Source organism: Quercus lobata, chromosome 11, assembly GCF_001633185.2.
Source record: "Quercus lobata isolate SW786 chromosome 11, ValleyOak3.0 Primary Assembly, whole genome shotgun sequence".
Lineage (NCBI taxonomy): Eukaryota > Viridiplantae > Streptophyta > Magnoliopsida > Fagales > Fagaceae > Quercus > Quercus lobata.
In genome coordinates, this window is record NC_044914.1 from 35,189,841 (window position 1) to 35,307,726 (window position 117,886).

General features: G+C 35.1%; 3 protein-coding genes, 1 long non-coding RNA gene and 1 pseudogene across 8 annotated transcripts; 1 reads left to right on the top strand and 4 right to left on the bottom strand.

Moving 5' to 3' along the window:
- Positions 1 to 4,717: 4,717 nt before the first annotated feature.
- LOC115969277 (PI-PLC X domain-containing protein At5g67130-like) lies at positions 4,718 to 9,123 on the bottom strand. 2 transcript variants are annotated; one of them, XM_031088896.1, is made up of 9 exons: positions 8,951 to 9,123; positions 8,791 to 8,859; positions 8,577 to 8,699; positions 8,334 to 8,471; positions 6,474 to 6,572; positions 6,035 to 6,338; positions 5,530 to 5,753; positions 5,351 to 5,437; positions 4,718 to 5,138 (listed from the first exon to the last, which is right to left on the bottom strand). In XM_031088896.1, the coding sequence occupies exons 1-9, from the start codon at positions 8,954 to 8,956 to the stop codon at positions 4,971 to 4,973; spliced, it is 1,218 nt and encodes a 405-aa protein (XP_030944756.1). In that variant the 5' UTR covers positions 8,957 to 9,123; the 3' UTR covers positions 4,718 to 4,970. The 2 variants fall into 2 exon arrangements, with proteins under 2 accessions (XP_030944756.1, XP_030944755.1); XM_031088895.1 differs by lacking the exon at positions 8,951 to 9,123 and having other exon boundaries at positions 8,791 to 8,944.
- Positions 9,124 to 29,324: 20,201 nt separating this feature from the next.
- Positions 29,325 to 32,329, bottom strand: LOC115967445. 2 transcript variants are annotated; one of them, XR_004086453.1, is made up of 3 exons: positions 32,030 to 32,329; positions 30,816 to 30,877; positions 29,325 to 29,608 (listed from the first exon to the last, which is right to left on the bottom strand). It is a non-coding gene; the product is annotated as an uncharacterized LOC115967445 (long non-coding RNA). The 2 variants fall into 2 exon arrangements; XR_004086452.1 differs by having other exon boundaries at positions 30,789 to 30,877.
- A 352-nt stretch (positions 32,330 to 32,681) lies between these two features.
- LOC115966772 lies at positions 32,682 to 56,952 on the bottom strand (annotated as a pseudogene).
- A 1,223-nt stretch (positions 56,953 to 58,175) lies between these two features.
- LOC115967607 (PI-PLC X domain-containing protein At5g67130-like) lies at positions 58,176 to 61,514 on the bottom strand. 2 transcript variants are annotated; one of them, XM_031086742.1, is made up of 8 exons: positions 61,379 to 61,514; positions 61,234 to 61,299; positions 61,011 to 61,130; positions 60,766 to 60,903; positions 59,924 to 60,013; positions 59,123 to 59,426; positions 58,737 to 58,960; positions 58,176 to 58,583 (listed from the first exon to the last, which is right to left on the bottom strand). In XM_031086742.1, exons 1-8 carry the CDS (start codon positions 61,382 to 61,384, stop codon positions 58,485 to 58,487), a joined length of 1,047 nt encoding a protein of 348 aa, XP_030942602.1. In that variant the 5' UTR covers positions 61,385 to 61,514; the 3' UTR covers positions 58,176 to 58,484. The 2 variants fall into 2 exon arrangements, with proteins under 2 accessions (XP_030942602.1, XP_030942603.1); XM_031086743.1 differs by lacking the exon at positions 59,924 to 60,013.
- A 27,501-nt stretch (positions 61,515 to 89,015) lies between these two features.
- Positions 89,016 to 95,864, top strand: LOC115968238 (probable receptor-like protein kinase At1g49730). Of its 2 annotated transcripts, XM_031087575.1 has the most exons (9): positions 89,034 to 89,309; positions 90,895 to 91,446; positions 93,064 to 93,351; positions 93,491 to 93,752; positions 93,833 to 93,885; positions 94,056 to 94,123; positions 94,244 to 94,333; positions 94,668 to 94,752; positions 94,836 to 95,864. In XM_031087575.1, the coding sequence occupies exons 1-9, from the start codon at positions 89,231 to 89,233 to the stop codon at positions 95,378 to 95,380; spliced, it is 2,022 nt and encodes a 673-aa protein (XP_030943435.1). In that variant the 5' UTR covers positions 89,034 to 89,230; the 3' UTR covers positions 95,381 to 95,864. The 2 variants fall into 2 exon arrangements, 1 of the variants encoding a protein (XP_030943435.1); XR_004086707.1 differs by lacking the exon at positions 94,836 to 95,864 and having other exon boundaries at positions 89,016 to 89,309; positions 94,210 to 94,333.
- Positions 95,865 to 117,886: the final 22,022 nt, after the last annotated feature.

Genomic DNA, 117,886 nt, shown 5'->3' on the forward strand with positions numbered 1-117,886 from the left:
AAGGAATAATTTGCTCATCTCCATTGAATTTAGCTTGTGCGGCTATTGTATGTCGTTGAGAATTTCAAACTTGATGCAACATACCTTTCCCCCAAGGAATAATGTGCTTATCACCATTGAATTTAGCTTGTGCGGATTCTTTTAAAATTAAAATTAAAAAAAGCTTGTTCGGGAATGGCATGTCTTATTGTTTATCAAATTAGTTTCTTATGGAGTATTAATAATTTAATAACATTCACAATTCCCATTAAAAAAAAAAACCATTCAAAATATTTTTGTTTTTGAGTTTTATATGTTCCACTCTTGATTATGTGAGCATCAGTTTGCAGGCTCTCCACTCTCCAAGCAAGCAAACCCATTTGATTATGTCACTATTTCCATTAGGGATTTTAGTTTTTATTAAATTTGAAAAGGGCTTTCAAAAGTAATACAGATAACTTTTATTTTATTTTATTAGTTTTATTAATGCTGAAAACTAACACTGGATATACAATTTTCATATCTACTATATATGATGAGAATAAACATGAAATTGTCACAAACCAACTACCGCAGTTCACTTGTCTGCTACACCAATAATTAATTAAAGGTACAAAGTATTTCTCCAAATTATGTTGAATTAATTACACTATTCTTGTAAATTAAATTTCATGATTTATTAAATTATTTAAATTAGTCATATGACTATTAAGTATGTGAAAAGCCACAAGAAACTAAACATGCTTCAAGAGATGATAGCCCATAATTCAAAAAGGAGTTCCTGAACCCACAAGGAAAACTTTAGGACTACCAATCGCATTCCTAAGACAACTAAGAGATAGTAAAAACTCTATTTCGTGTTAGGCACAAAATTAAGCTAGAAAATATGGAAAAATAAAAAATTACCCAAAATTTTGCAAAATTGAGAATATTACAAAATCACAACTTATGGTCTCTTAGGGGTGTCCATTATAGACGAGAAGTTATTCTGATTTAATTGAAAGTTTTAACAGGAAGGAAAATAACCATAAGTAGCAAAAATGACTAATTATAGGCCTAAACAAAGAAATGTGCGTGAAGAAGCAACATAGGTTATTGCCAAAAGGCAATGAATTCTAAAGCTCACAACAAATCTCTTTAACTCAACAAATTTCATGCAGTTTCCGTCATTAACTCTAATGATCTCAACACTTCTTACATATTAATTCATGACGGTCTCTCAATTCAAAAAAAGTCTGTATTTTTCGTTCTACATCAAAGTAGATTATATGACTAAAAGTACATGTATATATTTTTTTAAGTTGCAATGCTGTGAGTTGGAAAAAATTTCCTCTACATTAGTTTGGAAGAAAACTCTATCTTGGATTCATGCACCGTCTGGATGGTAGGACAGCACCAATGATCTAAAGTAGGTCATGCTACACAAGTCATGTTATTGCACATAATGATCATAGTATATAAACTTAAAAATTCACCTCGAGCTCCCACTGTAATAATCTCCTGATTCTTATGATATTCACCAGTTACTTTCACTGTTCTGGTTGACCATTATTTATATTTAGAATTTTGTAAGAGAAGAAAAGTAAGGGGAACTGAGATTATAGTCATCATGTGTTTCCTTAGATGCTTTTGAAGTGAAAACCACTATCATTTCCGCAAAGAACTTATTTTGGCCATTTGGTGATGAAAAATGGCCTTCAATTATGATAAAGCAACAAACAGGAAATAAATTAAATGAAAATAAAGACAAATTCAAAATGGCATACTGAGAATATTTTTTCTTAGTAAGAAATTAATGAACTTAAAGATCTATCTGAATTCAACTCCATTTGTGAGCCCAAGGCTTAGGGTCCCTTTTATTTATAGATTTCTGAACTCATAAATCAGTTTTGGTAAATGAATTCATCAAGAAATTTATCAGTACTGAAACAAGTCATTCATTGGAATAATGGATATTTCTCTCTCTCTCTCTCTCTCTCTCTCTCTCTCTCTCTCTCTCTCTTATGGTTGCCCTGGCCTTAACGTAACATATCACGCATTAATAACCCTACAACACCATTCTGTAAAAATGACCTTAGGTAGTCATGACACCCACAAACTCACAACTAGATAAGTCTCCCATCAGTAGCCAATATTCTTCCAAGTGAAGTCCTTAATTTCTGGTTCTCTCATCATTGATAGTCCCATATTTATATTATATATATATATGGACTTTGTTATCCTTTCTAATCATGAACCATTAAGCCTTAGTGAAACTTGCGTATGGACTGCACCACTGAGTTGAATTATACAGAGTGCACTAGTTCACTGGCGGCAAAAAGTCAACACAACATTAAAGCCATCGAGTAGCCTGACTCCTTAGCAAGTAGGTCTATCATATAGAGTAGTACCCTAGGAATTAAAGCCATCCTCACTCTGCTTAAATACCATGAAAAAGTTATAAAGTCAAATGACCTTCATTGGGTCATTACATAATGTTGATTTCAATATTTAACAAGTTGAGTGTTACAAGACCTGCAGATGGAGAGGGGTTGATTGGTTGAAGAAGGAAAGGATCCCCTCCAATAGAATCTTTGGATGCTATCCTATTTTTAGTCAAATGTGGTGATACTTATTTTATTTTTAAGTGCTACACGTATTATATATATGTAAGAATTTGAGAGAATTGGAAAATTTAATAAGAGAAGATCTACATATATAGAGCGAACCTTTTATAGAGTCCTAAAGTCCTAATCCTAATTTGTGGCAGCTAAGATCTAGGACCAGGAGCATGTAAGTTGTACTGACTTAGGGGCTGTTTGGTATATCATTTTAAACACATGTTTTCAGTTTTTAAATAACATTATATGCATTTTCACACACTTTTTCACCCACATATATTTCAAAAAAAAAACTGAAAACTATTGTTTAAACACACATACCAAACGGAACTCTTTGAGGTCCAGCATTCTTGTGCATTGGATCCACCGTGATATAGACACGTGACAATTATTTGACATGTGTCAAAATCTCAATAGGTTCAGTGCATTAAAACACTAGACCCAAGCCAATTCTGTCATGAATAACCTGATTTAAATTAAATGAATATCCTTTCATGTAATCAAAACTTTCAAATTAATGAGGATAAACAAACTCATTAAAAAAAAAAAAAATCACACATTAAAGTGAACATAACTAATTCATTGAATACCAAGAAGCAAGAGCCTCACTTATAAGAAGAATTAGGTTTCAAATCTCCCTTCTTTATTTGTTAAACCCCCACCCTGAGGGAATGGACAGAGTAGCAGTGTGATAGGCAAGTATGTAGTAAGTTAGGCAACGTTTCAAAGTTTTAAGGAAAATAGCATCTCGAGTTTTAGAAACTCGAGATCCATATTAAAACCCGAGTCCTAAAGACTCGCTTTGCGAGTGTTTGGCTAGACGATTTGGATTGAAAATGCCACATAGATCTCGAGTCTTTAAGACTCGAGTTCCATGCAAAAAAAATTTCCCCTATAGTGGCATTTTTAAGTCCTATAGTGACGTTTTAAAGCCCTATAGAGGCTTTTTCTTGCAAAATTTTTTTTATAAGTGTGATCAGCCCATACTGGGTTCTAGGAGCCCTATAGTGGCATTTTTAAGCCCTATAGTGACATTTTAAAACTCTATAGCGGCGTTTTTATGCAATTTATAGAAATCGAGTCTTTAAAACTGGATTTCCACGTGGATTTTTTTCCACATCAGACCCATCCGCTTACAAATCGAGACTTAAAAACTCGAGTTTTATCTTGGAACTCGAGTTTTAAACACTCGAGATGCTACTTTTCAACATTGTTTTGAAATGTGACAACTAACTAAATTTTTTAATATTTATTGTTATTTAGAAAAAAAATTCCCCGCCCCCCTCCCAAAAAAAAAAAAGCTCAATGAAAAAAAATGAAGGAATGTGATACACAAACCTCTAAAGTCTAAACTAGGATTAATAGATTGGATTAGAAATATTGCTCTACATTTCGGCTTGTGAAACACTTCACACAATGCAAGCCTGAGTTGCAATCAATCTCTTAAGCATGTTTCTCCAACTTGCTAAAGATTGAAATCAACTATAAAGTCTTATCAAAAAATGGCCAAAACTACATGCTGGTTATGAATTCTCAACATGAATTTCTCTTTACTGTTATATCGTATTCAATATTATATCATATGTTACATTCTTACTTAATATCATTTTTTAGTATTCTTAGTAATAGTGCTATTTTAAGATGTTTCTCAAGAAAAGAAAAAAGAAGAAGCTATTTTAGGTCTTTCTCTACCTATTTTTGTTCTCTCAACTTAAATCAAATTACTCCCTTTAAGTGCATTAATCATTCTCTCTTGTAGATAACCAATCCATCTCAAGTGATTCTCTCAAACTCAAAAGCGATGGGAGTTCCTTGCCTGGGAATAGGATGATCATATATCTAATTACACACCATACTTCGTAACTCTAGATTGAGTTCTCAAATACCTTAGCCCTAGATTGAGTTCTCAAATACCATTCTTCTTTTTTAGTAAGATAGTAAGATGGCTTCTGTCCACCAACTTAGATTAATCCATCACAAAACAGGCTGCCCAACTTAATTAGACATGATGATTCTTTAATTTATTATGACAAGCATGTAATACCAATCGAAACTAATCCTAAATATAAGTCACTTTTGAATTTGAAAGACGATCTTAAAAGCAAACAGAAAATAATGCTTCAAAATGAACAATCACATTTCAAAATGGCATGAAGAAAAGGCCACCGAAACTCTCCGAGACCACCACAGTTGAACTGGTCTGTGTGAAAGCGTCCAATTTGACAAACCTGTTATAACAAATAATGAATTTTTTTTTCTTCTCTTAATTAATGATTAAGAGTGACATTAAAATGTATAATAAATGGGTTATCTTAGTCTCGGTTAGTTTCCTTTTCTTTTCCATGAAATTAATGCAGAAAAATATCACAGGAAATAGTAGTACATCTATATTCACAATGACAAGAACAGGGCTGAAAAAGCAGTCCCTAACAGCCACCGCAATTGAAGTGGCTTGGTATTTACATAACCAAAGCCAGAGTCATGTGCTACTGCTGCAGGTCTAGCCGCTGGGGCAACTTTTGCCTCAGGAATGTCACATACTCCAAATGTCACATTTGCCTGCATGTATAATCAAATTTTTATAAGTTAAAATAGAAATTTATCATAGCCTTCCATTTTAGTAATCTCCTATTAAGTTGTGACATTTTATCTTTATTAGTTCTTTTCCTAGTCAATCATTATCTTCAAGCATGTTGATGATTTCTATTCTAAGACAATCATAAGAGAATTTGAAAAGAATTGGAACTAAAAGTAGGCCGTGCCAGGCAAACCTTGCAATTGGCAATATTTCCACAACCACAAACTAAGTGGCCATTTGCCACATCCGTTGCTTCTGGTGCACCACCACCATCACTCCTCTGAAATATTCATATACAAATGAATTACACTTAATTTTATCTATTTTCTTTATTAGCAAGTTGATTTTAAACATAGTATCCATATGCCATACCTTGTAAAAATCAACAGTAATGAAGTTGGGCCATCGTTTACCGGCTGCTGCATAGCAGGTGTTCACCATGCTAAGCAATGGAGCTGAATTATCCTTACAAGCTTGAGTTACATCTGGCAAATCTCGGAAAAAGTTCACTAGGATCAAAGACCTTGATGTTGAGTTCATGGGAGGTGATTCTGCCCGATTAGGACATGAACCAGCTATCATTCCACCTTTCCCATCTGTAGTTTCAAACCTCAATAGAATTAGTTCTCATAATTGAAATTGTGCATAACTTAGATACAGTTTCTTATATGTTGTACTTTAGATTCCCCAATTAAATATAAACACATGAATGCATTGAAATTAATTTTTGTCCAAAAAATGACATCGTTTATGCTACATTCCTCAATACAGTCATGTTTTGAATTTAATTAGCACATTTAAGGCACTATACCTAAATTTGAACTTAGATGTCCTCAGCCAATTAAAGTCATAGAGGAAGAGAATATATACAACTCACATTGGTTTTCTACCACATATCTCCACTCGTAGGCAATCCCTTCAGAAGCCTCCTTAGATGCTTTTGAAGTGAAAACCAATAAACGCTGATTTTTCTGGACCATATTATCTACTGTTGGCCAATCTCTACCATTTTGTGGCATTTGAGATACAGGAAACCAGTATTTCCTCAGGCCAGCAGCATCAAACACCTTAGTCAGGCCCTTTGGTGATGTAACATAGTCTTCAATGAAAATGGTGACAATCTCTGATGGGTTTGCATCAAGAAAACTTTGGATCTCTTTGAGAACATTGATGGCAGGTTGCTGGTGAATCAGGTGTCAGATTAACTATGTGTTTAAGAAGACTATATATGCAACTCTAAAGGATAAAACTTAAGAAATTTCTGGAAATGGTCCTCAAGTCATGTGGTTCCCAGGCACCAATTCAAGCAAACTTACAAAAGCTGTGTAGTTGTAGCACTGGCCACCAAAGGAGTGACATAGCCAAATGTCATTGTTGAAGTCATACATATCAAGCATCAACCCTCTAATACCATCCTGCAAGAGAAAATAACTTCTAACAAAGGCTTATCAAACTAAACTTCAATTAAAAAAAAAAGCATGAAATTACACAGACTACTTCTCTTTGATTTAGAAAGGCTTAGGTCAAGTTTTTAAAATTCCTGAAAAGACCCATTCTAAAAAAAATAAGAAATTAGAAAATAGTAGAAAATTGCAAATGACTAATCATACTATATCACAATCATACAAAATTACCTCCAAAGAGGAACCAAAAGAGAGAACATCAGGGGCACACTATTGAGTACCCACTGAAGTTTTTTTGGTTATAAAATAATTTGAAGTCTCAATGCATATCTAAATCTTGTAATCACTTTACTCAAAATAATTAACCCAGAAATAATGTTCTTTGTATTTTGAAACCTCAAATCTTACATCAATTGGTGCAGCATAGTTGCGCAGAAAGTACTCAACGGTGTTGAGCAGAAATGATTACATCCCTCGGATTGAATAATTAGTGTGCAATTATGCTCTGGCAATAGACAATCAAATTCCTTTTCTCCACTAGGTTAAATTTTCATTATTGGCAACTAAATTATTCCCTAGTGGATGTGGTCTATAATTTTTTTTGTCAAAGAAGTGATCGTTATACTTAATAAACTAGGCAGGCATTAGGTATGCTTTGGAATCAAAAGGAATAATTCCACTTATTATAAATGATATGGACAGAACATAAACATTAGGTATGCTTTGGAATCAAAAGGAATAATTCCACTTTTTTTTTTTTTTTTCTCTGGTAACAGAACACCAGTATTTAACATTTTCTAAAGGCTAGACCATTCTTGGACAAAAAATTTGTGGATGCTTCCTTCAGCAATACTTTACCACCATTGATAGAAAAACAAGCTGTAGAGCTTTTCTTTGTATGAATAAAAGACAAGATTATTCTCGTGGTTCAACTAGAAAGACGGAAGCTGATGATTCATCAAAGTCTTTCACACCTAATGCACTATGAATGTCATGTTATTCTACACAAGTAGGTAAAAGGTTTTCCACCGTCATAATTGTCACATGCCTTTTCCACTAAGCAAAATTGGACCTTTTTATATGAACAAGTTCAAGTTTTTCCTTACAAAATTTCTTTTTGGATGATTAAAAGTGCTTTTGGGTTTCTTTCATAGATCATAGTAAACAAAAACTTAAAAAACTAAAATTAGTGACATTCCATGTGTCAAACAAATCTTGTTGTCCTAACTAAGTAGGTAAAAATAAGAAAGCTAACCCTGACAAACCTCATAACTAGTTATTCATTTCCTATTAAAAATCCAACTATGCCTTTAGTTGATGAATTAATTATTCTAATAAATATAAATCCAACTACTATAGTTCAGTTGAAAGAATATATTCCCACATGCAACACATTTCCTAGAACCCCACAAACACATTCAAACACAAATCCTGACCTTTCAGTTCCCTCAGTTTCACACTCAGGTTGCTCAAATAAATAAAAAAAGTTTCACACTCAGAGAAAAAGACATTTCCTTTTCTTAAAGAATAAGTAAAGGAAAATCACACATTTACATCAGGGGACATTTTGGTCTTTCAACCATACTAAAACCTTAACATTTCCGGCAACTAAAATCCAACACACTGAGACAACCGACAACTACCCACCGCCACCGCCAAAAGAGCTGTCTTTTGTTAAATGAAAATAAGGCTGCATTTTCTTTTCTTTTTCCTCAAATTTTCCCGAGAAACAAACAGAATGAAAAAGAGAAAAAGAAATAGAAAGTGACATACATTGAGCTGACTTGTAATAGAGTCTTGCTGGTTTGTAGGAGCAAGGATTACAGAGCCTGTAGCTGACTTCTGTCCCAGCCTAGCAAACGAGTTGTGTGTTGTCAGCCATGAATACCGATTAAATGGTAACCCTTTCACCTAATCAAAACGTTCACTTTCACATTCAAATCGCACAAACAAAGTCCAAAACACAAAAAGAAAAGCAAAATTACAAATGGGGTTAAACGTATATATTGTATGGACCTTAGAAGTGGGACTAATAGGTTGGATCCGAGTACATCTTGGTCGAACATTGCCGTTTGTTACACAAGTCTCGCAATGCAACAAGGAGTCACAGTTACTGTCTGATACGCATGTCTGTCCCTCCTGTTTAAAATGAAAAAAATAGTAATAATATATAAAACAAGAGAATTTAAAGAAATATTCATCACTTTTTATCAGTGGATGAATAGAATACCTTGAGAGCAGTAGAACAACCAAAGAGAAGAGCAATTAAGGTAAAGAGAGTGGTATAGATAATGGACTTCTGCAAGAGAAAACAGAGTTTAGACATGCTCTTAGATTTATAAGGGAGCAAGAAACAGAGAAGCATGAAGAAGAAGAAGAAGAATGTTTGCCTTCATTTGCTTTGGTTTTGGATTTTTTTTGGTGTGAGACAGAGATACGTGGTGTGGGAAACTAATGGGAATGTCTCAGTCTCTACATGGACTCTTGGATTTTAGCAATAGTAGGAGTATTTATTACGATTCAAGAGGAAATGAGGTAGAAGAAGACGCGTGTGATTAGGAGACTCTTGGGTAGTGAAGTAATAAAAGATGCAGGTTTTTTTTTTTTTTTTTTAAATATGATATAGAAATTCTGCTCTCGCATGATGTAACTGTATATGTAAATGAAACTCTTTTTTTAAGACTTACGTTTCAGCTCTAGATATATATGGAGTGAATATTATATTAAAGATTACCAATGGTGATGCAAATCTTTTTTTTATGTGCGGTTAATACGTATTAAATTGTTAATACTCAATGCCGTGATTATCCACTGTTAACCAAGGGAATAGTGCCCATATTAAGGAGAATATTTTGTTTTTATAATTGAAATCATTAAATAGATACATTTCTTTTTTTTAACGAGCCCTTCTTGTTCTTCACGGGTTAAATCTCTTTGTTTTTATAATTTATTTTTCTAATAATTCAAAATAAGATATATCTCTTTTTTTCTTCTTCTTTTTTTTTTTTTTTTGGGGGGGGGGGGGGGGGGGCATTATAGACGTAAAATAATAAGGTCAGTGGGTCACAATAACTTGTTCAATCCCCATCAACTAATAACTATTATCAACAATTATTTGTCCCAATCCCAACTATTATTGTCACGTTCAGTTTAAAGGAACGCGTTGAGATGCCCTTTTATTGCTTGTTCTGTAATGCCATGATTTAAAGGCTACTAGCCTACTATTAATTACTAGAGCGGTCGGATTCTGATGCTAGGCAGTAATGAAAGATAGAAATATGGAGTTAAATGATTAAATTTATTATATATATATATATATTTTAATAGTTTATATTTTAAAATAATCGGTAATCTAATATGATATCAAAGTAAGAGATTTGAGTTAAATTCTTATCTCCTCTATTTGACATCTAAAAAACCAAATAATATATGATAAAGTCTCTTATCGTTGTATGAGAGATCTTGGTTCAAACTCCGCATACATAAAAAACTAATTAGTATCTTTTTTATTATTTTATTGGGTTGTTTATATTATTTTTAGTATTACTACTGTAAATGATCTAACTTTAACAAAAAAAAAAAAAAAAAATCCTAACCACCTAGTATTAAAAAAAAATATATATTTTTTTTTTGTATTTTGTTTTTGTTGGTAGATGATTGCATCTTAATGTATTAAAAAATAATGATTTTATGTATTTATAATTTGTTAATACTATATGAATGCCTATTTGAAGGTTTTTTTTTTTTTTTTTTCTTATACTCTGACTCCTTCTCACTTAAAATCTTGGATCCCTAATTTTCTTAGAGAATTGTATTAGTTTTTTTTTTTTTGAGAAACAGAGAATTGTATTAGTTCATCTACCCCAACAAACAAACAAAACTTTGTCCTTATGAGAGAAGTACCCTCACAATTACAAGTCACAAGCAAAAGCTGCTTTGCCAGGCACGTTTAACTTACTCAATAGCCAAAAGTCATACCCCAAATTCTACCTCAAAAAACAAAAAAGAGTCATGCCCCGAAGCCCAACACCAGCCCCACACGTTCTAGACACTCATCCTCAAGTTCACTCCAAAAAAGACTCATACATTGTAGGAGTAGGGCCAATTAATGAGTAATTTTTTCTTCTTTTACTTGGAGGCCAAAGTAAGGGTGTAAATGAATACTATTAAGGAAAATTTAATAGATGATATAAGAGAATTGATTTATGAAATATTTTTAAAAGTTTTTATGGAAAAACTTTTACACCTTGTTATGTAATACCATGATTTAAAGGCTACTAGCCTACAATTAATTACCAGGGCAGTCGGATTCTAATGCTAGGCAATAATGAAAGCGTAAGGAAAGCGTTTAAGAAGCATTATTTGCATGTCCCCAAAAGCTTAACTAGTTAGAAATATATGGTTAAATGATTAAATTTACTATATATATTTTAATAGCTTAATTTTTGGAATAATTGGTAATTTAATATGATATCAAAGCAAGAGATATGGGTTTAATCCTTATCTTCTCTACTCTACCTCTAAAAAACCAATTAATATTTGATAAAGTCTCTTGTCGTTGCATGAAAGATCTCAAGTCAAACTCCACCTACATAAAAAACTAATTAGTATATTTGTATTGATATTATATAAAGAGTAATCATTATAATTCTATTACAAATTTAAAATTCTATTGTATCTATTTTTTTTTTTTTTAAAGCCTTTCCTCTCACTTTTTTATTAACAAATTACGTCCAAATTTCCCTTTCATTTTCTTTAGGAACGGACCCAATTGGGGTCAAAGCCCCCCCCCCCCCCCCCCCCCGCGGCGGTCCATTTTTTTTAACTTATTATATATATAATTTTTGTAGTTACCCCCCTTCCGAAACCTTAGGCCCCCTCAAACTAGTAACTATCCAACTCAAAAACTTAACAAAAACAATAAAAACATTCACAATGGTGATTGTATTTTAGCAAAAAAAAAAAAAAAACTATTTTACCACATAAAAACCAAAAAACCATGTGTTATTAGAGAAGGTAAAGCTAATTGTTTTGCAATACAGTAAATTGGTATAAATACCAGTTGATTGTAGCAAGTTGTTAAAAATAAAATACAATATTTTATTAAAATTATCTCTCTACCTTCAATTAAAAAACTCAAATTCCCTTTCTTCCTTATTATTTTAATGAGTTGTTTATATTATTTTAAATGAAGTGGTAAAAAAATAGAACATTTGATATTGGATGTATTGTAAATGAAGTGGTAAAATGGATAAATTAATTTTTTGAGATGTTAAAAGCTAAATTTTTTAGCACCACTACTGTGAATGCTCTAACTTTAACAACAACAAAAAAGAAAAATCCTGGCCAACCTAGTTTTAAAAAAACATTATTTTGTTTTTTATTTTTTTTGTTTTTCGTTTTTGTTGGTGGATGATTGTATCTTAATGTATTAAGAAACAACGATTTTATGTATTTATAATTTTTTAATACTATATGGATGCCTATTTGGAATTTTTTCTCCCTTATACTTCAATCCCTTCTAACTTGAAATCCTAAGTCCGTCCCTAGTTTTCTTAGAGAATTGTATTAGTTCATCTACAGAAGTTGCCTAATGTTGCGTATCTATTATTCCTACACAACAAACAAAACTTTGTCCTTATGAGAGAAGTACCCTCACAATTACAAGTCACAAGCAAACGCTGCTTTGCCAGGCACGTTTAACTTACTCAAAAGCCTTAAGTCATACCCCAAATTCTACCCAGAAAACAAAAAAGAGTCATGCCCCAAAGCCCAACACCAGCCCCACACATTCCAGACACTCATCCCCAAGTTCACTCCAAAAAAGACTCATACATTGCAGGAGTAGGTCCAATGAATGAATACTATTAAGGAAAATTTAATAGATGCTTTTATGAAATATTTTTAAAAGTTTTTAAGGAAAAATAAAAAACAACTGATTTTTTTATAATTTTTTTATATTTTTCATGAAATTAATATAAAAAATTTCCTATAATATCCTATTAACAAATACACTAGGGCAAAAACCATATTATTATATAAATTTAAAACTAAGTGCCATGTATAATATTAAAATGCATTTAATATTGAGGGGGCAACTAATATGTTCTAATCGTGGGTTTCAATTAATTCAATTAGTAAAGTCTTTGATGGCTGAATAAAATATTTGGATTCAATCTTTATCTACACTAAAAACTGATTGATATCTTGGTCTGTTGATAAAAAACTATCATTATGAGTGAACATCATAAGTTGAAACTCGCTTAAAAAAAAAAAAAAAAAAGTTCTGCTCTAGCTTCTGATACTCCTTGTCATGATACTGCGGGCTTCTTTCTAGTACTGAAGTTGTTTGCTGCACCTTTTCGTGAGTTTTCTTGCCGAAGTTTTTTAAAGAAGTGTTATAGTGCCACTCACGCATTGTTTGTCGTAGCCCAATCTAGGGAAGATGCTTCTGTTTGGTTAAATCTTAAAGCAGTCCCCAGTCTCCACGTACATTTTAAATTAAGCCATCTTTTTCTTATGTAAATGATGATATACCATCTTCTGTTACGTTAAGTAAAGCTATGGTGTGTCCAGAGTCTTATTCCGGTGTTTCTAATCAAGACGTCCCGATTCAAATCCCTTCTGTCTTAACAATTAAATCATAATAGTCCTTGTTAAAACTTAAAGCTATGGTTTTGGATTCCATGAGCACAAGGCCATAGCCCCAAGGACTAACATGGCCATGGTTTTGTCCATGATGACAATTATTAAGCGTCTTCACACGTACATTATCACTACAAAAGATCAAGTTTAGTTGGCCATCTTTTTTCTTCTAAAACGACAGTTTCTTAAACTGCCACCATAAGTGATTTATTGCAGCAGTTTAGAAACCCCCCTCAAGACCATCACACCCCTAGGTTTTTTTTGTAATTGGAAAATATAGTAATCTTAAATTATAATAAATGCTCTAAATTAATTCTTACCCAAAAAATAAAAAAGTCTCTGTGAGCGCGTGCTTAGAGGCTAGTATAAGTATAATATAAGTATAAAATTATGGAAAAAATTACTTCTAAGTAATATGTAAATAATAGGCAAAATTTTAGGAATAAAAATACTTAAAACATTTTTTTTAAAAGGTTTAAATGTAAAACAGTGTTGGCATATTATTAAAATACCTATAATATTGGGATTTTTTTTTTTTTTTTGGCTTGAAGTTGTAAAAAAATAGGAAACCAACGTTGAAGGACACCACCCTCAAAAAAAAAAAAAAAAAAAAAAGTGGATGCAAATTTATTAACTGAGAACGTAACACTTGATGCAAATTCAAAAGGCATGGTTTGTTTGAAGTCTTTTTGTCTTTTGGTAAGTTATTTTGGATCAGATTAAATTTTACCAATTTTAAAAATTTAAAATTTTTAAATGAAGTAACATTTTAAACTATCAAATATAAGATATGTTTAAGGGTGTAAGTTGTTACCCCTAAAAGTTAGTCTATTATTTATTTAGATGCAATTTTCAGTACAATTTTAAAATTTTATCTTTAAAGATAAGTTCTCCAGTATCATTCTTGCTTTAGTGTCTAAATGATAGGCAAAATTTTAGGAATAAAAATACTTAAAACAATTTTTTTTTTTTTTTAAAAAAAAAAATTAAACGTAAAACAGTGGTGGCATATTATTAAAATACCTAAAACATAGGGACTTAGTTGCACCTAAAACATAGGATTTTTTTTTGGCTTGAAGTTGCAAAAAAATAGGAAACCAACGTTTATGGATTTTTTTTTTTTTTGTATCTTTTTTAGGGTGACATATCAACAATAAATTTTATCTTTAAAGATAAGTTTTCCAGTATCATTCTTGTTTTAGTGTCTAAATAATAGGCAAAATTTTTGGAATAAAAATACTTAAAACAATTTTTTTTTTAAATTAAACGTACAACAGTGGTGGCATATTATTAAAATACCTAAAACATAGGGATTTTTTTTTTGGCTTGAAGTTGCAAAAAAATAGGAAACCAACGTTTATGGATTTTTTTTTTTTTTTTTTTTTTTTTTTTTTGAAGTTGCAAAAAAATAGGAAACCAACGTTAAAGGACTCGCCACCCTCAAAAAAAAAGAAAAAAATGATGCAAATTTATTAATTGAGGACACGTAACACTTGATGCAAATTCAAAAGGCATGGTTTGTTTAGAGTCTTTTTATCTTTTGGTAAGTTATTTTGGATCAGATTAAATTTTACCAATTTTTAAAATTTAAAATTTTAAATGAAGTAACATTTTAAACTATCAAATATAAGATATATTTAAGGGTGTAGGTTTTTACCCCTAAAAGTTAGTCTATTATTTAGAAGCAATTTTTACCACAATTTAAAAATTTTATGTTTAAAGATAAGTTCTCCAATTCATTCTTGCTTTAGAAAATTTGTGTTTATAACAATTGCTTACGAAATAATCAAATGTGCAATGAAAGGCACAAAAAAGGAGAATATTAAAAACCATCAAATGTGCAATAAAAGGCACAAAAAAGGACAATATTAAATTTCATAACATAGGATATTTACAAAAAATGTTCTTAACAACTACTTGATAGAATGACTACCACTTCGCTGACCCGAATTCATCCAATGTGTCTGCTATGCAATCTAACCAAATTGTTGATATGTCACCCTAAAAAAAATACAAAAAAATAGAGAGTAAGGCTTAAATGTAAGAAAAACAACAAAAAAAAATAATAAGAGGAAGAGAGGGCACCACTTAGGACACATACACTAAAATAATGAGTGAAACCCAATAACCACAAAAAAAAAAAAAAAAAAAAAAAAAAAAAAGACAAATCAATATATATCATTCCTATTCTTTAAAAAATAGTCATTAATTAGAGAAAATACTTAAACAACCATCAAACTGACCAAAAAAAAGAAAAAAAAAAAGAAGATAAGATAAGATAATGATATGGAAAGGATAATGATAACAAAGTGTAGTCCTATTTTGTAGGCACTATCTTACGTCGGAGTTTTTTTTTTTTTTTTTTTTTTGAGAATCTAATTTTTTTTTTCCCTTTTAGAATCTAAATCATGATAAAATAATAAGTTTTTGTTGAAGATAAAACAATCATTTTTTACAAATTAAGCAATAATTATCCTATTCCTGAAATCTACCACATAAATATAATTTCTCATTGGTAAACCAACACATGGAGAAGAAAAACTATTAGGTGAACTTCTCAAGACGAAAAACATAACTTTTCCATCAAAAAAAAAAAAAAAAAAAAAAACCTAAAGAAAGAAATCCCTCAAAAAAGTAAAAGACTACAAAAAGAAAAGATATAAGACTAAAGAAAAAAAAAATTGTAAAATCAACTATTACGTGAACTTCTCAAGAGGAAAAACACAAACGTACAACACTACTATTTAGATCCCTTGTGAGATGAGATTAAGGAAAACAACAAGCAAAACATGGCCAAATATAGAGAGAAATTGAAGTCAGAAAGAGCTTACCTCAAATCTATATGCTGTTGTTGTTTGTAGTGAAATTTGAAGCAAAGAGGTGAGCGAATGAGATTAAGGAACACACACAGATAACAAAAAAAAAAAAAAGAAAAAAGATCCCTCGTGAGATGAAATTAAGGAAAACAATAAGCAAAACATGGCCAAATAGCAAATCTATATGCTGTTGTTGTTTGTAGTGTGAATGAGCGAATGAGATTAAGAAAAAAAAAAAAAAAAAAAGATCCCTCGTGAGATGAAATTAAGGAAAACAATAAGCAAAACATGGCCAAATAGAGAGAGAAATTAAAGTCAGAAATAGCTTACCTCAAATCTATCTGCTGTTGTTATTGTTGTTTGTAGTGAAATCTAAAGCAAAGAGGTGAGTGAGAGGAGTTTCTTAATAACAATGATGATAATGGTGAAAAGAAGAATAACGCAGAATTGAAGAACTGAAGAAGAAGTAATTTGAGTTTGAAAACCAATGTGAGTGTACTGGGAGTGTGTTCCTATTTTGTAGATAGTGCTTTACGTGGAAGTTAAAGAAGTATTTTTACCAAGTTTTGCCCCTACTTAAAGATAGGCTGTAGGGGTATTTTAGAACAAAAAAAAAATCCGGTCCAAATAGGTGCAACCCCTTAAATAGTAGTATAGACAATTACAATCAGTTATTGCGCGTTAAAACAGATGCAATAGATTTTTCTAAAAGGTTTATTGTGACGGTTAATAACTACTACGACTATATCTTAAGACCAAAATGTTGTTAATTTTTTTATATCTATATATTAAGAGGATTCAATAAGTTAGTTATAATTTCAAAAAAATGTCAAAAATACTCATAATCTAATTAGATAATCCTTATTCTTAAAAAATAAAAAATGAGGTTAAAATTGTAATTCAACAAAATTAAAAAAAAAAAAAAAACTACCAGAGAAACTCTTTTTTCCTAAAAATTAACACTCTCTCTATTTAAATATATCTCATGCACGTTTGAGAAATTTTTTTTTCCTAAAACTAGGACACACTAAACCTAGTAGTTTACTCTATTTCAAATTCTAAATTTTAGTTCCTTAAAAATCAACTTATGGCGTTGTAGGGGCCTTTTGTGCGTTGGGCTGGGCTGCCTCTTGCGGTAATGGGCCCGAATGTTTCTGAGTAAGAGAGTTGGGGCCAGTCCAATTGTAACTCAACTTGGGCCGGTTTGTGCACAAACTTATGCCTTGTCTGCCAGGAGTAGGCTTACGGCAAGCAGAACTATTTCAGATGAGTTACGGCAGGCAGATATAATAATAATAACCAAAACAGAGTATTTTGACTATTTAAATAAATGGCTAAGTAATCCCTACTTATAAAACATGATTACAGTCATGATAATATCATTCACAGAGAAAGTAAAGGAGAAAGAAAATAATATGAACTAATCAAGAATGGGCATAAATCAAGTTTTAAGTTTGGTCCGCCGAAGCAAAGCCAAAGAGGGGAGAACGCCTCCTCTCAATGCAAATAATCTCCCAGGAAACGAACCTGCCGTGGGGATTAATAGCTTTGAGGGAGTCGGACCTAAATGGTTATTGCCCAAAAGGAATCCTTGTTACGTTTTGGAAAAGAGCAGGATTTGAAGGGGGAGAGAGGGAAACCGACCTACTGGTGCATGCCCATTGTATTATCTCTCTTTGTTCCTCAATTTCCTCTCTTTTCTTCTCTATTTTCTTTCTTATCTTTTTTCTTTTCTTTTACTCTGTTTTCTTTTTACTCCGTGAATACTCTGTTTTTCGATCCTTTTTTCAGGGCACGGCAAGGGTCCTTTTATAGTGCCTGCCGTGGCCCGTTTTTACCACTTTGCCCCTTAACCGCCTTTGTTTGGTCTAGGCGTACTTGCCGACCACCAAAGGTGTGTGACACTTACCCTCGCCAAACAAAGGCAGGTTTGTTTCATTCCTCAGTCTACCGTAGCACTCTTATCTGCCACGGCATAAATGTTTTCTCTCTCTTTCCCTCAAGGCATGCACCTAACGGTTCCCCCCTTAACCTTGCCTCTTTTGGGTGGTCTGTCATCACAGCAGGACGTACCTCCCAAAAGAGTTTGGCAGGAGCCGCAAAAATAAGTCTTTTCCCCTCTCCCCACCACCAAACCATACCCCTTTTACCTCTTACCTCTGGCCCATGGCCCCACCACGTCCCATATTGGCTGGGTACAGGCTGGTGGTGCTTGGGCCTTGTGCGTGCTTTCCTTTCAGATATGTCCAAAAGTCTGCTTGCTGTTCATGCGTTTGCTGTGATTTGGAGACTCTCCGTCCGTGTTTTTTGACCTTTTATGTGAGTTTTTCTTTGGTTTCCTGCTCTATTCAAGAGCTGGACTTTGTCTAATGATGGGCCTTACATTTCTTTAGCCCACTCTTGATTTTCTTTATTTCTTGCAATGTTGTACTGTTATTCCTGCCGTAATAACTTAATCCTGCTGGGCCTCTTTTGGGCTAGCCATTTATTCCTTCTTTCAGTGGCTTGTCATGGCCACTGTTTTGCTTTTACTTATGGGCTCCTATGTCCCTTTGGGCTTTCCTTTGGGCATCCACGGCCCGTTTGCTTTCTTTGGGCTTCCTCCGCTCATTTACTAATTCCACACTTCCATGGGCTTTTTACTAACTTCATTGGGCTTCCCTGGCCCAATAACCTTATTCTCATCCTTGGGGTTCATGGGCCTGCCATAAACCCCTTACTCTCTTAGTTTGCATTACCTTGGACCTACGGCGGCTCTTTCTCGCTTTTCTTTCTCATACACTACCCATGAAATGCTATTTCTTTCTTTCCGGGCTTCTTTGAGCCCACTTACTTCTTCAAGACTCATTTGTTTATTTGTGGGCCTGTGATCCATTATTCCTAGCACTTGGGCCTAATAGTTTTTTGCTATCTATTTTGTCAATTCCTTGGTGCCCTTATTATTGAGCTTTCTTCCTGTCTACCTGGGCTCTCACAAATGGCCCTCAACAGGCATCTATTCCTGATGATAGTTCTTTATCTATCATCAGACCAAGACACCAATTGATATTTGGTGTAGGCAGGGATTGAACTCCAGATCTCTTATTTAACCATTAAAAATTTTACCAGTTAAGCTAACTAGAACCCTCACTAACAATAAATAAATTCAAATTGAAAAATTACATTAAACTCAAAATAAATAAATAAATAAATAAAAGAGCCTCATCGCACGTGCAGAGTGCGTGTGATAAGCCTAGTTTTAATTAAGGCAGCCAAAAACCAAAGAAGAAGAAGGAACATAAATAAATAAATAAAAGAAAAAAAAAAACAGAAAGATGGGTAAAAGAAAAGACAAAAAAAAAAAAAAAGAAGAAGAAGGAAAACGACAAAACCTATGTGAAATGTCCACATGGGCATTATGCAAAAATTAACTGTAGGGACACGATTCTTTTGAGGCCCAATAAGGATGTTGGGCTCTCACATGAAAGATCCCTCACAATATGATTTGTAGAGAGTGGGTTTGGAGAAGGCTAGACCTTGGTCGTTGGGCAACGGTCTTGTCAGGATTTTCATGGAAGCCCATATGAAGGTGGGTTTGGCCTGCATGGCTAAACCTTACGCGGATTCGGTATGAGGATCTATCTCCTCGGAATTAGTCCGAGGAGAGTCTCGTCCTTGTCATCCTTCTTCTTTATGAGTTCCTTCTTCCCCTTTTTCTGGTTCTTTTGCCCTCCTTTTGTCAATGCCTTGAGCTTCCTTTTTATACTAGTATTTCCTTCCCATTCTTCACCCACATGTCCGTTTCTCCTCGTTCTGGGTGGTTACTTGTCTTATCAATCCTCACGTCAAAGTGGTTGGGGAAAGCTGGATAGCAGGATATAAGTATGGGTTTGTCAGGCGTTGGGCCCCACATTAAGGTGGTGGCAGCCTTCTCCCATGTGCTGTTCCTGTGCTGAATTTATCCTTTTCTTCCAACGTTTCTGTGGGATGTTGGACGTAAAGTCGTCCTCGGCCACATTCTTGGGCCTTCAAGGAGTTTCCCTTTCCGTGTCCTTGACAGTAGGGCTCCTCGGCTCCTCGGCTTGGGCTTTGGACCCTTAATACAAAGTGGGCTGGGACCGCAAATTTCGGGCCCCACAATAGCCCCTCAAAATCCTGCTGCCCGACCTTTTAATTGGGAAGGAGGGTTTTGGTGACGTTAGGCCCACATTATGGCCCGCTCAAGTCCAGTACTCCACTATTATTTGCATTTTTTCATTTACATGGGAGGCGTGTCAAGATAAGGGCCGCTCCTTTATTTTTCGCTCACGCAGGGTCCTCTGACATTTCGGTACTCGAGGTGCACCTTCACGAGGATCTTTAGATCCTACGGCTGAGGATGAAGTTGGAAATTGAGCCAAGTCTGCTTCGTTCGTAGCATCCCTTGGAAATTTGCATGCATTAAATGCCACCGGTTTACTTCTGTGTATAAATAGGGCAGGGGGTCACTCCATCTGCAAATAAACTCTCCTGTTTTCTTCAGGATCATACTTCTTCTTTCATATTCGTGATCTTCATTTCTAGTGTCACTCTGCCTCAAAGCAAGATGTTCGAGGCGTGGATAGGGATGAAAGGTCTCCGCACGCTTCAGAGGCACCGAATCCTCAAGGTGGTATGGTATGGACAAGGATGGCACAGATTCAATCCAGTCCTCCGTTTTGACAGAGGGAAGATGGTATTCCTCCCTCTTTTAGTCAAAATCCGAAGCAGGTTCTGGTCATGCCATAATTTTGGTGTGTCAGAAGAAAGATTCTCCACCATCAGCACCTCTGCCTTGTTGCAGGCAAATTTTTGGTGAAGGCTCCTCAACTTCCGGCTCCCTGCACCTTTCCTTCAACGGTGCAGGCCTCCAGTTGGGTTCTCTGCACCTTTTCTTCAGCGGCGCTAGCCCGAGGCCAGGTGCTCTCTGCACCTTTTCTTCAACGGTGCAGGCCCCACGTTGGGTTCTTTGGCTGCCTGAGTTATGGGCATGTAAAAGTATTGAGGAATGGTTTTCTTACACAACTCCTCGGAACAGCAGCCAACCTCTCATCTGTGCTTTTTCTTCGGCTTTACCTTCATTCTCTTGTATTTTTTCTTTTTACTCATGTAATTAGCTTTAGTACAAGCTTATTTCAGTTTTTCATTGTACACTATACTATTTCTTTGTCTTAATAAAAGATAAGTTTATTTCTTTCTAAATACTTTTCTTTTCTGCAACAACTACTTAGTGCATGAACATTAAATACACGTTCGTCTTTAAACCTATCGATGTTATCAAGTATCACAATGGTAATTATCAGTAAACTAAACTCTGGAAACTAACCGGAATAATGGCCGAGCACTAAGCGATGCATGCAAAACAAATGACCGAGATCGATGAACTCTGAATAATTCGTCCGAGAGGGTAGCCGAATAGCTAAGGATTTCGATTGTGTTTTTGGGTAATATATTGCACTATATTACATCAATCCCTTTGGTGTTGGGGATCCGAAGGTAGACTGGGGGATCCGTGCAGTTTAGGGATTAACCCAACTGTTAACGGGGAGTTCTCCTCGAATGGATTTTAATGTTCAAGTAACATAGTTTTTCTTTTATGTACTTGGTTTCCCCATAGGCTTGAGTCCGAGGACCATGCAAGGTCTTGGTTCTGTCCAAAACTTGTAAATTTTCTTTTTTGTACTTGGTTTCCCCATAGGTTTGAGTCCGAGGACCATGTATGGCCTTGGTTCTGTCCAAAACTTGTAAGATTTCTTTTATGTACTTGGTTTCCCTATAGGCTTGAGTCCGAGGACCATGCAAGGCCTTGGTTCTGTCCAAAACTTGTAAGATTTCTTTTATGTACTTTGAGTTGCATCCAAAACTTTTTATGTACTTGGTTTCCCCATAGGCTTGAGTCCGAGGACCATGCAAGGCTTGGTTCTGTCCAAAACTTGTAAGATTTCTTTTATGTACTTGTTTCCCCAGAGGCTTGAGTCCGAGGACCATGCAAGGCCTTGGTTCTGTCCAAAACTTGTAAGATTTCTTTTGTACTTGGTTTCCCCAGAGGCTTGAGTCCGAGGACCATGCAAGGCCTTGGTTCTGTCCAAAACTTGTAAGATTTCTTTTATGTACTTGGTTTCCCCATAGGCTTGAGTCCGAGGACCATGCAAGGCCTTGGTTCTGTCCAAAACTTGTAAGATTTCTTTTATGTACTTGGTTTCCCCGTAGGCTTGAGTCCGAGGACCATGCAAGGCCTTGGTTCTGTCCAAAACTTGTAAGATTTCTTTTATGTACTTGGTTTCCCCCTAGGCTTGAGTCCGAGGACCATGCAAGGCCTTGGTTCTGTCCAAAACTTGTAAGATTTCTTTTATGTACTTGGTTTCCCCATAGGCTTGAGTCCAAGGACTATGCAAGGCCTTGGTTCTGTCCAAAACTTGTAAGATTTCTTTTATGTACTTATCTATTTTTCGACCGTAAGCCCCTATACCAGGGCGGGGAGAGTTGGCTTGAGACCAGAAGCCCCTAGAGATGCCTGCGCCCTTGGCACTGTAAGGCGTAGCCCTTAGCAGAAGTTTATGTCGGAGCAACAATTGTATGTCGCCGGAGACGGAGGAGACCCCGCGAACCTCTGCTTGCTAGAGAGTTGACTCCACCGCCACCTGCGCCAACGCGTAATCTTCCCCACAGACGGCGCCAATTGTAGGGACACGATTCTTTTGAGGCCCAATAAGGATGTTGGGCTCTCACATGAAAGATCCCTCACAATATGATTTGTAGAGAGTGGGTTTGGAGAAGGCTAGACCTTGGTCGTTGGGCAACGGTCTTGTCAGGATTTTCATGGAAGCCCATATGAAGGTGGGTTTGGCCTGCATGGCTAAACCTTACGCGGATTCGGTATGAGGATCTATCTCCTCGGAATTAGTTCGAGGAGAGTCTCGTCCTTGTCATCCTTCTTCTTTATGAGTTCCTTCTTCCCCTTTTTCTGGTTCTTTTGCCCTCCTTTTGTCAATGCCCCGAGCTTCCTTTTTATACTAGTATTTCCTTCTCATTCTTCACCCACGTGTCCGTTTCTCCTCGTTCTGGGTGGTTACTTGTCTTATCAATCCTCACGTCAGAGTGGTTGCGGAAAGCTGGATAGCAGGATATAAGTATGGGTTTGTCAGGCGTTGGGCCCCACATTAAGGTGGTGGTAGCCTTCTCCCATGTGCTGTTCCTGTGCTGAATTTGTCCTTTTCTTCCAACGTTTCTGTGGGATGTTGGACGTAAAGTCGTCCTCGGTCACATTCTTGGGCCTTCAAGGAGTTTCCCTTTCCGCGTCCTTGACAGTAGGGCTCCTCAGCTCCTCGGCTCCTCGGCTTGGGCTTTGGGCCCTTAATACAAAGTGGGCTGGGACCGCAAATTTCGGGCCCCACATTAACTATTTGTGTTTTCTCTTCAATTTTCTCCACCAAATTTTCTTCCAACAATCTACAATAAAAAAAATCTCCTTTTTCCTTCTTCCTTAAAATTCGCCCAACCAAACAGACCATAAGTGTACGTATGTGTAAAGCTTGCTTTTGGAGACTTAAACTCCGATCCTTCCCTCCCTTCCCCATGAATTGGTACTTGTAGGGTGAGCATCATGCCAAATATATGTGGTGGTGGTTAAAAAATTAAGCGTTGATTACTAATATACATTTAAGAACCCACAATTTTCATTAAATTAAACAAGAAATTTAAAACATTAAAAGAAAGAAAAAGAAGTAGTATCAAATGCTACTTAATACTTTAATAGCTTGTTTTTTGGAGATGGGAGTAGGGACTCCCTTAGCATTTGTCTGTTTCTGATGAAGTGGTAAAATCGTTAGTGAGTTAAAAGCCCCAAATCATGCCAATGGATACCTATGGAGTAAGAACAAAAGGACCAAACAGAAGGCACCAGTGTGATACCAACCAAGAACCCTCCGAAGGACAAGCCAGTAAATGAGAAATCTCTAAGAACTCTATAATGAGAGAGCTAGTGATTTTCTACATACTTGAGAAAAGAGGAAGTCTGGTACTTATATAGTGGTGAGTAATGAATGGGAATCCCTTCAAAGTAGGGATTTTTCCTTGTTGGGAGGGTCTGGTATTTAGGGTTTCCAAGATTTTAGGTTGTCTTCCCATATAAGGGAGATATAGGTGAGTAATGGGGTTCTTGTGCATGTTACGCGAGATGTTTCCATGTATAGGTATTCATAAGGACCAAGCTAGGCCACGTTGGACCCGTTGACCTTTACACCCCGTCAGCCCTTTCACCCCCATCGTCCCTTTCATCCCGTCGGCCCATAGCCATCCTTCGCTTGAGGATCTCTCATCGGCTTAGAAAGGCACTCGTCGGGCTTTATTGTAGCATCGCTGCTTTCATTGTCGTCGTTCTGGGTCCTCTATCAGTTTCTATGGAGCTGACGAACCTGTAGGTACTGTCAGCTTTCTTACTTGGTGCATCTAGGAGCATTAATTCTTTGTCAAAAATACCCCTATTAGCTGCCCCCTACTCCATGATTCCGTTGACTTCAGCTAACAGGTTGTGGAGTAATATGAGTATTTATAATCATTAATTAGATGTTTTTATTGAAGGGAGTGTCATTAAATGGCGTTGGCAGCCTTAGGTTTAAATGCTAGGTGACATGTGGCACTTGTTGGTTGGCCTCGTTTTTAATAAGAAGCGTTGCTTCGTATACCGTGCCTTTTCGCTTTATAAGAGTACTAGCAATAGTGGTGCTAAATAGCTATATTGCTATTTTTAGCACCACTAATACTTAAAATGCATGCTACAGCAATGGTGCTATAGCTAAAAATTTTTAGCTACTTACTACAGTGCACAGCCATAAGCTAAAAAGAAAAAATATAAATATATATATATATATATATATTTTATTAAACTCTCTCTCTCCTCTCATTAAAAAAACTATTTTATCTTTTCTTTCTTTTCTCTCACTTCGGCTTCTCTTCTTTCTTCCTTTTTTCCTTTTCATTTTTTTTTCTCTCTCCCTCATCGCCAAGACCCATCTAGCAGAAAGGGCATGAAAGCAGCCAGGGTGTTATCACAAGCAGTCACAGCAGTTGTAGAAGAGTAGAATTAAGCAATTAAATAGTCACACGACTCACACCTTAAGTATGTTTTAGAGTTTTTTTTACAGAAAACGTTTAAGCCTTCATTACTTGTTCCCTTCTATTTTAAAGCCATGAAATCCTGTTTTCCCAGGCTAATACGACTATTGCTTCGGTGTGATAATTAGAAAGTGCCGGTTTGTAGAAGAGTAGCATTAAGCAAGGTGCAAAGTGTAATAACCACAAACATGGAGACAGACTCATTGGTGAACTTCAACTCTAGTAAGTTTTTGAAGCTGCTCTAGTCCCACACCAAAAAAGTATGAGGAACTATAAAAATCATACATTTGTGTGGTGGTTTTTGGCTAATTTGGATTTTTGGCAGGGGTTGTTCTTGGCTTGTGAGTTGTTGTTGGGTGGTTGTCTTGGTTGGCAGTGGTTATGGATTGTGCCATTGATTGTTTTGTGATTTTTTTTTTTGATAGTGGGATGTATTATTTTATTGTAGTAGATATATTATTTTATTGTAATGTTTATATTATTTTATTGTGTTGAAAGATAAAATAGATTCATTATTGTTGGATGTTTTGTAAAATGAGTAGGTAAAATAGATAAAGTAGCTTTTTGTGGTGCCAAATAGCTAAAAAAATAGCTCCACTGCTGTGGATGCTCTAAATAGTTCCTCCTCCTCTAATTATTCTCTTTACTTTTTTTTCATCTCTCGAGAGCTTTAAGGCCAAAGTGACTGCTTCACGTTGTCGTTCATAAGCAACCGTCACCATACCAGGCCGTCGTCTTTGAGGAATTCATCACTTCGAGTCGTCGTCCACTCTTGGTAAGTTTCCTCGACTTGTCCTTTGTTATTTTTCATTTATTTTCCTAGTTGGTCATTACTTGCTTAAAGACCCATCAAATAGGCTCTTAGAATACCTCCATCGCTTGTAGGTGAATAGATGTTAGGTGATAGAGAAGCAACGAGTGAACAGCCATTGTCAGTTCGTGAGGGTGTGGGCTATGATGAGGTTTATTCGTCAGGGTGCAAGCCCAGGAAGGATGTAACCTGGTCCCCAAAAAGGGAACTGTCTGCTCACTCCCCTTTCAAGGAGGAAGAGGAGTGTAAAGAGGATGAGGAAGGGAGGAAGAGGGTGATAAGAAGGAGGAAGGAGAGAAAGAGTTGGAAGGGGAGGAAGATGACGAGGAAGAGGGTGATAAGGAGATGGTGGGCCAAGTGGACGGCGATAGCCCTAGGCCCTTCATCTTTCCTTTGATATGGACGGTGAACGATTTCTACTCGACCATGTCCCTAAACGTCTTCAACAAACTCCGTGACCATTTCCAAATTCTTGAGAACATTCCCATCTGTCTGCCAAGGAAGTTTGAGAAGTGTTACTTGGGAAAAACAGCGGACATTGGTCCATTCGAAAACCTTCCTTAATATCTTGAAGAAGGGCAAACACTTATCCGTTGCCCTAAAGACGAACCTGTTAAGGGCTGTAACCCTACTGTTCAGGCTTTGCACTTCCTTGATTTTTTTAGAGGAGCCATCTCTATTATTGCTCGAACTTTGTTGGGATTTGCTTCCACACCACGCTGCGACACCATAAAGCCCAAGAATTTTCCTAACACTACACCGAACACACATTTACTGAGGTTGAGCTTTATATCATAGAGGCGAAGGGTTTCAAATGTTTCCTGAAGGTCATCTAGGTGGCTAACTTGCCTTGCACTTTTTACGAGCATGTCATCTACATACACTTCTACGTTTCGCTTAATCTGTCGAGTGAACATCTTATTCACAAGCCTTTGGTATATCGTCTCTGCATTCTTCAGTCCAAATGGCATGACTTTGTAGCAGAAGAGTCCTTGGCTCGTGACAAATGAGGTCTTCTATTGGTCAGCTTCATCCAATATGATCTAATTATACTCGGAGAAGACGTCCATGAAGCTTAAAAACTAGTAGCCAGCTGTAGAGTCTACGAGGAGGTCAATACGCGGCAATAGGTAGCTGTCCTTGGGGCATACCTTGTTTAGGTCGGTGAAATGTACATACATTCTCCATTTTCCATTTGTTTTTTTAACCATGACTATGTTAGCCAACCATTCAGGGTAGTAAACTTCCCTAATGAAATTTGCCTCCAGCAGTTTGCGTACTTCTTCGACTATGGCCTTGTCTCTTTCTTGGGCAAAGACTTTCTTCTTCTGCTGGATTGAAGGGAAGGATGGGCATACATTGAGCTTGTCGACCATGGTATTCGGACTGATCCCTGGCATGTCCTCGTGGCTCCAAGTGAAGACGTCTTGATTGTTTTTTTTTTTATGAAGAAGGCAAGCTCTTTACGAACTGAAGTATAAGCCTGCGTGCCGATACGAGTTCAAAGCTTGGGATGTTATTGTCCAAGGAGATCTCTTCTAGGTCTTCCGTTAGCTCTACTGCAACCCTCCTTTCTTTGATGTTCAAAGCTTGTAAGTGATCGTCCATCTCCAGCATGGCAACATAGCATTCACGGGTGGCCATCTGGTCCCCTCGTGCTTCTCCTATCCCGTACTCTATGGGGAACTTTACTAGCAAGTGGAATGTGGACGTGGCCACCCTCCATGTGTTAAGCATAGGTCGACCAATGATGGCGTTGTAGTCAGAGGAGCAATCAACGACCAGGAAATTGACTTCCTTAGTGAGTTGCTGAGGGTATGTCTTAATGGTTACTGGCAAGGTGATAGTTCCCACGGGGAAGACTTTGGTGCCATTGAATCCTACTAACGGTGTGTCCGAGGGTAAGAGACGCTCTTTGTTGACCCTCATCTGCTGGAATGCAGGGTAGTAGAGGATATCCGCTAAGCTCCCGTTATCTACTAACACTCGTCAGGTATTGAAGTCTCCAATTGACAAGCTAATAACTAGGGCGTTGTCATGAGGGTGGTGTAGTCGTCTAGCATCTTCTATGAAGCTGATGGCAGGGTTGTCAACCTTAGTTGCTTTAAAAGGCCGTTCGGAAATCTAGACACTTTACACCATTCGTAAGTACGTCTTTCTTGCCTCCTTAGATGATCTTGCCATAGTGTTCCTTCCTATGATTACCCTTATCTCTCTGAGCGGGGCTCAGGGTCTTTCCTCAGCTCGCTGGTTAGGTTCGAGGTCCCTTGGTGGGTTTTCTCCACCCCCGACAAACCACTGTAACTTCCTTTACTTAATGAAGGCTTTGATCTGTTGCTTAAGGTCATAGCATTCAGAAGTATCATGCCCGTGGTCCCAATGGAAACAGTAATACTTGTTCCTAGGCCTCTTGTTTGAATCTCCCTTCAGTTTATCTGGCCAAGTTAGCGTCGCGTCGTCCCTTATCCACATAAGGACTTGGTCTAACAGGGTATTCAAAGGAGTGAAATTCATCTCCTCCCTGATGGAGGTTTTGATCTCCTGTTGTCCCTTCAGTAGCTCGTTCGGGCCAACTTTCTTCCTCTGTTAGGACAAGGATCGTCCTGCCTTTCCCTCTTCATCAGTCTCCCCCTCCCCCTGGGCGATCATTGCATCTTTGGCATTCATGTATTTTGTGGCTTTGTATAGCATATCAATCATTGTCTTCAAGTCGTTCTCATAGACAGAGAAGAGGAACTCTCGAGATTGTAGCCCATTAGTGAATGTAGTGACAAGAAATTTGTCGTCGGCTTCGTCGATCAAGAGGGCCTCCTTGTTGAAACAAGTCACGTACGACTTTAGACTCTCGTCTTCTTACTGCTTAATGTTCAGTACACTTACTGAGGATCTTTTGTACCTCTGCCCCACAATAAAGTGAGTGACGAAGTGTCCACCTAACTCCTTGAAGATGGATACTGTGTTGGGGGTTAACTTGCTGAAACATACCTATGTTGGCCCCTTCAGTGTAGTGGGGAATGCCTTGCACATAATCTCGTTTGGAAGCCCTGTAGTTGCATGAGGGTTTTGAACGACTCCAAGTGGTTGAGGGGATCCTTTGACTCGTCATATGCTTCCACTTGTGGCATTCTGAACTTATGACCGATGAAGTGAAGGGGGAGTCGGTACGGTGGACTAGTTCGTCCAAGCTAGTGGACACCCGACCCTTCAAGGCAGTCATCATCATATCCATCTTCTCCTTCATCGTCTGTGTCAGGCCCCAAACCCGATACTCAGATTTGTGACCATGACCGGCATGCTAATATCAAGCCTAAACCTGATATTAGCAAGAACCACTTAACTTTGACAAAACTTTTACCAAAAGCTTTCCTTTTCTTTTCAATCTTTGTTTCTTTACTTAAATTATATAACCTTTGACTTGACATTCAGAGCATCTACATTGTACTCCAAAGAATAACATAATCCACCAATCATTTAATTTCCACACTTTTACATAATACATAGCTTGACACTTTAAGGTATACACAACTTTCATTTGATCCTAGAATACACAATAACTATAACGCTAAACGTCAGAATGCTAGTTTAGGATCTATACATATAAAACTAAAACCAGCTCCTTCCAAACTTGACTAAGGCTCCCTCTGCTCCAAAATAAAACCTGTTAACTGAAAGAGTGGAAGGGGTGAGCTACACAGCTCAGTAAAGGTAAGATATATGAGAATTCAATAAGGATGCATGTAAATCAGATCATTTCATTCTATGAATATTCGAATAGGAGAACATCTTTTCGTGCATAGTATTTAATACTATTCATAATAATAGTATACGCTCTTCATAGAAAATAATTGTTCTCCTTTTTCTTATAAGTTTAATATTACCAAAACCTTTTAGATTAAACTTCTTTCACTTCCTACAAAGTCGCCATACATATATTCTCATTACAAGATAATTATTTTAACTTAAATCAAATAATCGGCAACTTTGTATTAAGCTAGAAACAACTTGACTAATAAGAAAACTTTTCTTTATAAACTTCTTCTCATAGAATACTATAACTTTCATGATAATAAAACTTAACGTTTCATAAAAACAGATATCTGATAACTTTTAAACATAACCTGCACTTTCATCAGAAACTTTATCTTTAATGAACAGCTTTCTTTTCATTAAAAGCTTCTTATTTTTATGAGAGCTTTTAACTTTTCATAATGCATTTAAACAAAATAATTCTCTCATGATTAATAACATAACATAGCTGTTCATATCATATTGGTTAGTCCATATCTGATAAGCTGTACAGAGAAGGCCTCATCACATTTGGGTGCCCCCGTGTGTATGATATTGTCCCCTTTGGGAGGCCTGATGGCACATCCCCTCCAGGTTTTGTTCCTCCCCGCCGTCCGTACACATTGGGGAGAAGGCCTTAATCAGATTAGAGTTACGGGCAACCCCATTTCCTCTACTTTAAATGGCCTAGAGTTACGGGCAGTCCCATTTCCTCTACTTTAAATGGCCAAACAGATAACATATTTCCATGGAAAGCCAATAATTAACCCCTACTCGCTGAGTTCAAATTATCAGAGGACATAACCCGAAAACATTTCATACTTTACATCATACTGAAATTTCTTATTTTACATAACATTTCATAATAATAGCATTTCCATTCTTTTCATTAAACATCATGTTCGTGGAATCAATAATAGCATCAATATGCTTAAATCATAAACATAAGTTTTTCGAAGGCTCACGAACATATCTTTGTCAGAATAATGATTACATGCCATATCTCTAATCAAAAACATTTTAATGCATAATATACTTTAAAATAACCTCATGACTTACCAAATGCTCATATAACTTATCCCTTACCTGAAAGCAGAGGAACCGAGAGCCTAAAGTCGAAAGAGTTTAGACTTGGATACTGGTAACACCTAAACCATAAATCAAAGCTTATTACTATCCATAATTCTTTACCATAAACTTCACATTCATCTCAAAGTCTATCTCTTAGAATTAAGGAAATTCTAATCCCACCTCAAAGAGGTTCCCACAAACAAAAAATACATTCATCAACAACAAGTACAAAATCCTAGAGAAACCAACATTCTTATATTAATCCATATCTCTAAAAGAGCTAACTTTATTTCAAAATGTGCTTTAAGGTTAGGGAAATAATGCATGCATAAATATAAAATCTTTTAAGCATGATCATGTAACTATATAGATTCATATGATAACATATAACACGTCGGGTAAAACAGCTTCATACATACAACCATCTCATGGTTTACAACCCCTTCCTTTGGGTACTAAACCTCAAAACAAGTTACACAAAATTAATCTATGATCGAAACATACCAAAAGATAAGCATATCAAATTATAGCTCAAAACATTCATCCTAACTTGATAATTAAATCCACAAAGTTAGGCATGTCCCTTACTATTCACTGTTCTATTCCAGCAGCATTTTGCTCCATTTGTAAAATACAAACGGGCTACTCAAACACATCCAATTGTCATGAAATTTTACATAACTACTCCCCTGTATGTCCAGTATATACCATAAAAATTTCGGAGTCAAAGCATAAACCCATGATTTACTAAAAATCATGCAAGACAGCATGCTCAAATCTGTCCTGTCAGAAATTCATGCAACTTATAAATTAAACCATTAATTTTATGTTCATCCAAATGCTGTGAGACCAATTCAATAACAACCAAAAGTGTCTTAAGTTTCATAGGAATTATCCTAGCATCCAAATTCACTATATAAAATTTAATACATAATTTAACATGCATGAACACAGAATCTGTCACAGTGACAGCTTCAGAACATATTCTTACAAAATCACCAACAAATAGCAATAAGCCTTAATTTCATTTGGGTATTTTTATAACTATAATTAACATACTAAAATATGTTATTAAACATTAAATAAACCATAATATCATTAAACCTTCAAATCACTAAAACAGAATCACCAATTCAACTTCCAAAAACAGAGCAGAGAACAAAGAGGGAAAGTAAGCAAACAATTATACTATCCAAATACACAAAATCAGATGAGGTTTAATTACTTACCCACAACAATTTGAAGCTGAAACCTTAGGGTTAATTGTTTAATTTCATCTTTAGAGAGGAATATATTGTGTTGGTGAGAAAGGGAGGGCTGCCGTGTAGAAGCAACAGAAGAAGAGAGAAAGAACAAAGAAAGAGGAAAAGGAGTAGAGAGAGAGGGGCTGGACTTCTGATCTGATGCAGCCAAGAAAATGAGAAAAGTGTGAAGACTTTTGGGGCAGCAAAATCAGATAAGAGAGGTGGAAAAATTGGGGTGGATACGTGTATGGCTAGGGAAAGAAATATCCCACCCACTTTCAACTTTCTTGCATTCACACTTAGTTTTTTCTTTGCATTCACACTCATTTACAAATAATAATATCACTTTGCATATATATATATATATATATATATATACCTCACAACTTAACCATCTAATATAGTTTTGTACATGCTAAATATATATTTATAATACAAAATAGTCATTTCAATTATTTATAATCTTTAAAATTCTTATTCAATGACATTATAAAATAATATGTTTATTAAATGCTTTGTAAGTAAGTGGCTTAAAATATTAATAACACTTAACCACTTAAACACATAGTTTAATTATAAAAATTGGGTCGGAGTGTTACAGTCTGTATCTCTTGCGCCATGAGCAACGCGTTGACTTCTAGCTCGGAGGGACGACTGGTATCCTGCTGGTCTCGTCTATTGATGGCATTACTCTCCTCTTGGTCGTCCTTTTCTTGGTGATCGTTCGTCGGGGGACAATGGTAGTTGCGTTTGTCTCTGCTGCTTTGTCCATCATTCTGATCATTTGACTCCTAATCATTCTGCTACTCCAACTGTCGTTCCAACTTGTGGTTTCGCTGAGTGAGCCGTTCAACCACTGTGGCAAGGGTTTGCACCTGCCTTTCCAGTGCATTGGGCAAGTCCCCGATCTCTTGGTTGGTAGTGGCCATCGATCGTGTCAAGGTCATACAATTCTTAGTCCTTGAAACGACGATATAGCTTATCACTCGTTCCCCATAAACGGTGGCAACTGATGAATTGCTAAAATCATCAGTGAGTTGTAGGCCCCAATCATGCCAATGGATACCTATGAAGTAAGAACCAAAGGACTAAACAAAAGTCACCGGTGTGGTACCAGCCAAGAACCCTCCGAAAGTCAAGTCAGTAAATGAGAAATCTCTAAGAACTCTATAGTGAGAGAGTTAGGGATTTTTTGCGTATCTAAGAAAAAAGGAGGTCTGATGCTTATTTAGTGTTGAGTAGTGAATCAAAATTCCTTCAAAGTAGGGATTTTTCCTTGTTGGGAGGGTCTAGTATTTAGGGTTTCCAAGATTTTAGGGTGTCTTTCCATATAAGGGAGATATGGGTGAGTAATGGGGTTCTTGTGCATGTTACGCAAGATGTTTCCATGTATAGGTATTCGTGAGGACCAAGCTAGGCCATGTTGGACTCATCGACTTTTTCACCCTGTAGGACCTTTCACCCCATCGTCCCTTTCATCCCGTCGGCCCATGGCCTTCCTTCGCTTGAGGATCTCTCATCAACTTAGAAAGGTGCCCATTGGGTTTTATTGTGGCATCGCCGCTTTCACTATTGTCGTTCTGGGTCCTCCATCCGTTTCTATAGAGCTGAGGGACCTATAGGCGCCGTCAGCTTTCTTGCTTGGTGCATTTAGGAACAATTAATTCTTTGTCAAAAATACTCCTATCAGTTTTAAATAATTTATTTATTTAAGACAAACATGATTTTCGTCACAATTTTTTAGTACATATGATATTGCATATAGCCATATACAAAGACTGTCTCTCAGCAAGCAAATTTAGCGGCATTTATGTCCTGCTTCTACAGATGCAAGGGTAACAACAGCCTACTAACACGCTCCAAATTTCACATTTTGCTGCGCTCAATACAATAATCAACTTCTAATAAGTAGTTACTTCAGAAATTGTAATAGGCCTGTATTCATGAGCTCTATATATATGCAAAGTTGAAAGGGAAAACGATGATCTCCATTTCAAATCTTTGTCCATTGGTCCATTTTATAGGCCAAATTAGGTTTCACAAGCATAAAATCTGTCACGTCATTTAAAATTTTAAATAATACAACAGTTTGGACACTGTTAAATCCCGTTAATAAAATGGAGATAGATCACAACCAAAGTTAAAGTTGTTAGTTTCTTCCAAACCTTGCATTTGGAAATGTGTTCACACCCGCAAACTAAATGACCATTTGCTTCATCTACAGCTTCCGGGGCTCCACCACCATCACTCCTCTGAAATGTTCACATGCATACAAATACAATTTCATGGTAAATATATTTATGTAAATTACAATGATACATAATTAATCGTGTGAATCCATAATAGATATGCTGTGCAATGGAGAGATGTAAGAATATATCATATCAGACCTTGTAAAAATCAACAGCAATGAAATTAGGCCATCGATTATCAGCAGCTAGAGAACAAGAGTTTACCAAGTTGAGTATCGGAGCCGAATTATCATTGCAAGCTATAAATACGTTTGGTTCAGTACGAAAACTAGTAACCTTGTCGTTGTGTTCAAGATAGCTGAGTCTGCATGGTTTATGCACGGAGAAGCATTGATTCCTTCATCCCCAACTGTAATTTAATTCGAGCCCATCAAACTTCCTTTAGCATAAAAAAAAAAGAAAAAAAAGATAAATTGTATTTTTTTTTATCCCTCAAATATATATACGGTATGTTTAACATTGATCCCTCCTTTTTAAAATGTTCAGTTTTAGTACATTCATATTTTTTTAAAGGCTAAAGTGTAAACTACACCTCTAAAATTTCAGAGTTTTTGAATTTTGTACTTTGAAGTTTAGAATTTGAATTTTACTCTTGGAAGTTATATTTTGTTTGCATCAACAGTTATTTCGTTATAATGATTATAATTTATTATAATTATATGTAGGGCTGTACACGGTACTGTGTAGCCGGTTTTGGGAGGCTTTTTTGCACCGCACCTACAAGGGTGGTTTTCTCTCATCCCTAACTGAACCTCACCTGTGGAGGGTTGGGAACCGGTTTGCACAAGGTGCGGTGCAAGATACCGGTTTGGTGTGGTTAGTTCGGTTAATTCCTCATTTTTTCAGGTACTAAACACAATGCAATTAATAACCCCAAACCATATCATGCTCATTAAAAAAACCCAAATATTCTATAAAATAAAAAAGAAAGAAAACTACAAACAATTAACTACTAACATATTCACAATCTTTTCTCAAACATAACCCATTTCCCATCACAAAAAACCCAAATAAAAAACTAAACCAAACCCATAAAAGATCAAACAAACACCATCGAAAATAAATTACATAAACAAACCTAGTAGAAAGCATTGCATTTGTAAGGAGAAGCATTTGAACTCTAAAGTCAAAACATCACTAGAAACTAATGGAAGTTGAGAGAGAGAGAGAGAGAGAGAGAGAGAGATGTGAAGGTTTTGTTGCTGGGATTGGGAGCCTAGGAGAGGGAGAGAGAGAGAGAGAGGAGATGGATACATAATCATAGGGTTTAAAATTAAACGTCGTCGTTAGTGGCTTACAATAGTTTTTTTTTTTTTTTTTAATCTGACAATAAAACGACGTCGTTTTGGAGATGATATTAAAAGTTAATATCAGGTACTAAAACGACGTTGTTGTAGTGCCATATATATATATATATATATATATATATTATATATAAATTAAAAAAAAAAAAAAAAACCTAACTTTTTTTCTTAGCTTACCCAACGTTGTTTTCTTATTCTTCTTCTACCTTGCTTCTTTAGCTTTCATGTCTGCTTTCAGTTTTCTTCTCTTTACACTGCTACGTATATTTTAAATTATAGTGTGTGTATATCTATACTGGTGCGGTGCGGTTTCTTGTTAGAGTGCAAAATAGCCACCGCTCGCCACACTGGTAGTCTTCGGTTTGCCCATATTGCCGTCGATCACCGCGCTAGACACCTACGGTGAGGCTTGAAAGTGGTCGAATCAGTTCGGCGCCGGCCGACTTCATTGGCACTGGTCAGATTTTGAACAGGCTATTCATATGTGATGTCAATTATGGATTAAAAATTAAAAAAAAAAAAAAAAAAAAAAAAAAAACAACAACAACAACAACAACAACAACAACAAAATACTAATTACAACTTGTTACTCAACCTTTATTGTAAAATTATTGTGAAAATAACACAAAGATGATCATATTTCAAGTTTATTTCAGTTGGGTGTAAACAAAATTTAGGATCAGGGTGTTCAAATTTTTATTTTAGGGGTCAAAACAATTTTTTTTTTAATTTTATATAAAAAAAAAAAAAAAAATAGACCAGGTCAAGGGGTTCAACATTTTTTTTTGGGCTGGCTATAGAGCCACCCCTGATCAACAACCCTTTCGTTATTATTTTCCGTTAAATATACATAAATTTGACACACATGTTTAGTTTGCCCAATAAAATGATGTCATGTTATTCTCATTATACCATGTGTTATTATTTTATTGGATAAATTAAATACACGTGGCAAACTTATGTGACACTTAACAGAAAATATAGATGAAAGAGTTGCTGATGCAAGCAAAATATAACTTCTAAGTGTAAAATTCAAATTCTAAAAATTTTGGGTGTAAAATCCAAACACTTTAAACTTTAGGGGTGTAGGTTGCATTTTAGCATATTTTAAAATGTAGTAATTTATTCATTTTGTCTATTTTCAAATTTTATGTGATTAATGAAATATACTAAGATGTCTCATATTTAAAGGATCAAAATTGAACCAACCCCATATTTAAAGTATCATAAAATCAAATTGACCCCATATTTTAAAAGAACAAAAATGCAAGAAAGAAATAAATGGAAAATAGACTAAGGGAGTAAAATGATATATTTTAAAATTTTAGAGAACCAAAATCGAAGTTTATAAGTTTGAGAGACCATAATTTGAACAGGACCTAATAAAAATGTATTCTTAGTCCTCTGAAATTTCACAAAAGGAGAAGAAAGTTGGGCTTACATTGGTTTTCTACAATGTAATTCCACTGATAGGAAATCCCTTCGGATGCCTCCTTAGTAGAGTTTGAAGTGAAAAGTGAAAACAAGTAAGCGCTGATTTTTCTGGACCATAGAATCAACTGTTGGCCAATCTCCACCTTTTTTTGGCATTTGAGAAACTGGGAACCAGAATTTCCTCAGGCCAGCAGCATCAAACACCTTACTCACACCAGTTGGTGATACAACATGTTCCTCAATCATAATGGTGACCATCTCATTTGGATTTTTTTGGAGATATAATTGAACCTCTTTGAGAACATTAATGGCGGGTTGCTCGGTAATCAACCAAAGACAAATAAACTTAACAGAGAAACTAAGAAATGAAAATTTTAAATACAATTTCCATGCTTTTTGGACATTCATGCAATACTTGATTTTCTGAGCTGTGGAACAAAACTTAGGACTATATATTGAAATTTTGAAATGACTCAGTTGTTTCTGTATTGATGTCTCTAATGTGGTTTCCACTTTCCGGATACTATTTAGACACTTATATCAGGGCGGCCCAACAAAATTTGGGGCCTAAGGCAAAAATTTTATATGGGGCCTTTTTATATGTAAACATTAATTAAATAAAATTATATAGTAATAATTAAATTAAGACTAATTTGATGTAAATACAGAAATTGATGGATAATACTAGCTAAACTAAGGTTAATTTCAAATAAAAGATTGAATATTATAATTAAATCAAAATGAACTTACTTTAACTTGGATATATGACTATGCATAGTTAAGTACAGTTGTAATCAGTCTCTCAAAAAAAAAAAAAAAAAAAAAAGTACAGTTGTAATCTAAATTTTAATTTTATATATTCTTTTTAAGAAAAAGAGATAGATAGATATTATTTGGTGTGTGGCTTAGTAGGAGATTAGTCATCATTGGTGATTTATCACATTTGCAGCATTTTATTTGAAACATCTTAGGGTTTCAATTGGGTTAAATTTTTATTGGTCTCCTATTTTAAAAGCCTTGTTAGAAATGAAAAAAAAAAAAATACTAAAAATACTACAAAATGTTTACAATAAATGTGATTATGACTGTAATTGATGAATTTCAACAACTAAATTTATTTGCATTTGAATTACTTTTTTATATAATTGGTGATATATCAGTTAAATTTATAATAAAATTTATGATATTTTTAGTACCACTCTTAAAAAAGGTACTAATTATTTAACTCTTAAAAAAGGTACTAATTATTTAAAAAATATTATATTTTTATAAAATTTTGGACCTCTTACCAAGTAAGATGGCCTTTTTTTAATAAAAAATTTTTTTATTTATCGTGGGCCTTAGGCCTAGGTCTAAGTTGCCTAGGCCTTGAGCCGGCATTAAGTCTTACATAGGCTGTAAAGTTGTTGCACGATCCGTGACATAACCAGATTTCGTTGTGGAATTCATACATATCCAGCATTAAGCCTCTGACGCCATTCTGCAAGAGAAAGATATTTACGCGTGTTAATGCTGAAAAAAAAAAAGTATAGCGAATTTGGTATGATGTCAAAACTCGAATTGCAATTCTCGAGTTCACAATCAAGTGAGCTCGAGATCGGTCTCGATATCGTGATTTGTGAATATGTTTGATCAAGTAATAAAAGAATTAAAATCTAGATAGAAGATTTTTATTTTTTATTTTTTTAATCTGAAAATATAAATTATACTTTAACCTAATCTAAGTATATAGGTGTGTGAAGTTTTCCCATCGAGACTTGAATTCTGACTCTTACCCTTTGATCCTATAAGAACTTGACCACCGTGTCAAGAATGCACAGTGATGAGATAGAAGGTTTTTTTTTTTTTTTTTTGAGAATGTGATTTTTTTATTCATTCATTCAAACAATGTCTGAATTAAGTTTCTTTATTTAATTATATCATTAAGCTCTATCCTTGAAGGAACATATCATCTCCATGTATCTTAAGAATTTTTTTTTTTTTTTTTTTTTTTTTTTTTCATTTTGTGGTGAAAATTTATTATCATTAATTTAATGGTGTATTCAATATTACCTCATTTCACCAAATAAATATAATAACTGGTTTAATCCGATTATTGTAATTTTAGTTTATGCCAAAAAGTATGGGGAATCTTTTTTTTTTTTTTTTAATTACAAAGGTAGTATCAACTATCAAATTTAATTTGAGAAAAAAAAAAAAAAAGACTATCAAATTTAATTATTAGTTTTCTTTAATTGAAATATGGTTAAGTCACCTTATTTTTATTGAAAGTCCTATAAATATGAAGAAAAAAATGTTTATGAAAGTTGTTGATAAACATAATTAGTTACTATTCTGATTGCTAACAAACTTTCTATTTATCATAATTTTCAATTATAGGTGATCAACTATAGTTCATTTCATAAATGAGCAATTTTGTCAAGCACATTATAGTTTGGGAAAGGGGGGGGGGGGGGGGGGGGCATGGTTTTTAAACCTAGATTGGACCGTATAGTTCGACCAGGTTAATCGTGAACTGCTCACTGTTACGGTTCTTTAAACCATAAGAACCTCTTTGTGCCAAAAAAGCATGAAACCGCTCCAATTTTTGCGATTCATACAGTTTTGATCTAAAACAAATTTATAGCCTTAAACCACATAGTGCTGGGATATATACCGACCAGAAAATAGATATCAACCGTGAAAGAATTTGAAAAAAAAGCTACATTACCAGTGTGGATCATGGCAACGCTTTGCCTTGATAGATCGATTCTCATTTTTTCCTTATATTTCTTTTAGCTTCTTAAAAGTTGTTTTTTACTTCTTCTTTGCCCCTTTATTTCACTTGCTTTTCTTTCTCTAGGCTGCTTTTACGTTTCTGACTTCTTCTCTCTCTATCCCTTTAGTTTCATTTGCTTCCTTTCTTTGGGTTGCTTTTTAGCTTTTAGGTTTGTGATGGATAGCTAGGCATGTGTGTCTTGGGATTCTAATTTAAGAATTTACTTTTCAGCTTTTCAGTGCTATAACTAAGTCCCTTACCTTTAATATTTTTGGTGGGGTATTCAACTATCAATTTTAAGTTTCTGAAATGAGTTTTTAGCTCTTTGGACCATGGGAACTGGGAAGAGTTGGGCTTGACATTAATATCATGTAAATGGGCTTGACTAGAAGGTGGGGATCAAGGCTCAAGACTTATGTAAATGGGCTTGACATTGAGGTTCAAGGTTTTGGGCTTGATAATGTCATAATTAAGCCTGGTTATTAATATTATGTAAATGGGCTTGACATTGATAAATTATTAGATATTAACTAAAATATAGATTTATAGTTTTAATTGGACTATTTTAGTTTTTTTTTTTTTAATTTGCACCAAATTAATATATTTATTTATATTTAAAATAATTATTATATTAATTATGACGTCATCATGGTTCAACCCTAATTCAACATCGGTTCAACCTCAAACACCTTAAACCTCTTCCCTTTACGGTTTAATGAACAGTCCGGGTCTGAAAACCATTAGGGATGCCATAGATTGGGTTCGGATGTGTTTATGTTCCACCCACCACTCGCCCTAAATAGTTTGGGTTCAAAAACACGTCACCCATTGCTGATCGTTAACGCTCAAGAGAATTCAACTAGCTAGTTCTTTCTAATGAGTGGTAGGTGCATTTAATTTTGCGGGCATGGCACAACAATGACAAAGGGCTATCAACGTACTTTTCTATCTAATTAGGCCAAATGTGTCAAATTTCCATGTGAAAAACCCAACACTCAAGGTGTGTTTGTTTGGAGGGTGGATGGAAAACTTTTTTGGAGCGTGCATTTGGTTGAGTGAGGAGGAAGAAAAATAAATAGTGGGACCCAGATATTTACTCCCCGGGCCCACCAAAAAGTTTTCTCACCAAAATGAGGAGAAGACTAAAGTGAGAAAATTGAGCTGCTTAATGGATGAAAATACTCATGTGCACTTGCACATAGGGCTTCATCCATGCGTTGCTCTTCTTCACTTTTTTTTTCTTTCCTCTTGGACGTTGCTTCTTCTTCTTCTTCTTCTTCTTCTTTTCTTTTTTCTTGGACATTACCTCTTCTTTCCTTTTTTTTTTTTTTTTTTCTTTTGATTTACTGGGCAGGCTTTGTCCAGTGTACATTGCTCATATTCTTTTTTTTCCTTTTGCTTTCTTTTGTGTTATTTATTTATTTATTTATTTTGTGGTTTTGTTTTTGTTTTTTTGTTTAGATGTGACTTTTTTTTTCTAGACATGATTTTTATTTTTAAATAAATTTAGGCGATTTTTTATTTTTTTTTTGGTTGTTTGTCACTTTTTAGGTTTTAATTGTGCATCATTTTTTTAACAAGACTATATGAGTCAATTTATACAAACTCACTTTTTCCATCCCTTTACTTTTCCACTCCCAACCAAACAAAAAGGAGGGAAATTAAATTTTTTTCTATCCTCCCACTTTTCCACCCCTCCAACCAAACGGACCCTCAAATTGAAATAATTGGGTTGCAAAAAGCTTCATCTGTCATTGACTACCACATGGCATTGAAATTGACTGCAACTCATTAGGTTGACCTCAGTTGAGCAAGTAGGTTGGATTTCACAGGTATTTAGATAGTTTTAAGGGGAAGTGGTATATTTATTTTCAATGAGGTACTTTAGTTTTTAGTTTTTAACATAATCTAAGCCATTTACTTTCCCATAGACAACAAGATTTTATTTTTAGCAAATTGCTTAAAAATTATTTTACTTCTTTGTCCCGTATACATGCATGTTCATTTCTTTTTCCATCAAGAAAAGTGGTGAATGGGTTTGGCTTACCTCCAGTACTTTTTTAACTAGAAGTCTACTTTTGTTTTAAATACACAATGACAAGTGGTAGTGAGTTATAGAGGTTTAAAGCCTGTATTGTATATCCAAGAGTTAGGCTCTTTTGGATATACATCACTATTAGTTTCTTTAAAATCTTCTCTCCTCTGCCCTTGTATGTGTGTGTTAAAATACTTAGTATTCTAAAAAAAAAAAAAAAAAAAGTGGTAGTGAGTTTTAATCTCCACCTTTTATTTAGTTAATGGGTGATGTGTTAGTTTCTCACTAAAACAAAATGAGATTTCAATTAAAAAAGTATTAGAGGTAAGTCAAACCCATAGTGAATAGGCTCATTTTCCCTTTCACGGCAAGGGTTTTGAATTATTCTCAATTACTCAAACTAGGTCAACCTATCATTCTAAACAAAGGGTATGCCACCATGCCTTGATAGGGTCATTTGCCACCCTCTCCTACTTTTTTTTTTTTTTTTTCTTTTACTAGAAAATTATGTTAACTTTATGGTAAACCAAGGAAAACATTACTACATACATCAAGCTGATTGGTAATGGGGTCCTCTTGATTTGGGGGAACCAAAAGCACATTGCCTGTTCCTGAGGTCATTCCTAGCTTAGCAAATGCGTTGTGTGTCACCAGCCACGAGTAGTACCTATTAAACAGCAGTCCCTTTACCTACCCAAAAAAACTCTACAATAGTATCTCACAACAATAAAACTAAGTACACAACAAAATTCATAATAATTTTACAACGTTTTCAAATTAGTCTATCACCATATGTGAGGTGGTATGCTGATTTGGAAATGTTCTACAATTCTTATGAATTTTTGTTGTGCTTGTGGAAGAACTCATCTCACAAAAAAAAAAAAAAAAATCATTGACAAGAAAATTAGTATAAAATTATGAATGATATGATATAAAGGATAGCAATTAATACTAAAAGGATAAAATTTAGTTACAGTTTTTAAAATGTTGTACTAATTAAATCAATATATATATAAAAGCAGAGACCTCATGCGAGAGTGTATGAGGTCTTACCAAGTAGTGCTCTAACTTTGCATTTAGCATTTTTTTACCTCTTTCATTAAGTTTTTCTATATTAATACGTGCTGTGATGATCCCAAACATTTTTACTTTTCAGTTTTCTATTAAAAAGTAAGAATACACAATTTGATCGATTCACCAATATTTCATACTTTTTTTTTCTTTTTTGATGAAGTTTCATACTTTTCTCACAACCCATAATTTTAAAAAAAGTTTGTGTTCTAGAAATTTTCTTAGCACAATCCTTCAGATGGTCCTGTTATTTTTTCAAAGAAGACCTTTTTTTTGAAGAAATTGTTTAATGCAATCCTTCTATGTACAACTCTCTCTTCTATCCTTTCCCTTCCCTTACTTTTTCCTCCCTTCTTTCCTTTTCATCTCCCTTACAACCAAATAGGATATTAGTTTTCAAATTCAGCTAATAAAAAAAAGTGTTTTGAGGATATTAATAAAAAGAGTTTGAATTTGGTAAGATGGGGTGTAAAATTCATATTTTACACCATCTAATAAAAGATGTTACATCTGATTTTTACTTAAAACTCAGTACATTATACCACAATTAATAACATTTTAATAAACTCCTAATTTGGTTGAATTTTCAGATGAGCATTATAATTGATAGAGTGTGGTTGTTCTTATTCTTTAATACTTGATAAGATGATGTGGCATGTTAGAATTGGAGGGTGTAAAACTTGGGTTTTAAACCACATCCTTATAGAATTTAATCTTTAATAAAAATATGTAAAAAAACATGTTTAATTACCGTTTTAGTCTTTAACACTTGTACTATCTATCAAAATGGTTTTTAACATCTTAAACGTGTCAATTTTGTTTCTAAACTTTTGGTATTGTGTTAAAATAATCCTTATAATTAAGCAGTACATGAAAAGAATTGATGTATCTAACATTAATATCAAAATAATATTTTTATGCCATCTAAGCTATCCTTTGAATTATCACATGTCCTTAATTAGACAATTGTAAGGACTCGATTTGTAACAAACCGTAACAGTGTTGGGTTCGCACGTAAAAAGGCCCAAACAATATCATTTATAGAGCGTGGGTTTGAAATGCTAGGCTTTAGTTACCAGACGGCGGGTTTTTCGTGGTGTTCATACATGGTTTAAATCGTGTTCGCCCTGAAAGTCTTTCTCCTGGAGGCGGGCTGGGAGGCTCTGGTTTTTGGCCATTTTTCCCAGCCCCTTCTCCGGATTGCTTATTTTTCCTTTTATACCAGCCTGTCTTCCTTATCCAACGTCCACGTGTGGGGTTCGATTTTCCAAGACTGATACTTGTCCCATCAGCCCATACCCAGAGTGGTTGGGGGTGGTTGTAAAAGCTGAAGGGGAGGGCTCTGTCAGGTGCAGAGTCTTGAATGGCAGTAAGTGCAGCTTTCCCTTTATTCTTGGTTGTTAAACTATCCAAGGTGTCCTTCCCTATTGACATAGATATTTTTAGATTTTTTCCAGACTGTTTCTGTTCCGTTTTTGTCCTTCCTTCCAGGGGGACCTCGAACCTGCCGAGGACTGATTCTTCCTCGGCTGTGTCCCAGGACTATTTTGTACTTGTATTACCTATCCTTGGCTATAACCTCCCTCGACTCGGGCCTTGAACCCTAATGAATAAATGGGCCAGGGCCACAGATTATCGAGCCTTACAATAGCCCCTCAAAATCCTGCTGTCCGACCTCTTAGTCGGAGAGGAGGGTTTTGGTAATGCCAAGCCTTTATTACGGCTCGTTTAACTTTGCCCTTCATTAATATTGGTATCTCTTCATCTACCCAGGAATCATACCGGGCTACAAGACATTCCTTCTGAATTCATTCCAAAATGCGTTCTTGCCGTTTCGCTATCCAAAACGCGCCTTTAATGATTTCCCTTTACGAGACCATTTGAATTCGACAGTATTTGACGGTGTGGGGAAGTGGAACGGGTATATTCTAGTTTACAGGTTTTCTTGGAAATCTAGACAGATTAAATACCTCTCGTTTTGCCCTTCATATAAGAAGAAAGGCATGAGGTTATTTCTTTCATATAGAGACCCTTTTAATCCTTCTAAAACCAGAAACCCTTAGCCACTTCCAGAGTTTACTTTATCTGCTAGTTACACCTTAAATTGTAATACGTTCAAGATAGGAGTGAGTAATGAAGGAACCATACCCTTCTCAGAAATACCATATTCTTGTGAAGCTCAAAATGGCTCGGTCAGGGCAAGGATGGCAGAGACTCAAAATCCTTCTTATCCTCCTTTCAGCCAAAATCCGAAGCAGGGGCTCGTCGTGTCAAACTTTTGGCGCGACTGAGCTGGGGTCACCTATTATCAGTACCAACTGCTCTCTTACGAGCATAGCTAACATGGCACCAGCGTGTTAGGAGTCAGGACTGACGCAGGGACAAAGTATCCCTGCTTCTTCCTCTCTTCCTTCACTAGTGCCTCATTTTGCCTCTCTTTCTTCTTCTTTCCACCACCAGATCTATCCTGGTGCTTTTCCCTCTTCCTCTTCTTCTCCTCCTTTCTTTTCTTCTCCTCCTTCTTTCTCTAAAGAAGGTCCTCCTCTCAATATGGGCGCTACTGGGGCAGAATTTGGAAGGACCTCGGAGACGAGTTTAAAAAGACATTTGACTGTTTATTTGTCTCATTGTTGTTTTTTTTTTTATTATTGTTTTTGTAACTCATTTTCTATATAGGCTTTGTTCAAGCCTTCAATTGTACGCTGTAACACCTCTTTATATCAAATAAAAATTATCATTTCTTTATGTCATATGTTTTATCTCTTCTTTTTTGGAATGAATATGTCGTAAATAGACGCGCTGCTTTGCGACTTCTCTTTTATTTCTATACTTTGAACAATGGTTAGGGCCAAAATCCCAGTTAATAAAAAGATCTTACTCTGTGCTTATTGCAATTATCTGACTTAATAATACTGAATCGAACAAATGATACTTAGGGCTGAAATTCATATTAAGAAGAAAAAGAAAGGATATTATGATGAGCTTATTGGGGCGGTATAGCACAATACCGCCGACCTGAGAGCACAATGCTTAGGACCGAAATCCCTTATCAAGGAAAAAGGCGCTATTATGAACTTACGAATGATGTTCGGCACAATAATACCGATTTGAACAAATGACACTTAGGGTCAAAACCCCTGCTAAGGAAAAGATATTATTATGAGCTTAACAGAGTTGTTTGGCACAATAATGCCGACCTAAGAAAACAACACTTACCCCAAAATAGCCGAGATGACAACTGAATGCTCGGTGCGGTGTAGGAGGTAATCATCCTAAGTCATATAACCCAAAAATGAACAGCCACTACCGGTTGCTGAGTAATAAGGTGTTTCACCATCTTCCTGACAACTTTCATAGCTTTAACCTTTTCTAGTATTTGACCCGAGGATTGAGCAACTTAGAATTTTTATTTAGTAGCCGACCTTTCTATAGGTTTAAGTCCGAGGACCAGGCAATACCTTGGTTCTGTCCAAAACTTGATAGATATTAATAAGTAGTTGGTTTCCCCATAGGTTTGAGTCCGAGGACCATGCAATACCTTGGTTCTGTCAAAAACTTAATAGATATTAATAAGTAGTTGGTTTCCCCATAGGTTTGAGTCCGAGGACCATGCAATACCTTGATTCTGTCCAAAACTTGATTTTGATAAGTAGTTGGTTTCCCCATAGGTTTGAGTTTGAGGACCATGCAATACCTTGGTTCTGTCCAAAACTCGGTTTTTGGCATGGGGCCTTGGCTTTAGGGGGATTAGCTCCTCGGCCAAGCCCCTAGAACCATCCATGCGATTGACGTTACAAAGCGTAGCCCCTAGTCAAGAATCATAGTCTCTAGTGGAACTTTACGCTAGAACACTATAACCGGTTGTTAGAAATGACAAGAGAACTGTCTCGACCTACCGCCTATGTCAACACACAAGCCTTCCCACAGACGGCGCCAATTGTAAGGACTCGATTTGTAACGAACTGTAACAATGTTGGGTTCGCACGTAAAAAGACCCAAACAATATCATTTATAGAGCGTGGGTTTGAAAGGCTAGGCCTTAGTCACCAGACGGCGGGTTTTTCGTGGTGTTCATACATGGTTTAAATCGTGTTTGCCCTGGGAGTCTTTCTCCTGGAGGCGGGCTGGGAGGCTCTAGTTTTTGGCCATTTTTCCCAGCCCCTTCTCTGGATTGCTTATTTTTCCTTCTATACCAGCCTGTCTTCCTTATCCAACTTCCACGTGTGGGGTTCGATTTTCCAAGACTGATACTTGTCCCATCAGCCCATACCCAGAGTGGTTGGGGGTGGTTGTAAAAGCTGAAGGGGAGGGCTCTGTCAGGTGCAGAGTCTTGAATGGCAGTAAGTGCAGCTTTCCCTTTATTCTTGGTTGTTAAACTATCCAAGGTGTCCTTCCCTATTGACATAGATATTTTTAGATTTTTTCCAGATTGTTTCTGTTCCGTTTTTGTCCTTCCTTCCAAGGGGACCTCGGACCTGCCGATGACTGATTCGTCCTCGGCTGTGTCCCAGGACTATTTTGTACTTGTATTACCTATCCTTGGCTATAACCTCCCTCGGCTCGGGCCTTGAGCCCTAATGAATAAATGGGCCAGGGCCACAGATTATCGGGCCCTACAACAATAAAATAAAATATTTGAAAATATATTAATTGCATCTCCATAAGTAAATGAGATGTCATTTTATTAGCAGAAATTAAAAATTTCTTTTCTTTTTTTTTTTCCTTTGCTTTCTCAGCAACCAAATGGGGTCTATATAACGATCCAAGGAAAAGCGCTAGTTACATTTGCGCTATATCTTAAAAGGACTAGTCACAATTGAGGCTCTTTGTAATTGTTAATAAAGCTCAAATATACCAAGTAAATACCCGATGTGGTACTCATCACACACCCACACACATCACACAATCAATCAAATTGGGCATCACAATCTCCCTCACTTAAATCTCTAACGTCCTTGTTAGGACCCACTTTGTGGGGTAGTGTCTTCGAGCCCATATGGGGTTACCAAGTGGGCTCTGATACCATATTGTAATGACCCAAGGAAAAACGCTAGCCACATCTACGTTATACCTCAAAAGAACTAGTCACAATTGAGGCTCCTTGTAGTTATTAATAAAGCTCAGATCTACCCAATAAATACCCGATGTGAGACTCATCACACACCCATACACATCACACAATCAATCAAATTGGGGCATCACAATCAATTTCCTAATTATTTTTCTATTTTGTGTTTAAAAATTGATACATTCATTTAATAAAAGTAGTGTGTAACCCTGTGCATATGCACATGCACATTTAAAAACAATTACACACACACACACACATATATATATATATATGATTTAAAATCTAATTGGATCTAGACTCTTCGGTTTTTATACGAAATAATTCACTTGCTACAAAAATTAAAATATTAGATAGAATACATGGCGTAAAATTGAACTCAAATTAAAATTCAATTTAGAATCTAATTGAATTTAGACTCTTTGATTTTTGCACCTAATAATTCACTTGACACAAAAATTTAAAAAATAGATGAGACACGTGGCGCAAAATTAGACTCAAATTTAGAATTTAATTAAATTTTCTCTCAGTTTTGGCTATATATGTGTGCATGTGTGTGTATAGCAACCTACCATCAGTCTATTTAAAATTACATGTTTTTAATGAAATCACAGTCCCATATATGGCCCTTTTTTAGGAGCCACTATCTCATCAAAAAACCTATCTCATAAAAAAAAAAACTAAAAAAAAAAAAGTTAGTATATTGCAATGTATTTGGAATGGTGAGTCCATTAGTATTTGGAATCAATTTATTAAAAAAATAATAATAATAAAAAAAATCTTAAATTGTACACGTGACATAAAATTAAACAAAAATTGGAATCTAATTTAGAATCTAAATGGATTTTTTCTCAGTTTTGGCTTTAATTATATATATAAACTGGTTCTTGGCCTGTGCGTTGCACGATTTTTTTTGGTATGATCTTTTTTGGTAAATATTATGACTGGAGAACATTTTTTTTGGGAAAAAAAACTTCTTTTATTTTTATGTAGTGATTTTAAAAAATACAATGAAGGGTTTTATGATAAATTTTGTTAATTTTAGGAAATACATTTATATAAAATAAAACTCATAAAATGCATAAGATATACGTAAAGGTATAATTTATGACTACACATGAAAGTTATTGTATTTTTTTAATTTCTATTAGCTAGATCACATTTCTTAAATAAACTGAACAACCATTTCATCACCCCGTTATACACGTAATGATTGGAATGTTGTTAGTTAGTACATGATTGCTTGATAAACAATATTGAGTAAAAATAATTTTAATTCTATTTAAGAAATATTTTGTGAAATTTTCATTTTCATGTCCATTTTTTTAATCTAATAGATTTAATTTTTCACATTAGTTTAATTGAATAGTATTGTGTTTATACTTTTTTTCTTAACAACAATTGATAATTTACAAAATGAGTAAACAACTTATTGAGTATTGGAAAAGATACAAATATGAACATCAACATGAGCATGAACATGAAGGGAGATTTTTATTCATTTTCTTGAAGAAAAAATTTACTTATAAAAAACTCCAAACTTTATTAGGTAAAGAAGAATCAAAGTTATAGATAGCAAAATCAATAAACCAAAAAATTTAGGAGCCTAAGAGGAGCCATTAGTCATTTGAAACAATCCAAAATACTCAAGGACTAAAAAAAAAAAAAACCATCCACTCCACACTTCCATCACAACTGCTTTAGCTCAAGGAAAAAAAAAAAAATATATATATATATATATCATTTAATAAATATAAAACTTCTTTTAAAAAAAATTAATATGTTTATCATAATTAAGGGAAATCCTAATTGGTATTTCAGTTGAGCATATGTGAGAAAGGCATATATACCCCAAATGGTAAAGGAGAAAGAAAAAGTTGCTAATCCCTTTTAATATAGTTAATTGATTTGCCTCAATCAGTCGCTTAAACAACATATCACTTATTCATACCACAACCACAAATGACAATGCAGCATTAGTCATCTGTAATTGCTAATCTAAAATTACAGATTTCTTTAATAGCTCTACCTTTGTTTCTTTTTGCTAATTTGTCTTTACTGAATCAAAATCAAACCACAAAAATCATATAAAATCACCAAATTAGAGTTTAAAATTATAATTAAATTTTTAAATGAAATCTAGGCACATTTGCACAAAAATTCCATATAACTAAGTAACAGTTAGGAATATTTGACCATTTTTCCTTTGTATAAATAGGGGATCCCAATGGGATGAGGGGGCTAACAAGTTTCTTTCCAAAACATTTATTGTAGGAACACAAAAGTTTACCATTGAAGATTTTTCATGATTAAAGAACATGACTTGCCAACTAATGAAACCAGAGTTTTTAGTGCCTACAGCAATTTCACAACATCAAGAACAATCCCAGTGTATATAATGTCAAATTCCATAGTCTCCTGTTACATCAAATGAGTGTTTAATTTTTCTCGCAAAGTACTGAATAGTAAAGCTTTTGGGCCATAGTCTCAATTACAACTCTCAATCATGTTGGACTTGGATGACACCTATCAACAACGTATCATTATGAGATGAAGAAAAAATTTGGAGTGTACACAACGTTTAATGTGGATGGGAAGAAATTTCATCATATTCCAATTGGTTAGATTAGTAAGGGACCTATTCTAATTTAATGATCCTGGAATTTTGCATACAAGTAATAATCAAGGAAATTTCCACCTAAAATAAGTCGAACTTTTGGCAAGAAAGAAAATTGATGTCTAGACAAATCAAGCTAAGGGCGACCAAAATGGACCATATTCTTAATTTCCTATCTCTATTTATTCCATGTACAAGACTTATAGTCAATGTTTGGCATATAAAAGTTGAACATCTTATCTAAAGTCCATCATCTGAAAGCTTGAGAAAAAATTCATTTAAACCAACACAATATATAAATTATAAAGGAATCAAAGAAAAATTGTCAAAAATAATGAAAATTTAATCTATGCTTAAATTCTTATAAGGATGAACACAATAGCAATATCTTTTTTTTTTTTTTTTTTTTTTTAAATAAATAAAGATAAAAAAATCTGTACTTATTTTGTACGTATGATAAAGTCCTATCTCAAAGTTTTTTGAGACTCATGTTGATTAGTGATTAGAAATTATAAAGGAATAATTATTGTAGGGTTAAGGAACGAATGATAATGAACGGTTCAGGTTCAGGATTTAATGAGCAAGATACAAATAGGATGGTTGTCCGAGGAGGAATATATCCTCAGATATGATAAGTACAACTCAAATATGTATTCTAATGATCAGAGTGACCTTTCATGAAACTCCAGTCATAGGGACGTGCATCATGAACATACGAGAATGAGGGAAACCCAAAAATATCTAAGGGAAAACTGCTACCACCGCATTGAATGCACTGCAGCTATTTTTCTGACCGCATTTATGTGGAGAAGACCTCTGAACAGTGTTGTTTTGGCTACCACAACTCACAGAAAGTCAAAGAGGGTGTCTGATAGGACAGATACTTAGATAAGGGCTCAGATGATCAACAAGTGTAGGATCAAGATGGTCCAAAGGGAGCTATATAATGTGAGAGACCCTTCATGAGGAATGGATCGGAAAAATAGAGAGAAAGAACACTGTAGCAATCAAAATTGCACTTGTACTCTGTTTAGTTGATTTACATGAACACTTGCCTCCGAGGACAAGAAGTTCATTCATATCAGTACTTCTTATTTGTGCATGATTGCCATCTAATTCCATATTAGCCGTGGTCCAATTCATTAGGGTTTAGTTCTTTGACCCACTCTTTACAAATTCATTGTTTTGGGCTTTTTGGGCCTAAGTCCGTTCATCCTGGATTAAGCCACAAATCTGGTCCTTACAATCATCAATATATATATATATATATATATATAAGCAGAGATCTCATGCGAGAGTGCATAAGGTCTTGCCAAGTGACACTCTAATTTTGCATTTAACATTTTTTTTACCTCTTTCATTAAGTTTTTTTTATTGTTACCCAAAAGTTTACATTAACTTATTTTATTGTTATCTCATTAGTCTCTCATTAATTGCCTAAGCTTACATCACACATTTTTCTCTTTTTCATGTCTTTTAGCATACCCACCAATTTAATATTTTAAAAAAATAAATAAATAAAAATTAAGGCCTAATTGTAATAACTAACCAGATAAGGCCTTAAAGAGAGATGAAGAGACATAAAAATGTTGTGGATTGTTAAATAAAATGCATTGTTTCACTATAAAAGACCTAAGACTGACAAAACAATTGAAAGAGAGAGAAAGAGAAATTTGAGGGGACGTTGCCTCTGTCATATTGGCCTCCCATCACCATCAAGACGCTGAAACCCCTACAAGTATATTTTTTTCTTTTTAAATTAGGGGATTAAATATGATTTACATTTGGGTAATTTGGTTGGATAGTTTTTGTTTTGAGTATATAAGTAGAGAGAATATTTGGTACGCAATGTAAAGCCATATTTTATCATGGTTTTAAATCATCTATAAAACACATGCATACACACTTGCCCACACCATGTTTTAATGGCGCACTATCAATGAGTGAAAGACATTGAGAGAGTTTGACATACTTTTATTTCATTGTATTAAATATGTGAATACAGCACAAATTATTTGATTTTCACGGTCCTGTTACTCTTTTGCATTTATTTTTTGTTTCATGATTTTAAAAAAAATAATAATCTTACCTTAAGAAGGCTATAAATAAGCAGTGAAACAACAGTTATAAATTGCACACACATAACCATTATAATTATTCAGTTCAAGGAATGAGTAAAAAAAAAAAAAAAAAAATTTGAGGAATATTATAGAATAAAAATTGTTACCAAATGTCTCTCTTAGAGACCTCATGCGAGAGTGCATGAGGTCCTACCAAATGGCACTCTAATTTTGCATTTAGCCTTTTTTTACCTCTTTCATTAAGTTTTTGTTTTTTTTTTTAATTTATTTCTATTTTTTTATTGTTACTCAAAAGTTCACATTATCTTATTTTACTGTTATCTCATTAATATCTCATTAATTGCCTAAACTTACAACACACCTTTCACTATTCTTCATGTCTTTTAGCATACCCACTATTTTAGTATTTTTAGAAAAAAAAAAAGAAGTAAGGGCTAATAGCAATAACTAACAAGATAAGACTCTAGAGAGAGATAGAGAGACACAAAAATGTTGTGTATTATTAAATAAAAGACACTATTTCTGATGCACACCAAGGAGCTGGACATGCTGATCATACAAGTGGAAATGGAGCTGAATTTGCACAAGACCCTTTGTCATTTTCTAGTGGCCCAATTACAAGACTTAGAGCCAAACGTTTCAAGGAAGAACTAAATGGGCTAGTCCAAGAGAATTGGGCTGATTCTAAAAAGACCAAGATGGGCTCAAATAATAATCAAGGCTTAGTCCATGTCATCAAAGCAATTGAAGAGGCTAATGCAAGCAAATTCGCAACCAGCATGGTCTGACCATAAAAGGGTGTGAATTTGTTAAGTTCCAAGGATATTAAATGGGAAGATGTCTTGGTATTGGCTGGGCATGTTAATTCTAGTCATTTAGCTATTTTTGACTGCCTTTAGAAGTCCTAGAAAATTAAAAAAAAAAAAAAAAACGTGGGAACTTGATTAGATTAATTTTTGTGTTGTTTTTGAAGTTGTAATTATGATTTTTACCTATTCTTGGAGGGTTGTTCCAAGTATATATCTGGTAGTACAAATTTTATAAACAAAAAAAGACAGATTGGTATTCAAAAAATTATTCTCCTTGTGAGTCTTGTGATCCTCTTGGTTCTTAGAAAAACTCTTGAACTTATCAAGTTAATCTTGTGGCGTTCAAACAACCAAACTTATCACCTTTGATTCTTGAGAGATTCTTGGTGTGACGTTTCAATTTTATCGTAGTCTTGGTTTTCATCTGGTTAGGTGATGGGTCAAGGCTCAACAAATCTTGCCTACACGATCTTGGGGTTCCAAACCATCATTGTTATAGAGTTTCATCACAATTGTTGGTGAAGTTCATATCAATTTCACTATATATTACCAAAATAAAAGACCCGAGACTAATAAAACATTTGAAAGAGAGAGAAAGAGAAATCTGAGGGGTCACCACCTCTGTTATACTGACCTTCCACCACCATCAAGACATCGAAACCCCTACGGGTAATCTTTTTTTCTTTTTAAATTAGGGGATTAAATATGATTTAGGTTAGGTAATTTGGTTAGTTAGTTTTTATTTTTGGTATATAAGTAGAGAGAATATTTGGTGCTCAATGTAAAGTTATATTTTACCATTGTTTAATTTTAAATCATCTATAAGATACATGCATACACACTTGCCCACACCATGTCTTAATGTCGCACTATTGATGAGTGAAAGATAGTCAAAGAGTTGGGTATATTTTTTATTTCATAGTATGAAATATGTGAACACAACACAAATTAGTTTATTTCATGGTTCCGTTACTCTTTTGCATTTATTTTTGGTTTCATGATTTAAAAAAATAATATTCTTACTTGCTACAAATATGTAGTGAAGCTACTAAACCAATTTTCAATATCTCAAAATGTATATGTTTCTTTACTCTAATTTAGTTTACTTTTTCTTTATAATTTATGTACAACATTATTCAAAACTGTTTTATATAAAATATCACAAAATTATCCGTGCATCGCACGGGCAATTTACTAGTTTTATAAAATGTTTATATTATATATACTAGTACACTGCAAACAATTTTTCTAAAAAATACACTACAAACAATTTTATAGTATCTAAAAATAACTAAATTCAATATAAAATTTATTGATTAATGCAATTACATAATTAAATAATTATACCTAAGTACCTAAAATAAAACAGGTACAAGGTTTCACTCCAAAAACCCCTCCTATATTTTTTATTAGATGTGAATTTTGAAAATCTAACCGTTAGATTGCATATTCTTTATGTTTGTAACACACATGTTAAATTTCATTCAAATTGAATCTTATTTACTATTCAATCAATAAACTTATTTTTTATGCATAATTTTATATCACAAAAATTTGAAATTTAAATATTTGATTGATGATATAGTTATTGATCGTTGTTTTTCTCAAAATTTTACAAGCATAAAATGCAATCCAATGGTTAGATTTTCAAAATTCACATCTAATAAAAAAAATTTCGCCAAAGTTTAAAGATTTTTTTTTTCCCCAAACTAATTTAAAGAGAAATTTTTTTCCATAAAAGAATTAGTTGAGTTTCTTGTTTTTTTTTTGTTTTTTTTTAAGAAAGAAATTCTACTCTAACATAATTTAAGTGTATATGTGTGTAAAAACTCCCTCCTGGAGACTTTCTCACACCCCACAAGCACTCATACTAGTAAAGTGACTATCGCACCAAAGATGTGCAGGGTGAATTTCATGATTTTGAACACAAAGAAGTTTATCTCAAATAAGAGAAATTTCTTAAATAATAATATAAATAATAAAATAAATGTGAAATACGGACCACTGAAGTGGGACTAATATGTCTGACTCGGGTGCATCGTGGAAATTTATATAAGGCTGGGCCTGAGAAGCACGACCCACATTCCAAGCCTGGGTTACAGTTTCCTCTGAAAAAGATAAAGCATAATTGTCCCTGCTGTTGGGTTATAAGAAGAAAAAAAAATATATAAAAACAAGGGAAAGATTATATATATAAATAGGGAGTATAAATTTGTTGGATTTCTATGTGATAGGAAATACCGAAATTGCAGAAGAACAACCAAAGAGAAGGGTTGCAACAAACAAAATCCCAGTGAAAATGAATTCCTGCAATTTGGATACAGGGTCGTTTGTTAGGTCTGTGTAATACAAAAGTAAGGAGCAGAAGGGTAAGCATAGGCATATACGATTATACGTGCCTCCATAGCTTGCTGTTGCTTTTGTCACCAATAAGCAAAATTTATCTTCTTCCAATTTATATTAAACTAAAGTAAAAAAATAAAAATAAAAATAAAACATATATATATATACTATTTATCCGTTAGGAATTAACTATTATATTTTACTCCTATAATCTAGGTTTTTGAATTGCCAACTTATGATTTTTTTTTTTTTTTAAATTGCACTTTAAGTCTCAAAAAATATATATTATACTTTACCAACTAAAAGGTTATTGATATGTACTATTTTTTTAAAACTTTCTTCGAATACGATTTACAATTTACACATACAAATCTAGTGATTTTTTTGAGAAAAAAAAAAAATACTATATGATGTAACTTTAGCGGATAAAATACAACTTTAAAACCAAATGTTGACAAATCAAACTTTGAAAAAAATAATACATGTTCTTGAAAAAATATATAATCCAAACTAGAAGTTAGATATAATTAACCCTTATATTAGTTTTTGCATGTTTAGTATTATCTTTGAAAAAATATATTTATTTTTGTTTGATCTTCCATCTTCTTGAAAGAAAAGAGAGGAAAGTAGATGACCTTTCTACTTGGTAAATTGTTTTATTAGTTTTTTAGTCTCAATCAAATGCATTCGTGAATTGCTTAGGCAATAGCAGTGCTACCATAGTTAAAAAGATTTCTTGTTAATAATGGGCCTTTGTGTGGAATAGAAAGATAACCTATATCTGTATAGTCCAACTAATGATGGATTTGACATATTTAAAAAATAAAATAAAATAATCTCATATTAGTTATTCCATTGAGGTAAAATAATACATGTTTTACCACATTCTTTTGTCTTTGAGTTCATGCAAACCTATACTTAGTAAGTTGATTGAAAATATAATGTCAAATTCATGGGCAATTCGCAATATATATCAATTAACCGATTGTACTAAGAGGTGTGGTACTTCAGGACCAAAAGTTTTTTATTCATCTTCTTTAGGGTGAAGAGGGTCCTTCTTTACTTAAAATGACTGGATTACCGTTAAGAGTATTCAAAGGACGAGCCTTAGCATTTTGAAAGTAGTTCAAGACCATTTTCTTTTTCTATTTTATATGTTGACTGATGAATAAGAATCCCATTTGAAAAATGTTCAAGTTGCAACTTGAAATTTTTTTTTTTTTAAAAGATCTTTCATCTCAAACTCATTCCTTAAGTTGTAGTTTTTGTAAGCTCTTTTGAACTCTTTACATGATTTAAATTGTCAACATATACTTTACAATAGCAAATATACATTTTGACTTTGTACTAAAAACACATGAAGAATCTCTTTTCTTCTCCCTTATATGTGTGTGTTTGTTTCTCCCAAAAAAAAAAAAAAAAAAAAAAAAAAAAAAAAAAAAAAAAAAAAAAAAAGAAATTGTATTATTCACAAATCTTTCTTTTAATAAATATTTATAGAGAATTGTACCATGTGTTTGAATTGTTTTAACTCAGACACACCAATGTTTGTAACTTGATGGAATACATGCTTTAGAATTTTGAATTATACGCTTTCAAGAATTTTATATTCTTATAGGGATTCTCATCTATAATCATTATCAAATTATCCTTATAAATATGTTGCAATCATATCCATTTAGTGCATGTCCAAATTTTTAGTGATTACCATGCTAATATAAAATATGAGTGCAATTGCATTCATTACATGAAAATATATATGTTGAAAATCAATACCAAATCTTTACAAGAAACCTTTTGTTACTAGTAGTGCTTTGTATCTCACAATTCTTTTTCTTTTATTTTTTCCTTACATTTTTGTACAAATATCCACATGTATTCAATAAGCACTAAATCTTCAAGTGTATGTACTTATGAATTGAGATTAGGTGCAATACCTACACCTGATACAATAGCTCTCATCGGCTGAGATTGAGAGTTGAAATAAGCAACTTTTGATCTCAGCCATTGAATAAAAAAAGTTAATAAATTAAAGTTAAAAAGTAAATGTGGTAAAAATATTTTGTGAATAGTGAAGGATAATATTAATTGGCAATACCCTAAATATTGCAGCCAATCCAAATCCATAGACTTATACCTTTGATAGCAGATTCTACATTTTGGAACCCAATTATTTTTTATTTAGGTTTAGGGGGGTTTCAATTGTCGAAACCAATTGACTGAACCCATCTAATTGAAAGAAGTCCAAACTCCAAATCTAGGGTGTGCTACCGTGTACCCACTAGTACCCACTAACACTACCGTGGGAAGGTTCATCAAATAATACTTTTTTCCAGCTTTCAATGGAGAACTCCAAACAAAAATGAAGAGTGTAATTTCTATATTCATATTGACAATGATAACCACCAAAAGTTAACTAATACATATATTGGGTGCAGGGCCTTTGAACTGTTTCTGCTGCTAATATGCAAAGCTGGATTCATGTGTTACTGATACATAATTTACATATATTGGCTACTGGGGCCTAGAGGGGCTAGGTGCTCCAGAACTGTCATATTTTAATAACCTTCAAGTGTTTGGACTTAAATCTTTGCCAATTTCTAACTTTCTAATAAGTTCATGAATATTAAAAAAGAGAAAAACAAAAGGAAACTGATTTGTTCTTATTTCATACCTTGCAATAGGCTATATTTCCATGCCCACAAACTAAATGACCATTTGCTACATCTACAGCTTCTGGGGCTGAGGCTCCACCACCAGCACTCCTCTGAAATGTTCATATGCAATACTATTATATATCTGCTGAGTTTTTATCTCATTCTTATCACCCCCAAAAAGTTATTCAAAGAGAAGGAAAAAGAAGACAAAAAAACAAAATCATGTTCTTAGGCTATTGGCTTTGTCATGCAAAATACCATACCTTGTAGAAATCAACAGCAATGAAATTAGGCCACCGATTACCCGCTGCCTTATAACACGAATCCAGCATACCAAGTAGCGGAGCTGAATTATCTTTGCAAGCTTCAATTATATTTGGGACACTCCGGAAATAGTTCACTACAACTAGTGACCTCGAGGTCGTGTTCATGGGAGGCGATTCGGAGCGGTTTGGGCACAAGCCATCTATCATACCACCATTCCCGTCTATAGTGCACAATAAATGGAGAGTGGGAGATTTAAACCCAAATTCTTGACTATGAGAGAATCGAGCAATGTTCATTAAACTATAAAACTATTATATGATGCAAACCATTCGTAGTCCAATATATATACACTACAAAATAGGAGAAGCATAACAAGACTTACATTGGTTTTCTACTGTGTATTTCCACTGATAGGCAATCCCTTCAGATGCCTCCTTAGTTTGGTTTGAAGTGAAAACTACTAAGCGCTGATTTTTATTCACCATATTATCAACTGTTGGCCAATCTTTACCATGTCCTGGCATTCGACTTGATGGAAACCAGAATTTCCTTAAGCCAGCGGCATCAAACACTTTAGTTAGGCCATTTGTTGATGTAACATGGTCTTCAAGGATAATGGTGATTATCTCCGATGGGTTTGCTTCAAGAAAGATTTTAATCTCTTGCAGAACATTAATGGCTGGTTGCTGGTAAATCAGATTTTATAACAATGACTTGTTTTAAATTATGTGCAATTAATGATAAATAAAAATTAATAGATTTTTCTGAAACTAGAAAAGAAAATTTCAGATTCAATTTTTAATCCATTGAAAGTTCGTTGCCATATGGACTACAGAAAATCTTGGAAATTAAGAATTAGATGATGCTACCTCAACTTATACAATGTTCTTAAGAATTATGATGATTCTTTTTTTGAGAAAGAAGAATTATGATGATTCAAGCTAGCTTAACTCATATCTCTAAATGGACAATTTTTATCCCTAGTCCAAATTGGTTTGGAGGAATTTCTTTCAATCCATTACGGGTGATTCATAAGACCATCCATATATGACTAAAAGTACATGTAGACAATCATTTCAATAGCTACGTAGTGAGTAGGACAAGTTTTCCTCCTAATCTATTTGGAGATAAACTCTATTCTTTCTAAATGTATGTGTGGTTACCATTAATATTGCACACTTACAAAAGCTGTAACGTCGCTACATTGGCCATGACACAACCAAATATCATCCTTGAAGTCGTAAGTATCAAGCATCAACCCTCGAACTCCATTCTAGGAAAAATAAAATAAAATAAAATAGTTCATTTCCAAATGGTACAAAGATATTGATATCAATTTGGATTGAAATTAAATTGTACATTTCCTTTCCTAGAAGCGATAACAAAGCCACATTAACACTAGGGGTGTCTCTACTTTCAAATTATCCACACACAAAAAAACACACACACACTAAGGGTGACCTTTCTGTTTCCCCTCATAATTTTGGAAATCAATGAATCTCTTCAAAAATGAATATTGGTTGACGTTAGATTTAAATAGAAATCTTGCCTTATACCTCAATTGGTACTTTATTTAAATTCCCTTCTCCCATTATAATTATCAATTATTTAAATATATATAAATGTATTCTGTTTCCAAAATGTTAAAACCTATAGCTATGAATTATAAAAATGGCTTCAAATAATAACAATAATAATAACCACATTTAAAATAAATAAATAAAAATTATAAAAAAAGAAAAAAAAAAAAAAAAAGAAGAATAAAAAAGAAAAAGAGCTTTCAATGTTACCGACAAGGATGTTCAAACCGCTAAATTATTATAGAATCTCTTTATTCACCCGAATATGCTTAAATTGACCTCTATAAATCTTTCTGTCTCTGCAATTTTCTTTTATTTTTCATATTTTCTAAATAGTCGCTCTTATCTTGCATTGTTTTCTCCTCTCTCTTAAACCATACAGAAAAAGTAATCTAAAATCTTCTGGAAATAGAACAAAACAAAAACAAATTAATTAGTAACATACTTGGAGCTGAGAAGTAATGGAGTCCTCCTGGTTTGTGGGAGCCAGAATTATAGAGCCTGTCCCTGACTTCACTCCTATCCTCGCATATGCATTGTGCGTGGTAAGCCATGAGTACCTGTTAAACTTCAAACCCTTCACCTGGCCAACATAAATTCATAAACACCATCACAAATATTAGTTCTCATCCTAAACAAGAAAAACCAGAAAACCCAATAAGACACACAAAAATAATGAGTATGGAAGACCTTAGAAGTGGGACTGATGGGTTGTGTTCGAGTACAGCGTGGCCTTACGCCAGCTGAGAGGCAAACCTCACAGTGCAAACCCGGGTCGCAGTTTTGGCTTTGGAAACATGTTTGTCCCTCCTGTTAAAAGACCATTGATAAACAAGAAATCGGTACAAAGAAGAGAGAGTTCAGTCCTAGCTAGGATGATGATTCTGATTGATTCTTTTATGATATTGAATACCTTGCCCGCAGTGGTACAGCCAAAGAGAAGAGCTGCCACACACAGAGTTGCAGCTAAGATTATTCTCTGCAGGTAAATACGAAGTATTGAGGACTTGATTAAGCATTGAAAGCAAGAAAAGGATGCTGAGTAGAAAGGTAAATACCTCCATCTCTGGTATGTGGTTGGATTACAGAGAAAAATAAGTGTTTTGAATCAATATCATGGATGGACCTATGTTGGAGCCAAGACGGCCTCCCCAAAATTTTATAATGTATAGTTTTTATTTTTTTTTGAGAAATAATGTATAGTTATTAGATAAAAGTGCTTAAAACTTGGCTTCCCCAATAATAACTTTATTTAAAGATTCTACCCAAAAAAAAAAAAAACTTTATTTAAAGATTTTTACGGTCGAATAAATAACTTGGGATGGAACCTCCTACACAAAAATAAAAACAAAAAATTTTGGGGATCCAACCCTGCCTATATCAGGTAACTTGGGATCAAATTCCCATTCCTCATTGTTGTAATTAGCAAATTATAAACAACAAAAAATCGCTATAAAGCGGTCACTGTTAGGGTCAAATTTTGTATGATGGCAAATCTGAGTTAAAACGCATTTTTAATGTATTTGAGACTCAATTTTTAGTGTTTATAAGTACTTAAAGAACTACATTTGAAGACACAAGAAAATAACTTAAGAATCTACTCAAAATAGTGTCTTCTTTGATGTCTCGACACTTGCCGATTGATCGAGGTCACTTGAACCTTGACACTAGCTTGACACTGACTGATCAATCAAGTTTCATGAATCTTAACTTCTAAGTTTTATGTCAGATGAAGTGGCAACCTCAAAATTCATGCACTAGGATACTAGAACAACTTAAATTGTACTTTTCACAGTCGTCCTCATTAGAGATCTAGGAGAACTACTTTGTGACATGATAGAGAGAGATTTTCAAATTCAGAGCACTCTATACTGGAGAACCGACTGCGACATTATACGCCTAGGATTTTGCATCAAGCTGCGTTTCCGGAAGTACAAAGTTTAGTATGTTTCAATCAAGATTGCTACACCTACTGCCTTCAATAATCAAAGTGTAATTGTGTGAAGTGAAGTCACAGATTGGATTACCGTGTACCAAGGAGTAGGTATTTCGAGATTCATATGAAAAGTAGTCCTACCAGGTTGGAGCTGCACTAGGAAAATTCAAAAAGTTCTATTATAAGAAGGTATTTCAGGATTAAGTATATTCTATGTACTTGTAACTTCAATCTTCATAGTGAAATCTTCAAGATTGGTGGTTACCTTTAAACCACTCGTTGGGGTTTTTCCCATCCAGATTTTTCCTATCATGACCATATTTTTGTGTAAAAATTTATTTTTAAAACTCTAGATTGTCGATATGGTTGTACCTTTATTAATTGAATTGAACCATTAGATAATTGAACTTAATTAATCAACTTGGGTAATTAGTTCATTGAATTGGGGTTAATTTCAACCTACCAGACATAAATTTGAATATTATCTTTTTTTTTTTTTTTTTAACTTTAAAATTTTAGCATTTATTAACTTTTGTTAGAAGTATAAGCCAAAGGTCCATGTCTGATGTTATCCGAGCCCTGCTTGTTTTGTTCTAAGGTTTTCTAACTAAATTTAGTAAATCTAACCAAAGTTAGTTTAGTTTGTTACTTTCATAAATATCTGCATTTTAGTTGTTTTACTTACACAATTATATTGCACTCTTCAACATTTCCCAGTACTTTTAAAGGAGTAACAAGGAGAAATAGGTGACCTTTTTGTTAGTACTTTTCTCCTTTTTCTAATTTTTCCCTTTGTTTCTTTCAAGCTAGATTCTAGAGCAATGCCAAACATCTTAAAGAAATGAGTAATACTACGGTCTTAACATTTTTACAACAAAACTTAGGTAGCGTAAACTGTCATTGGTTATATATAGGGTGGGTTTGGATTCAGCATTTGCTGAATCCTGCGTCCACGTTTTTCCCTTTTCTTTTTTTTTAATTTTATTTTTTTTCACTTTCACGCATTTAAGGAGAGACAGATTTTACTGTTCAGAGACAATTTTCACTATTCATGCACTGTTTCGTCACTGTTCACGTACTGTAGCAGCACTGTTTACGCATTTAAAAATATTAAAAATGGGTCTCACGGTACTTTTCACACATTTAAAAATTATTTTGCTACAGTGTTTTCAGTTTTCAGTTTTCAGTTTCAACAACAATAAGTTCAATCCAAACGGACCCATAGTCTGTCTATCGTTGACATCATTTTTTTATCTACCAGTAATAACTTGATAGCTATGATTTGTTATAAAGTGTTCATTTTAAAATTGCTTATTTTCGGAAGTTTATTTGCATAATATGAGATAAAAAGCTAAAAACTAGTTTATTTTCAAAATTTTGAAAGTTAAATTATTTGAAATAAAGTTGAAACAAAAAGTAATGTGAGACCTACAAACAATACATAAAATAAGCTAAAAGTTAGCTTATAATCACTTCTCAAACCCACACGAAAATGTTGGGAACATAATATTACCCTAAAGAAATTGTTACTTGACCCAAGCCAAGAGCATGATTAGTATTTTATTTTTTTTATTTTTTGATAGGGGGTATTTAATTTCTTGATCCAAATAGTGCATTGTAATTAAATAAAAAAATAGAATTAATGAAAGTGAATTAATTCTTTCATTGCTGAAAATAGATGATGAACGTCAGGGGCAATTAAATGGGAAATATAAAAGTATTTGAAGTCAAATATTGATATAAGAATTTTGAAATGTCAATTTCAAAACAAGTGAAAAAATGTTCGAGAAAAAAAAAAAAAAAAAACAAACAAAAACAAAAACAAGGTTATTAGTGTGATTTCAGCATACCGCGTACGTCCGAGTAAAACTGTGCAATTTTTTTTTTATCATTTATTTATTTATTTAGCTATAGGCCATTGCACCATATTTTCTCTATATTTTTGTATCCTTGCTACCAAAAACTTAAAATGGAAAACACTAATCTCTTTATTAGAATTTGAGTGTAGGCTTATTCCATAGCATTTTGTTTGTAATAAATTTCAAGTTTAAAATGTAATCCAGACATTGGAAAATCTAGTCAAAGTCTAAATTTAAAAGTTAGCAGTATATAGTACAAGCAAGGTTTGTTGGGAAAAATTCTATATAACTGTGAATAAATTTCAGCAAACACAGTGAAAGTATAACCATACAAGAACACAAAAATTTATGTGAAAACCCTTTCTCCTTGGAGAAAAAAACCACGGGATAAACTCTGAATAATTTCACTTTATTAAATAGAGATTACAACATTTAGAGATAGAATTTGAGTAAAGAAAAAACTCTCTTTATCTTTTCACTCACTACTCTGTTTCTCACTATATATCTCACAATTTTCTCTTACTCTCTCTATTTTTCTCTTCTCTTTTTGCTTGCTTTCACTCACATAGTTCTTCAAGACTATACTTAGTCGTCACACTCTGGGACTTTATTCTTTTTCCCTTCTCCACTTCACCAAATGGCCGAATGGCCTTTCCTTATATTTCTTCACCTTTTTCTTCTTTTCTTCCTTCCACACTCTTCACATCAAGTCACAATAAATGCAAGCCAACTTATCTTGACTTTTGTACATAAAGATGATTTCAATTCTTCTCATTGGAAAACTTCTCCAGCAAGTTCAATCTGCTTTGTTGACTTCTTGGCCATTTTTCAACAACCTCATTTAATGAGCTAAGACAAAGTGTGGGCTAGACCCACGTGATATAATGCACACCCAACAATCTCCCCCTCCAACCCATTACAAAGGAGATCTTCTATACAACTCTTCAGTTAGAATTCATTTCGGCCAAGCCAACATCAGACTCAACCTTCTTCATTATCTTCACTAATACTGAGAAAATTTCATCATAATTAATTCCTTTCGTTTACAAATAATATATTTCACTTTGGATATCCTTAATCCAATTTCTTGGCTCCCTATCATTAGAAGCCCAAATATTCTCGAAACTAATTGCACGATGTTCTTTAATACACCTCCTTTCAAGAGGTTCAACAATCTCTAGTGGAGGATATTGCTCCCCCTACTCAAGACCTTCACAATCTTTCACTTCATTATTCTTCCTAGCATCATGATATTTTTCATCAAATATCACTTTCTCATTTAAATCACTTTCTGGTAGAGAGAATTTTACTCTCTTGGCTGCAACACCATTAATATCAACTCTCAACTGTAGAGTTTTCTCAAAAACTTTGACTGCATTGGACTTTTTCTTACAAGCCCTCACATGAGTTCTGTACATGCCACAATAAGCACGCCCTCTAGCAATAACTAATAGTCCTTTACAAAGTTTCCATCTTCCATTGCCAAGATGGTTACAATAACCAACTCGATCCATAGCCAGTGTAGAAAGCACATTCATCCTTAAATCCGGAACATGTCGCACATCCTTTACCATCAATGTGCAACCAATATTTGTCTTGATGCATACATCACCAATTCCCACAATTTTTGAATAACTGGAGTTACCCATCTTCACAACACCAAAGTCGCCTGCTTTGTATGTGGTGAACAATCTTTTCATGGGGATAACATGGTGGGAGGTTGCTGAATCAACAACCCACTAGCCCTCGTGGAGTCCTTCACAGATTCACACTCAAATTATTCAAACAACCAACAAAAAAGTAAACAACAAGGAAAAACACTCCACAATAGGAAACTCAGGCAATTGATTTCTCTAAACTCAAATATTACAAAATTTCAACCTAAGTATTACAATAGATAACTCTCATGTTCCCGCGGTGTTACCTTTACTCTCTCTCTCTCTCTCTCTCTCTCTCTCTCTCTCTCTCTCTCTCTCGACCTCCTTTAAGTAGCTTATCATTCTCTGGTCTTTAGCTTCGAATTCGCCTATAATCTGACTAACAACTAGCCATGAATCACAGTGTAACTGTACTCTGTCTACCCCTACTTGTCTAGACATTCTAAGCCCCGCAAGGAGAGCTTCATACTCTGCCTCATTATTTGACACAAGAAAACCCAGCCTGAATGATTTTTCCACTCTGACTCCTTTCAGAGAGATGATTATAATTCCAACCTCTACCCCTCGGCAGTTCGATGCTCCATCCACATACACATGCCATATTTGTTCTCATGGTACCATTGCCCTGCATCCCTCTATTAGCAAAACGTCAGCTTGCCTAGGAGTGAATTAGGCAACAAAATCTACTCAAACCTACCCTTTGATGGAAGTCTGAGGCCTATACTGAATATCAAAAGCTCCAAAAAGGCTCCCCATTTGGCTATCCTTCTCGTGAAATCTGACCTCCTGAGCAATGGGTGCTCAGTTAGCACAACTATTATATGGGCTTGAAAATAGTAGGACAATCTCTGTACGACATGAATTATTGCAAGCACAGCTTTTTACAAAGGGAGATAATGTGTTTCTGCTTCCACCAGAGTCTTACTCATCGCATGATCAGTCACAACTAAATACATATACAGCGTTTCTCCAGGTACCGGCCTTGACAAGACGGGAGCTTGAGATAAATACAACTTCAGTTCATCAAATGCTTACTGGCATTCATCTATCCACTGAAAGCCTTTCCACTTCTTCAGCAGTTGGAAGAAAGGTCAACACCTATCCACAAACTGCGAAATGAATTGATTAAGAGCCGCAGTCATCCTAGTAAGTCACTGGACCACTTTAGGGTTCCTAGGAGACTTCAAACTTTGCAAAGCTATAATTTGATATGGATTAACTTCTATACCTCAGTAAGTCACCAAATAACCCAAAAACTTCCCCGACCTGACCCCAAAGGCACGCTTAGAAGCATTCAATGTACTTCCGCAATGTCTCAAAGGTCATTAGGAGATCCTTAAGGTGATCTTCATTGGCCTTACTCTTTACCACCATGTCATCTATATAAGCCTTCATATTCCTTCCCAATTGCTCTTTGAACATCTTGGTAACCATTCTTTGATAAGTGGACCCCACATTCTTCAAATCGAATGGCATGACCTTGTAATGAAAATTACCAGTAGGGGTAATGAAAAAGTTTTTCTCTTGGTCTTTGGGGGCCAAAGTTATCTGATGGTACCCCTGAAACACATCAAGAAAGCTCAACCTAGGGTGCCTAAAAGTTTCATCAATATGCTTATCAATCTTGGGTAAGGGGAAAGGCTTTCGGACACACCTTGTTCAGATCTGTGAAGTTCACACATACTCACCACTTTCCATTCTTCTTTTTCACCACTACCGTGTTAGCTAACCGCTTGGGATTTAAAAAAAAAAAAAACCCTCCTTAATTGCCCTAGCTTCTCTGAGTCTATCTACCTCTTCCTTTACTATCCCGACGTGTATATCCAAGGACTTGCGAGGCTTCTACTTCTTCGATGGACACCGAGAGTCAACATTAAGCCGATGACAGATAAAATTCGGATTTACCCCAGATGCTTTATATGGACTTCATGCAAACACATCTAAATTGCTTACTAGAAACAAGATTAATTCTACTTTTTCCAAGACAAGAAGGTTAGCTCCTACCTGGAAGTATTTATCCCCAAGGTTAATGTGTATTTTCTCCAATCGCTCACATGTGTCCTCGGGTGGAGACTGTAGCTACCATAAGGGATTTGCCAATTAAGGCTCTCCTTCATACCTATGCCCCACGGTGGCTATCTGGCATCTCCGTGCCATACTCTAGTCTCCGTGTATTTCTGCAATGCCTTGCTCGATGGGGAATTTTATCTTCTGATGTAAAGAAGAAGGAACTATACTAATGGAGTGAATTCAAGGACGTCCAAGAATTGCTATATAAGTTGAGTATGAGTGCACTACTATAAAGTGGACCATTTCCTTTCTTCCTTCCACTTCCATGGGAAGAGTCACCTGTCTAGCTGGCAGAACGATACTTCCGTCAAAGGCCACCAAGGGGTTGTTATACTCTGTCAAATCTTCAGGGGTAAGTCCTAACCCTTCATATAGGTCAAGGTACATTATTTCTGCTCCACTTCCTTGATCTACCATAACCCTTTTTACATCAAAGCCCCCAATCCGCAATGTAATTACCAGTGCATCTTCATTGGGCTAAATAGTATCCATAAGGTCTTTTCCCATAAAGCCAATGCATTCGTCTTCCCAATGTCTCTTTTTAGGTGTAGGATCTTCCAATTCTGAGTCAGAAATTGAATTCACGGTCAATATCCACGGTGGAGTTCTCATAGTCTCCTCTTGCTTCCTAACCGCGTGTATTACCCCTATGAGCCCCCGAGCTAATGTTGAAGTTCTTGAAGTAGTTGCCCCTTTTAGGTCTTGCAGATGAGAATCTTCCCAGACTAAGAATTCTCCCAAATAACCTGCCTTTTCAAGTTGGTGCAAGTGGTCCTTTAGGGTTCGGCAATCCTTAATTGTATGCCCTTGGTCCCGATGATATAAGCAATAAAGGCTCTGGTTTATTCTCGTAACATCCCCACTCATCTTGTTCAGCCAACGGAAGTATGGCTCATTCTTTATTTTTTTTCTACAATTTGGTATACAGGTTCTTTGTACAACGAACTAACCATTTCGAGCCTCATCTTCTAAGCCTGAGAGAAGAAGTCCCTTCAAGATCGGGGAGCTTGATCTACCTTAACCTCTTTCTTCTCTACAATGGGTACTTTTGCTTTAGCCTTATCTTGCAACTAGTCATCTTCTAACCTCTTATACACCTTCACCCGCTCTATTAATTTATTCATATCCGTGACCGACTTCAATGCCAGCGAAGCCTTCAAGTTGGAATCGATGGGAAGCCCCACCTTGAAGGTACTTGCAGCAATTCCCCCATTATCTCCCCCGATCTAGTTGTAAAATTCCCAATAACGATCTAAATAAGCTCTAAAGGTTTCGCCTTCCTTCATTGCTGATGAAAAGAGTAAGGCGAAAGGCTTCGAGGTCCTACTACATGTCACAAATCTTGCCCCAAATGCTCTAATTAGCTCATCATATCCTCGAATAGCCACTTTTTCCATCCCATCGAACCACCTCATAGCTATTTACCCCAGGCTTGAAGGAAAAATTTTACACATCAGAGCCTCATTTTTAGAATATATGGCCATGCTTTGGTTATAATGACTGACATGTTCCACAGAATCCGTTTTGCCATAAAAAATAGCGAAAGTTGGCCTTATGAATCCTCGTGGTAAATCAGTTTTCTCAATCTCTTCTGAGAAGGGGGATTGAGATAACTAATGCAGTGTCTTACCCATGGCATTATCACTGGAAACCTTTGGCACTATAGGGACTCGAGATTAAGGGGCTGATGAGTGCTGAGGAATTGGTCCTTTATGCTTCTTCCTGTCTTGCTCTCCCCTTCTATTCTTAGGGTGAGGTGGAGAGACTATCCTCTCCTTGTGCGGAGACTACTCTCGCTCTCCATGGGGAGGGGGTGATCTCGTATCTCGCTTCCTATTCCTATCGTCCAACACGTGTTCATCTACTCGGGAGCGGCTAAGTGGCGGGCTTGGTCCTCTCCGATGATAAAACTCTTTGTCTTTTCGGCGGAGTAACTCCTTATCCTTCTCATTGTTCCTCTGCAACAATGCCACCTGCTCCTTCAACCTTTCCACCTCCCCATCCCTATTATAGTAGAACGGACCTTCTATATTGGTAGCAGTCTCTTCTCCTTGCGGAGGTAGGCTAGGTTATTGTTGAGTTTCTTTATGAACTTCAGATCTCACACGTCGATCCACATGAACAGATTCTTCTAAAATACTAGGTCGCTCTAGATAAGTGAGACCATTCTGTGATCAATTCGCCATAGTCTTAAACTAACCAACTCTTGAGTCTTCTACTTAATAGAGTAATTTCCACAAATAGCGTCAATTGTGGGACCACAAAAACTAGCCCCCATGGAGTCCTTCATGAATTCACACTTAAATTATTCAAACAACCAACAAATAAATAAACAATAAGGAAAAACACTCCACAATGGGAAATTCAAGCAATTGATTTCTCTAAACTTAAATATTACAATTTCAACCTAAGTATTACAATAGATAACTCTCACATTCCCGCGGTGTTACATTTACTCTCTCTCTCTCTCTCTCTCTCTCATTTTTCTTCTCTATGTTCCTTTTTCTTTTTCTTTTTTCAGCCCCCTCCTCCTTTTGTCTCTCCTCTCCTTTTTATAACTTCAATCCTTGCTCTTATCATTACAACTGTCCTGTTGCCTACCAGAGTCTCAGGGATATTTTCTTTAACTTTATCAAATTTCTCTTCACCCTTATCCTGGAACTCTGACTTTTGGGGGTTTTTTGTAATGTTCAGGCTGTCTTACTTGTATTTAATGTGGCAGAGGTTAGGTAAGAACCCCATCATTAATGCAAAGGCAAAGATCTTTAACCTTCTTGCATGTTCCAGAAGTTTCCCGTGGTTGCAGGAATCTCCTGAAAATCACACGTGGATTATCCATGCACCATACCTTGGGTAAGTTGGCATCTTACCTTTTCCACAGGAACTAATTTCCTGTACCACTCATATTTTCCGTAATACTTAAGATGACCCAACTTTCTTCCTTTCATGGTTTATTACCCATTGAGTATTCCTTTCAATACATAGGCTTGGCCCAATTCTTTTCTCGTGTCCCAATTACTTCTTGGGCTTAAGGCCCGAGTTGTGACTATTCCACTCCCCACAGTTTGTGTAATGATTTAAATGATTGCCCAAGTATTTTTAGACTGTTAGATACCCTTTGGCAAATGACACATCTGTTGGTGAATAGATATATCTTTATGTTTAGAGTTATAGTCTTACCCAAGAGTCACAACTCTCTACCAAATCAATACAACTTCTATGAAGCAACGCTATCTAGCAAGTAAGATTTTTGTATGTATGAAGGTGCACCATATTACCGAATAAAAAAAAAAAAAAAAAAAAAAAAAAAAAAAAAAAAACTCTCTCTCTCTCTCTCTCTCTCGGGAAGTGGGCGGGCAATTTGGGCTAGTCACTATGTGGGTCGAGCAGTGATAGGGTTTGGAGGCACCACAACACGACAGCAAGACAAAAATGTAAATAATGATAGTGTGGTGAATAACAATGGTGCCACTCCCCCCAGTTTGTGTAATGATTTAAATGATTGCCCAAGTATTTTTAGACTACTAGATACCCTTTGGCAAAGGACACATCTGTTGGTGAATAGATATAGCTTTATGTTTAGAGTTATAGTCTTACCAAAGAGTCACAACTCTCTACCGAATCAATACAACTTCTATGAAGTAACGCTATCTAGCAAGTAAGATTTTTGTATGTATGAAGGTGCACCATATTACCGAATAAATACAAAAAAATTTCTCTCTCTCTTGGGAAGTGGGCGGGCAATTTGGGCTGGTCATTATGTGGGTCGAGCAGGGATAGGATTTGGAGGCACCACGGCATGACAGCGAGACAAAAAAGTAAATAATGATGGTGTATTGAATAACAGTGGTGCGACGAGGTAGTAAATGCTAGTGGTGCTGGGTTTGGGTGAATGCCACCAATGGCATTGGTCTAATTAAGATTGACAATGGGTTGAAAGCCAACGGTGGCACCGGTCTTAGGTTGAAGGGCTTTTTTTTTTTTTTTTTTTTTGGTTGAGATTTTGTTGCTTTTGTTGGGTGAAAAAAAAATACATGAAAAGAGTTATTTTATTTTCTTAATATATTGTATTGTAAAATGAAAGTTTGGATATAGGATATGTTGTAAAATTATTATGTAAAGTAGGAAAAAAAAAACCTTTTTGATGATCTAAAATGGATAAATTTTAGACAAGCAAATGTGAATGTTCTAATTGTAGATACTAGATAGTACTCACCACCCATCGCAAAGCTACCCAACTAAAGAACTTTTTCTTTTATTTTGTTTCCAATAAAAAGTCGTTTGTTTCTACTCATACCTTGAAGGCTGCATTTAAATTACTATCTTAACATCATCCAGTTGTTCACGCGATATTATATTTGGTGTGATTGTTACAAGGTGATATTACAAGTATTTATCCTCTTATGAGAAGTTATTTGGTATCATATGATATCATGTCAATGGTATTTCAATAAGTGTGAAACATATCAACAAAAAATAACTACCCCACTAACATATAAAAAATATATATTAATAGATAATTATTTTTATACACATTTCTCTCATTTATTGAGTTTTGATATAGATTACGTGATATTATTTGATACAAAATACGTATTCCTTCCAGGCTTCTATCAGGGGCGTAGCCAGGAATGAATACTTGGGGGGGCCGCGTTATAACAAAAATATACTAAATATAATTCTTAAGTCTATTGGATACAAAATTATCAACTAGGAAATTCACATATTTGTTTACGTGATCCTGGATCACGATCTATCTCTTCAAATTGAAGTTTTGGACATTTGGAGGGATGTTCATCAGGCATTGAAGTATTAACATTTGTTTCTACAGCCACAGGTGTCCTAATTTCTAAATTGCTAACATTTTTTTCTTAAAGAATGCATCAATTGTTTTTTGTTTGCTCATAATTCTTTTAGCTTTAAGAATATAACTCAAAAATTAACCTGAAAAAAATTTTAAAAAATAAAATTTTAATTAGAAATTTTTACTTAATTATATGAATGATATTCATACTCAAGAAAAAAACAAAATTTCCACTATAATTTAAACAGTCAACCCATTTTTAATACAACTTTAATTAATAATAACCTCTCAAACAAAAACAAAAATAATTTAATTAATTTGTCTTTTATAATGTATTAGTTAATTTAATTATATAGTTTTAATTATTGTTGTTTAGCGTAACAATAAACTATATTGCTTTAATTTATTTGTCATTAATTATACAATTAACTAATTATAGTATAATAGTGATACTGTAACTAATTAACTATCTATTGTATCCATTAGCTAATGGACCGTAACTAAAATAATATTAATCAATAAAAGTTGGATGGTGAAGTCCTTTAAAAAAAACAAAAAAAAAAAAACCGATATTATTTATATTATATGATTTTCAAAATTTTTTTAAATTGTTTTTTTCCAAGTTTCAATTCCAAAATTGAAACTTGGGTAATATGTGAAGCTCAAGCCCAAGTACTGCAGTGAATAACTTCAAAATCCATTAAAAGTTTCTGAGCCTTAAAGAAGTCCAAACCAAATAGGATACAATAAGCCCAACCCTACACACAAACACACCAACCAAAAACAAAAACACTTAGAACACACAACCCACAAACACACAACACACAAACATTGTTGTGGTTGTACAATAGGACCCAAAAAAAAAAAAAAATTTGTTATGAGTGCAAGCGTGTAAGACGCAAGGGAGCACAGTGTGTGGACAGCCAAATTTAAAAAGAGAAAAAAAAAAGTTGAAAGTCAGCCAAATTGGCCAATCAGATTCTCACAGTTCCACATCAAAAAAAAAAAAAAAGATGCTGAGTTTCATTTATAAGTTTCATTTCATTCTTTATTCAGTCATTCAGTGAGATAAAGAGAGAGAGACTGAGAGTCTGAGAGAAAAACCTTGAGGGAGGGCCGGACTGCCGGAGGAAACAACGAGCACCGCTCACCGAAGCAGAGGCAGAGGCGCAAAGCGATGAGCCGATGACCGATCTACCGTCTACGATGTCGATCTGCGATTCATTTCCTTTTTAATTTCAGTGAGATAAAGAGCGAGAGATTGAGAGAGAGTCAGAGAGAAAAAGAGCGAAATACCTTGAGGGAGGGCCGGAAGGAGTACCGAGCGGCGAGCATCGAGCACCGGAGCAGAGGCAGAGCGATCTACGTTCTCCGATCTCCGATCTGCGATGAAGGGCGACCGGGCGAGCGACGACGATGACGACAAGCTCACTTGGGCAACGACGACGGCGACGTGACCGTTCGTGGGTTACTGGGTTTGGTTTTGGTTTGTGTATTGGAGATTTTTTTTTTTTTTTTTTTATAAACACCTCTGTGCTCTGTGTTTGGTTTGCTGAGTTCTGTGTTTGGTTTGCTTTTGTATTGGGGTTTGATCTCTCTGCCAACGACGACACGACGTAATGGAATTCTGCCAAGCGCCAGGGACGTGATGGGTTCAATTTCTGATTCTCTGTATTTTTTTTTTGGTTGAGAATCCGTGGGCTTGCCGTGAGCGAGCTACCTTTAATGGGCTCGCCGTGGGCTTGGTTTTGTTATATATATTTTTTTTTTCAGATTTTAGTTCAAATTTTTTTTGGGTTTTTTTTTTTTTTGCTTGAAAGTAGAACAAATAATTTTTTTTTTTTTTTTTTAATTTAATGGTGTTCCTAATTTTTGATTGAGGGCTGGGAGAATGGGTGAGAATGGGTGGGGGGGGGGGGGCGGCTGTGTAATGTTGGGGGGGCCTATTTTTTTTTTTTTTCATAGTCTAATTGGAAAAAAAAAAAAAAAAAAAAAAAAAAAATTTGCAGGGGTCACGGCCCCCCCAAGCCACTATGTGGCTCCGATCCTGCCTTCCATGGTACTGTGTTCCACACTTGTCAGATCTGCCTCCATGTGAAATGGGGAATGGGACATAGAATACATGATAGATATTTTCGACCGTTACCCATGTAACCACGTGTAAACAGGACATAGAATAAAATTCACATAAAGATTCATGACCATTAAATATAAAAACCCTGGGCTCCAAGCCCACGAAAAGTGAAAGGTCACAAGCCCACGATGGTTGAACCCTAGTCATTGCAACAACCAAGAAAAAAAAGAATCAAGTGAGCCACACGAGACCCTTTCACAGTTTCATGGGTCACAATGATCATTACACTAGTAAAGCGGGCCAATGAATTAAATAGCCCATGTTCTGAGACAAAAGCTTCAGAAAAATGTTATTGGACCACTGAATACTGACTAGTTGCTTATAAGCATAACATAGTATAATAATGTCATTTATGGGCATTCAGCCTGACATGAAAAATAAAAAGGAAAATGTGGAGCCATGGCCCAGACCCAAACATATTTTGGGACCAAAATTGTATGAAACTTTCCAAGTTGTCACTGTCTCAACAAACCGCGGTATTGGCTGCATTACTATTTGGCTATTTGCTATTACCCAAAATTTTCCATGATAAAAACAAAACGTTCTGCTTCTGCAAGCTAAGAGGGGCAGCCTCTTCCGACCGGATCATAAATTCATAATTAAAGCTTTTTCATTGGAGCCATGACAGAATTAGCCATGGAGGTTTGAAGTAGCAATTGGAGCTCAATTGCAAATCGGAGACTTGGAGTAGAGAAAGGACTTGAACAGTGAGGGTTTTATAAGTACATAGATAGTACTAGGCTTGGAGGGTTTTATAAGTACTATGTACTAAAATTATCTATTCTAGTTAATCGTTTTCGACAGTGAGGTCACAAAGAAGTTTTGTGTGGGATTATAATTGTGTTTTTACATGCTTATGTTAATTGGTTAATCACTTGCATATTAGACTAATTGCTAGATTATCCTAAAAATAACTAAGTCTTAATCAGGGTTAAAATTTAGTAATACTTGCTAATTAGTTGGTTGCCTAATTTTCTCAATTCTCAAATATTATTAGCTATCACAAAAGAACAGTAGCAGTACTGTTTTGTTATATCTTTCTTTTTGTTTATTTCCATATCTCCTTTATTTAGTTATTTCTTTAAGAACAATATGAACTATAATTCAAATCTTAAGGGTTTTATTTTTTTATAATTCGATTTTTAAAACTAAAAGGGGTGGGGGATTTGAACTATGATCCTCTTCCTAAAAGAAACCAAACATTGTCATTAAGTTAGAGCAAATCTACTTTCTCAAAAAAGTTAGAGTAAATCCAACTAAGACTTATCATTTTTTTGTTTTGTTGAGAAAAAGACTTATAATCTTTAGTCAATGGATTTTTATCTAAAATCTTTGATATGATATTGATAGGTGTCAATTTATTTGTGGGAAAAATCAATGGATCTATAGAGCTTTAATTGGAAAACTCTCAACATTTTGAGTGTTGACAAATTACAGTACTTTAATTTTCTGAATACTTTAGTCAGTTTTTTTTTTTTTTTTTTTTTTAATTTAAACCTATGATGTCTGCTTCTATTGATTGTGCTCATTATCACTAGATTAAGACACCAATCGGTTTTTTGTGTAAGTGAGGATTGAAATCTAAATCTTTTATTCAACCATCAGATTTTACCAGTTGAGTTAACTAAAACCTACTAGTCAGTTTTTTTTTTTTTTTTTGGGGGAAGGTAAGATAAGAAGAAGATGGCAAGATGTGATGGTTCCCTCTCTAGTACATAAGAAAGTCTAGCTAGCAAGAGTATAGGTAGTAAAATTAGTTTGTCTAAAACAAGAGAAAATGATCAAGTAAGAACATGAGGTATTTTAAATTAACCCATTTTATAATTTAGATTAGATATTATAATTCTAAAATTGTATAGAGTACTATAATATTTAAAACGCAAAAACCCAAAACTAACCCTCTAACTTTCAGCCTTTTTCATTTCAATCTTCTAACTTTCAGTTTTGTCATTTTAGTCCTCTAACTTTCAATTGTTGTTAATTCGGTATTCTGTTAATCATTTGTTAATTGTCTTCGTTAAATGATCCAAAGGACGCCGTTTTGGCTTTTTTTTTCGTAATTAAAAGAAATTAAAAAAACTGTTATTAAAAAAAAAAAAAAAAAAAAAAATTTAGGGGAACGATGTTGTTCCCCTTACCTGAAATCAAAACACAAATCGTGAAAGTTTCCCACAGCCTTAAACTGTGAATTTTGGGGGAAGAAGGAAGAGGGGAGGTCTGGGTCGGCAACAGTAATGAGGTGAGACTGAGATTGAGAGAGAGACCAAGATTTAGGTTGAGAGAGAGAGAGAGAGAGAGAGAGAGAGTCCTGCAATCTTCTTCTTGGTTTAGAAATCCCAGCCTCTACGTTAATCAATGGCCTATGAAGTCTCTATCAATATCTTGCTTACAAGTTTTGATGTACAACACCTTCACAATTCCTACCTAATCATCCACAACCGCTTCTCCTCTAACAAACTGATATCCAACCATTACCTCTATACATACCTATATACACCTAAGTGTCTCATCCATACAAACACTACACTAGAAGCTTTTTTTGACTGGGAAAATGGCTAAAGTCTTATCTCTGTTCACTTTTCTTTTCCTTGGATTTCTTGGCTTAATTTCTTTTCCAGCTGAAGCTACCATAAAGAAGTACCAATTTGATGTGAGAAAATTTAGGGTTGTGAGAAACTTTACACGATTTATGTTTTGATTCGGGTAAGGGGAATGACGTCATTCCCCTTTTTCTTTTTTCTTTTTAATAACAGTTTTTTAATTTCTTTTAATTACAAAAATTTAAATAAATAAATAAAAAAAGAGCCAAAACGGCATCGTTTTGCTCATTTAACGAAGACAGTTAACAGAATACCGAATTGATAACAATTGAAAGTTAAATGACTGAAATGACAAAACTGAAAATTAAAGGACTGAAATGAAAAAGGCTGAAAGTTAAAGAGTCAATTTTGGATTTTTGTCTATTTAAAATGTTAGTTGATAATATGATATTAAATTATGTACACTATTTACAGGGAAGCTAGAGATAGCGAGTTGGTGATGCTTTGATATCAAAGTCAAGTTCGTTGATTTCCCGGAAAGTCATTGATACTTTCATTTTTGTCATCACCAAGTTAAATATCTTAAGTAGATAAGAATACCTCAAAAGGCACTTTATATATTGTTATTCTTTCCTTTTCTTTTTTCTTTTTTTTTGAGAAACAAACACACACACATACACAGGGAGAGGGAAAGAGATTCTAACACAAAAGTACACCACAACTCCACTCAAAAGCCATGATAACTTTTAAGGGAGGGTGAGGCAAGTTATACTACACACAACACACTCTCTTAAGCAATATGGGACAATTAGAGCCTGTTTGGGTAAGCTTTTTTTGTCACTCAATTTCCATCACTCATCACTCATTTTTGCACACTCATTTGGCAACATCACTTTTATTTTCATCACTCAATTTTTTCACATTATTCATGGACCCCACAACTGTTACAGTGCAGCTTTTTTTTTTTTTTTTTTTTCCACTAGCAGCTTCTTCTTTTCTTTTTTTTTCCTCCTAGGTTAGCTGTTCGGTCTGGTATTTTTTTTTTTTTTTTTTTTCACTAAGTTTGGTGAGTCTAGGTACTAAAGAAAAAAAAGAATAGAACAGAACAGACAAACCAGTAAAAAAATAAAAAATAAAAAGAGGAACGAACAGCCAACGCTAACCCAGGAAAAAAAAAAAAAAAAGGAACGAACAGCCAACGCCAACCCAAAAAAAAAAAAAAAAAAAGTCAAAAGGTGGTCAAAAGTTGCGGCTGTGAGTCCCTCATGTGTGTTTATTTACAGAAATGCCATTGAGTTATGAGTTATGGAAACTGAAAACAGCCTTTTGTTGTTTTCAGTTTCCATAACTCATAACTCAAAAATCAGAGAATTGAGTAATGGAAACAGAGTTATCGTTTGGCCAAACAATCTTTTTGCTATGAGTCCCACTATTTTTGAGTTATGAGTTATGAAAACTGAGAATTGAGTTACGAAAACACTTAAACCAAACAGGCTCTTACCCATTCTTTTTTTTTTAGAAACAAACACACACACATACACAGGAGAGAGGGAAAGAAGTTATTGTTATTCAATCAAGTATGTTAAAATATATCATATAATATAATATGTTACATATTTCTATCTTCTTTTGTCTTGATTATTTCGAGGGTAAGAAAATTCGTGTAGTATCTCCAAAAGTTACCTCAAATATAAAACGTTATTTCAAACAAATAATTAATCACAAAGTTTAGTACAAAATTTTTTGAGGTGGGTTATAAAGCTGCCTAAATTAGTTGAGTTGACCATATATGTATATATATATATATATATATATATTATTACAAGTATTTATCCTCTTATGAAAATGTATTTGGTATCAAATGATACCATGTCAGTGATATCAAAGTCCAATAAGTATGAGACACGTCAGTAAAAAATAACCACTCCATTAACAAATGAAATATGTGTTAATGGATAGTTATTTTTATACATATATCTCTTATTTATTGGGTTTTAAATCTTTTGATACAGATAATGTGATATCATTTGATAGAAAATACGTATTCCATCCATGATATTGTGCTCCAGACTTGTGAGATCTGTCTCCATGTGAAATGGGGAACAGGACATAGAATACGTAATAGATATTTTCGATCGTTACACATGTAACCACGTGTAAACAGGTCCAGGACATAGAAGAAAATTCACATAAAGATTCATGACTATTAAATATAAAAAGCCCAGGGCTCCACACCACTAAAAGTGAAAGGTCACAAGCCCACGATGGTTGAACCCTAGTTACGCCAACAACCACGAAAAAAAGGAATCAAGTGAGCCACACGAGACCCTTTCACAGTTTCATGGGTCACAATCATCATTACACTAGAAAAGCGGGCCGAATGAATTAAATAGCCCATGTTCTGAGACAAAAGCTTCAGAAAGATGTTAATGGACCACCGAGTACTGACTAGTTATAAGCATAACATAGTATAATAAATCCAATCAAAAAAAAAAAAAAAAAACATAGTATAATAAAATCATTTATAGGGCAATCAGCCTGACATGAAAAATAAAAAGGAAAATGTGGAGCCATGGCCCAGACCCATCCATATTTTGGGACCAAAATTGTATGAAACTTTCCAAATTGTCACTGTCTTCTCAATTAATGCTTTTTCATAATTCATAAATTCATAATTAATGCTTTTTCATTGGAGCCACGACAGAATTAGCCATGGAGGTTTGAAGTAGCAATTGGAGCTCAATTGCAAATCAGAGACTTGGTGTAGAGAAAGGACTTGAACAGTGGTTGTGAGCAGAAATTCAAAGGGTTTAAGTACATAGATAGTACTAGGCTTGGAGGGTTTTATAAGTATTATGTACTAAAATTATCTATTCTGGTTAATCATTTTCGACAGTGAGGTCACAAAGAAGTTTTGTGTGGGATTATAATTGTGTTTTTACATGCTTATGTTAATTGGTTAATCACCTGCATATTGGACTAATTGCTAGATTATCCTAAAAATAACTAAGCCATAATAAGGGTTAAAATTTAGTAATACTTGCTAATTAGTAGGTTGCCTAATTTTCTCAATTCTCAAATATTATTAGCTATCACATAAGAACAGTAGCAGTACTATTTTGTTATATCTTTCTTTTTGTTTATTTCCATATCTCCTTTATTTATTTATTTCTATAAGAACAATATGAACTATCATTCAAATCTTAAGTTTTTTTTTTCCTATAATTCGATTTTAAAAAATAAAAGGGGAGGGGGATTTGAACTATGATCCTCTTCGTAAAAGAAACCAAACATTGTCATTAAGTTAGAGTAAATCTAACTAAGACTTATCATTTTTTTGTTTTGTTGAGAAAAAGACATAGACATATAATCTTTTAGTCAATGAATTTTATCTAAAATCTTTGATATGATATTGATAGGTGTCAATTTATTTGTGGGAAAAATCAATGGATCTATAGAGCTTTAATTGGAAAACTCTCAAACATTTTGAGTGTTGATAAATTACAATGAATGGTACTTTAATTTTCTGAATACTTTATTCAGGTTTTTATTTTATTTTTTAATTTTTTTTTATGAAGTTTAAACTTATGGCATCTGCTTCTGTTGATTGTGCTCATTATCATTAGATTAAGACACTAATCAATTTTTTGTGTAAATAGAGATTGAAATCTAGATTTCTTATTTAACCATCAGAGTTTATCAGTTGAGTTAATTGAAACCTACTAGTCAGTTTTTTTTTTTTTTTTTGAAGGTAAGATAGGAAGAAGACTGCAAGATATGATGGTTCTCTCTCTCTAGTACACAAGAAAGTCTAGCTAGCAAGAGTATAGATAGTAAAATTAGTTTGTCTAAAACAAGAGAAAATGATCAAGTAAGAACATGAGGTATTTTAAATTAACCCATTTTATGATTTAGATTAGATATTATAATTCTAAAATTGTATAGAGTACTATAATATTTAAAATGTTAGATGATAATATGATATTAAATTATGTACACTATTTGCAAGGGAGCTAGAGAGAGCGAGTTGGTGATGCTTTGATATCAAAGTCAAGTTCGTTGATTTCACAAAAAGTCGTTGATACTTTCATTTTTGTCATCACCAAGTTAAATATCTTAAGTCGATAAGAATGCCTCAAAAGGCACTTTATATATTGTTATTTAATCAAGTATGTTAAAATATATCATATCAAAAAAAAAAAAAAAGTATGTTAAAATATATAAATATAATATAATATGTTACATATTTCTATCTTCTTTTGTCTTGATTATTTCGAGGATAAGAAAATTTGTGTAGTATCTCCAAAAGTGACCTCAAATATAAAACGTTATTTTAAACAAATAATTAATCACAAAGTATAGTACAAAAATTTTTGAGGTGGGTTGTAAATCTGCCTAAATTAGTTGAGTTGACCATATATATATATATATATATATATATATTTTTTTTTTCTATTTTTTTTTCTCTGCTTTGTGTGTTTGTATTTGTTTCTCAAACAAAAAAAGTTAAACTCTATATTACTTTCTTATTTTTTGGTCAGAACAAACTACTTATATATTAGAAACAACAAGTCTATTACAAGTATTAGTTATATCAAAAGTTAAAATAGCATCCACCACAGGTGGTAGGTCAACAAAAATAGCAAAAGGAAAAATATGCCTAGACCCTATTCTTGCCAAAAAATCTGTGATCCGTGCATTGATTCACCTCACAGAACGTGTGCTCAATCCGTTTGTTTGGGATGGCTCTCAGGAGGGTCTTGCTGTCAATCAAAAAAGGCTCCATTAGCATGTTAACAGAATCATTATTCATCAATTGGACTACACTCATAACATCCATCTTAACAATAAGGCTATTAAGATTGAGTTCCTTGGCTAAGGTGAGTCCATCTCTTAAATCCCACAGTTCTGCAATAAAGTTGTTGGTGAAGCCCAAACTTCTGGAAAAGCCTATTATCCAGTCTCCATTATGGTCTTGAATGAGCCCACCTCCCCCTGCTTCCTCAGGTTCCCAAAAGTCGAGCCATTAGTGTTAAGTTTTGCCCATCCTTCAGGGGGTTTCCTTCATGCAATTGGGATTATGGATTTAGATACTAAAAGCTTAATTCGTGTTCCTATTGCAAAAAATTTTGTAGCACTTTGAATGCATTTCTCAGTAGCCTTAGTGTTAAGGGAGCTAGTCTTAAACACACATAAGTTTTGTTGCAGCCATAAGTGCCACACTCCCATAGGAAAAACAATACCCCATGGAATTGCCATGCAATTAGATGCAATTTTAGTATTGCAATTAACTTCCAGCCATTCCCTTAGGGGTTTGTTAAAAGATTCCCTAAGAAAGTGAGGGTAGTTTAGTTTTTGCCAAAAGGCTTGTGCAAACTCACAGCTCCGGAGCAAATGTTCAATGGATTCAGTCTCTTTTGAACACAAAGGGCATGTTGGATTAAGGTTTAAACCTCTTGAACCTAGTACTTCACTAGTAGGAAGGCTATTGTGCATGCACAGCCAAAGACAAAATTGAATTCGAGGGGGTGCAGTAGTTTTCTAGACCTAAGACATAGATATAGTGTCCAGGTTCAAAGGGTTTAAGCCTCTTGCCAATAAATAAGCTAAGTTTAGAGAGAAAGAACCATTTTTGGAGTGCCCATAAAAGAGAATCTTCAACATTAGGATCACATGAGAAAGGGGTTGCTTTCATGCCCTCCATAATCTGGTCAAGTAACACAAAGGAGTAGTTCTATAGATTCCATCCAATGCTTGTGTCAAAACATTGATGCAGCATCATTTGGTCTTCAGCTCTTGATAGTGGAGGAGAGGGTAGTGATTAGAGTTAGCTCTGGCTAAGTGGGTGACATTGGCTTCAGCAAATTGGGCTTTCCACTCAGGATTGGCCCAAGGTTGGGTTAAGATTTGGGAGGAGAGGGTAGTGATCAGAGTTAGCTCTGGCTAAGTGGGTGACATTGGCTTCAGCAAATTGGGCTTTCCATTCAGGATTGGCCTAACATCTGTCCAGTCTACATTCTATCAAATCATCAATGCCTCTTTTGTTAGACCATGTGAACTTCGGTCCTAAAGACCCAAGGTCTAGCATATGACAAACATTCATACACTCTTGAATGGCCCTAACCCTCCTTTGGCTAATAGTGTTTCCCCCTAATTTCTCATCCTCAGATAAAACTTTGTTAAAATCACCCATAAGAGACCAAGGAAGATTATGAAGGGAAGTAAGCATTTTAAGGTTATCCCAAAGCATACATCTTTCAGCAAGCCTAGGACTAGCATAGATTGCACTAAGAATCCAAAAGGTTTGAGATCTTACCCGAATAAGAGCGTGGATTTCTTGTTCAGTGGTCGCCAAAACATCAACCCGGACCAAGTCCGAGCACCAAAGCAACCATATCCCACCAACAAATCCAATCGTGTCAACTACCATAGCTCCATCAAAAGGTAAAGTTTCAATGATCTCATCTACTCTTGCTCTACTCATCCTTGTCTCCGTAAATACCATTATTATAGGCATATGCCATTCAACGAGATCCATAACCGTTTTCTTGAATTGAGGCTTCATGGCACCTCTACAGTTCCAAATAAAGATATTCATGATCTTATAAGGTGTGGTGGTAGGGTCAAAATGAGATAGTGAGGATTTATCCTCTGTGTCCATCTATTTCCATGCTTCCATCAGCTCCCTCTTTGACTCCATTCTGCCCCCGAAATAGAGTCGTTGAGTGCTTGATGATCCCTAGCATTTCCTGAGTGGCTTTAATGAGAATGGTTCCTAGAATCGTTGGCTCTGCAAACTAAATCATTTTCACCCGATGCAAATGCCCCATCATCATGCACTCCACAGGCTTGTCCTATAAGATTTTCCTCACTAAGATCACAGGTTGTGTTCAATCTGTTGCTGCTTCCGTCAGAGATTTTTCTAAAGGCAACCTCCTTGATGTTGGATCTGATAGTTCTAAGCTAGTCATCAGAGGCATTGGGATCGTTGGTCAGTCTATGAGGAATCTCCACCATGGATTTGGGGTTAGTGTCCATGCTTCGTCTTTGAATGGAAGTTAATTGACACATCATTTTTTAATACTTCTATTAATGTTATTTTTCTTTTTTCTTTTTTTGTATTAATCTAAAATTTTCCTTTCCCTCAATATGAATCAATGCATTCTTTCTTACTAGTGCATTAACCATTTTCCTCTAAATATGACTAAACCATCTCAATTCTCAAGTGATTTTTCCTCAAATTTTCATCATTAGAGGTCACTCTATCTTAAACCTAATTCCCTCAATTTGAATCCTATATTTTTGTGTATTTTTACTTATACTTTTAACATTCTCATTTCAACAATGATCATTTGAAAAATATGTTGCTTTTTAAAAACCCAATATTTAGTACCATAGAGTATAGCTGGTCTTCTAGTATTTGTATAATTTTTTTTTCCTAAAGAATCAAAGCAACAATATACTCTTAAAATTAAAGTAGATGAAGGAAAAGGAACGAAAAGAAAATCCACTACAGCTTGTGTTTTCCTCAAAACGGTTAAAAAGTGTCAGCTCAGCTATTTGCTTCCTTAACACATGCGCAACTCTAATCGACTTAACAAGTTTTTGCCGCAATTGCAAGGCTCACACCTTTAAGGTTTGCTCGGTTTGCATTTCTAAACAGTATTTTCAAAACTTCAACATTGTTTTTAAGGTTGAACAAAAATATATATATTTTTGGTTTGATACATCTCAAAATTAGTTCTTAAAAAAAAAAAAAAAAGTAAAAAGACTTGTTTGTTAAACAAAAATGATTTTCATGACAATAAATAAATAAATATATATACATATTAATTTGCCATCAAAATAACCATTCAGACATTTTCACAATATTTGATGGGCAACACATCCAAACTGAACTTTCAAGCACAAATTACCATTAAAACAAAATTCATGTTACAAATCCATCACCATCACATCACATCACAATTGAATCAAAACTATATCAAATTATAGATTTATATTTGTTTATTTTTTTTAAAAGGTCACATTTTCTAATCAAAGACAATGTTTTGGTATTCTCATGCACCGACGCCACAACACCACAAACGAAATCAAATCGATAAGATGGTTCTCATGGGACCTAATTAAGCAACGGGCGGCCTGTCAATCATGGTAGAGACTTACAAACAACTACAAGGCTTGGACATGCTAATTAAACAGAACAAGTCGAATTGACAAAGACTTAGGCGTGCCAATCGCAAGGGAGTCAATATTGTACTGGAAACTATACCGGTTTGGTCAACGGTACGATATATTTTGGATGTCGGTTAATATCGGTGTACCGTTTCGAGTTTACCGCTATTTTTTATATTTATAAATATATATATATTTATATATATGTATGTATGTATGTATGTGTGTGTATATATTATAATAAATATAAAAGTTTACCATAAAATATTTCCTCAATTCATAACTAATTATTCATGGTTTTAGACTTTGGTGTCAATTAAAAGAAAAAAAAACACAATATAAAAAATAGAAAGCTTAAAAGTTACCATTGCATACTAAGAAAACAAATAATGCTAATAAGTTAATGCAAATAAGTTACCATTCTGCTCTAACAAAAATTCAAAAATTACAAAACTTAAAAAAAAAATAATAATAATAATAATTTGTACTGGCCGGTATTGCCCGAAATTGGCCAGTACTGCCGGTACATGGTCGGTTCGGCCGGTATTTTTTCCGGTACGAAACAAGGGGGTTATATGTACCGGTTTGCTTGCCAGTACAGTATATTTCGACAGTACCGGCCGGTACGGTACGGAATTGACTCCCTTGGCCGATCGTGATTCGTGACCCACGTACACCTCCTAATGTCCCATTCAGTCTTGCCTTGCTCTAAGGCTATTGTGCATGTTTGGTGGTGCATAGCCCACAACCACAAGTTCCCCGATTTAATTATAGGTCCTCCAAATCGGACTTATAGTGACAAACAAAACCAAGTGATGAGAGAATGATACCAGAAAAAAGTATGGGGAAACCAAACTGATATTTTTGAGATAGATGGAATAGAAAACACTCAAGAACTAAAATGCATAGACCAACTCACCACCAAATAAAACCTAATGAAATACAAATATTACTGCCCAAAAAGGATCGAATTCTATTAAGCATACTTGGCTGAAATAACTCACCACTTAATGAGATACTGATTATTACCACCTAAAGAGATACAAAAACTGAAACTCATCACCCAAAGGGTCCACCCAAGGGATGATAGTTGAATAGAAGAAATCATTCTTCTTAAAGCACAAAAGCTTCTTCTTCTTTTTTCCTGAAGATGCTACTATATTTTATTTATTCTAGCCAAATAGCTTATATAGAAGCTTAGAATAACCCTCTAAGCATAGAAGAATGAAAATAGCAATTAAAACATTACATTCTCAAAACCATTGTAAAATAAGACTCTAATTGAAATTTAAACAAATTAAAAAACGTGTTTACCTAAGATAGCTGAAACATAAAGGCGAAATATTTCTTTAACCCAAAATAAATGCTCTTTTAACTTATTGGACAAAATAACTCATTAATCTTTTGAATTGGAGGGAAGGTTCGTTTAAAAAATGCGCTTCATTTGTTAGACTTCAAAATCATCTTGGTTGAGCTTTTGCATTATATTGGTTGGCTTAAGCTTGGGACACTCTTGTATGAGAGAGAGAGAGGGGGTATTAGTAGATATGATAAGTGTAGTGAAATGCTTATCATTAACACCACTTTATTATATACCAATTATATCATATTATGTCCAAAATTACAAATCTCACTTATTTATTGAAAAAAAAAAATTGTCGTTATTATTGAAATAAAAAATGTCAAATGAGTAGTAACTAACTTGGGGTAAATCCTATCATGGAAACATGGTGATACATGTAATTAAAAAAGGATTTTACTAACAGATGTTATAAAAGCAATTATTAATAAACCATTTTAAAAAATTATGAAAAAAATGTTAAAATATATATATATATATATATATATTTTTTTTTTTTCTTTTTTTCATAAAAAGTTTCTTAAAACTATTCATCAATGAATGCTTTAAGTACACCTATTAATATGATTTTTTTTTTTTTTAAGGCTTTAATAGGACCAATTAAAAAATACCTTATAATATAAAATATTCCCATTCTAATGTTCCAAAAACCCGTGCCCATACAACCCGTGCCCATACACTATATACAGAATAACAGTACAGACATGCTCGCGTCTCTTTTTGCCTTGGCTTTGCTGTCTCATCACACTAATCAACAATTGTGGGTCCGGCCTTTACTCACCCACCCCTGGCCCAGAGACTCCTTCGGAATTTCTTACATACATACATGTTGCCATCACTATTCACTAGTGATAGATAGTGGACCAATCATCTCTGTTCTCTATTCTTTATACAAAGGATGTGCTATTTACAGCAAATTTCTGGGGCTTTCTAAAAGATGTTTTGCAATAACAACTGGCATATGTATTCTCTATTCTGTCCAATGACTCCAATGGACATCAATTCGAGTATGGATATGACCGACGTCAAAAGCTCATGGATTCAAGTATGGGCCGCAAATGTAAGAGTTTTGTAAATTACATAGGGAAATGTTAAGCACCGTCCGGTGCTTGTTAAGAATTTCCCTTTTGGACTTCACTTATAAAAAAGAAAAAAAGTTGTCAAAAAAATTACCAAAAGAAATAAAAAAATTTCCAAAAGCTGTTAAAAGCTACCCAAAAACCTGAAAAGTTATCCAAATATGTGTTGTTAACGGGCATCTTATGATAACGCAACCCAATTATATATGATCTATTTATATACCTATATATCTAATTCCTATACCTCAATCTCATATAATAATAAATAAACCCATACATTAGATACTTAAGAATTCTTTTTTTGGTGCTAATTTTAAAAATAGAATCAAGATTGAGTAGGCAACAAGAAAGAGAGAGGCAAAGGTGTCATTGCAATGTAATGGAAGACAATTAAGTGACAAAAATAAATTAGTACTAACTAGGTACAGTGCTCCTGTATACTAGACTCATATTACCTGATTTGCTACGGGCTTATATTCAAAATTTATCATGCGTCCGTATTGTATCACTTGAACTTTGCCCAAAATTGAATCCAAAATTATATTACAAAACAAAGACATAATATAGCGATGAGAAAGTCTAGGCACACAAAAAATTTGACAAATATATTGATATTTTACTAATGTGATAGATTGTTAATAGTAAGTAAAAAAAAATTATACAAGTAATTGGCCCAAATAAGAAAGAGTGAAAACTTGTCAATTCATTATTCATCTATTGACATATCTTCTTCTAACTAACTAACTCAAAGAAAATTACACAAAGTGAAATAATAAATTGGACTTTCTTCCTTGATTTTATTTTTAGCTCGTAGAGTGGAGTTCTTATACTATCATAAACAAATTCATAACTTTTATTATAAATTATGACGAAATGTCTATTACTTTTATATGAATTTATTACTTTCTCTCACCCAATTACAGTTTGCCACGCAGCAAATTTGTGATGAAAAAGTTGTGCATTTTTGTCATAAAGTGAGCTTCTTTCTTTTTTTTTTCTTTTTTTCTTTTTTGAGCTTAAAGGTGACATGGGGAATTTCCAGCAAGACCAACAATGAGGCAGTGATCCTTCCTAGGCCCACCCTCTTCCACAACTGTGCATTAATTTTTAGGAAATTGGTTTGAAAACGAGAGAGAGAGAGAGAGAGAGAGAGAGTGTCCTGTCTGTGGACTGTGGGGCATTCCATTTACACACATAGTCATTCTGCCAGCCTCTTACACTCACAAGCAATCACACTACTCTCTCTCTCTCTCTCTCTCTCTCTCTGGTCAGGAGTTTCCCTCTTGGTCTCGACCATGGAAGCTTACTCGACGCCGATTTTGCTGGGTCTGCTAGCATTTCTTGGAGTGCAGCTTCCTGTAATCATGGCGGGTGGTTAGTGTTACTTATACTTTTCATCCTCTTGTTTCTTCACTTTTTTGTTCTTTTTTTCTTTTTACTCTTGTTTAGCATTTAGTGCCCTTTTGTTTTTGTTTCCTTTAGGACTGTTTAGACTTTAAAGTTGCTACATTTATTGGTTTCTCTATTTTGCTTCTCATTTATTAGTATTCCCTTTTTATGGGGGCAATTTCTTTGGCTTTGAAATTGGTTTTAGTTATTTGTCTATTTGGTTCTGAGATTTTAGTGTTACACTGTAAATGGTTTTCTGGCTCTTGGGGTTTTATGACTCATTATTTGGCTGTTGATGTGGAACTGAGTAATATTTAGGGCTACCCAGTGTTAACTTTGAGTTCATTGTAATGTCTAAATTTGTGTTTTTTAGTTGGTTTTAGCTTAATGGGGACTTCGCTGCTGTCTTCTCTCAATTTTTGGGTTTTTCTTACAAATTTGCTGAGGAAGTGATCACTATGCAGCAGGGTTCCCGTGGTTTGAATGATCTTATTTGTGTTTTGTTGTGAATGCAGTGGAAGAAATTTTTTTTTTTTTTTTTTTTCCTGGTTTCTAATTTGTGTTATGAGGTTTGGGTTCTGAATTAAACTTGCAAGCATGGGCATATTAGTACAAAAGAATTTAGGCTATTAAGCTATTAAAAAGTCCTGGGAACATCATTGCACATAATATAAGCATTAATTATGGAAAACATATAGGAGCTGCATTGTGATTCTGTGAAGTTTGAATGATGTGATATTTTCTTGTTACTCTAGAGAGTCTAGACCTCCATCTAGTTCTAGAAGTATCTTTCCAGAGGAGAATATATCAAACCTAGATCTTATTGTAGCCTACTTGTTGGAAAAGTTTTCCAAAATTCTTACCATTAAATCAGGTAATCTGTGCACTCATATGTTGTTTTGTAATCGTTTGGTTTTAGTTTCTCAATATTTTTGGCCAATTCACTCCCAAGTCATTCATATTTTGTGAGATAAATGCCTAGATAACTGACTGTTTAGTTTTTAAGTAAACTCATTTAAAACAATGAGACTGTCATAGATGTGGTTGTGGACATGTATACAAGACATCAACTCTGTCAGTGCAGGGAAAGGGGGAAAAAGGTAAGAAACTGCAAAATGGGGTGTTGGGGCCAACACATACATGTAGGACATTGCAGCAACATCACCAATATTTTTTTTTTTTTGTTTTTGTTTTTGTTTTTGTTTTGGATGAGAAGCAGTCCCAAAGAGAGGTGAAGGGGAAGAGTCAAATCAGTAACCTTTACTTCATGAGTCATGATACCTGTCTAGCTATCCATTTGTGTTTAAAAGATAGAAAAGAAAAAGAAAATAAGAGTTTTTACATGTTATATAGCTGTACAAATTCTCCTAGGAACTACTCCATTTAATTTTTAAGTTAAATTGTCAGGAAGTTATGTAAATCAGATTGATATTTTATAACTTTTTTCTTCTTAGGTGAACTTTTTTGTGCACTCCAAATAGATATTCAATTGTGCATGTTATAGGTCATGAGTTGTTGTATAAATCAGAGAATGACTCATGATTGATAATTACCCTTGCTACTTTTGCAGATTGCCCCTTAAATTTGACTGGATCTAACCTCACTCTGGTGGCCTCAATCTGCTCTACTAACAATGACAGAGGAAAGTGTTGCCGCTACATCAATGCTTTTATTGCAGTTTCTGTTGCTCACTATGCAAATGCCACAGGCAACCTAGGGGTTTCTGCAAATTTATCTGAAACCTGCCTACATTCCATATCAGAAACCTTGGGACTGTATGGAGTTCCAAAAAATGCAACAGCATTTTGTGGGTTTGGGACAAAAATTCCTGTTAATTATGTGTGTGAGGGTCGGACAACTGTCACCCAGATGCTGCAGTCTCCAAAATTCTCGGATGTCACTGTAAATTGCAAATTGCCACTTTCAGAGGATTCTAATTGCAGGAAATGTGTAAATGCTAGCATCACGTACCTTCGTCAGCTGGTAGGAGCAGAAGATAATACGACACTGAGTACTTGCCGTGATGCAACTTTCACTGCAATTGCAAGCCAAGTTGATGGTGTTTCAGTTGTTGAAATTGCAAGTTGTTTTTTTGGAGTTCAAGGGCTTAGCAATTTTCCAGGTATAACTACTCAACTCAACGAAGTCCTTAAACCAATATCTTGGGAAGAAATGGATTTTAATATGTGCATGTCTATGCATGTGATGATAAACCAGTTGGTGTCATTGGTGCAGGCTTTCCTATTCTTACATAGTGCTATCTTGTTACTCTTATATCCAGTGCTAGTTTTACATATCGTAGAAAATCCCTGTTTTTATAGGAAGTTTGGAATTTTGTGCTTTTGAAATTAAAAAATAATGACCTGAAATGTTCAATAGAACCTATCAATTATCTGCATTATTTCCTTTGTTTTGAGTTTTCACCTTCAAGTTTGTCCAACTTTTATATGTGTGGTAGGATATTTTGGTAAGCATGGCATTAACAACTTTATACATGTTGTATAGTAGGTCTAGTTCTGTTGAGACCTAATTGAATCATTCATCTATTTTCTCTGTCATTGCTAATAAATATATTCTGTCAAGGATCAAGGAGGGGTTAGAGAAAGAGCTCTTTTGTTTTGGTTTTCACCTTCAAGTTCATCAAATTTTTCTATATGCCTCTTAGGATATTTTGGCAAACATGGAATGACTATCCTATTTGTGTTCTACTGGGTATAGTTGTGATGAGATCTAATTGAGTCATTGATCCATGAAGTCGTATCCATTGCACATGGCTCACTTCTATGGGGCTTGAGAGAAGTGATTGGTAAGTAGCCTTACCCACCCACCCCCTCCCTTAACCAACAACCCCCCCCCCCCCACACACACACCCCTTTTTTTAAGAGGCTAACTCCTAGGCTCGAACTTGTGAAATGGTGCTTTAATGTGGAAGGTACTTGCCATTTTCTGTCATTGCTAATAACTTTATTCGTGAAGGAAGGGTTGGAGAAAGATCTCTTTTTTTTGTTTTTCATACTGTCCTAGGGACACGCAGGAGGGTATCTTTGTTGATGCATCAATTTGCTTGCTTTGTTTGAACCATTCCTTGATAGATATCCCTTGCAGATAGTTGTGGTTTCATATCATAATATCCAGTGATGAGCAAGTCATGTAACTTTGTATCTTTTGAGCTGGAATGCTCATTTGTTGGATAATAATAAGTTTGCTCCTCTAGAGTTCTTGTAGTTTAGATTCGAGCTGATTCTTCTTCTGTCATTTGAACATGTAGTTGAAGGATTCTGTGTAATGTTTGAGTTTTGGCCCAGCAAGGATCCTTTATGGCAATTCAGAGGAAAAAAACTTGTTTTTTCTTTTAGTTTGTTTATTTTTAACCCTAGAAAACAGTTTTATTATGAAAAGTTCATGAGAGGAGATAACTGGATATTTTATGAAGGAGGAGATCAGATGAAAAGTTAAGGCCACAGGGGGAAAGTTATACAAATAATCCTGATTGAACAAATAGCTGACTGAATTGAGTGGTTGGGAAAATACTTTTAATTAAATAAGAAAAGCCAGTTCTGTTCAAGAATGAAATAAAGAAAAGGCCTGGAAACAGGGCAAGATGTTTCCAATCATATTGCCCCATCTAACTATAATTTTGTTATGCTCTTTTCTTTTGGTTTTATTTTTTTCGGGGGCTCCTTATGGTGCTGTATATGTGGCTGATAATAATTTGTTGCAATCATTATTCCAATTTCAGTGCCATCCCCACCTTCGCACACGCCTGAGGCTTCTCCAACTCCATTGGTTGCTGCGAGCCCAAACCCACTAGTGCTTGGCACACCCTTAACCAAAAACCACCATCACTACCGCCTGACATTGATTCCAGGCATTGGACTTGCAGTCACAGCAGCTGCTGTTATGATGCTAGTAGTCTTGGTATTTCTTATTCGCAGGAAAAGCAGAGAGCTGGATGGTTCTGAAAAATTAGATAAGAAATCTTCAAAAGCTTTTCCTCCTTCTTGGCCAGCGCGAAAATTTCAGGAAGGTATGGCTTTGGATCTTTTACAGTCATGTTCTCTCTTGGCATTGCTAATGCCACATGTCAGAAATCCTTTAATTTTATTTTTTCTTTGGGGGGTGGGATCTGGGGGTGGCATTTGGGGGGGATTTGGGGTTAAGTGCAGGCCCTTCATCCATGTTCCGAAAATTCAGTTATAAGGAGATAAAGAAGGCAACAGGCAGTTTTAACACCATCATTGGGCGTGGAGGATTTGGAACAGTATACAAAGCTCAATTTAGTGATGGCTTAGTGGCAGCAGTAAAACGTATGAACAAAGTTTCAGAGCAGGGAGATGATGACTTCTGCAGAGAGATTGAGCTTCTTGCTAGACTGCATCATCGCCACCTTGTTGCTCTAAGGGGTTTTTGCATTGCAAAACATGAGAGGTAGTTCGTTCATGTGTGCACTTGAGTGATGCATCTCATGTGTTGGCAACACTTATATAATTTTGATTGCTTCATGGCAGGTTTCTCTTGTATGAGTATATGGCAAATGGAAGCTTAAAGGATCATCTTCATGGTATGCTCCTCGCTTCTTCAATTTTTTTGTTTGCTCCCCACCTTCTCTCCCTCTCTTTTCTTTGTCAGTTCTCTGTTTCTCTGATGCATGCCCATTAAAATTTCCCCCCCTAAAGCTCCCTTATCTCATGGCTGTATATTCTAAACAAATTTGGTCTCATGTATGTGCAGCTCCAGGTAGAACTCCTCTCAGTTGGCGGACTAGAATGCAGATTGCAATAGACGTGGCTAATGCACTGGTAATCTAAAGAATTATGCTCTTCTTCTTTGCTTGTTGGTTTCATTAATTTTCATATCTACGTACAACTAAATTAATACCTTGCAGAATGCTTTTTCTTATTTACTGTTCTCACCTGCAGGAGTACCTCCATTTCTACTGTGATCCTCCTCTGTGCCACAGAGATATTAAGTCCAGCAACATTTTACTGGATGAGAACTTCGTGGCTAAGGTAGGGTAACCTCTTGGATGCACATGAAACTTTTGAAAATCTGAATCCTCAATTGTTGTAGTGAAAGAGATACAATTTTCTAAAAATAGATTCCATGAGTGTTCTTCACTTTTGTATCTCTTAATTCTCTCCTTTGTAATTAGATTTCTTTCAGGAAGAGGGCACATGCTCATATCAAAATAACTCAAAAAGAATTTCATTGTCTGATACAATGCATTACTCCCTTCATATTTCTTATTGTTGGGATTATGCATTAAACAAAAAGAAGTGCACATCCAAGCACCATGTTAAAGGCTTTGAAATAATGTGTACAAAATGTTGTTTTGTTTTCCAGGTTGCAGATTTTGGCCTTGCACATGCTTCAAAAGATGGTTCTATTTGCTTTGAACCAGTAAATACTGATATCCGGGGAACTCCAGGTCAGGGAAAAGACATATGACCTCTTGAACATGAATTATCTATTTTTTGTGCTAAAGAGATCTACATGTTGGGTGGCTTCCAGGTTATATGGATCCTGAATATATTGTCAGTCAAGAACTCACCGAGAAAAGTGATGTTTACAGCTACGGTGTGCTACTGTTGGAGATAGTGACCGGAAGACGTGCAATACAAGACAACAAGAATCTGGTGGAATGGTCCCAAATATACACAACATCAGAATCACGTCTACCTGAGCTAGTGGACCCTTGTATCAGTGATTCATTTGACTTAGACCAGCTTCAAACATTAGTCTCAATCGTGAGATGGTGTACCCAGAGAGAAGGCCGAGCTAGGCCTTCAATTAAACAGGTTCTTAGGCTTCTGTATGAGAGTTCAGACCCAATGCAAAGTGGTCTTTTAGAAGCAATTGAAGACGAAGAGTATGAAGGAAATGAAGGGAGAGGAAGGACAAGTAAGGGGAAAATACATAGGGCTGATGCAATTTTTCACAGTGGAGATGGAAGATATCTTGCTTCTTCCTCGAGTACATCTAGGTCATATTGTAGTAGGAGCTTTTTACTTGAAACTGGTTCTCCTCAATCTCCTCACAATATACTATCTATTTGAAGCAATCATTTGGGTAGAAAACACTCAAAGCAGTAGCACTTGGACTAAGTTGTTGAAGATATTTGATAAGAAGGCTTGAATTAGGCTGGGGATAATGTTTGGTTTTCAATCCTCATGAGGTAAAAGGTTTCCTCTTTCAAAGGCATTTCAAAGAATCAAAGAATAATAATTACTGGCTTTGGTTAAACTTATAAGGGGAAAAGGAAATAGTAAGACTAGTCACCCAACTTTTTTTGGTTTATTGAAGTTTTGGGAGAAGTGAAAATATTAGGTCGATTTTACTACCAGTATTATACGGCATGAAATTGTACAAATTCTGTTCGAGATCAATCATTTATGCCACTTTTAACTAGAAGAAAAGTCTTATTATCTGTAATGTTGGTTTAAATTGATGCAGTTATTGTTGAATTACATATGTTATACTTGCAACTTGTAGGGAAATTGACATTATTGTTTTTTTTTTTTGGCTTCAGACATTATTGTATTTGTGTTTTCAGTATCCTCTTCATTTCAAAAACTGTCCATTTCTTTTATTCCACTGATAAGATTTTATCTTATGGGTCTAACATGTCTTCTATTTATTAATTCTCAATTCTTCTTTAAATATTCAAGGGCATTGATACCGTTTCCTTTGTCATTGTTTGATGTGTATGATGGAGACCCATGTTAAAATCAAATCACCTTTTAGTGAACCTATGTACATTTTCATTTAAAGTGGGGTAGTGATTCTGGACCAACGTTAGAAAGGTGCTCTTCATGATTCAACGTCTTAGTGGGGGTCTTTGTAATTATTTGCTTCTTTATTTTCTCTTATTATTATTATTTTTAAAACGCTTTATTTGGCTGTCAGTTGAGATGGCTCCATGATTGATATTGATGAAAACCGAACCGATCAAAGAATTGGATTATGGAGTGGTTCTCAGTTTTATGATCGATCAGAATTAGAATGATAGTTGAACCAATGACATCATGAATAAATAATTAATAATTTTTTAAATTTATAAAAATAAGTAATAAATTTTATAATAAGTTTTTACCAATAATATTTAAATAAAAAATAAATTTACTTGACTTGCTATTCACGTGACTTTTTGTTGATATATATATATATTTGAATGAAAAGACCGTCATTTTATTTTATTATTCAACAACTTGAAAATCAGCGCATACAAAAACTTCAATGTTAGACTGAATAAACTCCATCCAAATATAAAAAGGAAAAGATAATCTTGCTCTTTGGGTCAAAGTATGTGCCACAGCATTACTTTGCCTTAACATGTGAGCGAAAGAAAAACTCCCCATAGAGCTAACATGAAATAAAGTGTCTCTAACCAAATGCCCCAAAGATGAGAAGTGCATGCCAACCCCTTGCAACCCATTGATAACCATTTCCGAGTAGCCTTCAAAGTGGGACTGTTGTAACCCGATTTCCTTTGCGAAGAGCACATCACGCCTTGCTGCCAACAGCTCCAAACATTCCACTGAATGAGGTTTTTTTTTTTTTTTTTCACCATCGCACCAGAGCTTTTGAATCTCGCACCACAATGCCCACGCCAACTTCATCACATTCATTAAACATAGCACCATCAAAATTTGTTTTATATTCACCTGGGTTTGGAGGTTGCCATGTACGTCGCCTCACCACCTTGGTGCTGCCAGAATGTTCACGGCAGGAGCTGAACAATTGCAAGAAATTGCAGACCGCCTCTCTGATGCCGCTAAGTGGAACCGATTAATCTTGCAACCTCGACTTGTTTCTGTGAGACCATATGAACCAAGCCCTTGTTGCAAAAACTTCACGAACTGCCACCAAGTCTTGGAATGGACCCTGTGATGCTTCGAATTGATTTACCCACTGGAAGTCTATATCCCATACATGTTTTAGTGCTTCACAGCCCCACAATGCATGGTGCATGTCTTCTTCAGCTCGGTCACATAAATGACAGACCGATTCAGTCAACACTCTCCTCTTCACCAAGTTTGTTTTCGTAGGCAGACTGTCTGAACATGCTTTCCACATAAAATGTTTCACCTTCCCCGGCACGTTTAGCTTTCCATATGCTCGACCAAAACCCAGCGATCAGCCCTGAGTTTAAACCCTATGCTTCCCCCCACTCCTTGCTTCTTCGCACAAGGCTCGATACCCGGATTTTACCAAATATATCCCATTCCTTTCTAATAAGTTTGATGTTATCAAATAGTTTTAACCATGCTTTTTAGGATCTCTTTCAATGTCGTGATTTCTTCCTCTGATAAATATACTTGTACATGCCATAATAAATTGTTGAAAAGGTTTCAAAATCCAAAATTAACTACTGCAAGATCAATAAGTAAGAAAAAGTCTAATGAAAGAGAACAATGGAAATGAAATATCATTTCTACTCCTTGTTCAAGAACAATACCTTGTTCTAATAATAACAATACAATTTCTCATTTTCTATCTAAGTATCTAACATAAAATGTTATTTTTCCATCTAATGTAATAACTCTCTTCTCTTACCTGTACACTTACTATAAAAAATATTTAAAGAAATAAATTGGTTCTTTTTTCTGTTCTAAAAAAGGAAATTTTCTTCTCAATGTTGTTACCGAATATGAAAATATCTGTAAAAAAAAGCAAATTACTAAAATATTTTTGGAGAGCAAAAACTAATACAATTAATGGGCATTCGTGAAGAGGAAAATTTTCTGAATGGGCAAACTGTGATAAACTATGGGACCTTGTGAAAGCACAAATCACATCAATTAATTGTACAAATGAGCTGGGGTCTAATTGTAGAGAGTAATTCTACCACTTAGAACCAATTTGCAAGTAATTTTAGGACATGAAATTTGAAAGTATACATTTGAAACCCTCCGTTAGATGATGTTAGGGACTCTTTGAGTTCAATTGTAACCATTTTATCTATTCTCTTGAGACTTGTTTGAGAGCTGTGTGTATATATATATATATATATATATATATATATTTATATATATTCAAGTTATACTTGGTGTAACTCTATAAGAGTTACACATTTTTTAAACCGTAGATCTATATAAGATTTAAAGGTGAAAAATACACAAATGTCACTTCATCAATATTTTGTCTAAAAATAAACGAGTCACTTGCCCCCACATTAATTTCCCTAAAATCAATACTTCTCCCTCTAAAGTCTAAACCTGAATAGCTTCTTTCTCTAAACTCACCTTCTTCTCCACAACTCTAGTCCACACTCCAATGCCCCGTTAACAGCTGAGTTGCCCAAGCTATGATAAACCTAGCTAGGTGCAAAGGGAGAAGATGCTTGTGCTTGCGGTGGAGGATCCAAAACCATAATGAGGCTGTGGTGGAATAGTTTTGTGTGAAAACTAGTGTTTTTTCTTCATTAATAACTCTTGGTTTTTTGGGTTTTTTTTTTTTTTTTGGTAAATGTATAAATCTTCAAACAAATAAGGTTAAAAGGGAAAAGATCAAAAAAAAGGTTTCCATGCATAGCCCATTGGCAGTATTACCCCTTCTCTACAAGCATTCCACCTTCTTTTGATGTCAAGAAAATTCTTCTTTCATTGAAACCTACTGTATGAGAGCATTGCATTTTTCAACAGTTTTTGATCTCTCTCTCTCTCTCTCTCTCTCTCTCTCTGTGTGTGTGTGTGTGTGTGTGTGTGTGTGTGTGTGTGTGTGTGCGCGCGCACGCGCTTCCATATTTAAGGATTTGCATAAGGAAAAGTACTTATAATTGGATTGTTGAATCAAAGATGCTCTCTCTCTCTCTCTCTGTGTGTGTGTGTGTGTGCGCGCGCGCGCGCACGCGCTTCCATATTTAAGGATTTGCATAAGGAAAAGTACTTATAATTGGATTGTTGAATCAGAGATGCTATAACTTTAGGAAAATAATTAAATTATGGATTTTAAGGCACCAGTTTTCACCATTGGAAAACTCATAAGTGAAGAAGAGAGGTATATTGTTTTTTTTTTTTTCCTACCTTAGCATAAAAGAGCTGAGATTATCACATGATAACCTAAAAATAGCAAGAACCAGAAATTGATATGAGCAGTGGAGCCATAGAGAACGGAAATGAGTTTAAAGAGAGAAGCTTTTCAGATTTAGACTTTAAAGAGAGAAGCATTGATTTTAGGGAAATTAATGTGGAGGCAAACTCATTAATTTTTAGACAGAATTTAAAAAAAAAAAAACTAAATAAACAAAATATTGATGATGTGGCTTTTGTGCATTTTTCACCCTTAGATCTTATGAAGATCTATGGTTTAAAAAATGTGTAACTTGAACCCATCTCTCTCTCTCTCTCTCTCTCTCTCTATATATATATATATATTTCTATATTTTTACTAAGAAAAAAAGTGTTTAAAATGAATTTCATTGAAGGAGATGAATGAACAAGTTTTGTTGCATTAAAAAAAAAAAGTGTTTGGTATGAATTTTCTCAAAAGAGATCTCAATCTTCTAAGAAAAATATCAAATTTTAGACGTTTGATCTTAGATGAATAACAATCCAGTTCCTTAAACAATGAGCTTCACAATTTGGTTAAGACAAAATCTCTCCCCCCAACTATTGAAAATTTAAACCAAAAAGATTGTCCTTAACTCTTCAACTGAAGGGTTTTGATTCGTATTGATTACTCCTATCTCCACAGCCCAACAGAAAATTTTGTTCTACTGTTTTATTGGAGACTATGGGTGCCACAAAAAATAAGGAGGGAGAGAGTTATTAATGAAGTAGATGAGGTAATTCGGGCCCAAACAAAAAATTCTAAGTACACCACTGGAAAAAAAAAAAAAAAAATGTGCTTTCAACTGAATTTGCAATTATCTGGCCTTCAACAGTTATAGAAGAATTTTCAGTACTTAGAATTCACAAAATCTATAAATAATTTGCCCGTGCGCACACACACAGTCTCTCTCTCTCACACACATATATGTATATAAAAATTGGGTTGCAAATACTTAATGAAAATCCATATACTACCTAAAGAATATGGAAATTTTCATGATGCTGATATTGGAAAATGGTATTTATCATCCATAGGTTCTGTCCCTGTGGTAGTTGGTGCTCCAAATTAATATTCAAGATTTTGCCCCTTCTCCTGGTTCAATTTTACATATCACTGTTATCAGGGAGCTAGGAGATATTGAGCCAATTACCAAGAAGATGAAATACCTAGCTGAAAATACTGATGCATACAATCAATCATTAAGGTAAAATTCAATTTTACATGGTGAAATGATAATTCACTAATGGGCAAAAAATGATGGTTAAACCATAGTGTAAAACTAAATTATGGTTACTTTTGGATTCTTTTTCATTGAGTACGTGCCAGAAATTGATTACTTCCTCATGAACAATTCTGTTAACAATAAGATCTCCATTGATTAGGTGGAAGTATGAGGGCCCATCTGATTCTTTCAAAGCGCTTGTGGATATGGCAGCAGTACACTCATCAGGCTGCCTGTGCATTCACTTGGCAACAACGATTCGAGAGAGAAGAAAGGAGCCCAGGGTCCAAGAAACGTCCCTGCAAGTGCACCAGCGGCTTAGAAACCGTGCGTCATGTTTATGTAAGAGAAAGAGGGGCATTTGATTTGAAGTCCATTTTCTTAAGGTAGGCTCATTACTTTTCATAACTGATGTTCCCCCTTTTTTTTTTCTTCATTATGTAGTATAAACCAATTTTTGCTAGAATTGGCACTTTTTCCCGTCAGAAACTTAACTGCTTGGATGATAGTCATAGTGCACACATTTGTTTGAACTGATAGAGGAGGAATATTTGTTGCATGAATCTTTTAGTTTTTGCTCTTTCTGCCCCATGCAATGTGGTAATGGATTGAAGTTTTAGATACGGAACAACATTGTTAGATACGATAATTCATCTCCATGCAACAACCGGATTTCCTGAACTCTTTCTTTCTGTTTCTGTTTCTGATGTGGTGAAAATCTTATTTTGGACTTTGATGGGCAGGTCTGGGAATATAACTCTGCAGGCCTTGGAGTCTGCAGTGCTCTCAAAGTTCAACTCGTCGAAACATGTACCAATTTGGAAGCAAGAAAGACCTGAAAGCATCAGAGGAGGGAATGAACTTAAAAGTTTATAGAATATTTCCAGTTGGCATAACACAAAGGCAAGCTTTGTATACCTTCAGATTCAAAGGGGATGCTAATCTTCGAAGCCATGTGGAAAGCAATCCTTGTGCAAAGTTTGAAGTCAAATTTATCCAGGTTGAAATTTTCACTCTCAGACTTTTAACATGGATTTTCTGATGTCCGCATTTCTGCTGAAATATTTGAAGAGGGTCAAGGTGCTTTCATTGGAGTACATTGTTTTCCTCTTGACGCTTCATCATCTTTGTTCATGCTTTGATACTAAGTTAATGAATTGCTAGATTCTAGGGAGGAAAATGGTTAGAATTTTATGGCTTACTGAGCCTTAATGCAATGATTTAGGAGGATCTTTCCCACATTTAAAAAAAAAAAAATTTCTGATTTTCATATTCATACTCTATTACTCTTTGGTGCGTTCAGAAATTATTTGTGACAACTTTAACTTGATTTTAAGCATAACGCATATGGATTTAGTTATCTTCACCATTCCTTTGGTGGAGCAATTATACTCGCAATCTGGAATTTGATTTAACCCCCAAGGGAGTTCATCTGAGACTTGAGTTATCAAAGCTTACATCTTTTGCCCGAGACTTGAAACCCAATTAAACTTCAAACTACTGAACCTCTGACATATTGCTCTCATGTCCAGCAAATAATCCACAAATATATATACCATACATACCATATATATATATATATATATATATATATATAGCGTCCCTGCAGGATTAATTAGGGCTGTTTATAGGTCGGTTCGGTTTGGGTTTGTGCCTAACCCGAAACTGACCCGACAGAATCGGGTGGTAGAAAAAAGACTTAATATATCCAATTGCACTAAACCCGTTAGAATGGTAATACGTGTTTACTTCTAGCCATATATCATCAACTCAATGAGTCCGGTGCACTAGACCTAACCCAAGTGAATCAAGTTCTATTATTATTATATTGCATAGAGAATAATGGGGATTTTTTTAAAAAAAATTACAAAAAGATCAAGTGGAAGTAGTGAATTATAAATAACTAAATCATAAGTAGCTAGAATTACAATTTATAGATTTGTAATATTATTTTTGTATTTAAATTTAAGAACTCATAAAAAAATAATGGATTTTATTAATGTGTGCCCTTAGAGCACACAATAGTAAACTAATTTTGGAAAAAGTTTATCGGGAATTGAAAAAATTTTGATAACTTTTTCAATTCCTAATAAAACTTTTCCAAAAATGGATTTGTTAATGTGTGACCTTTAGGGCACACATTAACCGGACCCAGCGAGAATTATAAATTATCAAATATGTATGCATGTGTCACGTGTGTATATACATATGGGTAGAGAGAGATTTAACTTTGAATCACAAATAAAAAACTTACAAAATTGGAAAATGTCTTTTTTCAAGAAAATTTCTTCATAACCGCATAAAAATTCAGATTCATAGTTCAAAACAACATTTATAATCCAAGGCGAACTTCAAACTAAAAATAGTTTTATCGCTTGTTTATGGGCTTCATGCTTCAGCTTCTAAAATTTTTTATAGGTTTACAAATATAGATCACAAACAATACGGAATATCACTACATTGCAGAAGCATTATGCCCAATCTCCAGAGGCAAACAATCCCAATTGGCAACCTTGTTGCTCTACTTGGCATTCTGTCTTGCTGGGTAATAAAGTTCGGCTACCCAATTGGCTTTTTGGCACCTCCTATCTCCAATCATAAACCCATCCACACCATCTTGTGATTTCCTCATCTTCTTTGCAGCGATGGGTATGTTGAATCTTCTACCAATTTCCTCATCCACTTAATCTCTCCTATCTTACCGAACTCTCTTTATCTCTCTCTCTTGGCCTCCTTGACCGTTTCTCCCTAGCTTGAACACAGCCACCATGAGCCACACTACTGGCTATGGTTCCTTCTCACTCTCTATCTCTATCTCTTGATCTCACTCTCTCTAAACCTTTGATACCCATGAATTGGCACGGCCTCCGTGGCCTAAACCTGAGCTTCTTCACGATAACCACCACTCAATGCCACCTCAGAGTGTTTTGCTCGTATTCCAAACGTGCTCCCCATTTTGTCACCTCCAAGCTTGGACCCATGTCTTTTATTCTAACAACAATTTGACTCAATTTCTTGTCCCTTTTCCCTGTGAAAGGAAAATATTTTATCCAAAGGTAATATGAATTAATCTTTACCATAATGTTCGGAAAAACCAATGCCTAATCTGAAATTTCAGATCTATTGACATTACGGTAAGATCAACCCAATGTGTAAAGCACTATAAGGTTCCGAAATTTCCAGAGGTTGGTGAAGTGGACATAAAAAGTGATATAGACTACAGAGGATTTTGATTAAGGCTGTGTTTGGTTTATGTAAAATATTTTTCGGAAATGCTATTTTCGGGGAAGGAAAATATTTTCAAGTGTTTTGTTGCATTCCAAAAAATGCTTTGGAAAATATTTTCTAGTATTTGGTTGTGTTGCTGAAAATAATATAGAAAACACATTTTCTTCTTGTTCCTCACATTTTTTCAGCTTCCAAACAAATATATAATACCATTTCTCAATAGATAAACACAGAAACAAAACCCAACCAAAAAAAATTCATCAAATCCGGTCAAATTCATCAAAACCCAACCATTTCTCAATTGCGATCTCAGTGCGATCGGTGCCAACGAAGTCGAAGGGTGCGATTCGAAGTCAAAGTCAAACGGTGAAGTCGAAGGGCTCTGGGTTCGCTGGCGAAGTCAAAGGGTGCGATTCAAAGTCGAAGTCGAACGGTGAAGTGGAAGGGTGTGATTCGAAGTCGAAGTCGAACGGCGAAGTGGAAGGGTGCGAGGTCAAAGGGCTCTGGGCTCTGGGTGTGATCTCTCTCTGGGTGCGATCTTTCTGGTCGGAGCTTGGCTGGCCGGAGGGGTGTGCTCTCTCCCTCTCTCTCTCTCTTTGTCTGTGTTTTTCGGAATCCATTTGAAGGTAAAATAGCAACTGAAATTGATTTCCGACTTAAGAGGGGAATTTTCGGTCAAAGCTGAAATTAATTTCCGTTGACCTTATTTTCCTGTGCTTACCAAACACACATTTTTACGGAAAACCATTTCCGGAAGTGGTTTGAAGCCAAAACAAACGCAGACTAATATTTTTATACATTTTCCTAAAATTAAAGTCAAATTGCAAAAATATCCGATAAAAAAAACACAACCACAATGAATTTATTCTTGCAAATTAATAAATTATTGTGACACATATATTTATTTCTTAAGAATATGTGCATTACAGTTTAGCATTTGTTATTTTTTAACTTATGTTTTTAGGACCTAGCAAAAAAAAAAAAAAAAACTGGCATCCATTAACAAGACCCAAATTTTATTATGAAAGGTTTTATTTTGACTTGTGTTATAATTGGCTGCCCAAGGGCCCGTTGGTATGTTGATAGTCAACCTTACAACTTACAAGGGTTTGTGCATATAAATTCTATTTTGTTTTAGTCCGCCACATAAAGAAAGCCTTAAAATAAGGACACAAGATTAACAAATAAAGAGATTATCTCCGCTTTGCTCTGCAGTAGTGGCTTCCTCCATAGCTTGTCTAAGGGCTTTTACCACCTTTTGTGGTAGTTGTCTTTCTACATCACCTCCACCCTTCTGCTTCCAAAACCTTATCCACCATGAACCCTGATCAACCAAAACTAACAATTATAACCAATCCATCAAAAATAGATCATTATTCTTATAGACCTATCTCCCTACCATCAAAACCCAACGCTGCCTCTGAACTCACCTCATTCGGTCTTATTGGGTAGCTTATTGCTAGCAAAGCTGTCAACAAGAACAAAGTTAGAGCTATTCTATCCAAGGCTTGGAAAACTCCAAATGGAATATCCATCAATGACCTCAGCAGCAACTTGTTCCTATTCAAATTTCATTCGGAAGATGATAGGCAAAATATCCTCAATCTTGGACCTTGGTTTGATGAAGGCTTCGTCCTCGTCCTCAAACCATGTGACCCATTAATTTCTCTATGCAATACCGACTTCACATGGTCCTCTTTTTGGGTCTAGGTCCATAACCTTCCTCCTGATAGAATGTTCCAAGAAATTGCCAAAACAATCGAAAACAAGCCGGATAAGCTAATTGAGATTGAGTATCCAACCAATGGTGATCTATGTTGGAACTCCTTCCTAAGAATTAAGGTTCATATCAATACCCAAGAGCCACTCCTTTGTGGGTTTTATCTAGATTGCAGTCTAAATCCGGATATATGGATTTCCTTCAAGTATGAGAAACTTCAAGACTTTTGCTATGGTTGTGGTAGACTGGGGCACTCAAAAATCATTTGCTCTGGCCCTATCGATCCCAAAGATGCTTCACACAAATTTCACCTTGGTTCTTGAGATTTCGAGCCATGGGTAAAAGCCTCCATCTTCGGCCTTCGTCCCCTCACTTGGCTTGATTTTTTAAAGGATGAAGCAAAGGCCACCTCCACACCTCCGCCGCCTTCTTCGGCATCCATTGGCTTGGTGAGTTCTTCATCTCTTGGGATTCCCCAAACCCTAACCTCTGACACATCACATGACCTATCAAACCTTCCCAGTACCCCAAACACTTCTCACCACTCTGTCCTAAACCATACACCCCCCTCTGTCACAAACCCAAACATCCCATCTAGCTCAAGTAGCTATATTCCCTTCCCGATTCCCCACCCCACCAAATCTCAATCACAAATATCAAGTTCCCATTCCCCCATCTTTACGTTAAAGACCAACCAAATCCTAACTACATATCCACCAACTCTTCCCATTCTATCTAACCATCATCCTGGGCCCCATTCACCTAGCCCACCTCATGGGCCTTCCTTCTCCAGCCCACTTAATGTCCTAACGTCCCATTTCACCTCTTCGAGCCTTGAACCTTCCGAACCGGACCCTCTTTCATCATGGCTCAGTTCCCCCAATACCCAAGCCCATATTGTACAATGGATCTCCTTTGTAAATCTTGCTGATAAGCCCACTACTCCCACCCGAATCCTTCACCCTTTAATAAAATACCACCCCATCACCCATAATAGACATCTCTTCCTTTCAACTTCATATCATGATGGATCACTCTTTCAACCCCAAGCGCAAATCCATTGACCTTTACCTAACCAATACCAAAAAAGTTAAAATAACTCCTACCCAAACCCTTTCTCTCCCACCTACCCCTAATTACTGTCCTCTCTTCCACCCTATACTTCCCCCAAGCCCAAGACAACCAAAAATTCAGTGGAAAAAACAAGCTAGACTAAAATCCTCACAAGCCTTTTTGGTGTCACCAATTCCTTATTTCTCTCCCTTAGCCGAGGAGGCGAGCTTAAGCACGTCCCCATACTCCATGAAGCTCCTTGCTTGGAATTGTCGTGGGTTTGCCCACCCTGTGGCCAAATTAGCCTTCAAGGGCTTTATGAAAAACTACAACCCCAATTGCATTTTTCTCTCTAAAACCAAAATATTAGAATCCAAAATTAAACCCTTTATCTCCCACCTCGATTTCACAAATCTTCTGTACCAAAATCCTATCCGCAAAGTTGGGGGCATTTATTTTGCCTGCAAAACCGGCCTTAATATTGAACCAATCCCTCTCAATAGAAATTCCATCAATGTTCTTGTCCTTTTTTATCCTCCCAACACTCCTTGGATGCTCTCTCTTGTCTATGGACCTCCCTACTCCTCCCTCAAAGCCAACTTTTGGCAAAATCTCGAAACCTCTATTAACTCCATTGCCGATGCCTAGATTGGCATTGGTGACTTCAACTGCATTACTTCTCAAGCTGAGAAACTTGGTGGCTGCCCCTTTGCTTCTTCCTCCAATGGAGGTTTTTGTGGTTTCATCAATAATAATGGCCTCATTGCTTTGGGCTTCCAAGTTAATAAATTTACTTGGTTTAACAATTTGCCTATTGGGACTATCAAACAACGTCTTGACCGAACTATCGCAAATGATCAGTGGAGGCTTCTTTTCCCTCGAGCCAATCTTCTCCACCACCCTATCACTGCATCTGATCATGCCTCTATTTTGTTGTCCACCATGGGTGAGTCTTGATCATATCCTAAGCCTTTCAAGTTTAAAGCCATGTGGACTCTTTAGTCATGATATCATCAAAACCGCTTAGAGTAAGCTGTTTCACAGCTCTGCCGCTTTTTACCTCAAAAAATAAATAAATAAAGGAGTCAAAGTACTCCTTAAAAAAGTGGAATAAAGAGTCCTTTGGCAACATTCACTTTAGAATCATAGACCTCACTGACGAGATCAACAAGGTCCAGGCTGAGCCTCTTTTTCCTAGTATTTCTTCCAAAGAAAATTAGCTTTTATCCGAGCTCAATGAGTGTCTAACTAGTGAAGATTTGCACTGGCACCAAAAGTTCAGGAATCAATGGTATAACTCTTCCAACCTTAATACTAGGTTCTTCCACCTCTCTACCATCATTAAAAGAAGGAGTAATACCATTGATTTCATCAAAGATGGGAATGGCGTATGGCTCTCTGGGCGACCCCAAATCAGCGAATATTTTATCAATCACTATAAGCAGCAATTCACATCCCAACCTGACCACTACGCCCAACATATTGATCTTCCATCTCTCATTCCCTCTTCAATGATTGATGCTGATAATGAGCTCTTATGCAGTATCCTAATTGATGATGAGATTAAGTCTGTTGTTTTCAGCTTTGGCTCCTTGAAAACCCTTGGGCCAGATGACATATCTGCCATCTTCTACAAAACCTATTGGAATATTGTTGGTAGTGAGGTGATTGACATGGTTAAGGCTTTTTTTTGTTGATGGTCTCTTATTGTCTGAGATGAACCACACCTTCATTACCCTCATCCCAAAATGTCCTAACCCCACCACCGTACACCAATACCACCCTAACAATTTTCGCAACCTCTCCTACAAAATTATCTCCAAAATCCTGGCCAACCGCCTCAAATCCTTTCTTCCTAACCTCATCACACCTTGGCAAGCTGCATCTATACCTGGTAGAAATATTCGAGACAATTCTATCTTGGCCCATGATATTTTCCATTCCATGCACCAAATACACACCAGCTCTGTGGGGTTCGTTGCCCTTAAGCTTGATATAGAGAAAGCCTTTGATAAAGTGGAGTGGCCTTTTATTCTGGCCATCTTTAAACATTTTGGCTTCTTAGACAAGTGGATCAATCTAATCAATCAGTGTATATCTACTCCAAATTTTTCTATCCTTATAAACGGTTCCCTTGAAGGCCACTTTAAATCTCACTGTGGTCTCCGCCAAGGTGACTCTATCTCCCCTTTCCTTTTCATTTTGGTTACTGACGTCTTGTCTAAATTTATTTTGCAGAAAGAAGTAGAAGGCCTTCTTAATGGTATTAAAATTGCTCGGAACTATTCCCCCATTTCTCACCTCATGTTTTTCGACGACCTAGTTATGTTTTTTCATGCCTCTCATTCGAACCTAGAAGCTATCCAAGATTGTCTTAACCAATTCCATGATTGGTCTGGTCTTTCTATTAATCATCGAAAGTCTACCATCTCCTTCAGCTCCAATGTTCCACAATCTTCCAGAAATGCCATTTGCAGCCATATTGGCTTCAAGCCTTCTGATCCTCAGGCTATCTATCTCGATTTACCCCTCCATATCAAGCATGGCCAGGTCTCATCTTTCAATTGAAAAAATCAATAATCGGGTTTCTGGATGGAAAGCCAAGGTTCTTTCTTAAGCTGGTCGTGCCATGCTTATTAAGTCAGTCCTCTCCTCCATCCCCACCTATTGGATGCCTTCTTTCTAGCTTCCCAAATCCACATGCCATCGAATCAACACCAAGCTTTGGGATTTCTTCTGGGGATTTTTAGATTCTAAGCATCACCCTTACCCCAAGGCTTAGGGCTCTCTTTGCATGCCTAAGTCTGTTGGTGGCCTTGGTTTCAGGCATGCTTTTGATATTAATAAAGCTTTGATTTCTAAATTGGGCTGGAGTATTTGCATGAAGTTGGACAAACCTTGGGTTAAGCTGCTCAGAGCCAAATATCTTAGAGGGCGAAACTTGCTTACTGCAACTGCTAAACCCAGTGCCTCCCCTATTTGGAAGGGTATCATCAATTTCATTCCTCTTCTTTGAAAAGGCTTTTGTTTCAGTATTAATTCTAGCTCATCGGTCAATATTAGGCATGATCCATGGATCCCCTCCCTTCAAGGCTTCATCCCTCCCACCCCTCTAGTTCCTCCTGCTTAGCATTTAGTTGTCGAGCTTCTCATTCCTGGCACTCGTATCTGGAATAGAGACCTCCTTTTATCTCTTTTTGACCTACCCACTATCAACCATATCCAACAAATCCACCTCATTGCCTCCCCTGCTAAAGATACTGCTTTTTGGGCTAAAACCCCAAGTGATGAATTTACCATCAAATCAGCCTTCCTTACTAACCAATTTGCCAGATTTTCTTATCTTGGTCCTCTCCTCAGCAATTCTTGGAAGAAGCTGTGGTCCCTAAAATAAATGAAAGACTCACATTCTTTCTTTGGAAAATCGCTTGGGATGTCATTCCATCAAAGGATTTCCTCCACAAAAGAATCCAAGACCTTAACCCTACTTGTCCTCGCTGCCAATGTAACCATGAGTCTTTTGTTCACATCCTTTTTGAATGCCCTTTTGCTATCATTGTTTGGAGGAACTTAACCAATCCCCTCAATCTTTCAGCCATCCCTCCTAAGTTGGCTCTGGATTGGGTTGATTTTATTATTGACTCGTCTCCTTATCTTAGTCTTAATAATGAGAAAGCTCATAACTCTTCTCTTTTAGCTGCCATTGCCTGTGACAGAATTTGGTGGAGCTGTAATAAATTAGTTTTTGAAGGGTCTCCCTCCAACCTTGTTGACATTGCCTCCGACATCAACTGGGCCTTCATTTCCCATTCTATAGCTTGGAAAGCCAAGTTGGCCCCACCCTTTGTCCCTTGGGTCCCTCCACCTCAAGGATGGGTCAAGCTCAATTTTCATGCAACAATCACCCCTTTTGCTTCGTTCCTTGCTATTGTGGGTTGTGACTCTAGCGGGCATATCATCTATGTCTCTGCCTCCAAAGAGTGCTCCTCCTCCCCAGCTTAGGCTGAAGATTTCAATGGTGTAGTTAGAATTTTTGGTTTAGGCCTGAATTACGTCATCTACTTCATTAATAACTCTCTCCCTCCTTATTTTTTGTGGCACCCATAATCTCCAATTAAACAATGGAACAAAATTTTCTGTTGGGGTGTGGAGATAGGAGCAATTAGTACAAATCAAAACCCTTCAGTTGAAGAGTTAAGGACAATCTTTTTTGTTTAAATTTTCAATAGTTGGGGAGAGAGATTTTGTCTTAACCAAATTGTGAAGCTCATTGTTTAAGGAGCTAGATTGTTATTCATCTCAGATCAAACGTCTAAAATTTGATATTTTTCTTAAAAGATTGAGATCTCTTTTGAGAAAATTCATACCAAACCCTTTTTTTTTTTAATGCAACAAAACTTTTTCATTCATCTCCTTCAACGAACTTCATTTTAAACACTTTTTTTCTTAGTAAAAATATAGAAAAAATATATATACAGCTCTCAAACAAGTCTCAAGAGAATAGATAAAATTGTTACAATTGAACTCAAAGAGTCCCTAACATCATCTAAGTGAGGCTTTTAAATATGTACTTTCAAATTTCATGTCCTAAAATTACTTGCAAATTGGTTCTAAGTGGTAGAATTACTCTCTACAATTAGACCCCAGCTCATTTGTACAATTAATTGATGTGATTTGTGCTTTCACTTTTTTTTTTTTGAGTAAACAGTAATACTTATTAGAACACACACAAAAATAATAATATTAGTATCGGGTTTATAATACATTACATAACCAGAATACAACTACAAAAGGACCTAACCTTTTCGTGTGTGTTCTAATAAGTATTACTATTTACTCAAAAAAAAGGATGTTTATCCCATATTGGTTGTGTGTGTCTAGTGTCTGATTTGTGTTTTCACATGGTCCTATAGTTTATCACAGTTTGCCCGTTTGGAAAATTTTCCTCTTCTTGAATGCCCATTACTTGTATTAGTTTTTGCTCTCCAAGAATATTTTAGTAATGTTTTTTTTTTTTTTACAGATAATTTCATATTTGGTAACAACATTGAGAAGAAATTTTTCTTTTTTAGAACAAAAAAAAGAACCAATTTGTTTCTTTAATTTTTTTTTTTTTTTATAGTAAGTGTACATGTAGGAGCAAAGAGTTATCATATTAGATGGAAAAATAACATTTTATGTTAGATATTTGGATACAAAATGAGAAATTGTATTGCTATTTAGAACAAAGTATTGTTCTTGAACAAGGAGTAGAAATTGATATCTCATTTCCATTGTTCTCTTTCATTAGACTTTTTCTTACTACTTATTGATCTTGCAGTAGTTAATTTTGGATTTTGAAACCTTTTTAACAATTTACCATGGCATGTACAAGTATATTTATAAGAGGAAGTAATCACGATATTGAAAGAGATCTTCAAAAGCATGGTTAAAACTATTTGATAACATCAAACTTAAAAAAAATAAAATAAAATAAAAAATTTTAAAGCTGAAGCTTAAAGTCCATAAACAAGAGTAAAACTATTTGAATTTTGAAGTTTGCCTTGGATTATAAATGTTGTTTTGAAATATGAATCTGAACTTTTATGCGGTTATGAAGAAATTTTCTTGGAGAAAGACATTTCAATTTTGTAAGTTATTATTTTTATTTTTTTTATTTAAAATTAAATCCCTCTCTATACATATATATATATATACACACACATACATGCATATGTAATAATTTATAATGCTCTTTTTATGAGTTTTTACATTTAAATACAAAAATGATATTACAAACCTATAAATTGTAATTCTAGCTATTTATGATTTAGTTATTTATAATTTGCTACTTCCACTTGATATTTTAATTTTTTAAAAATAATAATAATATTCCCCAATAGTCTCCAATGTGGTGCACCGATGTGGATACGAGTATTGGTACAGTACGGGTACAAGGATACAACATTTTTTGAAAAATCTAAGATTCGATACGCCACGAAGTCTGTCTAATGAATTTCAGATCTATATTTGTATACTGCTATCTCATTAAGGTCCCAGACCCCGAGGCATGTCCTCCTCTTTCTTATTATTCACCTTTTACAAAACTGGAAAAGGAAGAGTTCAACCCAAAGAAGCTATTTCCATTATTGGAAGTTGCTGAATTTTCACACTCCAATTCCTTCGCAATGGTAGGCACCCATCTCTATTCTATGGGTGGCCCAATCGAAGTATGTCATGAACAAACTTACCCAAATCTTGAGGATGTCTTTCAGCCAATGACATCCTTTTGCAAAAACACCATTGGGATCAGGGATTTTTGGATCCTAGACCTCACTCGTCCTTGGGATAATTGGAAGGCAGGTCCTCAAATGAAATTTTTCATCATTGGAATCCTCACACACTGGTCGTAGATGGCAAGCTATATGTGTTAGGTGGTTTCAAATGTTTTCAAACCAAAAGGCGACATAGGCTGGATGGAGGTTTTTGACACCAATTTAGGTAAATGGACAAGCTTACCCAATCCTTCATCTCAAATTAATTCAAATCATATGATCGATTTCTGCTCTGGCCAAAAAAGAAATTATTGTCTCCAACCCATCGACCTCTATGTCGAGTTTCACTGGCTCTGTATCGTAAAGTCCCAAGTGTTGGGGTTTACGCCCTAAAATCCAATTTATTGGCATAACATAAATAATTAAATTGTTTAATTATATGAGACTATTTATAAGTAAACTAATTGGACATTATCATAATCCTTGAGATACATTGTATGTGATTTATATGATTTAATCACAGAAAATATAAATCACAAGTTCCTTCTAAACTCAAAACATAGTTCGTAGTCGGTGATGAAATTGGGCGTTTCATCTGCAAAGACTATAACACGTCAATTAAGGTGGTTTGTCTTGATCATGGAAGTGGAGACTTCTAGTTGATGCGTTGATGTGTCTTAAGTGTTAAGACATATCGAACTGAACCGTTGTGAGATTAATTATTCAATCAACAACTGTTACTTGAATAATTAATCTCATGACTTCTAATTTCATAGACTCTCAATCCTAAGAAGATAGTGAATCCGATCATGAAATATAGGTTACTTTGATATATCAATAGTGAGATCTAATACTCACGGTCAAAACCTCAGTATGTTGGGTAACCACACATAGTGTTAAGGGAACACATATTCTCAAGATGGAATCCATAATCTCTTTTTATAGAGACACGAAATATCTCCTTAAGATAAATTTAATGAGAACTGGTTATTCAGGGCGCCCACTTTAGTAAGAAGTTACTAAAGTTTATATTTATTGAAATCGGATTTCAATAAATATGAATAACTAAAATATTAAACCGGGTACTCAAGGATAAAATAGTTATTTACAAAGTGACAGTTCATCATGACTTTGTTTAATATGGATATTTCATAGAGAGGTCAAATGATATCATTAGAGTCTTGGGATATAATTTATTAATAAGGCCTAGAGTGCGATTATACTTATATAGTGGTATTAAATATCATTAATGATAACTTTAAACTTGTTAAGAGTTGACAGATAAACCCAAAACCCATTGGAGCTAGAGTCTTATTTGTTTCCTTTATCTCCATCTCAAGCCACAAACTAAAACCCAATTGGGCAGGCCCAAAAGGCTAGCCCAATTAGATAATCAGTTATATATATAAATAGAGAAACATACAGAATTTTCAAATATATGGAAATGGTGTGTATGTGAGTATAAGTCACTTCCTTATTCTCCCTTGAACACATACATGTAAACTGATTGAGAGACCACTCTTCTTGGGCACCATGTGGAATTAAGATGTTGATTAGAAGTATTCTCAAGTATTGGTTTTGAATTTCATTGCATCAAGGTACGCTTTCTATTCTTTGTTCTAGAATTTAAGGTTACATGTTATCTCTCACGAATGAAGTAAATCTGTGTTTGTTGTTTCCGCTGTGTGTTTTGTATGAGATACAAAACTAGATTTTCCAACACCAGGGATTTCACTGGCTCTGTATCATAGAGCTCCGAGAATAATGGTTATGAATCACCAAGCCTCGAGGATGATTGATGATGCCGAAAATCGTCAATAAGTCACACAGTCCTCACGTGCTCGAGACAACACCTACGAAACAAAAACAAAGAAAACCTTAGAAGAGTACCGGTGTAGTACCAACAACTTAAAAATGAGGTTAAAATAGTAAATTGGCAAAAGAAAGTTAATTATTTCTTTTTTTACTGTCAAAAATACCCCTACCTAAAACTTAAAAATAGGGTTAAAATAGTAAATTGGCAAAAATAATAAATTCTTACTTTTACGTTGAAATGCCTTCCTGCTTCTAATAAACTCCTACTTTTATGTTGATTTAAATTCCTACTTCTACTCACTAACTCCCTACAAAATAGGATTACTTTTTTGTCAATTTTAAAATTCTTCCAATCCACAAAACTCACCATACGTATTCAAATTTTTTTTTTTTTTTTACTTTATCACAATGTATTTGTTTCTTCTGTCCTCCTTTTTTTCAATTTTTTTTTTTTAAATTTCATTACTCTAATCTCATGTTTTTATTTTCCCAAATCTCTTCTTCTTTATTAAAAAAAGGACTCCTACTATAAAACCAGTACTATAACTTCTATCCATCCTTATCATCCCAACATCCCCACTAAAAAGCAATTACTACTATGTAATTTCTCACACTTTTATTTTTGTTTTTCACTTTCTCACTCACGATCTCCTTATTATCACTAACCTCCACGTTTGTTAGTTAGTTTTATATTTATCTTATATTTGTGAAGGCCAAGTTTCATTCTCATCAATCTCATGTTTCTTTTTCTCTGTAATTTTTTTTTTTTTTTTTTGACAATTTGTTCAATATGTGCTTTTCAATACAGGTCTGGAATTGAGATTGGCAAATGCAATCAAGACTCAAACCATTCGTTAAGCAAACAGGTATCTTCCAAAATTCTTGGTAGTATTGATTTATGCATTTGTGGGGGAAATTCTTTCTTCATTACACCCTTAGGGAACTTTTCACAACTCTAGAGTATCAGAGCTGGGGAAATTATGCGTACCTTGTTTGTGAGGGCCTTTGGATTTTTATAGTAGCATATTCGTTCCTTGGCCTAGAAGATCTTTCCTTGTGGGAGAGATTTTCTTCAATTCGCATATCTTACAGGATCATTTCCTTATAGGACTCTCTTAATTAGAATTAAACAAGGAGTGCAAAATATTTCCTTATATGCTCATGCGTGGAGGCCAAGTAAGGCCATGTCAGCCTTGTCAAAGGTTTGCTTGTCCTCTTTTGCTTCATTCTGTCAACTTCTTATCCTGTCTATATATTCTAGTCGTCTCGTTCAAGTGTTTGTTGACCTCAAGGTGCTGCCGTCAGCTTTGAGGTGGAACAGTCGACTTTATCCTATCGTTGTTGGGCTATGAACGTACAAGCGAGGCTAACGAGTTTATTAGAACCACCGCCTTTGCCTAATATGGACGAGTTTATTAATACCACAAAATTTCCCTTATCAATGATGAACCGAATTTGGAGCATTGGGATGAATGTGAAGATGGTGATTTCTTTACTTACAATATCAATGACGGGTCTTGGAACGACTTTAAAAATTCTGTACTGAATGTTGACCCAAATGCAGGACGAATAGCAGTGACTGGTGGTGAAGGCCTTTATTGGCATTCCTTCGTGGATGACGATCAATATGAATGCTTTATACACTCTTATCTTTTAGCAAAAAATATGCGGTTCAAACACAGTCTGAGCATACGCAGAATTTTTGGCGAGGGTGAATATCCCAGTATGATATCTACTACTCCTGGTTTTCTCCATTTACAAGATCATAATTTTTTTCCTTCTCTTGCAGTCTCTATGACTCATCCTGCTTCTCACTATATTTATCCTGCTTCTCGCTATATTTATTGTGTCATACTTGAGATTTCTCCAAAGGACAATGGGCTGAGCATCTCCATTCTGTCCATTCAAAAATACTCTCCAGATGAAGACATTGATGATATCTACTACTCCTGGTTTTCTCCATTTACAAGATCATAATTTTTTTCCTTCTCTTGCAGTCTTCTATGACTCGTCCTGCTTCTCACTATATTTATCCTGCTTCTCGCTATATTTATTGTGTCATACTTGAGATTTCTCCAAAGGACAATGGGCTGAGCATCTCCATTCTGTCCATTCAAAAATACTCTCCAGATGAAGACATTGACTTCTTGTATTGTGCTAAAATCCAGAATAAAGAATCAAAGGAAACGGTGAGGCAAAGGAAAGAGAGAAAGACGACATTGTTTCATCTAAAAAAAAAAAAAAAATTAAAACTAGATAAATGCTTTGATATGAACCGTATGATAAGGTAGAGCTTGATGGTGTAATTTAACGCTTTCTATTTTATTGATTCATCAACAAGATTCACATTCATAATTATAAATGTTTTTATTATTATCTATGAAGTACGGGTGTGTTTCCGGATTCGGGTGCGGGTGTAGGTGCGGGACTCGGCAATTTTTGAAAAAGTGGGGTACGGGTGCGGCGATTAAAAAATTATTAAAAATATTTTTATTTATATATTTCTATATATTTTCTAAAAATAAGATTCCATGCCTGTGCTAGTGGCTATGGCTTCATTGCAAATTTAATAATTTCAATTTAACTTACAAATAATTTAACAAATATATAATAACTAAGGAGACAATCAAACCCAAGTAACAACTCACAACATTACAAGCAGCTTATATATATTAAAAAAAAAAAAAATTAATTTTTTTTATTCTCCACGGGTAGCTTGTATAATAAATAAAGAAACAATCAAAAAAAATTTATTCTCAACATTACAGGCAGCTGAGAAATGAGAATGAGAACTTTGATACCTGTGTTGAGAGTTGGGTTGGTGAGCTTGAGAGTTGAAACCGAGTTTTGATTCTCCACGGGTTCTGGGATTTGAGACTGAGATAGTGAGAGTGTGAGACTTGAAGTTGTTTTAGTTTAGAGAGTGAGTATGGGGAGCCGGAGTGAGAGCAGAGAGCGGAGACAGTGAGACCGAGAGGCGAGAGGGAGAGCTGAGACTCTGAGAGTAGAGAGGCGGAGAGTGTATAGAGATTAGAGAGTTTTTTTTTTTTTTTTTTTTTTTTTTTTTTTTTTGTGTTAGAGAGTTAGGTTTTAAACTGGACTTGAAACGGTGCGTTTCGCACCTCTTTTTTTTAGCTTGAATTTCGCCTGTATCGCCATATCAACGGCCTGACTCGGAAGCGATTTCTGCCGATACGGCCCGAGTCGTCGCAAATTA

Excerpts from the sequence above, each read along its gene's own strand:
- LOC115968238 (XM_031087575.1), top strand. The coding sequence starts at position 89,231 with ATGGAAGCTTACTCGACGCCGATTTTGCTGGGTCTGCTAGCATTTCTT. Across the intron at positions 93,753-93,832 it reads TGCATTGCAAAACATGAGAG|GTTTCTCTTGTATGAGTATA; the intron begins GTAGTTCGTTCA and ends GCTTCATGGCAG. Across the intron at positions 94,753-94,835 it reads TGATATCCGGGGAACTCCAG|GTTATATGGATCCTGAATAT; the intron begins GTCAGGGAAAAG and ends GGTGGCTTCCAG.
- LOC115969277 (XM_031088895.1), bottom strand. The coding sequence starts at position 8,925 with ATGCTTCTCTGTTTCTTGCTCCCTTATAAATCTAAGAGCATGTCTAAA. Across the intron at positions 5,754-6,034 it reads ATATGTGGTAGAAAACCAAT|ATGGGAAAGGTGGAATGATA; the intron begins GTGAGTTGTATA and ends TTGAAACTACAG. Across the intron at positions 5,139-5,350 it reads GAAATATTGCCAATTGCAAG|GCAAATGTGACATTTGGAGT; the intron begins GTTTGCCTGGCA and ends TTATACATGCAG.
- LOC115967607 (XM_031086742.1), bottom strand. Across the intron at positions 60,904-61,010 it reads CCATCAGTCCCACTTCTAAG|GTGAAGGGTTTGAAGTTTAA; the intron begins GTCTTCCATACT and ends TATGTTGGCCAG. Across the intron at positions 59,427-59,923 it reads GTAGCGACGTTACAGCTTTT|CAACCAGCCATTAATGTTCT; the intron begins GTAAGTGTGCAA and ends CTGATTTACCAG.